Source organism: Eptatretus burgeri, chromosome 12 (assembly GCF_056783735.1).
Source record: "Eptatretus burgeri isolate ZD-2024b chromosome 12, Ebu_testis_v1, whole genome shotgun sequence".
In the NCBI taxonomy this organism is placed as follows: domain Eukaryota; kingdom Metazoa; phylum Chordata; class Myxini; order Myxiniformes; family Myxinidae; genus Eptatretus; species Eptatretus burgeri.
The window spans coordinates 42,629,952-42,766,131 of NC_140972.1; the positions used below are offsets into that span (position 1 = coordinate 42,629,952).

Consider the following 136,180-nt stretch of genomic DNA (forward strand, 5'->3'; position numbering starts at 1 on the left):
TCGCCTTTTACGACACGCAGGGATACGGTGTACCTATTCTGACCGGGGTACACACCGGGTTACACACCGGGGTACACACCGCAGTCAACCCCACTTAGTATTAATTCAACAGGAGAGTGGGATTTGAGCTCAGGATCCTCAGATCCCAAGATCCAAAGCCCACCACCCTCACCATTAAGCCAACAGCAGGAATTCAAGGTTATGGCATGTGCAGAAATTAAATATAGACATGAACACTGGCATCCCCAAGCATTTATAAGTAATTCATAGCTCTAATGAACACATTTTTGATAATATAATTGAAGAAAGTGGAAAAAAAATAAACTATCGTGAAGAAACCATTGCGGTCTGTTCCAAGTCAATGCATGATTGAGCAGGCCGAACAAAATGGCGAATTACCACCGCAGCGAGGAAACCATGATGCGCCTTAAGACCCCATCCAGGGAGAGTGAAGTGGCCAAGGATGCGCCTGATAAAGGAAATAATTGAATAAGGCCGTTGACTATCTTCAAAAGGGGTGTTTGAATTAAAACAAACACCCAATCTTCAGTCATGCACTTCTTTGGAGTTCCCTTGGTGTGCATGCAAAGTTTCAGACTGCTATGTTTCATGGTTTTGGAATTATTGAGGACACACACACACACACACACACACACACACACACACACACACACACACACACACACACACACACACTGACTGACTGACACACTCAAATTTATTACCCTAGATATATGCTTCAAAAACTAAAAAACTACTGAACCAAATCGAACGAAATTTTGCACGTTGCCGAGCAAGTATGTTGTCTGTCTGGGTAGCACGTCGGAGAGAGGGGGTTCAAGATGTTTGGAAGACCCCAATTCTCTCGACAAAATGTATATCGTATAGCACCACCCAGCGGTACCTGGTCAGACGAATCACCTTCTTGTATAAAGTTTAAACAACATTACGGTGATGTTGACATGAGTGATCAGAATTTGAAATTTTCAAAATGTTTCACGTCAGTCATTTTTAAGCAGAGGTTCAAACTAAAGAATCCAACACGGAGCTTCACAGGGAAGCAGAAGTGATTTTTGTCTAATCAGCCAGGCTGACTGATGAGAGGTGCACACACTCGCCTCTCAAAGCTGTCTCTCCTGGGTTGGAATCTCAGCCCAGCTATAAACTGTCATCTCGGGCTTTCACAGGCAGAGTGTGTGCCATCAGTAAACGGGCGTCCCGTCTGCTGGCATTAGTTGGTGGACGTTAAAGATCCACAATCCTTCACGAAGAATTGGTGAGCTATCGCCGGCACCCTGACCAAGTTCCAAATTCCTGCCTTGGAAGGCAATGACAAGCCACCTAACATAAGCCATGCCAAGAAACTGCTTCTGCAGCTCCGGTGCTCTGGTGCTCCTATGGCAGCTTAGCTGCCGGGGTAGCTATCATTTCTTGAAGCACGACTGTGTCGCTGATGCAGTGCCCCTCAACCAGTACACACACACACACTGGAACTGGTACTCATTTCGCCGACCTCAGAAGGATGACAGGCTGAGTCAACCCCACCTGGTATTAATTCAGCGGCCGACAGGATTTGAACTCAGGACCCTAGGATCCCAAGCCGCCACCCTAACCATTAAGCCAACACCAGGCTCTCCCCTTTCTCTGTGACAGGGTATGACATCATTGGTTGGGACATGTACATCTATCCGGTCCGGTGTCTAATTTTCTTTCCCTCCAAACTTTGTGCTTGACGATTGTGCATAATTACGTGAATCAACACCTTTTTACGGCGTTTACAAACAGAGGGGTCTCATTGCGCACCCGGGCGGTTCGTGACGAAGGGAAAAAATAAAAAAAAGTGTCGGAAATAAAATAAACTAAAATCGGAAAGGATTATGTCACCAATGTTTTGAGCTCCTCTCTCGGCACGATGGCAGCTTTATCTGCAGCGCAAATCGCTCTTAATTGCGCTGTTGTGACCACCGCTTACCGGTTCGTACATCTCGCCGTGCGCACGTGTGGCATGCCCCCCCCCCTCCTCCAACGGGACCTTTAAACGCATCACCCAGCACCGTCACAGTGCCTGCCTTTGGGTGTCACGTGTGCGTGTTTAGTAAACTTTTCATATCATGCACGTCCGTCCGTGCCAATACCTGCCTGTGGAACGCGGCCTCACCTCCCTCGACATAATATTGTTACAACCGACTGTAAAGTCTGTTCGTGTTCATTAATATCTGAGCACTAGTTCACTCCAAACTGGATTGCGCTTCACCTTGGCCTCATTGCACGATTAGCGATCAAGCCTTTCATGAACCGCATGGCCAGGCTCGCCGTTGGACCGAGGCCGAGGCGCGTGCGCACTTTACCGAACAGCCCCAATGGGATCGAACCCGCTGCAGGTAACAGCCCCATGATGTGGTTTCACCCGCTCGGGTCTCCACCACCAAACTGCTTTCAAAATTAAACCGGATTTCAAAACATAAAATTTAAGGGAGCGCATTTCAGTTAGCAACACTCAAACTTATTATTTATTATTATAACAAGCCGGGAGGCGACGATGGTTCGCGGGCATTGTTGAGGAAGCCCTACCGTAAAAACCTATCACTTCCGTCAAAATTGACCAAATCAAATGGGATTTTTTAATATGTTGTACTTATGGACATTACGCACAACTTCTAGGAAATGAAATTGCGAGAAAAAAAATCGAGAAAAAAAAACTAGTTCAAGTGGCCATGGATCCGCCCACAAGGGGCATGGGACGCCCCTCATACAAAAAGACACAGCTGCACCATGATATCGAGCTTGTGTCCAGGTTTCATCAAGATCGCATGAAACGTCACGGAACTGTGCTCTGGAGAGAGTCACAAACAGACAGACAGACACAACTGGACCATGATATTGAGCTTGTGTCCAAGTTTCACCAAGATCGCATTAAACGTCACGGAGCTGTGCTCTGGAGAGAGTCACAGACAGACAGACAGACAAACAGACAGACACAGACACAACTAGAGCATGATATTGAGCTTGTGTCCAAGTTTCACCAAGATCGCATTAAACATCACGGAGTTGTGCTCTGGAGAGTCATAGACAGACAGACAGACAGACAGACAGACACACAGACACAACTAGAGCATGATATCGAGCTTGTGTCCAAGTTTCACCAAGATCGCATCAAACATCACGGAGCTGTGCTCTGGAGAGTCACAGACAGACAGACAGACAGACAGACAGACACACAGACACAACTAGACCATGATATCGAGCTTGTGTCCAAGTTTCATCAATATAGCATCAAACATCACGGAGCTGTGCTCTGGAGAGTCACAGACAGACAGACAGACAGACAGACAGACAGACAGACAGACAGACAGACAGACAGACACACAGACAGACACACAGACACAACTAGACCATGATATCGAGCTTGTGTCCAAGTTTCATCAATATAGCATCAAACATCATGGAGCTATGCTCTGGAGAGTCACAGACAGACAGACAGACAGACAGACAGACAGACAGACAGACAGACAGACAGACAGACACAACGAAAATAGTGGTCACTGCTGGCGCCCGCGAACCAATTATTATGCAAGTTACGATTGTGTGTTTGTTTACATCGTCTTTCATTGTATGTTTACGGCTGTGACGTCTGCAGGATAATGAAATGTATTGTGGTAACACGTGATTACAGCTTAACCTCTGCTATAAAAGGACATTTCGAACTGAAAAAGTGAACAAATCTGACTGTGAATGACAGAGGTGAACATGTGTGTGATTGGATAATTAATTAACGGTTGCCTTTAAATGCTTTTCAATTGGTGGAAAAGGTCGTCGGGGGTGGGGGGGGGGTTATTCCACAAACCCTGGACGTCTGATCCGCGTTTGTGTTTCTGTGATTGGCCTGGGGGAGGCGGGTAAGACGCTCCTCCACCTCTACCAATCATCTGTAGGAAGAGGAAGAACTAATGACGATCGAATGTTCCGCCCATCAATAGCACGCCGCGTAAACGTGAGGAGGGGGAGGAGTTTCGATGTGCAGTTATCAACCAATGGCGAGCGGCTTAATAGCTCACTGGGGCATGAGGTCGCTCTCTATTGGTTCAAGACGCAGCTCTACTGGAAGTAGGAGGAGCCCGCTGTCAAATCATGTGGAATCCCATACGGTTGGAAAGGAGGACGCGCCTGCGCAGCACCGTGAGCGACACAAGGTTGTGGGGGCTTGTGGAGGAAAAAGCATCTCGCAGCAGCACCGCAGTCGGGTTGCGATCCTTGCAGCCACTGCTTCGCGCCGAGTCTGTTGCGTTCCGCACGTCCTGGCAGCCCCGCTCGAGCGGCCCTATGACAGCTGATCCATGGTGTCCGGGTGCGCAGGCTGGTGCACATCGCCATGAGAGGTAAGTGTATTGGCACCTAGTGGCGGAGATTTGTGAACGGGCCAGCTGGGACGGCGTGAGCCGAGATCGCGACGCAAGTATATGAAAGTCCAGTGGATCCGCTCTTCACAGCGACCATCAAAAATCTGTGCCAATTGCCATTGCGAGATATTGACGCCATCCACGTGGTGCTGATTTTGAGTGGGCCTGTCCGAGTTAATCATACAATTCGCAAATTGTTTATTTATTATTATATTTCTTCACTCCAGCGATCTTAACAAACTGCTTTGAAGCGCATTATATGCTTTATCTCTCTCTCTCTCTCTCTCTCTCTCTCTCTCTCTCTCTCTCTCTCTCTCTCTCTCTCTCTCTCTCTCTCTCTCTCTCTCTCTCTCTCTCTCTCTGGTGCTTTTGTGGACCAGAGAGATCCACTTGAAGTTCAGAGTGGTGATTGTGCGTTGAAAAGCAATCACCGACTCTGGGATTGGGAGAAGGCATCATGGTCGGAGAGTGAAACCAGCGTGCCAGGACACTAGTGAAGAGTCCAAGGGATACCCTCTTTAATTCTTGTGTTGCCTTCGATGGAAACAACATCGTTTGTATTATTATTATTGTTATTATTATACATAATCACACGAATGGTGCTTGATGACGTGCACGCAAACGATTATTCAACTTTTCCCTGCAGTTCGTTGTATGTGGAACTCTTTTGGCTCTTGACACATGGGTTGCTTGATGACTATTGTCAGCTTGGTGCAGCTTGGTTTTTTTTATTTTATTTCTATTTTTTGGGGGGCTAAGCTGCTTTTGACTGCTTGGTGACAATATTGCACTTGTTTGAAGAATACGCAGACGTGTGTGGTTGTGTGTTTAATAAACAGGAATAAATTCCTGCGTGGGGCTAGTGTGAAAAAATTCTGACTTCACTTTGGACTCGAACCCAAGGACTTCATTGCTTGAGCGACGACAGCCCACTCAGCTATTTAGTCTTCACATTAACCTCAGAAGAGTATGGTACTATATTTATCTCCACCATATATATATATATATATATATATATATATATATATATATATATATATATATATATATATATATATATATATATATTGATTGATTGTACCATACTCTTTGCAGAGCATTGGTGAAGCAACTTCTTGGAAATGGCTACACCAAGTGGTTTGCAATATTCTTCCTCACAGGAATTTGTAATTTGGCCATGGTTTCGGTGATAGCACGCATACTCTTTGTGAAGAACACTGTGGGATCGTTAACATCCAACAACTCATGCCATCAGATAGGACGCTTGTTTAACGTCCATCCGAGCGACGGCACACACGTTGATGAATCGCCCTACCTGTGAAACACCGGGATGACGGTTTATAGCTGCGTCGGGGTTCAAACCCAGGCTATACAGCTGAGAGGTGAGTGTGTGTACCTCCAGCCCATCCCACCATTATATACATGTCTATCCATCACTGCTGTGGCATTTTAGAATGTGTTCACAAAAATGCCGGATGTAGTTTGAAAGATTCATATTCATAACCGGAGGCTCCACTAACGGGAGTAGGTGGACAGCAAGCTTGGCTCTGGGCTGACCGACGTTTCACATATTGAGCGGTCTTCACCCGAGGATGAAGACCGCTTGTTGGTTGAAAAGTCGGATCGTGAGCCATTCTCGTTGGTTGTGCCTTGATGTTCTAAATTTGTCTTTTGTACGATCTCCGGTTGTATATATATGATATCCGTTTCGTTCATTGTTGAGATTTCCATTTTGTGGTATTCCCATGGTGTGCCTCACCACAGTGCATCGTGGTTTCTGACCATTTAGTGGTATTCCCATGGTGTGCCTCACCACAGTGCATCGTGGTTTCTGACCATTTAGTGGTATTCCCATGGTGTTCCTCGATAATAATAATTTTCTGCGTAAATGGAAGAAATGATTCTAATTTTCATTTATTACTGCGCTCAATATGCTCATGCCTTCAGTGCGGTGGTGTAGCGGGTAAATCGTGTGCCATTGTCCTAATTGGTTGGTGCGAGTTTGATTCCTACGGCTTCTTGGAGAAAGTTTCCACGTCCCACGACGGAGTGGCAATTCTTCCTCGATTCCTTATTACTTGTTGAAACGTTCACGACTTGTGAGTGAGCACCCGATGATTTGCCAAGAGGATGGGCCTCAGGGCCACCAGCATCATCGTTCGGTCCAAAGGTCCGATTCAGATCCGATCTGTCCACAGGCATGACGGTGTACCGCAGGGGGTGCAGCCCCTTGGCGCAGGGGGCGCCTTGTGATTGTAAAGGGGTAAGCAAAATAATAATGATAATAATAATAAAAATAATAATAATAATATTAATGTGTCGCTGAAATGTTTTCCTCGTGCTCTGCAACTCGTCCTTTCTGCATTATGTATACGTTCCTGGCTGTTACAAATGACACAAAACAGGTACATGGCTAAAAAGTAATAAATTAAACTTTACGACGTTGGTTTAAACGTTTGTGAATTCAACGTGAATCTTTAACACTGACAAACTCACTTTTGTGTGTGTGGGAACAAAATAAACTGATAAGCGGAGCAGGTTTTATTGTTTCCATGTTCTATTTTTCTTTTCAGAAGACGCGTTCTGGAATGTCTGGATGTGTGTGACTTCTGCAATCTCAAATTGGCCCTCGATGCCTGTCTTATTTATTTATTTTAATTGTTTATCTTCCGACCATTTGGTTTTATATGCAGCACACCGTTGCTGGTTGCATCATTCTCTGGGGGCACTGTGTCGCTGATTTGTTGCGATGATTTATTTTGCTCCAGCGGGCATGCCAAGTTTACTCCGAACTTTGAGCGCTATTTCTCCGCTGTATACTCGTCCTAACAGGTATAGGGCTGGCAGGAGAGCTTCAGGGTGTGCACCCTCGCCTTGAACTGTTTAACCTGGGTTTGAATGTCGAGGCAGCTATGAATTATAACCTGGGTATTTCACATGCAGGGTGAGTTATCGATGCGTGTGCAGTCCCTCGGAAGAATGTTAACCAGGAGGTCACGTCCACCAGTACTGGTACCATAGGTGGATGTTCAAGATCCCACGTTGATTACAGTGAAGGTTAGACGAGTTATCGCTGACACCTTGAACAAATTGAAAATTCCAGCCGGTTCGAGAAAGACTTGGATCAAAATCTTTCGGTACCTGACCACACATGATGGTGAAAAGAATTTGGGCTGTTAATTGTAGTAGTAGTAGTAGTGGTAGTAGTAGCATAGCCATCCTTAAATTGGTGTTTTTGGTTCGGTATGCCGAAGGGAGTAATTGACGTGTTTGTTCACCAACAGCAATCCGTCACAGTGTTAACACCACTTGACAATCCTTACAGGTGCGGTCAAAATGTCTGCACTGAGACCTGTCTTTTTGTTCCTCCGTTGCCGTTGCGTTCTGGTTAAGCATGCACTGAGATAATCAGGACCTTGTGGTATCGAAGCTGGTAACTTATGACATATCTTCAGGGAAGCTATGTTTATTCGAGTTAAACCCCCCGAAATGGAAAAGTTTCCACCGTTGAGCAAAAGCTCAAACAGTTCGCTGTTCGTGGGTTTGCCATGGAAAGTGGAAAGTGAATCGAGGAGGAGGAGGAGGAGGAGGAGGAGGAGGAGGAGGAGGGAGAAGAGGATGTTCAATATCATGTTGAGTACTGCAAAGCAGTATAGCTCAGATGGTGTTGATTCTCTTGGAATTGGAGCCCTTTGCTTCTTACTGCGCTAGTCAACGATAGAGACTGAAAATGCCATGAAATTTCCCACCAGGCCACTGCTGACCCCTGCTGGCTCTTGCATCACATGTACAATTGGTTTAGAATTGCTGGAATAAACACAGGACGATATCCTTTTCATTGTGACATCATAATCTCCTTTTTTTTTATTGTTTGCCCTTAAAAAATAATAAAGTTTGGGTCGTGCATTGTGATTACTGTACATTATGGGGTGCAGAATCTCAGAGGAAACCTATTCCTCCAGAGAGAGTGTAACGAGTGGTTGAGTATTTATTTTAAAAACGATTTTTTTTACTTTTACAACTAAATCAGTGGTTCTCGGTGACCGAGTAATAAAAGTGCCCTCGGATCACTTCGATGATCCATTCGTCTATGAAATCCCACATTGCAAATCCCTCACGTTTTTGACGTGAGATTTGTTGTTGATGTATCTGTGATTAGCTGAGCATCACCATGTCGTCTTCGTCACCGTGATTACTCGGGGAAAATTCGTTTGTGATTGTGTCATGTTATGCAAGTTTGCGCAATGGCGTCTTTGTTGTTGTCACTACAATGACTAGATATATTATACAGAAGCTTACTAGTCAGTACCCACATTGTGTTTGCAGTCGATATTTGTGTAAAGTAGCTATTGCAAGAAGACAAAAAGCAGTCGTTTAATTTTGCATTTCTACATTGAACTTTTTCCAAGGCAGAAGAAGGACTTTTTTTGTGGTTGGAGTTAAGGCCCATTGTTGGATCATCATCATTTGTTTGCTTATTTATATCCGTAAGCTCTTTGCCTGCGGAGGCAAGTGTTGTGACATGAACACAAGTGACAAGTCGTCCTGGGTTGACCCCTCATATTTCCACCTTCATTGCCGAATACAGTTGAACGCAGAGTAGGCGAGGCTCGGTAACTAGACTTTGGACAGCAGTTCATTTCTCACACTGAGTGGTGTACATTTCTGATATGAGGCAGTTTGGTTTTCCAAAATTGGGTTCCACCTCCTCTCTTTGTCTTTATCTTTCTCCTTCTTTCATTCTTCAGTGATCTTCCCAAGAGCAGGTTTCAGGCCACCAGAGCAGCCTCATAGCAAAGATCTATCCATCCATCCATCGGGACCATACTTTATACAGAGCGTTGTTGCTGCCAAAGCAGTCTCCTGGGCTATTGGGCACAATCGTGGATGGGTCACCACTCTGATGCAGGATACTCAAATGGCTCGATCATCCCAGCAAACTGAAATGCATTTGCTGACCTCAAAAGGATGACAGGCTGAGTCAACCCCACCTGGTGTTAATTCAACAGCCAAGCAGGATTTGAACTCAGGACCCTTGGATCCCAAGCCTACCAGCCTAACTATTAAGCCAACACCAGGCATATAGCAATGATGGTGGCTTAATGACATTGCCTTCCCAGGGCTCATCAAGGCAGGCATTTGTAATTAGTTCAGGGTGCCAGCGATCACTCCACTACTCTTCTTGAAAAACCGTGGGATCGTTTAACGTCCACAAAATAATAGAAGCATACGAGACACCCAGCTTAACGTCCATCCGAGGGACAGCGGACTTTGTGATGCAACTTCCCGCCTGAGAGTCATCAATCAGACAGTTCATAGTGTTGAGAATTGAACCTGAAACCAGCAGCCAAAAGGCAATTGTGAGTTACCTTTGAGCTATCCTGTCAAGTTTAAGTGTCTCGATCTGCTCAAGTCATCTCCTTGAATGGAACATGCTTCGGACAGATAATGCACATTTAATAAACGAGCCATTGTCGAGCTTGTTCTTGTAATGCATTTTGATCAGAACTCCGATGAAAATTGCGACCGGTGCAAGACTGTTTTGTTGTAATTCGCTCGTTAATGACATTAGTTTGGTAGTTTAGAAATAAACGGAGGAAATGAAATGTTCTTAACTGAACAGATCTTTAATACTTCAGAATGATATGATATAAAATAATATAAAATATAAAATGCTGGCGAATATCTCATATTGTCAATGTGTGCATTTGAACACCCCACGTTGGTTATACTTTGATTTTGTAAGGACATCATGGCATCATACATATGTTTTTGCGACATGATCGTTTCATGTGCATGGATCATTGGTTCGATCCAAGCTGAGGTTGAAGCTATAACTCGCTCTTTCTATTCACGGGTCCTCTGAAGCTGCCCGGTCTTCCTAGGACCGTGAGAGTCGATCGTTTCTGGGCAGCTGATTGCAGGCGCTCCATAGCAAACCCATCATTTCTTAATTGCAGATAATTATTGTCCGTGATGTAGCCGACAAGCCGTGGCCCGAAGCTCGGAAAGCTAGCTGTGGGTTTGTGGACTCGCAGGCGAGTTCCAACATGGCTGGCTGACTGTAAGCCTTCGTAATATACTCAAATTGGAGTGGTTAGCCTTGAGAACCGTCTGCAGCATCGCTGCTACCATCTCGTATTGTGTTCATTCTGCGAATGTTTTCACGTTCATCGCCAAGTGTCGTTCACATATGGTGCACACGCAAATAGCTAATTAAAAAAAAGAAAGATTCTTGGTAAATAAAATCAATATCTTTTTAAAAAAATTTTTAAAAGAAGGTAATTCTATATCATATGTGGCTTCTCAAAAAGAAGTGCAAATGTTTTCTTTGCTTTTCATGAACTATATATCTCGTCGCAAATGTTCTATAAAAAAAAACCTTTGCCGTAAATCATTTCAAGTTTTGCAGGAAATTGGCTTATTTATGGTATTTTGGAACCTTCTGTTAATTATGTATGAAAATATGATTGCGTTTTGGACCCCTACCCCCATTTCCCTCCCCAGAAACTCAATGCATCCCCATACCTTCATTGCTTTCTCGCTCCCCACTCCTACAACTCCTAACTTATTTTTCACCTCCATCATCCTCCACTCTCTATTTTTTTTTTCCCCTTTCTCTTTTTTTTTTAGCCCTCAATTTAGGCTCCATCCAACTCCACCGTACATACATTATAAGTGAATGTCTCATTTGGCTTTTTTCCTCTGAAAAAGGTCCAACAGGAATATTGTCTGTAACAGCGTGCAGTTCAGCCTGAGTTTACGTAACGATCTCCTCCTGCTGACTGCTGTTTAATCCAGCGTGGCTGTATGACCACATTATTCATTTGAAGCGAAACCAACAGACAGTTTAAAGTAAAACTCACGTGCTTGCTTTCTTGGGATGAAAGAGTACTTGTTGCTTTATTTTGAATACAATTTTTGCTTAAATGCCAAGTACATTGCAATCCTCTTTTGTGCTTGTGAAAGTGCACAACCAGCCAATGCAGATCAAAACCAAGTGTGTAAAACAGTGGATGTTTTAACCTGAGAAAGGCGGATTATGAAGAGGAAAGAAATGTTGTAAGCTGTATTATCTCATGCGGACAACTTGCGTAATGTTGAACTAAAGCGACAGATCGTCGTGTATGCAGCTACGAACTCTGGTCAGGATTTTTTTGAGTTGAGTATTTGGTGTTGCTGGCCAAGAAGATCTTCATTTCCTCAGAGAAGGCACATTGGCACAGACCCATTGGCGAGCTCTTACAAATTGCATTTGCTGGTGGAATGGAAGAGAAGTGGTGATAATAGGAGAGGGGAGTGTTGGGATAGGAGGGTAAAGGAACGATTGAGGTTTATGGGGATAAGGCGTCAATATCTGCTGTCTTTACACAAATGCACTGGCGCCTTTTTTTTATGTCTGTTTCTCACAAATCGAATCATTTATTGACCGGTAACAGCTATTATTCAAGCATTGTATTCACATTTAAAGGATGTTGTAAATGATACTAATTCTGCAACACCCTATACTTAACTGCACCTTAATTGCAAGCCGTAAAATAGTTATCTATAATATAAAAGGAGCTCGGTCTCGGTGTGCATGCGTACGTCCGGCCGGCAACAATTATCCCATAGGGGATACCGCTAATCAAGCTCAATCTACAAACTGTATGACATAGTTAAGTAAGGTGAGGATATATGGGCCAGTTTCAATTTACATTAAAAGAATAACTCTTCCTCCTTCATCCTCTTCCTCTTCATCTATAATTCCAGCAATCTCTGTGTGTCTGTCTGTCTGTCTGTCTGTTTGTTTGGCTGCGACTGCAGTTTCTTGACGACCGCCGGTCCAATCTGATTGAAACTTTCCAGGAATATTGCTGGGGACCCGCGGATGTGCCTTCACGAGGTTTGATATTAATCGGACGAGCGGTTCTCAAGTTACGGCCATTTATCTGTCGATCAATATCTGCGAGAGAGGGGGACGGTAGAGGGGGGGATGAGAGTGGGGGCGAGAGAGGAAGGGCGAGGCTAGGGGAGAGGGGGCAAGAGAGGGGGTGGGAGTGGGGACGAGAGAGAGAGAGAGCGAGAGGGGGGACGGGAGAGGAGGGGCGAGACTAGGGGTGAGAGAGGGGGGATAAAGAGGGGGGAAGAGAGAGGGGGAATAGAAGAGGGGTGAGAGAAGGGGAGAGAGAGGTGGAGAGAGAGGGGGAGAGAGAGAGGGGGCGAGAGAGGGGAAGGAGAGAGGGGGTGAGAGAGGGGGCATCACAATTCAAGAGAGGGGAGAGAGGAGGGGGCGAGAGAGGGGGGTGAGAATGGGGGCGAGAGAGAGGGGGGAGAGAGGAGGGGGAAGAGAGGAGGGGCGAGACTAGGGGGGGCGAGATAGAGGGGGCGTCACAATTCTTCATTTGATATGACGTCACAATTGACGCTGGGGACCTGAATATGTTTCCCAGGTGTTTCCCAAGTTATGGCCATTTATGATACGGTTGGTCCGATCTAATTGAAATAATGCCCCAATCCAGTCGTCGTTTACACACCTACGGGCCCGCCCCTATGGACCCGTACTAGTTTATAATAATGGTGAGTGTCATTCAATCCTGTTTCTCATATTGATTTAGATTCAGGAAACGCTTCCAAGATTCAACACTTTTTTTTTGTTTGTTTTTTTCAACATTTCCATTTTATTCATTTAATTGGTATATCGCCCTATTAAACAGTATTTCTAATTATACACCACCTTTCACTCTACTTGCAATAGGTGAGAAAGGTATATGAAAAATGCAGTTGATATTTCACTAATTTATTTGCATTATTTTAAAATGGTGATAGTTAATTTTTCGTTCGGTACCCCTTCTAGTTTGCCCAAAGTAAAAACCTTATTAAATTGTTCACAATTGATACATTTTCTGACTCCTGGTTATCAGCTGGGCTCTGCGCTTCACAAAGATTTAAACCCTTTTCAGTCCAATACACCTCCAAACAGTGGGTCCATATCATCAGCCATGGGTAAAATGTACATTAGTTGTTGTAGTAGTAGTAGTAGTAGTAGTAGTAGTAGTGATAGTATAGTTCTTTCGAACAAGCCCATGGCATGCAGACAGCTGATCAATCTCCCAGGAGTGGCCCAGAGATCCCCCACATCTCGGAAGGTGTACCCCTGCCTTCACAAACTCAGGGCTGAGACAGACAGAGAGAGACAGACACAAGAGAGAAATAGCTGTTCGGCACTCTGATCGCGTCTGTGCTGCTTTGAAGAATCTGGGCAGCAGGTCCGAATGGGGAATATTTGTCCCCTGACTTGCGTTGGTGTACACCCGATAGTTTCAGTATACATCAGTAGATTTGAATGAATGAATGAAGGAGGAAGGGGTCCTCTGGCTTAATGTCCTTTCAACAGACAGCACACACATCGATGTCTTGCCCTGCATGTGAAACATCATGCTTACTCTGTCTGGGTCGAGATTCAAACCCATGCAAGACAGATCATCGTTGAGGTGTTTACACAATTGATGAATAAATGGCTCCTTGCCAAACTTTATCTCCTGGTCATACCCATGACTTCACAAGGTGCCAGCTGGCAATTGACCTCAAAGAAATGTCTTGACTATAATGCCTTACAAAATAGCCAAGTTGATTATAACTCTGTAAACAATAATAATGCCAAAATGATAAAGGTCTTCTGAGGATACTATCTTCTGAGAAAAGTCAAGATAATAATTACGTATTTATTTGCATCGCAAAATGATGGATGGAAATTTGTAGCAGTCTGCAATGAAAGGAGTAACTAAAAGAAACTATCAGTTACAGAGATGAGTTTTTAAGTAGTTATGAATACAATAATAGCTCTGGGATTTAGAGATCGGATTAAGTGTCAGCACAAACTGTTCCCCGCCTTATTGTGCAATTCCAAGTGGACCAAGTAATGTTTTTACTGCACGGCATTTTTATCCATATTCACCCATTTTAATTGAGGATGGGCGTGCGTTGTTAATCTTTGTAGCTGAATACAATGTATGCATTATGATCACTTGCTATTATTTTGCATTTCGCAAGGTGTGCAAAATGCAGCACAATCAGGTGAATCGTTTTCACTCTTGTGTAATTGTTTAGGTTCTGAAAGGTTATTAAAACCTTTTGCCTTTTATGAGTATTGGAGGAAAGAGTGTGCGAGTTAGTGTTACGGGAGATTCTGTTTGCATGTGCGTGTGCAGAAAACTTGTACAAAGAGGACCTACAGGTATGTTCAGCACACTTACCTGTTCTTGATATTATTGTGCTTTCTAGGATAAAGTCTTCACTTTGAACCGCTAAGCAAATACATGTTGTAATTTCTACTCCTGAAATAAACCAGTCAAACAAGATCAGTTTGGGACATGCTCTTTAAAATCCCTGCTTTGTATAACTTGTCATGCACGAGACAGACCAGAAAATAGCAACTTTACCTTTTTTATATTTCTCGTAAGGCATGAGTTTATTGGTTTCCATGGCCGATCATGATACTGGTTTCCATGGCCGATCATGATTCTGGTTTCCATGGCCGAGCAGCCACACACAAGCCTAAGATCATGCGCAATGCCAAGTGTTGGCTGGATTGGTGTGAAGCTCACCACCATTGGACTCTGGAGTATTGGAAATGCATTCTCTGAAGTGATGAATAACGCTTCACCATCTGGCAGTCCGAAGGACGAATCTGGGTTTGGTGGATGCCAGGAGAACTCAACCTGCCTGAATGCATCATGCCAACTGTAAAGTTTGGTGGAGGAGGGAATAATGGTCTGGGGCTGTTTTTCATGGTTCGGGATCAACCCCTTGGTTCCATTGAAGGGAAATCTTAACGCTGCAGCAAAAAATGACATTCTAGACTGTTCTGTGCTTCCAACTTTGTGGCAACAATTTGGGGAAGGCCCTTTGTTGTTTTAGCATGATATACCCCTTTGCACAAAGTGAGGTCCATGCAGAAATGGTTTGTCAAGAACCATGGTTTGTGGAAGAACTTGACTGACCTGCACAGAGCCCTGACCTCAACCCCATCGAACATCTTTGGGATGAATTGGAACGCTGACTGCGCCCTAATTGCCCAACATCAGTGCCCGACTTCACCAATGCTCTTGTGGCTTAATGGAAGTAAGTCCCCACAGCAATGTTTCAACATCTAGTGGAAAGCCTTCCCAAAAGAGTGGAGGCTGTTATTGCAGCTAAAAGGGGGGGGGGACAGGACGACCAACTCCACATTAATGGCCATGATTTTGGAATGAGATGTTGGATGAGCAGGTGTCCACATAGTTTTGGCCATGTCGTGTACATACTTTCACGAAGTCACGATGGTATAATGCACAACTATCACAATGGGGTCAAAGGACAACCTCAAATGTTGGAGAGGTGATCACTCATCATCTACATCTACCATACTCTATGCAGATCAATTGTGCAGCCGAAGCAGTTAATAAGGTACATTCCTGCTTGGGTCACCCTGCTGACTCGGGAAGTCAGTGCAGGAATTTGTAATTTCTTCAGGGTGCTGGCAATAGCTCACCTACTCTTTGCGAAGGACACCATGGGATTTTTCAACCAGGATGCCAAGTTTTATGTCCAACTGAAGGACAGCACACACATTGATGAATCACCCTGCCTGTGAAACATCAGGATGATGGGTTATAGCTCTGTCAGGATTCAGACCCAGGCTAGACAGCTTAGAGTGAGTATGCGTACCTCTAGGGATTTTGCCAGCCTAACGTTGCATGATTACAGCTTAGTAATTTTAGCACAGCAAAACAGTCTTAGAAAAGGCAAGTTTATGTGGCATCTTATTAAATAAGTTAAATCTTTTTGAAAACACCAGCATCATATAGTAACCCCTATATTTTAAGATATGTTATAAGTATCACTCGTCCCTATCACCTCCTACCCCATCTCATCCTCTTGTACGACGTAGATTGCGTAGGCTTTGATAGGCTGTTAAGTATATTTGCTTGTGTAGATTATGGCACAACACCAAAAATAAACATTAATACTATCATAGCCTTTTTATACATCTCACACACACACAAAGGTAGATACTTTGAGACCTTGGAGGGCTCCGTTCCACCTTATTTAAACCCACACATGGAGATGATGACCAACGACACACACACACACACACACACACACACACACACACACACACACACACACACACGGAAAATGTTGTGATTAGTGAATGTAAGGTAATAAATTTGAGAGAGATAAAAAAAAGGATGAGGTTTTGGAGGGCATGATAAAAAAGTGGAGGGGTGAAAAGAAGGTGATGTCTGGTTCAAGTGGAGAAAGGAGATCGAAGTTCCACTCTTTTATTGGAGGCTAATACATTGCCTTCAGAGAGTATTAACACCCCTTGACTTTTTCACATTTTGTTGTGTTGCAGCCTGAATTTAAAATGGATCAAGTTAAATCAAAATTTGTCACTAAATTACACAATTGTCAGGTCAGGCCAGGCCAGATCAGATCTTTGACTTGCTACAGGTACCATGTAAACCTGCACTAACCAGTTTCATGGTGAGGTTGTTGGTGATTAAGCCATCTCCCCCACCAGGTTTTCTGGTGAGGATGGTGTATGGATATGGACACACATCAGGATTAAAAACAAAACCTGTCAAAGGATGGAGAAGCTATTTGATGCCCAACTGTGTCAGCAGATGTCCTGCAGTTGGGTATCTCTTTCTTGGATGTTGGTGGCAGGATTTACACTCGGGCCACCGTAAAACTTCATTTATTTAACTTAAACAACTTCAAAATAAATTTTTTAATAATGAAACAAATAAACACCTAGGGGATGGGCAGATGGAGGCCCCTGGGTACCGACAGAAAGTGGAAGCAGTGCGCTGCTCTGGCTCATGCTCCCATACCTGGCCTGACCTAATCGACACAAAATACCCCATAATGACAAAGGGAAAACATGTTTTTAGAATTTTTTATTGAAAATGAAATACGGAAATATCTAATTTACATCAGTGCTCCCCTCGGTCAATACTTTGTAGAAGCGCCTTTGGCAGCGATTACAGCTTCGAGTCTTCTGGGGTATGTCTGTATCAGCTTTGCAAATCTGAATTTGGGGATTTTCACCCATTCTTCCTTGTAAATTTGCTCAAGCTTTGTCAAGTTTGATGGGAAGAGTCTGTGAACAGCAATCTTCAAGTCTTTCCACAGATTATCAATGGGATTCAAGTTTGGGCCTTGGCTGGGCCACTCATGGACTTTCATATTCTTCTTCTGAAGCCATTCCAGTGTTGCTTTGGCTGTATGCTTGGGGTCATTGTCCTGTTGGAATGTAAATCTTCACTGCAGTTCAAGGTTCTTTTTGCACTCTGAAGCAGGTTCTCCAAAAGGATTTGCCTGTATTTGGCTCCATTCATTGTTCCCTCTATCCTCACAAATCTCCCAGTCCCTGCTGCTGAAATGTGTCTCTGTAGCATCATGCTACCACCATGCTCCTTCACCGTAGGGATGGTCTTAGATGAGTGATGAGCTGTGCTCGGTTTCTGTCAAACGTAGTGCTTTGCATTCAGGCCAAATAGTTCAATTCTTGTCATCAGACCACATAATCTTTTGCCTCGTGCACTCAGAGTCTTTCACGTGCCTTTCTTCAAACTCCAGGTGTGCTGTCATCTGCCTTTTTCTCAGGAGTGGCTTCTGTCTGGCCACTCTCCTATAAAACCTAGATGTATGAAGTGCTGCAGAGACTGTTGTCCTTCCGGCAGGTTCTCCCATCTCAGCTAAGGAACTCTGTAGTTCTGTCAGAGTGGTCATTAGGTTCTTGGTCACCTCCCTGACCAAGGGCCTTCTTGCCTTCTTGCTCAGTCTGTTCAGATGGTCAGCTCTAGAAAGAGCCTGGATAGTTCCATATTCTCTCCATTTCCTAATGATGGAGCTCACTGTGCCCTTGGGAACTTTCGACACTCTAGAAATTGTTTTATCCCCTTCCCCAGATCTTTGCCTCCTCACAGTTCTATATTCTACGGAGTTCTACGGACAGTTCCTAAATCTTCATGGTCGAGTTTCTGCTTTGACATGCACTGTCAACTGTGGATCCTTATAATAGAAAGGTGTGTTTCTTTCTAAATCATGTCCAATCAATTTATTGAATTGATCACAGTTTGACTCCAATCAAGTTGTAGAGACATCTCAAAGATGATCAAAGGAATTTTGATGCACCTGAGCTCAATTTGGAATGTCAAAGCAAAGGGTTTGAATACTTATTGATGAAAGGCATTTCAGATTTTCATTCTTGATTAATTTATAATTTCTTAAAAAAAATTCCACTTTGTCATTATGGGGTATTTGGTGTAGATTGGTGGCAAAAATTAAATTTAATCCATTTTAAATTCAGGCTGTAACACAAGAAAATGTGACAAAAGTTAAGGGGTGTCAATACTTTCTGAAGGCACTCTATGTATGTTAGGATGTTAACCTGGGTGTCCGTCCTGATCTAGTATTTTTTTTTCGTGGACGTTGAAGATCTCATGGTGTCTTTCAGGAGAGTAGGTCATTGTGTGCCGGCATCCTGGCTCAATTCAAAACTTTTGTCATGACTACAGCTGGGAAAGGCAATGGCAAGCCACATAATCTCTGCTTTGAAAGCTGTTAATGCTGCAAGTGAATGTTCCAACCACGATTTAATATATATTTTAAAAGTGATCCTTGTTTCATAGCAGTAGCGGGAACAGCTCTATTTTTGGTAGAGGTAGCAATACTCCATAATTTCCTAATAAGCTGTGCGGTGACTGCTGTGACTGCGGTGACTGCTGTGATTTATTTGAACAGTGACGGCAATTGATCTCCGAGGAACTGAAACTGTGCATGGAAGACTGATGCAATACAGACTTCTCTTGGCCATGGATAACAGAGTTAGAGTCATGGCTCTACAATATTGCTACTACAATGCAAAGTGGTATTGCCCACACCAGACAAAATTAATCTGAAGAAAAGGGAAAGCACTTGATAACACCATAATTTTCACACACATGGCAGATCATGGATAATTATCTGCCGATGGAGGTGGGAAAAGAATAGTGTTTGGTAATTGAGCATATATACCCCTGACAGAGTGGCAGCACACTCACAGAATGTTGTGAACGTTTCTATGCCAAAAATCCAACCCTGGACAGGTCACAACTCTGTACAGGATGTATAAGTATTCAATTTAGTTTCTATGGGAATAAAACTTACAGAAGTGAGGACGAGGGAACAAGGCTTCGTCCACTGCACCAAACTGCTGGGGTAGCATTGCGTCCAGACATGGTGCTCAAACACAAAAAGGAAAAGTTGGCACTGTTGATTGAAGTTTCAGTTCCCAATGACTTGGACTAAATGCTCCAGAAATGAGGAAAATGACCAAATATCAGGATCTGAAAAATGAGGTCAAGAGGACTTGGGAATTGAAGAAAGCTGAAATTATACCAGTGATAGTTGGAGCTCCAGGAATGATAAAGAAAACCCTGACTACTTATAAATCATTCCACCACAAACGAGCTGCAAGTGGAGGCTGTCAGAGGTTCAGTGAAGGATCTGTAAAGAACCCTTGGAACGAGGCTATGGGAACTAAGTTTCACAGTTTGGTTCATGAATCATGATCCTTTACCAAAATGGAGGTGGAGATTTTGAGTTCTGGGAGAATTTCCTCCCACCACCTGAAAACCAACTGGGGTAGTTAGATGAAGAGATTTTATTTCAAAGCCATATCTATCAAATGACATTCTCGTTTTAAATTTTTTTTATTTATTTATTTATATTATTGTAACGGATTCATCTCTGGGTGGATTACAAAGGGTGTTCTTGCAATCAACGTTCCCTATAGCGATTGTCAGGCTACCACTCTACAGATAATTCCACGGCGTGACGGGTTGTTAAATAATCACAGACGCCGTCTGAAACGTTTAATTTAGTTAGGACCCAGCATACAAATCCCACTTTACCTTCCTGGCAAATTAACCCCCCCACACCCCAGACAGGGTACCGTGCAGCCGATGCCAGAATACGGCCGAGCTTTACCCTGGGTTTACACGTTGGCTTCTGACCACTTGTAACTCCAGGAGTGAACTCCCTGATTGCAGCACACTATGCTTAACCAATGGAAACAGGCAACCAGACAGTTTGGAAGGGATTGGTATCTTCACGTTATACAAAAAGTCACGTTATACAAAAAGTGTGACATGTTACTGAACTGGGGAGGGGAGGGGTGGGTGGAGGGAGGTTGGTGATATTGGTGTGTGTGTGTGTGAGGTGCAAAATGTATGGTGGTCCTAAAAAGGGCCATTGTCGCTTCTGCAGCTGCAGAGGAGGAGAATGTTTGTTATCTCCTCTGAATCGGAGACTCCCATTGGTCGGGTTGGAAGTCCCTGGCATCGTTCCTTTCGACTGGGAATCAACGTGGCAGCATGTCGATTCTTCCTTAGAATGACGTTGCCGATCACGTCGTGGATATCTCTTAATGGCATCACTATTTTCTCCCATCACGTGCTTGCATTCTTTCCTGTAGTGTGGAGTTGCTGGTTTTGTGGGAATTGGATCGTGTAAAGTGTTTGAGATGTGTTAGTGGGAGACAAAGAAAGAGAAAGATAGAGGGAAAGAACAATGGGCACTACAACGAATACTGCTACGAACACAACGTATATTTCCCCCCTTACTGAACATTGGGCTCCCAGGTTTACTTCAACAAAATACGACATAAATATTTGATTGTTCTATGTGATTTGGTACACGATGCCCAGAGGTTTCCGAAATCCATCACAATATATAACATCATTGTGAAACGGCAGTCTGCCTCACTTTCCACCATATTATCAATACTAAAATGAGGGTTGTATCGGCAACTGCATTCGTCAAATCACTGCACCACTGATACGTTTTCATACTCGTATAATGTCTGAATGCTCCATGATAAAATATTGTTACTGGCTGGGATTCGAGGCTCTCCCATGAGGGGATGCACTCAGGTTCCTCCTGAACGCCCGGTCCTGAGGCCACTAGCGATGGATAAGTCTGTGGTCGGGTGGGTTGCGAGTCAAGTATGAATGCCGATTGGTACTGCCAATCCTGGCGCGGTGTTCTCATTAACTACACACATTACCTTTCCGATGGATAGGTAGGATCAAAGGGGGCTCGTACTCGATACGTACTTGCCTTATCTTATTTAATCAGTTGCAGCTGGGCAAAGCTGGCGAACATGTAGAGCCAATCGGTGGGGTAAAACGTCCTAGGCTGACACGATGTGTGGACTATGCTGGACCAATGAAAAAAAAGATGCTACGAGCAGATTTGATGAACAAACACCAAAGGTTTATTTACAGGGGCAAGGAAAAGCATGTGGTAGATTTAAAACAGGGGGTTATTTAAAAACATTCGTACAGCAGGGACGAACAGTAGTTTATGTGGGGAGTGCAGCAAAATATGTACAATGTGGTCCAAAAGTAAAAAGACAAAAGAGCAGTGTTATCACCATTTCAATCTGTCTTAGACACCCTTACTTAAACTAACATAACAGGTGCCATCAGAATCATTCTGCAGAAGGGTAGATTAGTGAGAAAGAATAAAGTATGAGGTGTTCTTTAACCTCTGCTCACCCATCATGGACTGGTGAGCCCGACGCTTTCCTGCATTAGGGAAAGGCAAGGGTGAGGGGACTGGGATAGAGGGGTGTCACCGTGTGGCCGGGTTATTGTGCCAACTCGACTTGTGGCATTCCACTTCGTCTTGTGGTGCTCCTCTGCATGCTGTGGTGCTTCACCTTGAACCCACTACCTGAAAGTCCATCTGAAAGAATCTCAAAAAAAAACCTGTCAAATCCCCAAGAACACTAATTTATACACTCCGCACAGGGCAGAGGACCATGCTGCACAGAAACCAATCTCTGCCCCTCTTATTTCGAGTGCGCCATTCCCATTGGCTGAGACTTCATCTGCATCCTGACGTTACCTTCTCCACGAAGCCATCGGAAAGGCTTCATTCATCTTTGAGGCGGGCCACAGGGCTGACCTTCCGACTTAACGGGGAGGCAGTGCGCATCGCTCCTCGCTGGTAACGCAAGCATCCTGAAGTGTTGTGGATTGTTCCCTGGGCAGCGCGGTGGTTGCCGCCAACCAATGAGGAGGAACGATTGAAATGTTCATGCACATTTGTGCTAAACAGCAGTGAGCTTGGTTGGTCATGGCACTCTGAGCAGGCGCGATAGTGGTTGCTGTCGTCTATAACAGGTGAATGGTTGGAGTGTTGTGATTGAAGACTGTTTGGAAGGGTGCCGCGGTGGAGAGTGATGATTGAGGCTGAAGTGCATGGCATGCGAGCATCCAGATACGTGTGGAGGTAAGCACCACCCAGGCAGAGCCACTGTCCAGATACGTATGGAGATGACCACCGTCCAGATACGTTCAGAGACAGAGACAGAGGAGGGGGTTGATTCAGGCTCAGCAATTCATAGCTATGGTGATCAGTCATTCGATGATATGAGTAAGGAAAGTGGGGGGTAGGGGGGGACTTTATTGTTATGAAATTGTTGTGGCCTGTTCCAAGTCGAGGCATGGTTGAGGAGGCCAAAAAGCATGGCTGCTTCAGACCCCAGCGAGGTAACCTAGGATGTGCCTTTAAACCCCCATTGAGAGTGAGGTGGCCGAGGATGCGCCTGATAAAGGATATAATTAAATAACACTGATAATTATCATCAAAAGGGGTGTTTTAATTAACCCAACCACCCAATTTTTAACTCATGCACTTCCTTGGAGTTTTCTCAGTATGCATGCAAAGTTTCAGGCCATTTAGGTTTCATGGTTTTGGAGTTATGGAGGACACACCCACATTTATTATAATAGACATCATCATCCTGGCTACATTTCACTAACCACCAACTGCAATGGATGTTTGAACAGTGTATGCAAGGCAGGCATTTCCTTGTTGGTCAGGGCCCTTGCGGCAAGTTATGGTATTTGGCAAAGTGGCTTCCTAACAGTTAAGAGGTGTATACTTGAATATACAGTATATTATTGTGTATAATATATATATATATATATATATATATATATATATATATATATATATATATATATATATATGTGTATGTATATATATATATATATATATATATATATATATATATATATATATATATATATATATATATATATATATACCAACATAGAGAAACAAGACAAGGGCATCAAAAACTGCCAAAAATGATTTTTTTCCTCTTTTCGCAGATCAATTAAAAGTTTATTTTGATATCATCTGAATTTACTGTTTTGAGGGTTTAATTAATATATTCGTATAATTAAATGTATAAAAATGATATTAAATATTGATGTGAAGAAATGAAAATCAGCTCATAAATTGCTAAATCGAAAAATAATGAAGTCCCAACTCAGTCCAAATTTCGGAAACGGAAAGTTTTCTTGTTGAAAGTTGCGCAATTGCACAGCAGTGAGCAGAGCCTTTCTTCATGCGTGCATGAATTAACGCGCAAGCTTGGCAATCTAGTCCAATCTACTGAATCTAGTCCAAGTTGACAACCATCTTCTTCCATCCATCCAACCACCTGTGATTCCCAGCCTCCGAAGAGAAAACGTGGGACAACTGGATTAACATCTGAAGTAACTGAGGCCCTGGATAGAACTCTCCTTAGCGATTGTTCTGCAAGTCGGGTTCTAATTCCATTTGCCAAGCAATTGGGACAAGACATCAATAAACTTTCTCTCAGTCCAAGTGCCATTCGTGCCGCTCGTGTTAAGTACCGGAAGCAACGCGCTGAAGAGATAAAGCAGAGCTTTAAGGTTGACACACCCCAGGTAGTCCACTGGGATTCCAAGCTGATGCCAGACCTAACTGGAAGAGACAAAGTTGACAGGCTGCCAATTCTGGTCACTGGGAATGGTGTGTCAAAAATCCTGGCAATTCCGATGCTGAAAGACTCCAAGGTGGAAGAAACAGCCGCGGTCATCTTTTCAACAGTTAAGGAGTGGAACCTGATTGGACGTGTCAAAGGGATGTGTTTTGACACGACAGCTGTTAATAATGGAATCCGGGGTGGGGTCTGTGTTCGTATTGAAAACATCCTTGATCATCAACTTCTTTATTTTGCGTGTCGGCACCATGTCTTAGAACTTGTTTTGGAAGCAATTTACTCTTCTTCGGTCGATGAAGCATCCCGAGGGCCAGACATCACCTTATTCCAAACCTTCCGGGACTGCTGGCTCCATTTTAATTTCACACAGTACTTGACTGCTGCTGATGATGCAAGCACAGCCACCGATATCCATCCATGTACCAATTCTGTCATTCAGCATGCCCAAGAGCTTCTGAAGCAGAAGCATCCCCGAGACGACCACAAAGAACTTCTCCAACTGACGATCATTTTCCTTGAAGGCGTCCCTTCTGGACATCAGGTTCCAACATTCAGGGTTGGATGTTGCTTGTGCAATTTACTGCTTCAAGATCTGGATGTTTCAAGGGCATTTCTCGGATTTTCTCACTAAACGCGCGTCATCATCCCGCAGTACATGTCGCACAGAATGCCTGTTTAGCGGGATCAAGCAGGTCTGTCTTTTTGTTGCTAAGCACTATATCAGGGCCTGGTTCGACGCTCGAAATGCTGCTTCCGCGCCAAAGAATGACCTCCAGCTCCTTCAAGCCCTCCATTCCTTGAATCATGCTGCATACAAAACAATGAGCCGCCATCTGTGGTGCCTGAGCGAAGTTAACGTCGGCCTTGCACTCTTTGATGACAACTTAGATTCGTCGGAAAAGATCGCCATGGTAATAAACATGAAGGATGTGGAGGGTTCAGAGGATCCATCTCGACGAGTCTGGCTTCCCAATCCAGAGGGAAAGAAGCTGTCTGACCTCTGCTCCGCCCAAACTAAAAATCTCTTTAAGCTCCTTGAGCTGCCAGAAGACTTTCTCGAGGAAAAGGATCCATCAAACTGGAAGAGCTTTGAATCCTACGTCAAAGCAAAGCAGAGGGTTGACTCTTTGAACGTCGTGAATGATGCGGCCGAAAGAGGCGTCGCCCTCATCCAAGATTTCACGAAAGCTGGTCGAACAAGAGATGAAGCTCAAGTGCAGTACCTTGTTCAAGTGATGGAGGATGACTGACGGAAATACCCAAAGGCCTCAAAGGAAACTTTGATTTTATAAAGGCATATTATTTACTTTTCAGGATAATTTTTTTTAATTGTTTTCATCAAAAGAGATTTTCATTTTAATTTAGCCATGTTGTACTAATGGAGAAGGATGTCAAGTGCCTGCGCAAGTCCTAAATATTATTTAATCTTAATAAAACTTGGAAGATTTTAGTTTTTCATGAAACCTCACCATTTGGAAGGTTCTGCAAACTTCTATTGCAAATTTGAATTTTTACCATAGTAGCTAAAAGCGCCCTAATATACATACATACATATATATATATATATACATACATACATACATATATATATATATATATATATATATATATGTATATATATATATATATATATATATATATATATATATATATATATATATATATATATATATATATATATATATATATATATATATATATATATATATATGTATGTATATATATATATGTATATGTATGTATATATGTATATATATATATATATATATATATATATATATATATATATATATATATATATATATATATATATATATATATATACATATATATATATATATATATTGTACACATTAGTTTTATTCAAGAAAAGCAAAAAGTACAAGAAAGCTTAAAACCTCACCCTCCATGCACACGAGTCCCATCATTGTGATGATGCCATCTGTGTATAAATCTTTGAGATGGGTATACATTTGAAGATTTGTACTTTGTCTTCATCATTCACAAAGTTAATGCCACCCAGATGTTATTGAAGTGATCTCGAGTGGTGATAATAGCAAGCAGAGCATTTTGGACTGTGTGGGTGATTATTTGAACTTCTGAACGCATATCTACGAGTACTGTATATTGTTGGTCACATTTGCTGCACATGGTGAACATTATTGTGCAGTAAAGTAGTTCCCTCAGGTGGGATATTTGGTCATTGTCTGCATATTGTTTGTCTCGATCAATTTTGCAACAAGTTCCGGAAGTACCTTACATTTATGGCTTTCCCTAATTTCAGAAATTGTAAATTAATCCATTAAGTTCCAAAAACATAACGCGTGTGTGTTCGTGCTGATGCTGCTCCCGAACTCAGCAAGTTGTCCTTCCGAATCCGAGTCGAACTGGGCTTGGCTGTCAATTCGGAAACAAACTTTGATATATTTTCTTGTCACATGAAATGAAATAATTGCAGTATTTTGCAAGTGTGTGCGGTATATATATATATATATATATATATATATATATATATATATATATATATATATATATATATATATATATATATATATATATGCAGTATTATATGAATTGGAAGTGTGATTATAATGTTGTTCGTCATTGTGAGTTTCAAAGTAAAATGTTACTGGGATCTGCACTGTAACTGTTACCTGTCTCGCTCTGTTAGCAGTGAGCACAGGTCTTATGGTGCGGATAGTCTGTGTTAACGCCGATCGGCTGTGAATGTTGTTTTGTGTGCTCATCCCATGTACTTTTATATTTTTCTATTACTTCGAGAAATGTTGCTGTGCAAAATTTTGTGTACTCCTTCTGTGTCCTTCTAAGATCAAGGGATCCTGCTTTGGTCGATAAATACATGTTTCTGTTTGAACCACTCCATAAAGAATCCATAGCGCATCTCCTAATTTGAGAGGAGGCTTTTAAAATGGGTAACTTTGCGATTAAACAAACAAAATTTTTTTCCAAGTAAATCGTATATTGGCTTTTTTTACATATATATATATATATCTGAGGCTCATGGAAGAGCTAGTACAGTGAATGGATCAGGAACATGGTGGTGAACAGCTGTCTTGAAGACCTGGAGGGAAGAATGAGATTGAGGAGAATGTTAAAGTTAGCTCCAAATGCATTAAAAATGATGAACAAATGAATGCAGATGAGCCATGATCCTGGATTTAGGTAGTTTCACTAGAAGGAGGATGCTGATGGACCCTGTGAGTCTGACAAAAACCTGGAAGTCGGGTGGGGTACAAATCAAGGAAAGGGCAGACGGAGCAAGACCAGTAAGGAGGCAGTAGGACACAGAACAGAGAGACCACCGACCTGTCCGCAATGGCAAAGTGATAATCCCATAGACTCTGCTTCATCATGGGAGATTCCAATGATCTTGAAGGCCTTGGCTTCCATGGTGTCGAGCCGAGCAAGATGTGAGGGAAGAGAGCCAGCCCAGAGGTGAGAGCAGTACTCCATGAAGCTAGAGATGAAGGCCTTGTAGGTGGATACGAGTTATGGTGTGCCAAGGAAGGACTTTATACGAAGGAAGATTCCCAGTCGGCGGCTGGCTTTGTCGGGAAGTTTTGAAATGTGGTTTGCCCAAGAAAGATCATGGCTGATCGTGAGACCCAGGAGTTTGAATAACTGAACTTCCTCAAGAAGATTGTTCAGGAAGTATATAGGAGAGTTTGTCAGGTGATCCTTTTGGAGAGACATCGTGAGAGTGTAAGATTTGTCAGGATTGAAAGATGTATTACAAGTGTTTGACCAGCTTGTGATTTTTTTTTTCTTCCTTTTATTGTTTTTTTTTTTGAAGGTTTGAAGAGAGGGAAGAGGCTGCAGCCTATCTTTCTGTAGGATGAGGGATGCCACAGCAGATGGTGGAGAAACCAGCAAATTGATAGAGGACTTTCCAGAGAGATAGATCATTGATGAAGATCAGGAAAGGAATGGACCCAGATCACTGCCTTGGGGCACTCCAGCCTTCACAGGGAGAGGAGGTGAAAGGATTTTTTTTCTACCTTTTTTTGTATACCATGTCAAAGCTTGTGTAAGAGCTAATACACAGAACATATAACAAGGCAGGAGACAAGAGGGGTGGAAGAGGGAAGCACAAAATAGTGGGGAACAGAGACAACCGGAGATCTGTGGAAGGGAGAGGAATGGGGCAAGGTACACGGGGTAAACAGGGTGGTACTACAGGGACTTTCAGGAAGGAAAACAGAATTTGCAGGAGGTTGGTTAGTGGTGGATTAATGGGGGGCAGAAAAGATCAGAATTTTGGATGGGGAAAGATATGAGATGGTGGTGAACAGCTGTTTTGAAGACCTGGAGGGAGGAGTGGGATTGAAAATAGTGTGGGAGTTTGTTCCAGAGGTGGAGAAAAAGAGGAATGAAAGAGTGAAGGTGAACAGTGATTCTCGATTTTGGGAGTTTCACCAGAAGGGTTTTTTTTTGGCAGATATATAGATACGGGGGGGGGTGAAGGGACAGATCACAGGCAGAGCTGGGGGGCAAGTTCACAGAGGAGACAGTAAAAGACAGAAAGACCACTGACCTGCCTCCAGTGAGAGAGTAAGAGACCCAAAGACTCAGCTTCATCGCTGGAGATGGCAATGATCCTAAAAGCCTTGGTTTCCACAGCTTGAAGTCGAGCAAGGTGTGAGGCAGGAGCGCCACCCCAGAGGGGAGAGCAGCACTCCGTCAGACTGCACCTGAAAGCTTTGTAAGTGGTGAGAAGTTCAGGTGTGCCAAAGAAGGATTTCACACGACGTAGGATGCCCAGTCTGTGAACTGGCTTTGGAAGCCAGATTAGAGATGTGGCTTCCAGGAAAGATTGTGGGAGATAGCGAGGCACAAAAGCTTGAATGAAAGGACTTCTTCAAGGGGATTGTTGAGAAAGTAGATGGTGGAGGGTTCCATGGTCCTGTCGGAGAGACATCGTGAGGGTGTGAGATTTTTCAGATTGAAATACATATTCCAAGTGTTTGACCAGCTTGAGCTTTTATCCAGGTCTGCAGAGTGAAGAGGCTGCTACCTGCCAATCAGAAGGATGAGAGATGATATGGCAGAGGGTGGAGTCATGAGCAAAGAGATAAAGACGATTTTCCAGAGAGCCTGAGAGATCATTGATGAAAACAAAAAAGCACAGGGCCAAGAACACTGCCTTGAGGAACTACAGCCTGGACAGGAAGAGAAGATGAAAGAATTCCATTAAGGACCACACATTGACTGCAACAGGAGAGGAAGTCCGCAAGCCATGAGTGGAGATTTTGGTGAGTGCCACACATTGGTAGTAGAAGACGTCAGGAAGCTGTGTGTGGAGTTGGCCTGAGATGCTATCGGCAGAGTTTTGAGAGTAAGACGGGATGCCAGACCAGATCATCAGCACGAGATATGGCCAGAGAGACGGCCCTGATCTCATGTCTGACATTAAGGACCTCCATCCATTGTTCGGTGAGTATAGAAGCAGAATGTCCAAGGTGAAGTGACCTGGTCTGAAACCAAATTGGTGATCTGAGATGAGGTTGGTGGAGAAAAGGAAGGATTTCATATCAAATTCGACGATTGATTCCATGACCTTGTTAGTCTCTCCCCAAAGGGATGCGAGACTATTGCAGTGCCCCTGTCTGTCTGTCCACGTCTATACATTTTCACTCAAATTTTTTTTTCTCTGCAACTGCCTGTCCCATCGCATGTCAATTTCCAATGGGGTACATCGGGTGATAACTAGGACGTCATCGGTGAAGTGGTATTCCAGCCATAATTGGTTAAATTGAAATCTTTATCTGAAAAATCTGAAACTTCATATATCTGACCTGTGACCAAATGTGTAAAGAATTAAATTTATGACATTCATAACCCATGCTAAGAAACTATGTGACATAGTAGGGCGCATAGATAATAATACATACGGATACGTGGGCCATGATAGCAGCATGTTCGGTTAACGATGGTGTTTTTTTTTCAGAATGAACATGTGAGGCAAGATATGCACTCCACGATTTCTGTTCTAGTTGATGATTGGAAGTAAGCTGATAGGTCTGCAATTGAGGGGATCCATTTTTACCTCTGCCACCGAAGGAGGAGGTTATGTTTTCACCCCTTTCTGTCTGTTTGTCTGTTTGTGTACAGGATATCTCAAAAAGATGTGGACAGGTTCGGTGTGTGACGAGGACGAACTGGTTAGATTCTGGTGAAGATCCGGATCTGGATCCGACTATTAGAAATTTTAATTCTTTACTATTGAGAGATAGGGCCAAACCGATATATAGCTGGATATCTCAAAAAGTTGTTGACGTATTCGGACGAAACTTGGTAGACAAGGACGAATTGATTCGATTTTTGTGAAGATCTGAATCCGGATCTGGATACGAGAGTTATTTAATTTTTAAAGTGATTCTTCACCATTGAGAGATAGGGCCAAAAACGATATAGTAGTGAATAGCATGATATTTATTTCATGTATTGGGCCCGATATGTTCTCGTGGATCAGGCATTACGTGGCGGAGGTATGCACTCTACCGAGTGTCCTTCTAGTTGTTACTTTTTTATGTAGTGCAGTGATGTTGGTTGATTTCCAAGCAGATTGAAGATGACTGACAGATGTTGTTTCCAACTCAGGTGTGAAAGACAGTCCAGGAGAAATTTGTTTAATCAACAATCACTCTGACTCTATGGAAAATCCTCTTTATCTATTTTCTGATGACTTCACCCTTTGCCTTGACATCATCCTTCAGATAGACAGGCTGCAGCGTCCTTCCTCTCTTCAAACCTTGACAAAATCACAAGCTGGTCAAATATTACAAGGCCTTCATCCACAGCTTGATTGAGTACTGCTCTCCCCTTTGGGCTGGCATCCCTGCCTCTCACCTTGCTCAGTTGATGTCGTGAAAACTAAGTCCTTCAAGACTATTTGAATCACCCATGATGAAGCTGAATCTATTGGCCTCTCACTTTGCCATCGCCGACAGGTCAGTGGTTTCTCTGTCTTTCTGGTCTTGCACCCTTTGCTCTTTCCGTGTTCTGCCCATCACCCCCTATCCCCCCCACCCCCACCAGGTTTTGGCAGTGTGTATGCACTACAAAAATACAGAATCACTGCTCACCTCCATGCATTTATTCCTTTTTTTTGCCCACCTTTGGAACCAACTTCCATATTCTCCACAATCTCGTTATTCCATTCAGGTCTTCAAGACAGCTGTTTACCACCATCTCAGATCACCCCCATCCAAAACCATGATATTTTCTACCCCATTAACCTTCCCAACCCCTTAGCCTGCCTGCTTCCAAATTTCTAGTTTTCCCGTCCAAGAGTTTGCTTCTGTATCCATCTTGTCCACTCCATGTGCCCTTGTCTATTCCTCGTTCCTCCCCACACCCCTTATGTGTCCAATTTGTCCTAACCACCAAGCCAACACGAGGCTTCATGATTAAGGAAGGAGCCTATACATGCTTGACTGATTTGAGGCCACGCAGGATTGTTAGAGGTGGTGTAGTCTCATAAAGGCTGCAGCCATCTGCATCCACACCACTGTTCTACAACATAAAAATACCAACAGGAGGAATTAGTCACAGATGCAGTCAAAGGGAGGCTGCCCCTGAGGAGTCAGATGAAAGAGTTTATGGAAGTGGCCCCACCACAAGCATTGTGGCTGATCGCGAAGACAGACTTTTAAGGACGATGTGTGAAAACTTCGATGCCCTTTTGTGCCAAAGCATTTTTGACACTGCTGTGATCAAGCTTGCCACACACCTGAGATATTGTTGGGAGCAACATGTCAAAGGCATTACAAGGATGCTGATTTGTCACTGCAAGAGGCTGCCTCACTGGTTGTTCTGTACTTGGCTGAGTTACTCCTTATAGCTCCATGACCTGAGGTCTGTGGATGGTCCAATGTAGAGGGACCCATAATCCGAAGATATCACCATTAGTGATTGGTTATACTTTTATAGGTCTGTGTGGCTGTATGCATATAGCACCTGGAAAATGCTCCAGGTACGAAATATGTCTGTCTGTAGTTTGAAACCAAGTAAACCTTGCGAACCACATCATCATCGCTGTTTCAACTAATTGACCGTGATTTCTCTCCAAGGCAGGCCAGCAGAAAAATACAATTGCTACCCCTGCGAGCAAGAATATATAGACATGAAACAATGTATCTTACAAAACATGCCACAACTCCCATTTGCATGCATGCGATGCAATATTGTGCTAAAATAGAAAACAATGATACAATTAAATAAATGCACAATAAAATTTAACATACTTCAATGAAGCCACCACATCTTGCCACCATGCTGGAAATCACCCTTGACATCTCACGTACACACACGACTTATGCAACATGATATATAAATGAAATAACACTCCGTCTATGTAATGATAAATAAAATCCTACGTTTACCCACCATATCTTATACCACACGACTGACAGTATATAATAAATAAAAATATGGATAACTGTAAAATAATAAATCAAAATGAAATGTACTGTATACTCAAGATGATGCTACAAACAACTATCTAACTCATCAATATTCTGTGCTTGCATCTGCTTCCACAAACCTCTTGCACATCCATGGACTCTAACAGAAGCTGGGCAACTTTCTTCAACTTTCCTCCTCATCCTTGCACACACCCCCAGTCATGATGGAAAGGTAGAAAGTCTTCCCTATGAATCCTCTGCAACCCACCTCTAATAACTTTCAATAAACATGCCATTCTCGCTGCACTCTTCCTCCAACTTGCTCTACTTTTCCGATTTTCCCTTCATTTGTCACTTCTACATTCTCGTCCTGTGGTACAGAGAATTCTCACAATATGACCTGCCTTGTTTAGAAAGACCAAATAACGATATCGGATTACAGCAGTATCACAGACCTCATCTGGAAGCAACAACCACTGCTCTTAATCGGACACCACCTCCCAATCATGAGCTGCTTCAAACACTCATCCCTCACTCCTGTTTCTACTTCTCCCAGCACAAACGGTCATCGGCTGTCGACCACAATCTTTCTTCCTTTCTCCTTTCCTCTTCATTACCGCCAACACCACCTATACCTCCCTGCTGTGGATGTTACTGAGCACGCACTCAACATGTGGTGAAGCATTTCTTAACTTCCACCCAAATTCCAGGTCTTGTCCTGCCCAAAATGGCACTTCATCATGTTTACTATAGAGAGAAGTTTCCACTTCAATATTTATGCATCCACACCCTTCTGCCACATCCAAACCCCCCTATTGTACCTGTTCCATCACATTCACCAATCAAATTTCTTTCTCTCTTCCATGTACCTACCTCTCCACCATTTTCTTTCTCCTTCATACCTGCTTTAATCCAAGTGGTGAGAAAACTGAAAGCAAGAAGACAACCACAGATAATGGAACTGGGGCCAGAAAAGAAATTTTATTTATTTATTTATTTATTTGTTTGTTTTGGTAACGAATGATTGACTGTATTACTTCCTGACAGGTAGATAAGAAGTGGTCCACACAAAAGGAAGTGTTGTAACCAGAGAATGCTTGATATTTTGAACTGCGAATATACATTATCTTATCCTGAAAGGCAGCAGCAAATTGCTTGGCTAATGATAGAGCCTGAATCAGGGGAAAAATAATTTAAACTGTTTTAAAAGCTGAATAAAGCTGAATGTCTAACTGTAAATAACTGTAAAGCTGAATGTCTAAACTCGGTGTTTGTAGCTAAATCTTGTGTCCTAAACCCATCACTATCTCTACCCACTTTACCCAGTCGCACCCAACTGTCCCTGGACTCTGTATCCTTTTCTCCTGACAAGGTGGAGAGCTTGCTTTCAAACCTCGAGTGAGATTCTGCAACCGGTCCAGACGGCATCAGCCCACGTGTCCTCAAAGCCTGCTCTTCTGCTCTTGCTCACCCACTCTCTGTTCTATTCACCCTCTCATTTGCCCAAGGTCATCTGCCATCTGCTTGGAAATCTGCTAACATCACTGCCCTGCATAAAAAAGTTGCAAAAACAGATCCCTGTAACTACAGACCAATCAGCCTTCTCCCAATCATCAGCAAGGTTATGGAATCCATCATCGCTTCAGACATGAAATCCTTCCTCTTCTCCAATGGCTTGATTTCCAATCATCAATTTGGTTTCAGACCAGGTCACTCTACCCTGAATATGCTGCTTCTGCTCTCCCATCAATGGATGGAGGTCCTCAATGCCAGACAGGAAATCCGAGCCATATCCCTGGACATATCACGTGCTTTTGACACAGTCTGGCACCCTGCCCTACTCACCAAACTCTCTTCCCATGGTATTCAAGGCCATCTCCACTCATGGCTCGCAGACTTCCTCTCCTGTCAGTCAACGTGTGGCCCTAAATGGAGTTCTTTCATCCCCTCTTCCTGTGCAGGCTGGAGTTCCTCAAGGTAGCGTTCTGGGCCCTGTTCTTTTTCTGGTTTTCATCAATGATCTCTCGGACTCTCTGGAAAATCCTCTATTTCTCTTTGCCGACGACTCCACCCTCTGCCGTACCATCTGTCATCCCTCAGACCGGCAAGCAGCAGCTTCTTCGCTCACTGCAGATCTGGATAAAATCACAAACTGGTCCAACACGTGGAACATGTCTTTCAATCCAGACAAATCTCACACTCTCACGATGTCTCTTCGAAAGGACCGTTTACAAAACCCCCCCATCCACTTTCTCAACAATCCTCTGGAAGAAGTCTTTTCCTTCAAGCTTCTAGGTCTCACTATCTGCCATGACCTTTCCTGGGAAAGTCACATTTCAACCTCGCCTCAAAAGCCAGTCGCCGACTGGGAATCCTCCGTCGTGCAAAGTCCTTCCTCGGCCCTCTTGAGTTCCTGACCACTTACAAAGCTTTTGTCCGTAGCCTGATGGAGTACTGCTCTCCCCTCTGGGCTGGTGCTCCTGCCTCCCACCTTTCTCGGCTTCACGCTGTCGAAACCAGGGCATTTAAGATCATCGGCATCTCCCGCATTGAAGCTGAGTCTTTGGGCCTCTCACTCAATCACCACAGGTTGGTCGGTGGTCTTTCTGTCTTCTACCGACTCCTCTCCAGCCTTGCCCCCCTGCTCTCTCTGCGATTTGTCCACACCACATTTCCACAGGGCGCTCAAGGTCCGCCAACAACCCCCTTCTGGTAAAACTACCAAAATCACGAATCACTGCTCATCTTCACTCTTTCATTCCTCTTTTTTCCCGCCTTTGGAATAAACTTCCTCACTCTATTCTTTCCCATTCTTCCCTGCAGGCTTTCAAAACAGCTGTTCACCACCACCTCTTATCTTCACCCATCCAAATCCTCGATCTTTTCTACCCCCGATAATCCACCCAAGCCCACTTCCTTCATTTCTCCTGCTTTCCTTCCTGAAAGTCCCTGAAATGTCCATCTTCTCTTCGCCATGTTCCCTGTCCCATCCCCATCCCTTTCCCTTCCACAGTTCACCGAATGTGTCTGTTCCCCACTGTTTTGTCCCTTCCACTCCCGCCCCTCTTGTCTCATGCCTCCTTGCTGTGAGTTGTGTGTTAGCTCTCATACGAGCCTTGACCAAGGTATACAAAAAAAAAAAGTTTATCAATGACAGAAGAATACCTTGCTTTCCATTGTTGTGCAATAATATAGGGCTTTTTCTTTTGGAGGTGGTTTTGAAAGTCCAGTAGTTCACCAATCTGAGATTAATTTATTTTCTTTCTAATTTGCCATGTGTTATTTAGAAAGGATATAAATCAGGAGTGAAGCAGGGAACGTTTGCCAGTTTTAAGGCATCAAGTGATACTTGAAGCAGATTGATCGAGGGCGTTTGAAAGCATGTGCTTATAACCAAGACCATTTGCTCAGGATCAAGAAGTTGTGATGACAATTTATTTTGATAATTTCTGGCCATATCCTTTCGTAGCCCATAACAACAATCAAATAACCAGGACAAATGGGATATTGGCCATGGCACATCCCATTCCAATACCAGCCTCCAATTTTCCAATCCATTGTACAATACATTATTGCGAACTTCAACCAAAATCGTCATCTGTATTCCATCCATAAGTCCCTAAATCTTTCTCGTACTGAGAAGAATTCCCTAGGATGTTGGATGAGGGCATGCTGTACTCACCCTGAGACATTCTCCAAATACAACCACCACTGCCGTGTCCTTCCTCAGATTCTTGCTTGATCAGGGTAGATGATATTATTGTGCACATTTTCAGCACAGCACTATTATTTTTACACATTACGTAATAAAATGTCTAGAGTGTGAGTGCTTGTTTCTGTCTGGACTTGATTTGTCTGAACATCAGCAGACATTTCCTTGTGAGAAAAAGTGAGGAACTCGTTGGTACTGACCAATGTTAAACCAGGTTACTGGTCTGGGAAGTCACTGTTTCGGTCGAAAGTTATGTTTTGCTCTATCTTGCTCTTCAATGAGCCTTGTTCTTGTAAAGAAAAATATATAATTCACAATTGGTATCCTCCCAGCCAAATTGCAGATGTCAATGAAATGGTAAATAAAAAAAAAATTCAAACATTCTCATCAAAAAAGCAAGAACCAGCCATTTACACGTTGGCTTCATGTGAGCTTAAAGCTAATCTATTAGTTCATGGTATGACTAATGCCTTGCCGAAGTTTCACATAAATTCTTGAAACTCTCTGATGCCTGAATTTGCAGCACATGCAATTGATAAAAGCCATCGTAAAGAGTCATCAGTATGGGGACTGCCAGTTACAGTTTGCAACAATCTCAAGTTACTCTCCACCATTGCAATTGGTAGAGATAAGAGCCTCAAATGATAGGACATCCCATCCTTCCTCTCCCCTCTTTCTAAATGTCACGATAATTCATGAACTATTTTTCCAAGCAAGTTGAAAAGATGGCAAACTATTAATCTACGTTGCTCATGTATAAAATCCTAAGTTGGCACTGTTGTATGTATATACAATTATGTATATGTATACAGTATGTAAACCCTGAAACAAAACACCCTGAAACTCAAACTTGTTCTGTAACTTATCATACATAATATCGTCATGTACCGAGTTTCAGTTGAATATGTTAAAAGGTGTGGGGAAAAAGTCTGAAAAACCACAGGTGAGATGGACGGACAGACAGACAAAGAGCAAACCGATAGTCCCCTCCGGTGAAACTAGAAGGGGACGAATGATGGGGGCCCGTACTGTTGGCAGAGTATTGGGGTATTCATAACTAGGCTATAACCAATCCTAGACATATCCTCACTGCATTTCAGGATACTCAAATGAAAGTGGCAGAAACTTGTAATCCATTCAAGGTGCCAGTGATAACTCTCCTATTCTTCATGAAGAACACCGTGGGATCTTTAACATCCAATAAAGCCTGGTGTTGGTTTGGTGGTTAGGGTGGCTGGCTTGGGATCTTAGGGTTCTGAGTTTGAGCCACATTTCCACTGAATTAACACCAGGTGGGGTTGACTCAGCCTGTCGTTCTTCTGAGGTCAGCGAAATGAGTACCAGTGTACTGGTATTGGGGCACAGCATCAGCAGCATAATCTTGCCCCAACAAAATGATAGTTACCCAGCAGCCAAGCTGCCATACGCAAGAAGAAGAAGAAGAAGAAGAAGAAGAAGGAGAAGAAGAAGAAGAAGAAGAAGAAGAAGAAGAAGAAGAAGAAGAAAAAGACCATCGAACAACGATTCGTGCTGTCAGACAAGTCCTGGATTAATGTCCTTCTCACGGATGCTGCCCCCATTGATACCTCACCCTGCATGCGAAACATCAGTTTATAGGTGCAATGAAATTCAAACCCAGGCTGGAAAGCTCAAAGGCGAGTGTGCATATTCAATCTGAGCTGTCTTGCCAGCCTACCCACATCACATGTATATTCCTGTCTGCGAGTATTAATTCAAATTTATGTATAAAGGTATTTTCTTTAATATTTTCCATTATTTAAAATTATGATTATTTTTGTTTTACATCTACAAATTCACCGTGGTTCACTTTTCAAAAGGGACTATACTTTTCCGTTTTTCCCAACAATCCCAACCAGCACACAAGACTTGCTTCTTGAGTAATTTTAAAACATGGATGTATTTCCTCTGTAACGATCACTTTTACAAGCTGTGTTTATAATGGTGAAAAGTGAAAATGTACCTATTACCATGTTCTACAACACTTTTTATCAGTGCTCTAATTTTAATGAGTACTCTGCAGACGACACACGGACCCAGTTCACCAGTAGACACATGCATAATGGTATTACAAAAGAGGATGCCATGTAAAAGCCTATGTTTAAACTGTAATCAGAGTTTAGCAACATGGTCAAAGTCTGCTTTTATTGCACGTTAATGATTGAGTTGAAGTGGAATGGAGGGAGTTTTTTGATGAATATATATATTATATATATATATATATATATATATATATATATATATATATATATATATATATATATATATATATATATATATATATATATATATATATATATACATAGTCTGTTTTTTTTTGAATAATTGGGAAACTGTTTTCTTTACTGAAGCAACTCTGTGTCTTTCATATGGTTTCTGCATTCACTGGTGTGCATTTTGACGCAGTTAATTAATTTCTTGTTTTGCTACAGCATTTCATGTATCATACTCTTTTGTTGCTTGTGGAATATTGCTTTGTTGTGGCAGTTCAAGTGAAATACAACGGATTTTGATGTTTAAATGTGCTGTGCTTGTTTGACTGCAGCACAAACTTGAATAGCATGCGGCAAGCTGTGTGTGGCACCGCTACGCATCAAACGCTCCAGAATGATTAGCTCCTTTATCGAGATATAGTGTTGGATGCCAATACTTGCGTAGGGGTCTGTCACAAGAAGAGGGGATTGCAAATGCTTTTTATTAATGGCATTGCAACATTTGACCTGATATGTAAGATTACATATTAGTTTAAGAAAAAAAAAGTTTTCATATCAGTAGTCGGGATGGTAAATTGTGTATATATATATATATATATATATATATATATATATATATATATATATATATATATATATATATATATATATATATATATACATATATATGTTCAATCAAGGTGGTATGTAGGTTGTATTGATGGTCAACTGTAAAAAAAACAATTGAAAGTTGTGTGTTGGTAGTATGGAAGATGAAGTGTATATAAATAAATAATGGTTCCTGACAGCTTATACAATCATGTATTACTCCCTCATATCTATAATATATATATATATATATATATATATATATATATATATATATATATATATATATATATATATATATATATATATATATATATATATATATATATATATATATATATATATATATATATATATATATATATATATATATATATATATATATACTGTATATTTGTGGAGCCTGGTGTTGGCGCAGTGGTTAGGGCAGCAGCTTGGGATCTAAAAAGTCCTGAGTTCAAGCCCCGTTGGGCCACTGAATTAATACACCAGGGGGTTGACTCAGCCTGTCATCCTTCCGAGGTCGGCGAAATGAGTACCAGTGTACTGGGCCGGTGTATACCCCGGTTAAAATAGGTGTACAATATCCCTGTGTCGTAAGAGGCGACCAGGGTTGCATCAGGAAGGGCATCCGGCATAAAACATGTGCCAAATCACTATGCGGATCATACGGATGATCCGCTGTGGCGACCCCTAACGGGAGCAGCCGAAAGAAGGAGAAGATATACTGTATATTTGTATTTTGGCAAAATTATGAAATAAAATCGTGTTCCATGACTTTTGGCTCTAATCCCAAATTGATTTCATCTCATGCTCAGATATTATTGTATACATAAGCCGAATATGAAAGAAATTTGTCCAGTCATCTTGTGTCAAATACATCAATTAGAGGTCACGGACGGCACATGGACAGATGGACAGACTCACTTTCAGGACCCAAAACATCAGCTCCTAGCCAAGCTGACATCTGCTTGGGGACTAAAAGGTATACAATTTTTGTTTCGCTCTTGACCTTTTGCCAAAATCCAAGAGCAACTCTGGAGCTCTTAACCATCATAATTTGCAGCGCTTCTAATGAGCTTTGTTGAGTTACTCGTTCGAACTTCCCAGAGCACAAGTTGAGGCGAAGGCCAAAGGTCATCCCTTGCACTTCTACTTGATGATATTTTGTATGCTCAGCTTTGTATGGCTAATTTGATAAATGAAGCTGCATTTGACTGAGTGCACTTTCTTGTTTATTTCTGTATGAAATTTGAAGCTGAAATTGTATCCAGTGATTAAATCTGCAAAGGTACGAACTAATTGTACACAAATCGGAGCTATATTTAGTCATTTTTAAAGGTCCTGGGGCATAAAAGAATGGGAAATGTCAGAGGATATTATCGACCAAGCTTCGCTGTTTTCGGAGGACCCCATTGGAAATACCATGAGGTTATCTGAGGTTGTATCACAGCAAATGCTTCTTGTTCAGTGGCTCAAGGTTGCTTGAGAGGAAAGGGCTTTAATAATGGAAAGCAATCATGTGCGGTCTTTACGAGCACCAATCTTCACAAATTCCAAACCAATTCTCTCGCAGTGTTGTGTAATTGATTCACATAAGAATTTGGATGTACATGTATTGAAGAAAATATAATGGTGCTTAATACGTTTGATCTTTGCTGCATTAAAAAAAAAAAGTATTTATTTATTTTTATACATTTTCTTTTCTTCATTATGTTTTTTTGTCGTTTTTTTGTTTATTTTTGTATTTTTGATTTCACCTATTTGCTTTTTTTTTTTTTTTTCCTACAATTTTTCCCTCATTTCAATACCCATTCTCTCTCTCTCTCTCTCTCTCTCTCTCTCTCTCTCTCTCTCTCTCTCTCTCTCTCTCTCTCTCTCTCTCTCTCTCTCTCTCTCTCTCTCTCTCTCTCTCTCTCTCTCTCTCTCTCTCTCTCTCTCTCTCTCTCTCTCTCTCTCTCTCTCTCTCTCCTCCACCCCTCACTTCTTTTCCCTCCCATCACTTTTTACGCCAATCTCTTTCCCCTCCTTTTCTTTCTCACCCCCTTTTATTTATTTACTTCTCTCCTTCCCCTCCACTTTCCCCCCTTTCTTATTTGTATCTCTGTCTCTTCCCCACACTTTCTTGGAACAAAGCCTTTGTCCCAAGGGTGGTATTGGCCACTTTCACTGATGCCTAAATTCAGAGCTGAGTTCTGAGTGTGAAAGAGCCATCAAAGCTGCATCAAACACTCATGCAGGTGTTGTGGAAAAAAAACTCGTCTGTTGACAGCTTGCTATGCCACCGGTGCTCACCAATGAAAAAAGGTGGGTGTGCTTGGACGCAACGTTGAGTTCCTCAACACACATGTAAATGGCATTGCCTTTGCCCCCTCATTGGGAACCACAGTAAATGCAATTAGAAATAGTCCTTGGAAACTCCCCTTCTTTGGTGACTGCAGATAAGTCACGCAAGTACGTGCTCTGAAGGGAGGGTTTGGTGGTGCTGGAAGGCTGCAATGCAGAACCTTGAATGGTTTTGTAACAGTTAACTATCTGTTGTATCGTTTTGGATTTGTTTGCATTGACTGGGTAAGTTGCATTGGACAAGTATCATGTGTTTAAACTCAGAACTTAGTCGGTGCATCCTCTATGACCTTGTGAATAATACATTGTGACACACTTGCCAGCCTATCTGTTTGTAATACAACGAATTGAGGCTAAATTGTGTCCCACACGTTTTGGTTTTAATAGTCTACTCGCTGAATGATTTGGACCAATAACTTGCTTTTAAATGTGAGTAATATTGGATTTCATTGATGAATCCAAGCAGTCCACCTGTGACAACTGAGTTGGAGCATAGTTCGAGTAAAAGCCGAATTGGAGAATGTTCCTTTACCCAAACAATTTTTGTTAACCAAATTAATGGTGTCAAATGCAGAGTTGTGCAGAAGGTTAGTTGGCCTCTGCCAATAAATAATGTGTGGGTCGTGTTTAACTATCTTTAAATGTTTTAGTAACTACTAGCAGAGTACCCACCCTTGGGCGATCTTGTTCCAAGCATACATGTTCTTATGACACATCCCTTTATTTGGGCAGTGTATAAGAAACACACTTGCTTAGTTCACCTCCAAAAATGAAAATAAGCTGGATTACGTGCATGAAGAAAAAACAAAACAAAACATGCATGCGTACTGCTTATATAAGTGCACATACAATACACCGTGGTTGTATAGCTCGGATAATTCCAATTGCATTGGCCCATGGGCTGACAATAGATAGCTGAAGCATAAGGCCTGAGGCCTATATTTACTGTCACCATCACAGCTCCATGATGTCTGTCGGCTCCATTAACCTTTCGATATTTGATGATCATTTTAACAGTCCCTTAGGTTGTTTTTGCACTGAATGGAAAACTTTTAATGAGAGCATGCGATTGTGAATATGAAACTTCCAAAGATGTCTTTGGCTTTCCAAAATGGCGGACGTAGTTTGTATATATATATATATATATATATATATATATATATATATATATATATATATATATATATATATATATATATATATATATACATAGGATAGCCAATGAATAAAGAAGATAGAAGCACACTTGATGCTAGGCTGAGGCTTCAGATTTTTGCATGCTCACGAGGCAGCTCCGTCAAAATGAAATGTTCCAGAAGATAAAGAGAATATAATCACATTTGTATATATATATATATATATATATATATATATATATATATATATATATATATATATATATATATATATATATATATATATATATATATATATATATATATATATATGTATATATATATATATATATATATGTATATATATGTATATATATATATATATATATATATATGTATGTATATATATATGTATGTATATATATATATATGTATGTATATATATATATATGTATGTATATATATATATATATGTATGTATATATATATGTATATATATATATATATATATATATATATATATATATATATATATATATATATATATATATGTATATATATATGTATATATATATGTATATATATATATATATATATATATATATATGTATGTATATATATATATATGTATGTATATACATATGTATATATATGTATATATATATATATATATATATATATATATATATATATATATATATATATATATATATATATATATATGGATATATATATATATATATATATATATATGTATGTATATATATATATATATATATATATATATATATATGTATGTATATATATATATATATATATATATATATATATATATATATATATATATGTATGTATATATATATATATATATATATATATATATATATATATATATATATATATATATATATATATATATATATATATATATATATATATATATATATATATATATATATATATATATATACATACATTATACATATCAGTGTAAAAGCCAGTCATAATGACGGGTTGGAATCCTTTTATTCGATATATAAAAGGAGACTGGAAGAAATGATGTTTCAAATCATAGAATGTAAAAAAGTGTTACTTTAAACGACTGCATGTACAAATGTGATAATATTCTCTTTATCTTCTGGAACATTTCATTTTGACGGAGCAGCCTCGTGAGCATGCCAAAATCTGAAGCCTCAGCCTAGCATCAAGTGTGCTTCTATCTTCTTTATTCATTGGATATCCTATGAATGTAAATGAACACTCATTTTACTCTGCACGTGTTACACATCATGTGCAGCAAATTTCACCTCCCTGCACCTTGTATTTATTGTTTGTTTGTTTTTAACAATTCTGTATTCCGCTTTTGTCAGGTCAGGTCAAATTAGGTCTGTGACTTGCTGCAGGTACCATATAAACCTGTACTAACCTGTTCCATGGTCGGGTTGTCGATGACTAAATCTTATCCCCCACCAAGTTTCTTGGTGAGAAGGGTGCATGATATGAACACCCAGCAGGATGAAAAACAAAACCTGTCAAATGGTGGAGGAGATCCTTGTGAGCCAAAGGCCATCCATATCTAGTGCCCAACTATGTCTGCGGATGCCGTCCAGCAGTTGGATTACTTTTTATTAGGAGGTTGTGGCAGGCTTTGCACTCCGGCCACCGTAAAACCCTTCATTTCCGCAAAACATACTAAAAGGAAAAAAAAATCTGAAAACCCACCTCCTGTGCACTGCCCTTCTCAGCGCAGCTGACCCAATGACGGGATTGGGGCAAAGCCTTCGGGACCCCCACTCTTTGATGATAGGAGGGAAACCACGGGGTAAACTTCCCGGGCTAGATTGCGGTAGTGTGTGTCGGGGTGGTGCTGAGGTGTCATCCACTACACAGCGGTCTCCTTGGGTTAGAATAAGGCGATTCCTTCAGGTGGGTGCCTGGAATGTCCTCTCCCTAAGAGAGGATGATCACCTGTCTCTGTTATCATCTGAGCTCAAGCATTCGATATTGGTATTGCAGCACTCTCTGAGGTTCGGAGACCTGACTGCGGCGAGATCATTGCGGGTGGTTACACCAACTCTTATTCTGGTCACTCTGATGGTTACCTTTCCCATGGAGTTGCTGTAGCTGTGTCCAATAAGGTGATTCCAATGATAATTGAGGTAACACCGGTCAATGAGTGTATTATGAGACGAAGGATTCATCACTCCTTGGGTGTCATTTTCGTGGTCTCTGTATATGCTCCAACTGAGGTGAGTGATCTCACCGTAAAGGACTCATTCTATTCCACGGTTGAGTCTTTGATTCTTTCTTTGAATCAATTCTTTGATTGATCAGTGCCCCAGGCGAGATACTCTTCGAGTCTTGTTGGGGGATTTCAATGCATCGACTGGAACTGATAGGGATGGTTATGAGACATGTGTTTGTCCCCATGGGTCTGGAACTGTGAACCAGAATAGCACTAAGTTCCTTGAATTTGCATGGCGTCATGGACTTCGGTTAGCCGGTTCATGGTTTCAGCACAAACAGGCTCATCCCTGGACTTGGTATCCCAATGCTGCCAATATGGCCAAGGAGATTGACCATGTGGTCGTTGATGGTCGCTGGAGGATGATCCAGAACTGCAGGGTCTAGCTGAGTGCTCAGTTCCTCAATACTGACCACAGGTTTCTTGTAGCAACTCTGAAGTTGCAGCTTAAATCCAGGAGAATGGTACCATCCCAGCTGAGGCTGGGTGTTAGCCATCTCAAGGATGAGAGGGTAGCTGAGGAGTTTTCAAACAGGCTGAGTGGAGATTTGGTTGGTCTGCGTGCTTTGGGGGATCCTGAAGAGTTGTGGAGTGCTTTCAGTACCACCGTCCTTGATGTTACCGGTAGATGTCTTGGAACTCACCATCGGGCGAAGAATAATTTTGTCTCTCAAGGGACACTGGATACCATTGAACAGAGTCGTACGGCCAGGCTGAATGGCAGAGTTCAGGGAGCTAAGGCGTAAAACTGTATGTGCAATAAGGGTGGACGAGGAGGCCTATTTGCGAGGAATCTGTCAGGGGGTAGGGGGCCAGTGATTCTCGTGGTTGTCAAGTGATTCAAGCATCACCTGTGGTCAAGTTATTTTCGTCCTGTTTACAGAGGAATTCGCGCATTGCGTTCTTCCAAGCCCGTCAATGAGTGTATTCAGTGTACTGCAGATGGAGCAGAGGGTGGTAGGCTCTTGACAGCGGAGTCCGAAGTGAAGGCCCACTGGGCCAGTTACTTTGAGCAGCTGTACCAGGCTGATCCACCAGCTGTCGACTTGGATGTCAGGGGTGTTATTATTCCTCTTGCTGACCCTCTAATCAACTGGGGTCCACCTTTGTTTGTTGAAACAGGCTACGGTGAACCTCTTGACATGGAGGTAAAGCTCGTTGGTCTGTGGCATTCATGCTGAACTTCTCAAGGCTGGTAGAAATGCAGTACTCGTGTCATTGCATGCAGTTCTGTGCTCTGCCTGGAACATAGGCATCATCCCAACTGATTGAAGAGTGGCCTTTTTGTCTCTCTCTGGAAAGGGAAGGTTGCCAAGACTGCAACAACTACCGAGGGGTGACGCTGCTTTCAGTGCCGGGCAAGATCTTTGCTCGGATAACTCTTGATATGGTTCACCACTGTCTGCTTGAGCACTAGCATCCAGAGCAGTCAGGCTTTACACAAAAGAGGTCAACGATTGACCGTATCCTTGGTCATCAGGTCCTCACTGAACACAGACAAAAGTTTCGGCAGGGGCTGCTTGCAGCTTATGTTGATCTCTGTAAAGCGTTTGATTCAGTGAATCAGGATGCCCTCTGGAGGATTCTTGGTCTTCGTGGGGTGCGACCAAAACTGATCGATCTGATGTCTGAACTATACTCTGGCACTGAGAGTGCTGTGAGTTGTGGTGATACCATCTTTGACTTATTTGAAATTGTTACTGAAGTTTATCGGGGTGTGTACTGGCCCCCACACTTTTCAGTACTTGTCTGGACTGGATTCTGGAGAGGATGTCGGAGAGATCAAGCTGTGCTGCATCATTTGGGGAATGTCAAGATCTCTGATCTTGATTTCACATATTATGAGGTCATCTTTGCGCAGACTTCAGATATCCCTTTGGGGGCCCTCAATGTGCTGAATAAGGAGTCGGAGCTGCTGGGAATACGGGTTTCCTGGGTCAAAACTCAGATCCAGGCTCTCAGTGACATCTTGGATGCTGCTATCCTGTCTGTACCTGTTTGTCTCGAGGATGTTGAGGTCATGGAGAGATTCACTTACCTTGTCAGTGACATTCATGTCTCTGCTAGCTGTGTGTCAGAGGTCAACAGATGTCTGGGTCGTGCCTGGGGAGTAATGTATTCACAGGATCCTTGGGTGTGGTGCTGCCGGTACCTGTGCGGGAGGACAAGAGTCCGAGTCTTCAGGTCCTTGGTGCTTCCAGTCTTGCTCTATGAATGTGAGACTTGGACTCTGAGCAGGGATCTGAGACAGAGACTTAATTCCTTTGGTACGATTTCTCTCCGGAGAATCGTTGGCTATCACTGGTCGGACTTTGCTGAGAGAGCCTCAAATGAGATTTGTTACCTGCATAGTCCGTGAGTGTCAGCTGCAGCTGTATGGACATGTGGCTCGTTTTCCTTACGCTGATCCTGCTCACCAGATTCTCTAAGCGAGCGAGCCCCTGGAGTAGAGGAGACCAATGGGCCGACCCCGTGCCTCGTGGTTGCAGCAGGTTGATCAACATCTCAAGGAGATGGGGATGGGCCCGGCATCTGCCTGGGGGATGACCAGATGGAGTCCCCTGGATTATTGGTGAAAAGTGGATGCAGTGACGTGCTGCTCCGGCGTATTCTCCCTCCCATACCTGACCTGACATTGCCAATGAGGCCCAGTTGTGAGTCAACATCTACATTTCCAATACAAGAGATGTAATGACTCTTTTATGAAAAATGTTTTTGAGGTTTTTATTTATCCTGAAAAATAGACCTTGGTGAACCAACAGTCATGTTAAAAAGATTGGTCTTGAAAACCCTACTCAAATTGTCCTTATGTAGGGGGCAGACAAATACACCAACACACACACTGTTTTATGCATCGATTACATTAGCGTTTTTTTTTTTGGGGGGGGGGGGTTGTCTAGCTCCTAACAGGTGTTCTAGATGAAACTGACTTCCAAGGTATGAATCAGATTGGAATCATTTATGCTATTCATTGTCAGACATGAAAATTCCTTGAGGAGTGATATAAACAAGAAGTTGTTTCTGTTTTGACCGCTCCATGTAACTAGTGTTGTTTCCTCATTATTTTCTCTGTTTGTTCCTCTCACGAGTCTGATCTGCAGTTTAAACGAGTCCTTGGAAACTTCCTGTACAATGGTGTGAAAATTGTGGGATGGTGATGAAGTCCAGACACATACTTGTCTTTGTGTGATTAGCCTTTTACCTTCGTCATTGTGTCTGCATCCGTTTATTATATAAAGAACACCCGTCTGTGTGCAGTAGAATGATGGTTGTCATTTAATTCTGCACTAATCAATGAAATGTGCCTCTGGACCTATGGATTCTCCACCAAACACGTCAATGTATACAAGCAATCGAGTAGTTGATACGATTATCGCAGCATCTCCCAGCAGAGGACAGATGGAAGCTGTATTGTTACAGTATATCCAGATTCTCGTTTTACATCTTGATTTCGCAGCCTGAGCCACACAGGTTATTAATTGCAGCCTCAAAATGGAAGGTTTCACAACCTTATAACAGATTGCACAAATTGTCATTTAATATTGCTGTGAAAAGATGAAGATCAGTATAGAAGCTGATCATATGCTCCAACTCTAAGAGAATATAAACCTTTATTGAAGACGTGTTTATAGATTTTATTTTATTTTTTTTAGTTACGCACAACAGGGTTTGCCTTTAGATATCCAGTTTATAAATTGCACCCTTGCCAGTAAACTAAGAAAGGAAAGCAGTGCAAGTCCTCTTAAGTCCCTACTGTAACCAGCCAAGTAATGCACAAAATAAACATCAACGTGTTGCGAAATAGAAATCATCATGATCATAGTAATTTGATCGTGAGAGTATCCAATATTTATCGATAGAGCGGCTCGGCATTCTGTTTCGTGGATTGGCTAACTATAACTGTACATGTTGCTGAAAATCCTCTCTCTCTATTGACTGCACAGTGCAAGGTTGGTGGGATAACTGGCTTGCGTTAAGCCTGGCTTATTGAACGGCTGGTTCCCTTCTGACGTAAAAGTGGATATAAAACGGTGCAGGTCAAAATGAGGACAATGAGTGGGATTATTTCATTCCTTTAGCATCCACATATTAATGTTTGTAAAGAACGCATTAATTGTGGTTTTTAGAAAAAGGAATCGTGCTTTAAGCAAAAACTTTTTGTGATTCTTGATTGAATGTGCAGCCGTTAACTCAGACGTGCAGCCTTTGTGTTGAAGGTTTCCATGAATATAATGTTGTTATTTTTCAATAATTTACTTGGAATATATTTCATGTGTAATTTTACCCAAACTTTGATGAATTGGTTGTTTGTTTGTTTTTCTGTGGGAGTTAAGGGATTATATTGAAATCTGCACAGTTGACTATTCTGTGATATTATCCATGCATACATGTCCATTACCAACCAAAGACTTCGTTCACATGTACAAAGCCTTTGCACATTGCCAGTAAGTAGATTATCACCCTCAATTTTTTTCTTGTACTAATTCCAAAGTATCTTCATGCTGTGATGTTGTGAATTTTTTTTCCCCCCTTCCATTGTATCTATTCTCAAGGTATTTGCACTAACTGCTTTGGTGATATTGGCCAGACTGGGGATGCTCAAAATGCTTTAATTTTTTCCACAAAACAATCTGTTTAAAATTTTGCAAACCGAAGATGTTCGTCCGACATGAAAATTATTGGATGTGACTCATTGGTGTTTAAGAAGGGCCCTGAGGTGAAAGTTTTAGGGAATATTCCAGGAAATGCCTTTTTAATTCCTTTTGCATCCAAATATTAGTCTCATGAAATGTTTTTTTTTTTTTTTAAGTCTCTCACAGTGCACTACTGTCTTGAAGTAGCATGGTGGTAGAAGGGTAAAGCTTTTTTCCACTGCACAATTACTGGTGTAGTTTCTGGGGGGTTTTTTTGTTGTTTTTTTTGTCTGCAGAGTTGAGGCTCATGGAAGAGCAAGAACACTGAGCGGATCAGGACCAACAGCAGGGTTGAAGGACAAAATAGATGGAGAGTTGGACAAACAATTGCTGTGGAGATGGGTAGGAGAGGATGCATGGGGTGGACAAAGTGGATACAGAGGCAAACTCTCAGGAAGGAGAAACAGGAATTTGGAAGGAGGTGGGCTTGGGAGTTGAGGGTGTAGGTTAATGGGGTAAAACTTATTGAAGACTTGGAGGGAAGAATGAGATTGAAGGGAATGTTGAATTTAGTTCCACATGTGGGGAAAAACAAATGAGTGGTGGTGTGTAGTGATTCTGGATTTTGGGAGTTTCACTCGAAGGGGGTTGATGGTGGAACACATGCACCCTTGCAGAAACCTGGGGGTGGGGGGGGGAGGGAGGGGAATAAATCACAGAAAGAGCAGAGGGTGCAAGCCCAGAAAATATTTACAAGAATACAGAGATACCACCAGCTTGTCTGTGATGGGAAAGTGTAATTTTGTCTCTGTCTCTTAATTGAGATCTTATTTATTCGACATATAATAAGATATGCTTATTTTCTCTGTTTGTTCTCTTTCATGTCGTCACAGACATAAGATTCTAATAATCTTAAAGGCCTTAGTTTCCAAGGCATCATGCTCAGTGACTGGCTTTAGATGCCAACTTGGAAATGTGGTTTGGCCATGAAAGATCATGGCTGATGGTGAGACCCAGGAGTTTAAGCAGCTGAACTTCCTCAAGAGGGTTGTTCAGGCCTAAGTCACATTTGCCACGGCGGCCGTGGGGTCTCCAAAATCTATGGCCACTAGCAATTATACGGCGGCCGCAGTATTTCCACGGTCACACAATGTAGCAGCCACATATGTTTTATTTTTCGGGAAGCCGCACGGTGTATTTAGAAATTGTGGAGACCGAAAACGTGGGGGTGCCGTACGGTCTTTGATTTGATGTCGCATGGTGACCTTAGGGTGTTCCTGCGGCGGCCATAGAATTTTCAAGGCAGACGCAAGGCGACCGCAGGGGGGCCCTAAGGCGAACGTGCGGCCAGACGGACAGTAACGAGTGGGTATATATATATACCAGTTATTTTTTTACTGAAATAAAAATAGAACAGTTCGGAATATACCATTACGTGGTGCCCCCAGAATCCGAATTGAATTCGTTCCAGGAGGCTGTTCGGATTGCAAAAAGTTTGATTGCAAAAAGTTTGATTCCCAAACTATTTTCCCAAAAAGAAATAAGGGAGTGAATTAATCTGTTCCTAGACCCCAAGAAAACCCACTTTCAAGACACTTTCAACTGAAATTCCCCATGTTTAAGGTAAAATAAGATGAGTAAATGACCTTCGGTGGCGGTGTATTGTATGTAAACTGGTACAATCACCAATCCAAAGGTTCACACAGGCTCGAGCTCCGGCCTGGGTTCCGATCGCTCACGCACTCTGCGAGCGCTGCCCCCAGGGCAGCTCATCAAACATGATGCCCCCAGAACCACAATCACTTTCATCAAACGCATCGGGCTGAGGTGATCATGGATATTCCAAATTACAACTGGTTTTTCTGTGAAATTAAATCCTTGCCCGAACGGTCCGTCACATCACGTGATCGGATTGCTTTTTTGTAATTAATTAAAACACAAGATGAGTATAAACCAAAAATACAGCACAAATCAAGGTGAAAACATGAGGTAAAGGCCCAGTCACACCTTGACGTTTTAGCCAGCAATGGCAACCTATCAAAATGTATGTAAAACGCTGGCTTACGCTGAACTTTTGATGTGTTTTTTTTAAAGATTCGGACATATTCATAACGAGTTGGTTGTATGCATAACATATTATTAACAGACACAGAACGTTTCGTTGTCTTATAGATAACTTATACCAACGAATGCTGAGCCTGTTGTCGGCGTTCACAACCTATGCCCAACGATAGTCTAACTTATGCATAGCGCGCTGCACGTATCGCCGACGATCACGTGGCGTAGCCTATTAAAAGGCTGCTGCACAATGATTCAAATCATAACCGCGGAGAAATGGAAGTGTCAACATCGCAGTCACACCTTGGCGATCTTGCCAGCGTATGCCGACCTCTGAAAAATGCGTCTAAAACGCTGGCGCACGTCGAATACAGTATGGGTAAGTTTGGTATACGTGAATAGAACGCTAATGTACGCAATCATACGTCGTAGTAAGTGGAGTACGTCTTCTACTTTTAAACGTGTTAAACATTTTACGACGTACTTGCCGTATGCCTCACACGTTCCGCATACGCTGGCCATAAGTTGTACGCACGATATGTGATCGTTGGCACACGTCCACACACGTTACTTGTAAGTTACTCATAAGTCGAAACACGTCAAGGTAATGGTTAGCGTCAGTGTTCCAGACTCCCGGTTTTTTTTTTTCTTCGGTATGACGGTGATGTTGACACTTCGATTTCTAGTGCGGTTATAATATAATATAATTAATAGGCTGCCGCTCAACGATTTAAATCGTAACTGCACTAGAAATCGAAGTGTCAACATGACCATCATACCGAAGAAAAAACAAAACAAAACAAAAAACAGGGAGTCTGGAACACTGACGCTAACCATTACCTTGACGTGTTTCAACTTATGAGTAACTTACAAGTAACGTGTTTGGACGTGTGTCACAATCGCGTGACGTGCCTACAACTTATGGCCAGCATTATGCGGAACATGTGAGTCATACGCTAGCATAAGTCGTAAAATTTCAAGCATGGAAAATTTGAGGACAACCGCAAAGTACTATGATGAAAGCCAGTGCACTACGACGTATGGCAGTGTTTTTCAGCGTGCTCTCAATGTTTCCAAAACTTACCCATAACGTATTCGACGTGTGCCAGCGTTTTAGACAAATTTTTCAAAATCGGCATAAGCTGGCTAAAACGTCAAGGTGTGACTGGGCCTTAAAGTAGCGATCGACACACGAGAGATGCTTTCACGAGTACTTCCACCGACGAACTGAATGAACAAAGTGTGAAGATGCGGATCAAACAGGTGAAGGAGACACGTGAACAAACATGAACGCTTCCTTGTGTTCGGTTTTTTAAAATGTATTCGGTTTTTAGGGCAAAATTCATTTTTCATTGATAAGAGACTACGGCAGCCGCACGAATAACGCAAGTCCACCGTACGCCCTCCGTACGGTCGACGTGGAACACAACTACATCACAACTACGGCATGTCGAATTGCTACGGCCAACGTAGACATGAAAAAAGTTATAACTCCGCGTTATAATTCCACGGCGACCCCTACGGCCTGTAAAAGATAGCCAAACGGCGTAGGGCCACCCTGAGGCAACCGCAGAAACTGCGGCCGCCGCACGTTTCTATCAATTCAGAGGGCGTACGGCCGCCGTATCCTCTCCGTAGAGCAAATATGACTTAGGCCTTAGGAAGTAGATGGAGGGTTTTCCAGATGGTCTTTTCTGTGAGAGAGCGAGTGTGAGATTTGTCTGGATTGAAAGACTTGTGCCAAGTGTTTGACTGGCTTGTGTTTTTTTCAAGGTCTGAAGCAGGAAGAGCCTGGCGCCTGTCTATCTGAAGGATGAGGGATGTCATGGCAAAGTGTTGAGTCATCAGCAAATAGATAAAGGGGATTTTACAGAGAGTCAGAGAGATCATTGAGGAAGATTAGTAATAGGACTGAGCCTAGAACACTGCCTTGAGGGGACTCCAGCCTTACCAGCGAGAGGAGATGAAAGGATTCTATTGAGAGACACACGTTGACTATGAGAGTAGAGGAAGTCAGGAAGCCATGTATGAGCAGCAAGGCAGGATGTCAGACTTTATCAAAAGCTTGAGATATGTCGACAGAGACAGCTCTGATCTGACGACTGATGTCGAGGATCTCCATCTATTATTGCAAGAGTAGGAGCAGCATGTCCAAGGTGGAGAGACCTGGTGTGAATACAAATTGGTGATCGGAGATGAGGCCATTGGAGAAAAGGAAGGATTTCATATCAACTGTGATGATGAATTCCATGACCTTGCTGATGATTGGAAGTAATCTCATGGGTCTGTAACAGGATTGGTTTTTGCATATTTGTCAATCATTGATGTAGGGTGATTTCCTAGCAGATGGAAGTGACTGAGACCAATTGATAGGTTGAAAAGAGCAGAAAGAGGATGTGCAGGAGCAGGTTTTTAGGACACATGAGCTGATCCCGTCCAGTACAGTTTCAGAATCAAAGTCGAGGGTTGCCAGAAACTTTTCCAACTTCAGAGGTGCAAAAGACAGCGTCCATGATCAGTTGGGTGTGACTGGGTAGGGTGGAGAGAGAGAGAGAGAGAGAGAGAGAGAGAGAGAGAGAGAGAGAGAGAGAGAGAGAGAGAGAGAGAGAGAGAGAGAGAGAGAGAGAGAGAGAGAGAGAGAGAGAGAGAGAGAGAGAGAGAGAGAGAGAGAGAGAGAGAGAGAGAGAGAGAGAGAGAGAGAGAGAGAGAGAGAGAGAGAGAGAGAGAGAGAGAGAGAGAGAGAGAGAGAGAGAGAGAGAGAGAGAGAGATAGAGATAGAGATAGATATGGGATACATTTTTTGAAGGAAACAAAATTTGAGCATTTGGTCTGATGAGCAGAGTTGACTGTGGTGCCATTTGAAGAGGGGGAAGTGATGGAGGGGGAGCATTCTCTGGAGACAAACTTAACAAGGTGCCACCAGGTTTTAGAGGAGGGGGACAAGTTTGAAAATGCAATCTTGAGGTTATGCAGATGTTGTATTCTTGCCCTCCTGAGAGTAGCAACACACTTGTTCTGGGCTTTGTGGAATGAGCTGAGATTGCCTTCAGTTGCGTTTGCTTTCCAGGAAGAGAAGTCAAGTTGTTTCAGAGCAACAGCCTTACCACAGGAATCGGTGCACCATGGGTGGGAAGAATGGTGGGATAATTGAAGGAGAGATGAGATGACTGTGCATGAGAAGGAGCAGATTTCTGTTGAGGAATTCACAGGCTGAGTAGATATGGGAGACCAATCCTGAAGAGAGAGGGCTGCTTGCAGTCCTTGCCAATCTACCCGAGTGAACTGACAGATTCTCCGGCGATGACACAGCTCTTTGAGGGAATAGCCAGAGAGATGTTTAATCTCACAAGTATATGATCAAATTAACCAATTGGAGCAGAGGAAGAGCATGAGACATTTTCAGGGAAGTTTTTCATCACCACATCCAGAAGGAACTGCCATCTGGAGAAATCCGGGTCAGAAAGTTCATAGATGGAGTCAGTCGCATAGAGTCACAGACGTCCTTTGCTGAAGTGTCATGGCTGGTGAGAGAGGTACCCACTCCCAGCCAATTAGCATGATGACAATTGAAATTGCCACATATGAGGAAGAGAGAGTTGGGATGAGTGATTAACAGTTGTTCAATGTTGATGGGGAGAGATGGAGAGATGTAGATGGAGGAGTCACTATATGGAGGCTGGTACAACACAGATAAACAAGAGGTTGGAGTGGAGGGGAAGTCACAGCTGAAGGTACTCCTGGGGTAGGGAGATGTCAGATCAGGAGAAGGGCAGTGAGAAATTGCATTATTGATGTGAAGTGCAACTCTGCCCCTGGGGTGGGGTTCAAAGCTCTCAAATTGGAAGAAACAACAGCCGAGTAGGGACACCAAGTTTGAAAAAGTGTTTGTGAAAAATATGATTTGGAATATGATTCCAAGATTCAACGCCTTTGAACACCGATACCTCAAATAAACTTCCCCAAGCTCGAATACCGGCAACAGAGAGGGCAATCAACAGCAAGCTCCCATCTATCCACTGAGCACATGTTCTCCCCAAGGCATTATATTTCAAACTTCGCACATCATCTTCAACATGTCCAGTTTTATTTGGACAACCCAAGATACATAAACCAGATGCTCTAACTCGGCGGATCGTTTCAACATGAGGTTCATAGACCTATAATCTAGTGAAGCACACAGCTAAAGCCCCTGTCACACCTTGACAATTTAGCCAGCGTATGGCAACGTATCAAAATTGATCTAAAACGCTGGCGTACGCTGAACTATTGATATTTTTTTTCAGTTTTGTGCGTATATTAACGAGTTGGACGTATGCATAATGTATTAGTAACGTACACAGAACGTTTCGATAACTTATAGATAACTTATACCAACGAATGTTTAGCGTGTTGTTGGCGTTCACAACTTATGCCCAACGATAGTCTAACTTATGCATAGCGTGGAAGAGTATCGCCGACGATCACATGGCGTAGCCTATTAAAAAGGCTGCCGCTCGATGATTTAAATCATAACTGCACTAGACATCAAAGTGTCAACATCACCGTCATGCCAAAAAAAAGCGAAAAAAAAAAAACCATGGAGTCTGGAACACTGACGGGTTCCTCTTGTGAAGCCCATTTTTATATACCAATTCCCCTAAATGCTGCCAATACGCCATTATACGGTAGCTGTAAGTTAGAAACACTTTCTGTAAGTTCTGTGGTCGTCCGGAAGACGTCAAATACGTCTACATACGTCAATATGCGTTGGAGATACGTTACACATAGGTTCAAAGCGCGTTACTCATAGGTTAGAAATAAGTTTCGGGTACGATAAACATTACCTCGACGTATTTCGACTTATGAGTAACTTACAAGTAACGTGTGTCAACGATCGCATAACGTGCCTACAACTTATGGCCAGCGTATGCGGAACCTGTGAGTCATACGCTGGCATACGTCGAAAAATTTTGAGCATGCACAAAATTTATCGACGAGCTTGGCGTACTACGACGTATACCAGCGTGCTTCAGCGTGCTCTTAACGTATACAAAACTTACCCATAACGTATTCTACGTGTGCCAGCGTATTTGCCAAATTTTTCATACGTCGGCAAACGCTGGCTAAAACATCAAGGTGTGACAGCCCCTTAAGATCCCCCAATCGCTTGTCAGAAAGACTCAACACCACATTATATACTCAGAACATTTCATTCAGCCCATTCAGCAATTTGACTTTCTCCATTTTGTCACCCTCATCAGTTTTATCATAGGATCGCTTTTTACCAGCATCCCTGTTCCAGAGGCCTGCTCTATCATTAAACATTGTGCACAAGAAAACTTCACCCTTCAGGAACATACCATTTTATCACCAATCAAATTCATGACCTCCATTTGTGTCTCAATTCTACATCTTTCAAACGGCGAGACTCGTTCTACCAACAAAATGAAGGTGCGGCTATGGGATCTCCACTCTCATCCATAGCAGCAAACATCTTCATGGAACAACGATTTTGAGTGCTCAGCCCTCCTCTCAGCGCCATTTCATTCTAACCGTTTGCTACATTATATAGATGACATGTTTGTTATATGGCTACAAGACAAGAGAGATCTCAATACTTTTCTTCTGCACCTTAACAATCAGCACTACACATTAAATTCACCATGGAAGTCGAGCAACAACAGTCAATTTCTTTTCTTGACATCCTCATTACCAAGTCTCCAAATGGCAAGCCTTCTCACAAGGCATACTGGAAGCCAACTCACACAGACCGCTACCTCAACTCCCACTCTTTTCATCTTCCTTCAACTATCCAGTCCATGAGCAGCCCTCTTATTCATCGTGCCTACACTACAGTAACAAGTATAATCTGAATCGCGAGCTATGCCATATCACGGCTGCCCTTAAATTCAACAGTTATCCCGCCAACAATATTATCATGAATCCACCAAAAGCTCTTGATCCAACACCTGAGGATAGAGCATATGTTGTTCTCCCCTTCATTGGACATACATCACACCACATTCAGCGCATTCTCAAAACTGCCAACATAGTAGTACACCATCGCTCGACACATAAGGTTGAATCTATTCTTCAAACACACGAGGCCAGCAGACCCAACCACCATCCAGGTGTTTACCACATCCTTTGTGAATTTAGTAAAGTTAACATTCGTGAAACTGGTAAGACTTTCACCACCAGGCACGTAATAAACGAGGCGAACGGGAAAAAATCAAGAATTGGTCAATCATGCACAGAATAATAATCATCGCATGTTCAGACAGCACACTTCTCACAACCATCAGCCACTGACACGCAAGGAGAATCGGAGAAGCTCTGGGTCGGAGAAGAATCAGTTGACACAGAGATGCATCTACATCACATGGTCCCTCAAGAAAATGGGCCACCCATCAGCGACATTCTGCCTCTCCCTCATTAACAAGCAGACACCTACGATCATAACTATCAATAATCCGAGGACAATGGACCATGATGAGCAAGACCACACTGGCCAATCAGCAACATACAATAACCAGCCAATCAGCATCCCATTCATTCCAGTTATTTCCTCCAGTTGATGGATGGAGCATTCTGCCCGAAACGTCGAGGCCTACTTTTCTTCTTTTTATTTTGATTTGGAGTTATTTTTTAAAGTACAATGAATGTACTGCAGATATGATGCACTTTTTAAGAGCCAACACATGGTGTAAGCCACAAACCTTTTACCTCATTTTTAATTTAGATCTCCACCACCACCACCACCACTTTTAGTTAACACAGTTCTATATGTATATGTATGAAGGAAAGTGACTCAAGGGTTATGGTGGACTTTATATTGCAGAAAGTCAAAACGTTCAGAGGAGTTGATAAAACTTCTCAAGGTCGATACTGTTCCATTGTTATGGTCATGCCTTGATGCCATCTCCATATAAATACTTGGAATGGGACACATGTAAACTTGATGTTCTTTGAGTGGTCCAGTAAGACAAAAAAACACAATGTGGCACAAGTTATGACTGTGTGGGTGGAGATTATTTGGAACTTCCCAGCCTGTCTAAAGTGGTCACATTTGTTGTGTGCATGTGAGCAATATTGTGTGGGATAGTTGTGCCTTGAGATGCTCATGCCCAAACCTTGCAATCATTTGTGTATTACTTATATTATTTAATTGTGCAATAAGTTACTGTCATTCTGTGAATGGCTTGTTTTTTCATATTCATGAAATTATACATTAATTAAATCAAGGTCCCAATGAAGTTGTCAAACGCTTTCTGGCTAAAGGCTGTATCTTGATTTGATATTATTTATTATTATTATTATTATTATTATTATTATTATTTTCTTGGTGGAAGAGATTAAGAATGTCACCACTTTATGCTGGATGTCATTTGCTCTTTACTCTTTTATAAAACAAGTCCTGTATATGATTAAATTGAAATAAAATAATAATTTTAAATGTATAAAAAAAAAAATTCCAGAAGTTTTGTCTTATGCACCACTTTATTTCAAATGTCTAAGTACTGCAAAACGGAAGGGTTTTGAAAGTGACAAAAAGGTGATGTGTATTCTACAGTGCTCAAGTATATAATTCAATTGAAATAAAATCGAGATTTTAAAGGTCGTAGAAAAAAATATATCCAGAAATTTAGTGCTGGAGATGCAGTGTCTTATTTAACACGTTATATTAGTTCTTCTTCCCTGGTGTTTGCGTCCTTTATGATCCCCTTACAAACACTGAGTTTCCTGTTTGGAATGATTTTTTTTATTTTGGTTGACTGCCAGGCAGAGGCAGACAGACAGAGTAAAAATATTATGTCACTCCTCTCTGCGTATGCACTCTCAGGACAAATTCAGACGCAATCTACTACTAAACTACAGGTTTGCTTTCCGATTCGTGTTAAAAATATAACATTTAATTGGAATTAAGTTGTTCCTCGATCATAAACATGATCTTTGTAGACGGACGGACAAATAGACAGAAGTGAAGCAATTGCTTAACCCCACTTTTTGCTTCTTGTGCACGGTGTAACTCATAATACCCACTTGCTCAGGGAGCGAAATAAGGTATTGGTGAATCGCTTGCACGATGCCATGTCTGCAGGTGAAAATTGCAATTACAAAAGAATAGGTGAGGAAAAACTGAACTCAACACTTCTTGTTTTATATCGACAAATAAACACACACGTAAGCCTCTGCTGGCTAAACAGTTGCATAGGCTTCATACATTAGGCATGAGCTCAGTTGAGCTACAGCCCCTACATCTCCATCAGATTTTACTCCAGCCAATACCGTGAAAATAATATAATTATCGATTTTTTTTTAATTTAAATTGACCATTCCGAGACAGAGACTGAATGAATGAATGAATCCATGGACATGTTTAAGGCTTGGCCCTCATCAGTGTGGAGCAGAATCTCTGCTCCTCGGTAAACTGATCAAATCCTACAAGACACTGAGTCAAGATCAGACCCTATTACTATAGTGGGTACCAGGAAACAAGTACCACACCAGCTATTGCTGTGCATCCTGAACAACAGGATATGCATGCAACACGTTAACCTGCCTGTGGTACACAAAACAGATCTGAGACCAGCCAGAAGGACAAGAAGCCTGAAATGCATGCCCATGGATGCTCCCTCTCCGTGGTGGGACTAGTCTATAAAATTGAGAATTTAATTGGGTTCCTGGTATTGGTTGCAGTGCAGTCCTATGGAAATGTAGGGGGCTGTAGCTCTGTAACAAAACTAGTTTTAAAGGCTGCAGAAAAAAACAAACCATTGAATTGGAAGTTTACCACTATTGATTCACTCTTTTACACCACCTTATTTAATGCCTTAAATTAGTCATTTGTGTCCTTTATGATGTCCCCAAAAACGTAGCTTTTCTGTTTGGAATGATTTTCAATTTTGTATGACTGCCAGACAGGCAGACAGACTGTTCAGAACAATTGCTTTACGTTGATGTGTGCATGCATGCTCAGGACAAGACACCATACAATTTGCCAAATTCAGAGCCAAAGCACTGCTAAACTGCAGGTTCATGTTCCGATTCGTGTTCTCGTGTTCAAAATATCAAATTCAATAGGAGTTAAGGAGTTCCTTATATAATCTGACAGATTGATTGAAAAAATTGCTTCACCCCATTTTGCGCTATGTGTGTGGAGTAAATATGGATACACACCTTAAAACTTGAAGGATCTTTTTCAGAATCGGCATCATCATTTCCTCACCCTCAATATTCTCTCCCTCGGACACGGGTTCGTGGTTAAACCTAAACCACTTGCATTATGCCACGTGTGCAGGCGAAAATTGCAAGTGATCTCCCCACCCTCGGTGGGGCAGATTTAACCCTAACAGCCCATGACCTTACCCTGGTTATCCCGAGTATGAAAAATTTGAGGGGAATTAGCCATACAGTTTTTGGTGTGTGTGTGTGTGTGTGTGTGTGTGTGTGTGTGTGTGTGTGTGTGTGTGTGTGTGTGTGTGTGTGTGTGTGTGTGTGTAAGTATATGTATGTATGTATATATATATATATATATATATATATATATATATATATATATATATATATATATATATATATATATATATATATATATATATATATGGATATATTGGCAGTGTATATATTGGAGACATGTTTGTGCAGAGAATAAAAGCACACTGAGCTTAAAAGAAAAAGAAAATTATTTATTAAAACCCTGATATTTCAGAAGACCATTATATTCCGTCCACAGAGGTAAAAAAAATTTAAACGCCGCATGTGCAGAGATGTTAACTGTACTTATGTCCAACAAGAACGGCTGTGTGTCACGATTTGGTTGTGATGGGGACCAATCAGCATGAGGTTTGGGATGGATCGAATAAAGAGAGTTGGATTGGAGGGTGGATTTGCTTCCGGATTGGATGTTTGGGTCGCAGGTTCAGTGTCACGTGTTCCATGTCTGGTCCGGGTTTGTGTATTGGGATTTTTCCCTCACACCCACGGCTTTAACTGCCATGTTTTTTCCATGCGAAGGTGTGATGGAAATTGTGACAATGCACGCGGAGACAAGCTTTTGCTAGTTGCACCATATTATCACAATCTACATCACACCTTCACATTGGAAAACATGGCAGTTAAAGCCTCCGCACCCGGCCGGGCCGGCTGGGAAATTTTCAAAGCATGGCTTCCGGGTACACTGTTGATTAACCATCACGTTGAACTGCATGCTGCCTATGAGGATTAAGCAATCACCCACAGCCTTCACCCGTGGTTGTGAAAGCCAGTGGTTGAGGAACTCTGGGAAGGGTTCTTAACAGCATTGCACTTACCTTGTGTAGGCTTTCTTGGATTGCTTTATTCAGCTTCTTCGGTTCAAGGAGTGTAAGAGGTGTCAATTATTTATATAATCCTCGCCACCTGGGTTTAGTTGATTCAGTGAGAGCTGAGTGGAGATGTGGGTGGATCTTTCTACATATACGAGGTGTGTTCAAAAAGTATCCAACCTTAATTTTTCATGCGTAAACAAAAGAAGCTCGGGAGGCGTGGTTTGGTGCATGTATGTAGGCGATCCTAATTCGTATGCGTGAATATTTTCCTGCCTGCAGAAGCTGTCAGTCGCCGACAGACCACCGGTGAGTGAGGAAGTGTAAGTGAGCACCGTCGGATTTTCGTTTTTGACAAAATGACGGAAAAACTTGAACAACGCTACTGCATCAAATTTTGTGTAAAGCTTGGTGATTCCCAAGTGGAAACGATCTGCAAGATTCAACAGGCCTTCGGGAATGAAGCAATGGGCACCACACAGATAAAAGAGTGGTACAACCGCTTCAAAGTTGGTCGCACATCAGTGGAAAGTGAAGCACGTTCTGGTAGGCCCTCAACATCCCGAAATTAGATCGTCATTGACCAAGTGAGGACCCTGCTGATGCAGAATCGTTGAATCACGATCAGAGAACTTGCAGACGAGGCGGGCGTCGGCATTGGATCCGTTCATTCCATTGTGAGTGAGGATTTGGGCTTAAGGAGAATCTCAGTGAAGTTCGTGCCAAAGCTGCTAACGATTGAGCAGAAGCAACTCCGTTTGGAGATCGCACAGGACATGCTGGAGACTGTGAACAGCGATCCCAACTTCTTCAACACAGTGATCATTGGCGATGAGACCACAGTGATCCGTCATTTTGTCAAAAAGGAAATTCCGACGGCGCTCACTTACACCTCCTCACTCATCGGCGGTCTATCGGCGACTGACAGCTTCTGCAGGCGGGAAAATATTCACGCATACGAATTAGGATCGCCTACATACGTGCACCAAACCACGCCTCCCTACCTTCATTTGTTTACACACGAAAAATTAAGGCTGGATACTTTTTGAACACACCTCGTGTATATATATATATATATATATATATATATATATATATATATATATATATATATATATATATATATATATATATATATATATATATATATATACACACACATGTATATATTCTGGCGTTAATAAATGATTTCATTTTTAAGGCAAAATCAATCAAAATGCCAGGAAAGAGACAAAGAGCAGATGCTTATCGGGGGATGACTTACTTACAGCTAAACACAGACATGGGTACCCAACAGATCATTCAGGGGAGGGAAAGAATCGTCTCACTCACCAGAAAGTAATCGCCTGTGAAGTAAAAACGTCCTGAAATGTGTGCGTGCATGTCACGTCCATCGCCAGCACCCAGCTTTGCAGTGCATCCTCTCATGAACAACCTTGAACACCATTCGAAGTCTGGAGGGCACCGAGATCGACTGTCACGGGTTTAGACCCTGGTGTTGTTGGTGACCGACCCGTGCTTCACTTGTTGGCGGTGCTGCTCACACCCACACATGCACCACACGCTCGCTTGTCCAAGCACTGGGAAGGATGAATTGTCTCGTCGTTGGCGCTGGTCAGACACCCACATGCGCACCACACACTCGCTTCCTTCTCCTCTTTTTGCACGCCAACACCCGCTTCTTGCTCGCTTCTCAAGCTTTCTTCTCGTTCTCTTCTCCCTCCCTGGGTTTCTTCCGCCCCACTTTATTTTGCCCTGCTTTCTTTCGCCTCCGCTTTCCTCTTGCTTTCCTCTCCCGCTTTTCTCCTCACAGAACGTACCTCCCGTTCATTTTATATCTCCGGGTCGTCTCCGCGGGTGCAATCCGCCCCAAGATCACCACGCCCCACTTGCGCACGGTTACCATGACGACCTGTGCGCTCTCAAAAAAGGCGGGCGTCAGAGCTCGTGAAAGAAATGTTGCTGGTGGTGGTGGTGGGGTGGTGATGGTCGTATGGCAGGGTAGCTATTATTTCTTGAAGCGTGACTGTGTCGCTGATGCAGTGCCCCTCTACCAGTACACACACTGGAACTGGTACTCATTTCGCCGACCTCGGAAGGATGACAGGCTGAGTCAACTCCCTGGTGTATTAATTCAGCGGCCGACGGGGCTTGAACTCAGGACCTTTTGAATCCCAAGCCGCCACCCTAACCACTGAGCCAACACCAGGCTCAGAAATGTTGCTGAGGAAATACAAGGGTGGGCTTCAGAGCTCGTGAAAGAAATGTGTGTAAATGTGTCTGTCGTAAAGAAAAAAGCTTCCCATAAGAGAGGGGAACTGTCCTTTACCTTCTCAACACATCACATTTAAAATCCCATTAGACATGGGGATGGGGCTAATCTGAACATGCATTTAAGGAAATAACTGTATGAGGACCTGGATGTGTGGATGCATTCATCAGACCGGATTCTAAAATCCATAACAATATGTATATATATATATATATATATATATATATATATATATATACATGTATATATATATATATATATATATATATATATATATATATATATATATATATATATATATATATATATATATATATATATACATGTATATATGTATACATGTATACATATATATATATATATATATATATATATATATATATATATATATATATATATATATATACATGTATATATATATATATATATATATATATATATATATACATGTATACATGTATATATATATATATATATATATATATATATATATATATATATATATATATATATATATATACATGTATACATGTATATATATATATATATATATATATATATATATATATATATATATATATATATGTATATATATCTACACAGGCGGCTGCAAAAGTAGGTATACAGTTATGATATACTGGTGTACTCCTTACTGTATACCTACTTTTGCAGCCCCCTGTATATATATATATATATATATATATATATATATATATATATATATATATATATATATATATATATATATATATATATATATATATATATATATATATATATATATATATATATATATATATATATATATATATATATATATATATACACACATACATACAAACATTCATACATACATGCATACATACATTGTTGAGTTTTTGTATGAAAACGGAATCAGGTTTCATCTCTGGGAAATGGTATTCAATAACTCACCTTCTCTCCACCCTCTAACATTCTAGGAGCTGTGTTGCAATGATCACATTATTTTTTTTTTCGTTAAATGTGAGCTAACCCTAACCCTAACCACCATGCACTAACCTTGAATTTCAAGTGAGAATGAATCAATTATTATTTAGACACTTTCAAAACTGCCATCCAATTATTTTGCAATTTAAGGTTGAGTAAAGTGATATTGTGAATCTCCAAAATTTGTTCTTCCACATGTTTAATATTGCTTTTACTGACAGCAATTTGCTGCATGTTTGAGTGTTCAAGATCGCTTGCAAATTCATGGCAATTTTTGAAGTCATTGCACCATTTAAGCTCAAAATTACATGACAGTCATCACCAAATTGTGCAGACTGTCTCCTGGGAACTTCATCTAGTTTGATAGTCTTCTTAACAAGGAACTTAATGATGCACCTTTGCTCCACAGCATATGTGACTGTTGGCTGCCATCTTGGTTTAATGCAAAATACTTTGACAAGTGTTGAGGTGACTTCCTGCAAACTTGCTCAAGGTAGCCAAAATCATTATACTAAATTTCAACAGATCATTTTTGCATGTTCCAAAATATAAAAAAGTCCTTTTGAATGTTGTCCACTTCCTCCATTTTATATGTATGCTGGCTGGATGACCTAGAGGTATGTACCTTCACCTCTAAGCTGTCCCACCTGCTTTCAAATCTCGGCCCAGCTAGAAACTGTCATTCTGGTATTTCTCAAGTGGGGTGAGTCATCATTGTGTGTGCCCTCCATGAGATGAACGTTAAATTGGGTTTCCTGTCTGCCAGCATTAGTTGGTGGACATTAAAGATCTTAGGGTGTCCTTCACGAAGAGTCGATGAGCTATCACCGGCACCATTAACAAATTCCAAGTTCCTTCCCTGACTTCCTTTGTCGGGGTGGTGACCCATCTAGTGTTGTAAGCATACCCAAGAAACTGCTTCAGCAGCACCAAGTGTGTGTTGTCTGTTGTGTCAAAAATATACTTTCACAGCATGTTAATGCAATACACTATAAATTAATTAAAATTATTATAAGTTCTAGCCACTTATGTTAAAATTGTTTTACTTCAATTTCTCATGTTGAGGGGTCGTATACAATATGCAGTTTTGTAGGAAAATAAATCGCCTATTTGAATATGGCAAGAAGCCTTATACACTCACAAATGAAGCTACAACTGTGTTTTGGGACTTTTATGTTCAGCAAGTTATATTCTGCGGCAATATTTATCAAGATTTTCTTCAAAGGAAAATTAAATATTTTTTACGACTTTATTGAACTTGTTTTATGTGGCTGCAATGACTTTTGTTGTGACCGAAGCAAAGAGCATTTGACTTTGTCATACATTATTGTTTAGTCATGAAATACTGAAAAACTTTGTATTTCAGTGCATTCATCGCAGATTCTGACGAATACTTATTCTGCTATTCTATGTCATTCACCTTCCGTGCCATTTCCTTCACCGATAGCGATCACTTGGTGCAACCTGACAATCCTTTCCAGTTTCAATCGGTGCATAACTATCATCCAGAGGTCGTACACAACAACAACAACAACAACAACAACAAAACCTTCATGAAATCATCTTTCCAACCTGTTTGTCTTGTCAACCACCACCTTGGGAATAGCAAGCTCCCGTGGTCCCTTGTCAGCTCATTTGTTGGAACCCACAGTTATGACTGTGGAGATGCAGTTGGGGGAGGATTCTGAAAGCTATGGGGCTTATTCCCAGAGTCCCTTCCTCCCATGGACTCTCAAATTAAAAACAAGAAGACACCATGCAAAGCACGATACTTGCAAAATTCGTAAAACAAATTTGACCTCAAAAATAATTGGTGGTTGAATTCAATGACCAATATGCAACTCCACTTCAAATTTCAAGTCAATCGGAGGAAAATTGACAATTTAGAAATTCGGCCTATGTTGATCTTTTGGTCCATGTTGACATCCAAAGTAATTGGTGGTTTAATTCAGTGACTTAAAATATAAATCCTCTTCAAATTTCAAGTCAATCGGATGAAAATTGAAGATTTTATAAATCTCAACTAAGATGATGACCTTTTGACCTCAAAAACAATAGGCTCCTTCTTCATGACAAACTCTACCATGTGGTGATGTTTTCTGAAGATTGGTTTAAAATTGTGACCTGTTGGCAATAAACTGAGAAACAGATAGTCAGACAAACAGAATAACAAAATCGACTGACCAATATACTTGAAAAATCTTCGATTTTGCAAGCAATGATATACCTTGATCTGGAATACAAATAATTGTGTCATTGTAGATTTGAAGTGACAAGTGCTTGATACTTTGTTTTCAGCCCAAATCGAGGTGATTCCATGTAAGATCTGTGGAGACAAGTCTTCGGGGATTCACTACGGAGTCATCACCTGTGAAGGATGCAAGGTGAGGTTGCGCACTTTGAGGGGAGAATCGTGGCTTATTTTTACACCAACACTTGTTTGTAGGGACCAGTTGAGACTCAGTCCCGTTATTCACTCCCAGTAGGTCTTGGAATACACTCATGAAGCAATAGGCTACGTTGCAGCGATTTGTGCTCAAACATCATTTGAGGTGTTGTACTGTATATGCTGAGGAAACTAATTAAGCGTTAATAACACCCCTGCCAGGCATTGTTCTGCAAAAGTTATAATGGGATTCAGTCGTTTCTTTGAGCACATTGTTAATTATCTTCTCAGCATTCATAGATACAGCTTGTCATAAAGAACAGGTATTGAAAATGCAATAACATTACCAAACCCCAAGTGCTGCATTTTGGAATTTTTTTATGCGCCTTTATTGTTCTGCATTGTACTGCCATGTCAGCTAAAAAAGGCAGAATAGGTTTTTAGATAATTAGCAATGCTCTCCTGGAAAGCCATGCCAGCCACTTCATTTTGGCTGATTGATGTTGCTCATATATAAATATATGCTGCTTTGTTTTCTCTCTTCCTGTATTAACACCCTTTATAATACTTTTGTGTTCAATGCAAATTAATGTCATTATCATGTAATCATTTGAGGCAAATAGAGTTGTTGTGATGTAACAAAATGCTTTGTCGAGCATTTTAATCCTGCCCACGACAGAGGATTCTCCGAAGCTAGTGATTTACCAACATACTGCTAGATCCACATAACTAGTTCTTTCGAGAGTCAAACATGGCCTTACGCTACATGTCGATGCAATCCAATTCATTCTGATGCTATCAATTATATGCCACATTTCTATCAATGATGTACTCCACAAATATTAATGGTCATTGATTACCATTTTTGGCCCAGTGTCTATCTTGAGCACGGGTACAATGTAGATTTCAGGGTGATTAAGACGATACTTATATTTCTAAATGCTGTTAGCATCAGAGAGAGAGAGAGTCCTTTTTACAGTTGCATTCGATAACACTTCTGGTATTATGTACAGCTCCGATTCTCACTGTTTACCATAGTTTGTGTACGTCTATATTCCCTCGGCTATAACAATGTATTCCTTGTCGTTTGTGAACAGATCAGGTACATCTACCAAGTGTATTGTTTTTCTTTTTGTTTTCCTCTATAGCAATGGCACAGCCGAGCTCTCATGGTGAATAGCAAGGCCCACATGCAGGTTATTCCATGTAACCAAGTGAAATTCCCCATTATGCTGAGCTGCAAGATTAATTTTGATCATGGATCGATTAAATTTCAATGTATTGCAGTCAATGCTTACGCCATGAAAAGAAAACTCCCAAAACGTCTGGTCATAAAGCTGGCCAACATTTTAAAATGCTACTTTGTGCAATGTGACCACACAAATTGGTTGGACGCATTAAACAGTGACTGTGTTATCAAAAGTGTGTGTAATAACGTCGAGATTGTTCCTTCTTTTCTCTTTCTTTCTTTTGCCCAACACGAGCAATTTTTAACATGCCGAGATTACTTGTGTTAATCCGTTTTGCTCCCTCTCGCTCCCACCTTCTCAGATTAAACAAACAGTACAGTACTCACTTTGCAAATTCGCAGCATGTGACATGCTGCAGTTCACACACTATTTGCTTCCTTTGCCTATCATGCTTTTAAGTGATTAGTTGCATAAGATCTTTCACAGAATGTATACTGCATATCTACTTTAATCAGCTAAATACAAAAGCATTTTTTTTTTCATTTTTGTACCATATTATATGTGATATTCATCGTGGAACTCATTATTAGGTTCATGGTTTGGCTCATCGGTTGTTGTGCTCATTCGGTTGGTTTGTAATGTGAATCCAAACATTAGTACGTATCTGCCATTACAATGCCAGGATACATTTCAGTAGGATGAAAATAAAAATGTATTACACAGAGGTAACAATGAATTACAGACTACCTTTTAGATTCCTGTTTGGAGATTGCCAGTATTTTCAGATCCTGTCATTTCTTGCTCTTCACTCACTCATCTTTCAGTTCCTAACAGATACAAAAGTCGACATTGTGTGCCACTGATTGGGTTATACAGGTTTTGATTGCAGATCACTTGTTTGGTGGTAAATTTGCTGTACAGCACGGTAAGTTTGTATTTCTATTCCCAAGGGCTTCTTTCGTCGCAGCCAGCAAAACAATGCGACATACTCGTGTCCACGGCAGCGAAACTGTCTCATCGATCGCACCAATCGCAACCGCTGCCAGCACTGCCGCCTGCAAAAGTGTCTTGCTCTTGGCATGTCTCGAGACGGTGGGTGTTGCACTCTGCGGCACATCTTCACTTAGTATATTAGATTCTGTCTTACTTGAGAGCAGACCTTGTGCATGAAAGGCCATATTTATCATATGGAAAGGGGGTGAGGGATGTACAGGAAAAGAAATGAGAGTAGGAAGGAGCAGGAAAGAAGGTTAGATCTGGGATAAAATAAAATAAACTCGGATGTAGACGACTGAAAGTTGAGGTGGGATAAGGTCAGAGGTTTCACTATTTTTGCATTTGTAGTATGTGGACCGCATCTGAAGGAATTGTCCACCATGTACTGCTTATTCGTTGTGACCAAGATGCTTTGCCATGACCAAATGTGATTATTTAATTTTCAGAGGTATAATTTGGTTCTCTTTTAATGACCTATAATGACCTCCCTCTGGTAGTCCTCCCCTTTGTCCTCCTTGCTGGAAACATAGAAACAAACTGGGGGCGCACCGCAATAAACATTTTCCCAACATGTAAAACTCGCACCACTAGCATTACGGCAAGCAAGGGTTTCTTCCGCTGCATGAAGTATGGTGAATGGGTGATCTATAATGAAGTCCCTCTTTTAAATACTGTATAGAAATACTCTTTTGTGAAGCCTGGTGTTGGCTTAGTGGTTAGGGTGGCGGCTTGGGATCCCAGGGTCCTGAGTTCAAGCCCCGTTGGCTGCTGAATTAACACCAGGGGGTTGACTCAGCCTGTCATCCTTCCGAGGTCGGCGAAATGAGTGCCAGTGTACTGGTCCCGGTGTATGCCCCGGTTAGAATAGGTGTACCATATCCCTGTGTGTTGTAAGAGGCGACCAGGGTTGGCGTCAGGAAGGGCATCCGGCCATAAAACATTGCCTCAAGAAAAAGCCAAACCCCTGCACAGCAGGGAAAAATGGCTGTAAAAACGGTCATTTTATAGAAATACTCTTTTGTACGTAAAACATTAATTTTTTTTGTTTGTTTGAAAGCTTCTTTGTGGCCATTAATATGAATTTTTCTTTGCTTTCAGATTGATAAATTATGGCTGAGAGTTTAACTGTTGCTCAAAGAGTGGGAATTGCTGCACGGTATGAGGTTTGACGGTCTGGATTTGTAGTTCAAACATGGAAATGGCAAGAAATTGGAAGATCTGCCCCTTTGGATCAAAAAAACGATTAAAAACTACCTTCAACAAAAGCTTATAACAAATTGTTCCATCAATGTTGTAAAAATATCAGGAAGACTTACGACAGCGAGATTACCAGGAAACATCGACTGAGTATGAGACGCGTTCACAAGAAACCCAAACATGTCTGAAGTGTTGAGGGAGAGTGGAATAAGTTATTGTGGAATTCAGGCAGTGTTGAAGGACTTAGGATGGAAACCGAACCATACAAACATCATGTTCAGGAGTTGTTTCCAGATTATTGTGACAAGAGAATGGAGTTTTGTGAACATTTCCTTCATTGGATTGATGACTGTCCACGGGTGTTACATAACGTTATCTTCCTCATGAGGCTGTTTATCATGTTGATGGTTTTGTCAACAGGCATAACTGCCATTAATGGTTAGGAAATGATCCACAAACGATAGTCAAATTCAGCCAAACTCGGCAAAGCTGCTTGTGAGGTGCGGAATGATTTCAGCCCAACTCCTTAGACCTTACAACTTCCGTGAGACGTTGAATGGACCGAGATACTTGGAAATGCTTTGAAACTTAATTTTTCTGAAAAATCAGCAATGGGACAGCACAGATGAAAGGATTTTTTTTTGTGTGCAAGATGGTGCCCCTCTGCACTTCTCAATTGAGGTTTGTAATTGGTTGGATACCCACTTTCCACACAGATGGATTGGGTATTGAGGACCAATAGTGGCCATCCATGAGTCCTGATTTAACCCCATGCATTTTCTTTATTTATTTTGTGGGGATGGGCTTAAGAAAAGGTGTTTGCCAGCAAACCCACTAATGTGGTCAAATTAGAAAGTTCTATCCGCAATGTTTTTGCCGATTTGCCAGAGGGGTATCTTCGGCGATCGGTGGAAAATGTTGTTGAGCGATTGAAAACAAGCTGAAAAAACATTTTGGTGTTTTATTTATATGAACAACATAGCATTTCCTGTCTTCTTTGAACAACAATTGCAGACTGTCAAACCTCATACCATGCAGCAGTTTGCACTCTTTGAGCAACAGGTAATCTCTCAGCCATAAACTATCTGAAAGCAAAGAAAAAAAATTATATTGGAATAAACAACCTTTAAAAAAAACAACAAAAAATAATACTCTACCTATTATAACAACGGAGTATTTATTTGGGAAGTGACCTCCCTCCGGTAGTCCTCCCCTTTCTCCTCCTCGCTGGATACATAGAAACAAACTGGGGGAGCACCGCAATAAACATTTTCCCAACATGTAAAACTCGCACCACTCACATTACAGCCAGCAAGAGTTTCTTCCGCTGCATGAAGTATGGTGAATGGTTCCATCTGCCCTTTTCCTCTCTCAGCAAACGATCAGATTCCACATATATATGGACAAAGAACACACGAACATCACAAACCTTTACATACCACCAGACGCATCCCTCACTGCACGCACCAAATACTCACCACAACTACAGAACCTTTGCTCCCTCCCAAACACCATCATCGGAGGGGACTTCACTGCCAAAGGCACGGCCCGGTACACCCATCACCGACCAAACACCAGACACCAAACCATTGCCACACAACAAAATCGTTATTCATACTGAACAATTCCAGACCACACCACATCAAGCTGGTTACAATAATTCATCACCAAACATAACGTTCTGTTCTCCAGCATTCTCCGCCATAATAATGTGGAGAACACTGCAGCAACTCCCTTCAAATCATCATTACCAAAAGCAAACAAAAACAAAATATTCACGAATTACAAAAAGCAATGTGAGAGAATTTTAAGCATGACACTGAACAACAATTCCAACAAATCAACAATAACATCACCACCAACATTAACATGCACATCAAACAGTTCAATGTGATCATCACAACCACAGCTACTAAATACATTCCAAAGGCCAATATCAAAAAATACAACGCCAACTACATGTCAGAAATCGCACACCTCATCAACCAACGAGACAACTTAAAATACAACACACCAACAACCCATGGTACAAAAATACAATGCCAACTACATGTCAGAAATCGCACACCTCATCAACCAATGAGACAACTTCAAATACAACACACCAACAACCCATGGTACAAAAATACAACGCCAACTACATGCCAGAAATCGCACACCTCATCAACCAATGAGACAACTTCAAATACAACACACCAACAACCCATGGTACAAAAATACAATGCCAACTACATGTCAGAAATCGCACACCTCATCAACCAACGAGACAACTTCAAATACAACACACCAACAACCCATGGTACAAAAATACAACGCCAACTACATGCCAGAAATCGCACACCTCATCAACCAATGAGACAACTTCAAATACAACACACCAACAACCCATGGTACAAAGGATTCATACACTAAACACAAAAATGAACAACAAAATATTCATGAAAAAAACCACAATAGTGGTACTCCTTTCTACACACACACGAGACCACTCAACCAATACCGAACACTTGTACAAAACAATAAATGGTATCACTAACTCCAACAGTAGCATAACACCCTCACATGCAGCCATAACGACCACAGACAATATACCATTAGAGAAACAACAAGCTCGCATCCTCATAGATCACTCCACAAACATAAATCAGGTATGACTCTAAAAAAGAGGACATTATAACAAGACGCAAACTCAGCTAAAAACTCTAACACCATCATGCCATTTACTCCCACACAAAAAGACAAATCATTAGAAAATATCAAAAAAATTGCAGGCTACCGGCCCTGACAACATCTACAATTTACACTGATAACACCCTGGACCACATGACTGGACCACTTTCCATAGTTCATTTGGGCATCTCCTCAGGCCCTCACAAATATGTGCAATTTCTCAAACCAACTCTCAAAATTTGCCAAAATTTGGAAACTAGGTAAATCATTACTCTCCTTAAACCAAAGAAAGAACTCACCAAAGCAGCCTCCTACAGAACTATCACATTACTTTTCACACCATCCAGAGTTACAGAACACCTAATACTTACACTCTTACACTCTCAAACTCTCGCATCCCTCTCACTGCTCAACACTGATTCAGACCAAATCACTCACAAACCCCACACAACACCTTTGATGGCTTCAATGATAGAAAACCGCCAAACCGCACTATTCTCACTATTCTCGCCAAATAAAACACTCGACACCAGCAAAGCATTTGATGCCGTCCGAAAATTTACTCACAAACAAAATACTCAACACAAACATGCACAACACCAAACGCAGGCTTGCCATCTACCTCGCATACAGGCAGTCATTCGTAATTTTTTACAGCAAGGCATCATGCACATACTTTCCTAACTGAGTCCCTTGAGGTTCAGTCCTCTCCCCAAGACTTTAATATTTCCATGCAAGACATTCCACAACCACCTGATATCATACAAATAGTCTCATATGCAAACATCAAAACCATTACCTCAATGGATTACCTCAATGGATAGCAACATCAACACAGCCATAGCAACAAGCCCAACTTTAACTCAACAGTCACATTTGCTCTACGGCTAGGATACGGCGGCCGTACCCCCCCCCCCCTGAATTGACAGAAATGTGTGGCGGCCGCAGAGTTTCTGAGGTGGCCTCAGGGTGGCCCTAGGGCGTATGGCTATCTTTTACAGGCCGGAGGGGTCTCCGTGGAATTACAGCGCGGAGTTATAACTTTTTTAATTTCTATATTGGCCGTAGCAAGTCGACAAGCCATAGCCATGACGTAGATGCTCCACGTCGACCGTATGTAGGGCGTACGGTGGGCTTGTGTTATTCGTGCGGCTGCCGTAGGCTCTTATCAATGAAAAATGAATTTTGCCAACCTCCATAAAATTACAAAAAATTAAAATAAATAATTTACGTTCGCCTTAGGGCCCCCCTGCGGTCGCCTTGCGGGCACCTTGAGGCTACCTTGCGTCTGCCTTGAAAATTCTATGGCAGCCACAGGGATGCCCTAAGGTCACCGTGCGACATCAAATCAAAGACCGTATGGCACCCCCACATTTTCGGTCGCCACAATTTCTAAATACCCCATGCGGCTACCCGAAAAATAAAAACATATGTGACTGCCACATTGTGTGACCGTGGAAATACTGCGGCCGCCCTATAATTGCTAGTGGCCGTAGATTTTTTAGACCCTATGGCCGCCGAGCCAAATGTGACTGAAGCATAACCCTGCCTCAGCACCCTACAAACCTGGCTCACCATCAGCAGATAAAAGTTAATATAAACTGTCACTCACTCACTCCTTTAAGAAATTACACCAAGGAACATAATGCTGCACCACACATCACACTGAACAACAACCCGATCTCACACACGGTGCCACTTTTAAAACATCAATGTGATCCTCCTATTACATCACAAACATGAAATAAGAAACATGCACACCCAGGATAAAGGCTTGCACACACAGAGGCAAAAATGTTAAAAATCAAACACCACTTGGACATGAGAGGTGTGCAGTTCCTTGCAGCTGAAAGTGCCAACCCTAACCACCCATGCCACTACATGTCAGACCACTCATACATAGACCCCTCAACACATTAAAACTACACCACAAAGGCACTACAACAATATCCTTAAACACATACCCCTACTGATCAACGACAACTACTACAAAAACCATCCATACCCACATCACCATAAACGTAATATAAAATCTGGGCTTATACCTCCTACAGACCTGTGCACTAAACCCCCCACGAATGATGACACATAAATTATTCCTCAGGTCTGATTGTGTTCATCTTTCATGCCTCATCTGTGGACACCACCCACAGCTTTTACCTCCAGTACAAACAGAATCAATAACACCATGACGACACCCGCAACCTCAGCCATGCCGCTCAACACAATGAAACACATTATACAACAATGTGTGGTCCTGGCTTCACGTACTGGCTTGATGAATCTCTTAATCTGAGCAAAATTCCAAAATTTAAACTTCATAATTGACTTGAGCACCAGTTCCAGCTGCTAAAAAAAGTGTTCATTTGTCCAATTCGGACATTGTTTGACATTCGAGCATTTCCGGGTGCATGGTGTTTATATGACCGATTGTTAATTGCTTGCCAAGCCAGCCAGCCTTTCCTTATCAAACGTTTCATTGGAGTGCTTGCTTGAGTGCTTACGCCACTTGTCGAACACTCTACAAGCTGCTTGGTTGTTAGTTTCCAAGCGATAACCATACACTGCAAAAGTATTCGCAATGACACTGAATATATCGATCAACTTGAACAAAGTTCAGACCTCACTTGCCTGCGTTTGGCCCCGCATTGTCAGCCACTGGCTTGCTCATTGAAAATGTGCAATTTTATTTTACACCATGTTTCTGCTTTTTGTCCGATCTTCTTTCATTACACGATCTGTCACTTCGACATAGATATATACAAATAGCAAGTTAAACATTTTGTTTTAAAAGTTTCTTCAACCATTTTGTTGGAGTGCTTGCTTGAGCACTTAAGCCACTGGCATGAGCTCTTCAAGCTTCGATGGCGATACTGCGGCATAGTTCTCCATGGGGACATCTCCGGAGTTAGGAAGGCAAACTAAATTCGATGATTACAATGAGTAAAAAACAATGTTTTCAGTTGTTCCAAAGCAATGAATTGTCACATCACGGCAGGATAGTCGAGAGGTATGCATTCTTTCTCCAAGCTGTCTAGCCTGGGTTTGAATCACGACCCAGCTATAAACTGTCATCCCAGTGTTTCACAGGCAGGGTGATTCATCAATGTGTGCCGTCTCTCGAATGAACATTAAACTGAGTGTTGTCACATCTGCTGAAATCCTCTCTCTTTCTCTCTCTCTCTCTCTCTCTCTCTCTCTCTCTCTCTCTCTCTCTCTCTCTCTCTCTCTCCCTCTCTCTCTGTCTCTCTCTCTCTCTCTCTCTCTCTCTCTCTCTCTCTCTGTCTCTCTCTCTCTCTCTCTCTCTGTCTCTCTCTCTCTCTCTCTCTCTCTCTCTCTCTCTCTCTCTCTCTCTCTCTCTCTCCCTATCTCTATCTCTCCTATCTCTATCTCATCTATCTCTCACCTCATCTATCCCATCTAATCTATCTCTCATCTCATCTTTCTCTCATCTCATCTACCTCTCATCTCTCACCTTTCTCACCTTTCGCACCTTTCTCTCTCTCACCTTTCTCTCTCTCTCTCTCTCTCTCTCTCTCTCTCTCTCTCTCTCTCTCTCTCTCTCTCTCTCTCTCTCTCTCTCTCTCTCTCTCTCTCTCTCTCTCTCTCTCTCTCTCACTCTCACCTTTCTCTCCTCTGATTCCTGATTTTATTGCCCTTCCCTTCCCCTCACACTGCCTTCCCTCATGCTTACCTCCTTCTAAACCCTCTCCCCCCTTTCTCCCTCCTCTCTCCCCAATCCTCCTCACTCCCACTCCCCTCCCACCCACCACCTATTGGAGTGTACAGCAACATTTGGTGAGGTCTCTCTTTCTCTTTCTCTTTTTCTTTCTTTCTTTTTCTCTCTTTTTTTTTCTTTTTCTTTCTCTCTTTCTTTTTCTCTCTTTTTTTCTTTTTCTTTCTCCCTCTTTCTCCCCCTTCCCCTCCCCATTAATATCCCCATTAGTGAAGCAATGGGTTGTATTTGCTAGTATTTAATATAGAAATCTAATTATAGATCACCTTGTAGTTTGGGGCCATCATATAATTTTGAAATTAGCATTTAAATTTAAAATACTATTGAAGAGCTTGTTTTTTTTGTTTTTTTTTTTAATTCACCTCATTCAGTACTCTGACATGATTTTAAACAAACTTTCCATAGTTCATGCCACAATTATTTTTTGTGGGGGCAGGGGGTTAAGGTTAGGATTAGGATTAGGGTTTGGTGGAGTGTTAATAATACATCTTTTTCAAAAACATAAACTTAGCATATTTTCAGAAGCACTTATTGTTGCCAATGAATGACAGCAGGCAGAAACTGATCTCTTGATGTTAATGATCACAACATGCCCGAGCATTTATACTTTACTGTTTTAACATTCTTCTTTCAGTCAAGTAAGTATATCTTCCCTTTTGCATGCCTAAGATATCTTTACACCATGTATTATACTTCCAATGGTTTTTATGCCTCCTTGTATTTATACAAGAGAAACTCCAGTATTTCAAAGATTAGTAGAATTTATACCTCGCCCTCAAAAATATGTGCTAGGACTTGGGTTAAATTGACATTTGGCCTTTCTTGCCACAGAGAACACAACAATGGTCTGACTTTTTTTTCTGGATTTGGCCATCGCCCTGACTTGTTTTCAGCTGTGAAGTTTGGCCGCATGTCCAAGAAACAGCGTGACAGTTTATACGCCGAGGTGCAGAAACATCAGCAACTCCAGCAACAGCAGCAACATGCTGATGGCGAGCCCCTGACGCCATACTCCAATGGTGAGGCCTTGCCTCTCAGGCCTGTATATTGCAATGCATTACATCCCAGCGATGAATGACCAATTTTCCACTCCCCATTAGGAGCTTGAATGGTGGATGGTAGTGTCTCCACAACGTTTAGAAGTTGATGCCAAAGTGCATGACATATAAAGTCAAGGTTTATGTTGCATGAGGGGGATTTATTATTCAAAGAAGTTCAGTTATAGTGCAATGAATCCACCATATTTGAGATAAACCCAACTAATCATTGGATTTCAATATGACCAAGTTTTTCTGCTTTGTGACCAGGTAATAGTCTGAGTGCAGGTGGACTTGTTGCAGAGCAAGTTCGTGAGCTGGGTGACCTGAGTGACGTTTTTGGCCCTGAGATGCCTGAGATGACAAGTCCAACAGGTGGAGGTGTTGGCAATGAAATGCTCATGGGCTGTTTCTTCAGCACGAATGACCTTTCATCATCATCCTCTTCATCTGGGTCTGCCTCAGGACAGCCTTCACCAGACCAGTCCAGCCTTGACATGGATTCTGGTCACCCTAGGCTGTCCATAAAGCAGGAACCAGGCAGTGTGGTGGCATCAGCATGTAGTGGGGTGGTTCCTGCCACCACCCCAATTGCTACATCAATTCCCCTTGGCTATGACCTCTCTGGTGATCTCTCTTATGATCTTGAGTTTCTGGCCACAGCTTTTTCCAATGGACACTTCTCCAGCATGAAGACACCTGCCCTGGAAATAGGTACAGATTCTACCAACTAACTGGTGGATATTGTGATGTGGAAACTGTGTGTATCTCCTTGTCCATTCGTTTTGTCTTTGTTTACGTGTGTCTCAAAAGTAACTAGACAGTCAGGCAGTCATTGAAATAATAAATAAAAGGATTTACTCTCCTAACAATAGATTCTTTTATTTACAAAGTAAATGTGTTAATTCATGAACAAACAAAATATCAAAGCTCAAATGGTCTCATGACACTTGGAGCAAGCAAAAGTTATTGCTTCATTCATTTTAGTTCCATTTCATTATAATCTGTTTCAGTCTGCTATACACTGAGCGGCAGATTTTCTGGCACAGTTTATGCTCAGTTCCAGCAATGTTCTCAAATTTTGTTTTTCATCCATTAATTATCCCTTGGCTTCATGGAATAAACCAGGTATTTTAATACAGCCAAAAGGAAGAGGTCAGAGCAGGATCAAATCTGGTGACCCCTGTGGCCACTTAACTGCCCAACACAAACCAAAGCAGTGGCCAGGGAATTTTACATTGAGCCAGTAGTGCACAGCTCTTGCAAAATGGGCTAGTTCCCTGATCCTGCTGAAATTGGAGTTGTTGCTCTTCTACTTGATGATCAATCTCCAGCAAAAAAGAACTGGTAAAGTATTTTCAAGTAAGAGTCACCAATCAGAACATCCTGAAAAAAGGCAAGGCCCTTTACCACCATTTGACCGGATTTCACACTTAACAGTCACACTAGTAAGTTGGTTTTACTCTCGCTGGTCATTTTGGATGACCTTTGGCTAAATATATGCAATTGTGATGATTATTGTGGCTGTTTCGCTTTAAAGATACTTAATCTGCACAGATTATTCACTCAACGATTGACTCATCCTGGCTGACCATCTCAAGGAATGTTTCTGAAAATGTGACTGTCGGGGTCGTTCTTGTGCAAGGATTGAATGAGACGTGCTTTGAAGTGATGAAGTTGGCAATGCATCTTCATGTGCCAAACAGTCATGCATGATAAAATCAACTCTTTAGATAGCCGCCAAATTGATTTCTGCGTGCTGTGTGTGAGTTCCTAATGAACTGCCTCCTGAACATCCCCAGTGTGAGTGATTGATGGTCTGCTGGTCCCGTGGATGTCGAAGACTGATCCTGTGTGTTGCAATTGCATTACAATTTTAGGGATCATTGGCATTTCTGAGCAAGGCAGCCAAATTCCTAATGCCTGCCATGCTGCTTTTCTTGCATTTTGAGTTTTATAGTGGTGTTTCCATGCACTGATTCTCTGTTGAGTTCTTATTCATGAAGCCATTTCTGCATTGCATAGCAAAAGGAAAAAACAAATGAAGAAAATAAATTAAAATCATAAGTTAAAAAATCAAATCCACGAAGATTACTTTGTGTCTAGCTTACTTTTGAGACACCCTGGATGTATTTTGCAGTTGTTTTCAAAGCGAGGATGATCATCGTTTCAACAAAAATTACTCTTTACCTATGCAATCAGCTCTTTTCTTTTGTCATATATTTAACCCTTTCTATATTTGCATATTTATCTGTTAAAGTAAGAATCAGGAAAATTAGACATTGAATTGTTTAGATTCACTTTGCCTATTGACAAAGGGACAGGAGAGGTTGTTGCAATTTGTCCGGGTCAGAGTCTCCGTGCATATCTATTTTAATGTTGGCCATTTGTTCTCAGATTTACTGTAATCTACATACCATGGTGAGGCACTGTATTTTTAAAAGCTCAAATTTGTTTTTGTTGTGCTCATGGGGTGGTTCAGTTGATATTGTCATCACTTTTGTGCTGTCTCATCATGGTTATTACCCCACGCATGCGAAGTGAAAAGCAAGGTGAGGCTATTGGTTCATGTCCTTCCCTCTGTCTGTCTTATTGCTTTCTGATCATCAGTTTATGATCGAGGAACAACATATTTAAATTGAATGTTATATTTTCAACATGAATCAGAGCATGAATAGAAAGACCAGTCTTTTATTTTAACGTAATTTGGCTTTGAATTCCTCCCGATCTCACATGTGCAGAGGAGAGTGAGATAATTGTTTTACTGTCTGCCTGCCTGGCAGTCAAACTAAATGGAAAATCATTCCAAACAGGAAACTTACTGTTTTTAGGGACGTCATCAAGGATACAAACAGGCATGAATAACTAATGTAACGTGTTTGATAGGGTAATGTAATAGACACTGCGTAACACAGCAATAAAATCCGGAATTAATTTATTGCACAACCTTTACAATTTTTATTCGATATAAATTTAATTATATACTTGAACACTGTAGTCCATAAATCACTTTCGTAATCTTTCAAACAACCTCCAGTTTTTCTGTACTGTACGTACTTCAATTTAAAACAAGAGTGAGAATTGCTTTGCAAGACATGCTACCTACCAATCTGATATTATTCTAAGTCTAAAAAGGGCATAACTCTGTGGAAAAACTTGACGAAACGCCCTGAAACTCGAACTTGCTCTGTAACTTATAATAAAGTCATGTACCAAGTTTCAGTTGAATATGTTAAAGTTTATGGGGAAAAAATGGTGAAAAAAACCACAGGTGGAATGGACGGATGGAGAGAAAACCTATAGCTCCCTCCAGTGAAACCTTTAGGGGACTAATACAGGTTCAGTGGGATGGTGAAAAAAGTGGTATTTTGGACTGCTTCTGGACTACTTCAATAGCACTAAATTTCTGGATTTTTTTTTAAATGATCGTTAAAATCATTATTTTATTAAAATTGAAGTACAGTATTGTATACACTGCACTTGAACACTGTGTGGGGTATAGTGTTCTATAAACTCTCCAGTTTCTGATGAAATTGGATTTTAATAAAACTGCTTTGTTCCAATGAACGGCTGACACCCGAAATGTCATCTTTGCTTCCCACTGCAGTTAGCATACCTGTCAAATTTTCATTCATAAAACACAAAATATATTTCAAATTGTTGCATAAAAATAGCATACTAACCTTGCAAAATGAGGATCCTGCTTATAGGAATGACTCAATGAAGGTGAAGAAGAATGAATGAAAGATTTTTTGTTTTTCTGTGCAGATCAACGCTGTTGTGTTGCTTCTCCGTTAATCTTGATTGGGTGTCTTTACCCCTCCTCGTGATGGGCCAATTCCAAAGTTTATTACTAAACTGGGTGGAGTTAATTATATTATTAGTTAATTGTATTACTAAATTGGTTGGAGGAGTTAACAATAATATAAACGTTATATTATTGTTCAATATGCTATCCAAATGTCTTGTAATACCACATCCCAAGTGGCTCTGCTGTTTCTAACTCTCAGGTGTTTAGTTTCTATCGAACTTGCAATTTTTTTTCAAGGGGAACTTTTTGTGGTAACTCTCAAAGGAATCTCCTCTTCCTGTTTAGGCTGGAGTGCCCCCAGGCAGTGTTCTGGGCACAGTCCTCTTCCGAATCTTCATCAACAATCTCTTTGACTCTCTTGAAAATCATCTTCATCTATTTGCTGATGACTCCACCCTCGTCAGTGACATCACTCATCCCTCAGATGGACAGTTTACAACCTATTCTCTCTCCAGACCTTGATAAAATCACAAGCTCGTTTATATTTTGCTCAGCTTGACGCCCTGGAAATCAAGGCCTTCAATATCATTGGCATCTCCTGCGATGTAGCCGATTATATGGCCTATCACTTTGCCATCACAAACAGGTCGGTGGTCTCTGTCTTCTACCGCCTCCTTTTTGGTGTTTCACCCTATCCTCTTTTCATGCTTTGTCGTCATCCCCTCCCCCCACCCCTGGATTTCTTCAGGGCACACGTGGTCCATCATCAACCCCTTTCTATTGAAATTTCCAGAATTGCTGCTCACCTCCACTCATATATTCCTCTTTCTTCCTGCCTGTGGAACCAACTTCCACACTTTCTTCAACCTCATTCTTCCTTCCAAGTCTTCAAGACAGCTGTTCATCACCACCTCCGATCATTCCAGATGATCTTTTCTACCCCCCATTAAACCACTGTCCCCCCTCTCCCATTTCCAGTTTTTCCTTTCTGAGAGTTTTCGCCTGTATCCATCTTGTCCGCTATCTGCATGTTCCCCTTCATTCTTACCTGCATGTCTTTTTTTTTTTTGGTCCATCTCTTTTGTCCCTCGGCCCTGCTCTTGGCATTTCCACCTCTTTCTGCTATTCCTTTTGTTCTTTTGTGTCCTGATGTGTTCTGTGTTCTAGCTCTTCCATGACCCTTGACTCTGAATCCAAAAAAAAGAAAAAGAAATGAGAATGGAAGTCTGTATATATATATATATATATATATATATATATATATATATATATATATATATATATATATATATATATATATATATATATATATATATATATATATATATATATATATATATATATATATATATATATATATATATATATATATATACATATATATATATATATATATATATATATATATATATATATATATATATATATATATATTGAAAGGAGGATAATTGTGAAAGGCCTTTGCTCGGCTATGAAATACGGGTACTGGAGACTTGTGATGAACAGGTATCAATGGAAGAGCCTGAATTTTCTGCAATTAGTGAAGAACCTGTCCTTACGAAAGGGTTAATTCTCCCAGAATTTGAGTATTTTCGAATGATTTCATTTACCCCATCCCACCATGAGTGGTGCTATTCCTTACATATTTACATCGAGAAAATTGGCATCCTCCCCCACCCTGAACCCATCGGACTATGATTTGTTTTACAGTATCACCTAAAACCTCCCCATACATCCCATGAGCACAACCATGAGTTGTCAACTCATTCAGTTCAGCAGTTTGGGAGTTCATAGATGTCAAACAAACACACAAACACTTCTCCAATTATAGTGCAGGGTGTTTTATTTAAAAAAAAAATTGTGTGGATCCGCTCGCTACACTCGCCTCTCCACATGTCGTTGCAGAGATTGATTTCATATTTGCTGTGTTGGCATGATTTACACCAATCATCATACAAACATTTCTTTTCTACAAATTTGTTTGGAGTATTGGTGATATTATATTTATGTGAAATTTAATTTGTGATATAAGAAGGTCCAAGTGGTCTAAATGGTCAAGGGTCCAAGTTGTCTAATCTGTCTGAAGGGTATAAGGGGTTGAAATGGTGTGAAGGTCTAATGGATCTGAAGGATATTAGGGGTGTTTGAGGTCTTTTGGGTCCTCGGTGACTTTTGGGCCCTCAGTGTATTTCGGGTCTTCGGAGTTTTCAAGGACTTTTGGGTCTTCAGGGTCTCTTTGGGTCTTCAGGTCTTTTTGGGTCTTTGGTGACTTTTGGATCTTCAGGATCTTTTGGGTCTTCAGGGACTTTTGGGTCTTCATGGACTTTTGGGTCTTCAGGATCTGCATATTTGGGGTCTTCAGGGATTTTTGGGGTCTTTGGTGACTTTTGTGTTTTCAGGGTCTTTGGTGATTTTGGGTCTTTGGAGTCTTCTGGGTCCTTGGGGACTTTTAGGTCTTAAGGATATTTTGAGGTCTTCGGTTACTTTTGGGTCTTTGGGGTCTTCAGTGACTTTTAGGTCTTTTGGATCTTTGGGGTCTTTTGGATCTTCAGGGTCTGTTGGGTCTTTGGGATATTTGGGGTCTTCGGAGTCTTCTGTGTCTTCTGGGTATTTCAGGGTCTTCAGGGTCTTTTGCATCTCAAGTGTCCTCAGGGTCTTAGAGGGTCTTCAAAGGTCTTTGGGGTCTCAGCTGTCTAAAGAGTCAAAAGGTATATTCCAATAGTACGTAAATAATAGACATATAGTCACACGGCTGGATGGACGGAGAGACGAGGGACAGAAGGAAGGACGGATGCACGCCGAGACCGAGCTCTTTTTATATAGATGTTTTATATTTTTATATTTTATACAGACCGATATAGTTGTAACCCAAAGTTATTTTTATCTTTTTTAATTTTTTTCCAATGAAACAACAAAAAACAAAAAAACGTGTCCATAAGAATCATTGTAATATGTAGAATACCATGACACACAAAAATGAAACCAGTGATTTCAGAAGACAGTTCACAAAACATGTTCTAAATGGCTGCCCTGCTGCAGCAAGCACAGATGAAGCCTCCTGGTGAAGTTTTCAACAACTCGGCAGCATTCCTGATCCGGAATAGCTTTGATGTTGGTGGCAATTGCATTTTTGAGGTCATCAATAGTTTGAGGTCTCCCCTGATACACTCTATCTTTCATGTAACCCCAATGATAGAAGTCAGGTGGGTTGAGGTCTGTAGAATGGGGCGCCCATCCAACATCGGTCCTCAGACTATTTGATCACTGAATTTCTTTTGTTGCTGTATCGATCTGTTGGAAGCATGAGGTGTGGCCCCATCTTGCTGAAACCATTGCACAGCCCTGTCGACGTGGTGCTTCCTGGCTAATGCAACCCAGAACTTCTGGATAACTTTCAAGTACCGTTCAGTGGTCACAATTACCAATTTTCCTTCTTCATCTTGAAACCAGGAAGAACCAATGATGCCAGATTTGCTTATGGCAACCCATGCAGTGCATTTCTGGTTGTGCAACTGCCTTTGAAGAACTTTATCAGAAGAACTAGAACCCCAAATCTCATTGTTTTTCCGAGTTGACTTGACCACTTAAAATAAAGTGGGCCTCATCAGAAAAACCACACGATACTCAGAAAATGAATCCCTGCACATTTTTTCATCATACCATTCACACATCGTCTTGCAAACTTGTTTATCATTGTCTGTTAGTTTTTCTTCACTTGTATGCGATTATGGTACATTTTTAGTTCCTGTTTCAGAATTCTTTGTGTACTTGATAAAGATAAGTTCAATTATTGAGATCGACGACAACGATTTCCTGGGGTTAATCAAAGCTGCTTCATGGACCGCTTCATTGTTTTCTCGTGATCTTGCGGTCCTCAGGCGACCAGACTTTGAGCAATTATGATTTTGTACTCTCCCGTGGAACTTAAACCTCTTCATCAATCGAAAAATAGCAGATTTGTCTGGGACTAATCTGGTCTCGAACTTCTTTCTGAATCGTGTTTGAGTCTGTTTAAATGACTTTGTGGCAAAGTAAGACTCTACAATAAAGATTATTTGTTCAATTGTCCATGCCATCTTCAAAATAAACAGTATGACTGATGTTTGCAGTTTTACCTCCAAATGATGCTTCATGCAAACCTGCAATGGAAAAAAAATTGCATTGAAAAATAAATATTTCACGTAACTTTAATAGGATTGCGTTTTTTCATGAAACACCCTGTGATGATCATACATGAACACAAGCCTTAAAAATGACATTCAAACATTTATAAAGTTTTAAAGCATCATAAAAAGGCACTTTAAACTTGACTGGTAAAGATATTGATGAGCAGAAGGATGGAGATTGAACATTGCTTTTTTGATCATGATAATTTGATTTTTTTGAACACGATAGGGTAATACCCTTTAGAGATCTTCATGTGTGGCCAAACTGCTCATTGATGGAAATGTTTGCATATTTTGTAGCCTGGGAACTGAAGATGTCAGTGAATCGATGCTATACATCTGGTGCACCTTCGAGGAATTGCAAAAAATAAAAAGATTTTAAAAAGTATTTTTTTTTCTTGCAATGTAAACAACAATTTCATTTTTTCTCCCGCACATCTCCAATTAAAACAGCATAAAGGGACGAATAGATGATGAGATTAACTTTTCCCTTGATTCTAATAAGAATCCCAGGATACCCTTCATTTAAGAACCATTTACATGTTACACACAAAATGGTGACATTTTAAGCCTCTCTGCAATTCCCTTCTACTGCTCCCCACTCCACTCTCCATTACCCCCATCCTTCCCTCTGATATCATTATTATTATTGTTATTATTTTTTTTGGTGATTAATTTATTACATTTGCTAATATGCTATGATTTGAATCCTCTCCTTCCCTCCCTTATTCCTACATCTTCCTAACCTGCTTTCCCATCTTTCTCCACATGACCTAAATTTCCCTCTCCTTTCTCTATCCTATCTTACCTATTTTTCTTATATTTCATAATTTAAATTTCCTTATATTACATCCCCCAGCACCCTGTGCCCTCTGTGTTTTGTGAATAATAAAAAAGCCACCAAGTAAGTGATTATTAAACCGATTAAAAAAACCTGCATCAACAGCTCCTCGAGATGTAAGCAATTTTTTTTGGAATCATTAACCTCCATTGCAATATTTAATAACATCTCTTCTGATGCATTACTGTATTTCTATTATGCTAATGAACTAACGTGCTTTTATCAGTATTCAATTATGATTAGGAGTGATGAGTCATCATTGTATGATCTTTTCCAGGGCATTAAAATGCTTTGGTTAATTCTGATGTAGCCATACAGTAGACACTTTAATTATATACACTTTGTTTTTTAATTACATTCGATTTTTAAAATTCTATCATTCCGAGTATAAGCATTTGTTTTGTTGAGTAACGTGTCCATCGATTGTCTCCAACTCGTGCGACCAAAATGGTTTTGATGAAAATAGATAATGGTGTTACTAAACATTGTTTCATTGTCTCATCATATTCATGTGAGATAATAGTAGACGGACTATGGTTTATTTTGGTCATCATCACTGACTTGTTTCATGCTCTGGCTGTTTGTTCTTTACTCCTATTCTCTCGACCAATTGTGATCACAATCTTTCGATCTATTTGGGCCTTTATATACTTGGATAAGAAAGATGTCTCTCTTCCAGAACACCTGGTGCAGAATATCATTCAGTCGCACACGGAGACCTGCCAATACTCTGTGGAAGAACTCCAGAGGCTTGCGTGGCAGTCACATAGCTATGAGGACATCAAAGCCTACCAGAGCAAAGTAAGCCATGAAAATGCCAAAACCGAATGAAATGCTAATGCTTCATATGAGGGAAATTGAGCAGTAAAATATCCTGATATTAACAGTAACATCACATCTGCAATGTGTTTCTTCTCCAATTGGTCTTGTCTCCCTAGGAATTGCATTTTTGTGAACTGCTGAAGTTTTAGCCAACTCCAGTAGAATTGAAGCTTTTTTTGGCAATTTTATATTAGTATTTAAAATACACTTTTGGAGTGATTAATTTGTCAAGACATTTGTTGGGTGAGATGTCCCTGCTTTATTAGGTTCTCCTTGTCTAGTTTTCATGGTTTCCCTGTGCAGTAAGGTCATGACCGTTTGTTATTCTGAAGCTTTAGGCAGCATTTACAGCAACATGTTGAACCGTGCCCGCGTGCGAATGTAACTTTCACGGCTGAAGCCGATAATTGCTGTTTAATCTGCTGCTAAGAATCGCTTCCCGGATCTGGTCATAGCCCAAAAAAGTTTTTCTAAATTGACAATTGTGAACGGGTCTTGTGAAATCGGCAGCCTCAAATAGAGAATCCTTTGAGCTTGATTCAACCTTACCCCTCCAGATTTTGAAATGCAGTTTATGCATCTGCTTTTCTTTTTATAATTTGTCTCTTCCTTTGCAAATTGTATGGTCTTAGCATTATCCAACCTCTTGCAATTAAAGGCAATGGTAGTTATTTCTCAGTTACAATTGACTTAACATTGAAAGTCTGTATGGCTGAGGTTGATACAGTGTTGGCATTTCGTTTACCTTCATCTTAATGATAGCTCTGACTTCGTGGTTTTAGCCAACTCCATGGCTCTGAGAATGGACCACATGCCAGCCACATAGCTTGGCTCGTGATATGACAACCCTGTGCAAAATTGGCTTTAAGTGTAATTGTCACATCAGATTAAAACTATTTGTGTGAGCACTTGTAAATATTTTGCTCGTTAAGGATTATTTTGAACTGCGGTATAATGTTTGCACATAGCTGCAGCTTGAAACACATATATGGAAGACGGCAAGCTTTGTAGGAACTGTAATAAATAATGGTTATTTGTGAACACTGCTGCGATTTCTTTACGAAAGGGTTTAATGTGTCAATACCAGAAACCGCCCTGCTTGTCCGCAGCCCCGGGAGGTGATGTGGCAGCAATGTGCTGTACACATCACTACAGCCATTCAGTATGTCGTCGAGTTTGCAAAACACATTACTGGCTTCATGGACCTGTGTCAGAATGATCAGATTATCCTCCTCAAAGCTGGTATGAGAATTCTGACCACTATGTTTTACGGTGATTGTAAAGCTTGTATATTTTATCTATTTCCAGTGAGTGATTCCAGAGCAAATTAGTTTGTGGCATTAGTGAACCCAACCCTAATACTTGTAATAGAATTGGAGCTTTTTCTTTCACTATTGATAAAGCGGATGCACCCTTTCGGACATGTAAATAATTACTCAAAAGACAATTGCATATAACATTTCCATGGCAACAGTGTTATTAATTTTCATTTTAAGAGTGTGAGTTTTGTGATATGAGCTTGTATCCTTTGGGGACTTTCTATTAACTAGTTAGCAAGTTGACCCAATTTCATAGCATTAAGGAGGCAGACAATAGAGCACAAATGTGAAAAGGGATTTTGACATATAAAATGGTAAGTTGTGATTTTTTTCTTTTCTTTTTTTTAAAAATGGTGACAAAGAATATGAAAAACCAACTTATTATTGAAATTTTTAAATTGATTTGTTCAACAAATTTTGACTAAAATGTCACTGTATAAGTCGGCTTAATTCCTATTGAAGATATTTTGGAGTGAGACCTTTTGGTGGCACAGATATTTCATGATCGGGCTCGTTTGTGTCACTCCTACAGGCTGCCTCGAGGTGGTGCTCATCCGAATGTGCCGAGCATTCAATCCTCACAGCAACACTGTGCTCTTCGATGGCAAATATGGAGGCATACAGATGTTCCGGTCACTTGGTGAGTGTCATATGCTGAAGATATTTCTTACTATTCTACAGTTTCAAACTTCTCTGAGCATTATCACACTAATTTTATTTACATTAGCTCCCCAGGAATGTAAAGGTACAATGATTACTATCTGTATCTTGTTCTTTGGAGCCTGGTGTTGGCTTAGTGGTTAGGGTGGCGGCTTGGGATCCAAGGGTCCTGAGTTCAAGCCCCGTTGGCTGCTGAATTAACACCAGGGGGTTGACTCAGCCTGTCATCCTTCTGAGGTCGGTGAAATGAGTACCAGTGTACTGGTCCCGGTGTATGCCCCGGTTAGAATAGGTGTACCATATCCCTGTGTGTCGTAAGAGGCGACCAGGGTGGGCGTCAGGAAGGGCATCCGGCCATAAAACATTGCCTCAAGAAAAAGCCAAACCCCTGCACAGCAGGGAAAAATGGCTGTAAAAAACGGTCATATTGTATCTTGTTCTTGTTCTTGTTCTGCTTTTCCCACATTTTGTGGGGTCGGCCGGGTGAAGCTTGTCCCGAGTCTTTCATGAAATGGCTGGCAAGGCCTGAAGTGAAGTTCTACTAAGGTTAGAGAGGGAATTTGGAATTTCTTCATGTTGCCAGCGATAGTTTGCCTCCTCTTCATGAAGGACACCGTGGGATATTTAACGTCCACCAACTAATACCAGCAGATGGGGGATGGCCATTTAACATCCATCTGAGGGACAGCACACACATTGATGAAACACTGAGATGACAGTTTGTAGCTTGATCAGGATTCAAACCCAGGCTAGACAGCTTCGGTGTGCGTTCCTCTCGGCCATCCTGCCAGCCCAATCTGGACGCTTTACAAATGTCCAAAATACACTCAATTTATTGCGAATTGTATCCTGAGTAATTTTGTTTGAAAACCAGAAATGAGTGAGGAAATTAATTTGTACTATTATACTTAACGTAGTACAGGATGGTGCAGACATTGCGAACTTGCCGTTAACCTGTTTAGTTTAGTGGGTACAATTCTCAGTCCGGCTATAAACTCGGATCGGTGTTTTGCAGGCAGGCCATTGCATCAGAAAGTGCGCCATCCTACGGAAGCACATTAAGCTGGGTATCCCATTTGCAAGCATTGGTTGGTGGATCTTAAAAGATCCCACGGTGTTTTTATGCCAAGAGTAGGTGAGTTATTGCTGGTATCCCAGCCATATTTGTGTTCAAATAAGCACCACACTAATGGCGGGCCTTGCTAGCTGCTCCTTGGCCGACCCCACAAGAATGTGAGTTTAATTTGGGCTGTTAAAGCGGTAGTATATCTCTATTATAATACCAAGCTTGCACACTAAAAACTCGGCTCGCCGTCACACGATCCCTCTGAAATTGTTGTGGCACTTAGCGGATATGCCGACAATGTTTGGGAAGTCTTGGCGTTCCATAGTACCACTTGCATTTTGCACAATGCGTATTTTTGTCATTCCCCATGTACGGTCTGTCGTCTGCTACCAGCTATGTTGTACTGCTATCCCGTGCATGTGCATGGGTATCGCTAGTTTGTATATAATACAGGATTGAAATAATGCACTATTAGGATAAAATCTATATACACACAAATTCCATTGCCAGTCATACTTGACCCTGCAGCCAATAACTCTTTCCTATTTGACTCGGGCTGTTTGCAACTGGAAATACAAAAAAAAGGTTTCCTCACCAGTTTAGACCAAATTCTGAATAGTTTATATTGTTAGGTCTCTGCTGTGTCCATGTGCGGCTGCTCTACAGTCCTGATCATAAAGCCAATTAGCTTTTCTGCAAACGGGTAAGAAAACTTTCCTTATGAAATTCATATTTCTAATTTTTTTTTTTATCCTTGCAAAATTAAAATTTTGCCTTTTTGGGGACCTATCTGCTATATAATTCCTGCTTCCGGCTACAGGGAGAAAGAACTTTATTTAAAATTCCCTTTATAGCACTTCATGGCAAACTGTGGCTTCATGGCAAAGGCTTCTTGCTGGCGATTTGTTTTCAAATTAAAATAAAGTTTACTCACGTTTCAAGTTTGATGATTTTAAAACGAGCATTTTTATTTGAAGTCACAAAATCAAGGAACTAACACATGCCAGTGATGCTGTGGGTTGCTCATTGGTGCTGGACTTTCTGGTTATGGTGTTTTGTTTCTGGGACGGAACTCTTAAGACACTTCTGGATGACTCAAAATGCTATTGGTTAAATTGAACAATCCTCTTTTATAGCAAATAGCACTGACTGTGAGGAGGTCTATTTCCACTGATTTGTCACTTATGCAACAGGGGAAGAAGGAGGGGGTGGGGGTTGGGAGGTTAATCAAAACTGTGGAAAGAATATAGGAGTGGAGAGCAAAAGGGAAACAAGGTTCAGGAAAAAAACAAAGCATCGAAACGTTCACAGGACGTCATCAATTCCACCATTTTTCCATATATAATATGTAGACAGCCAATTTCCATCCATAAAAATGACCACAAAGTCACAAGTAAATCTTACTTGTCAAAGTCATAGTCAAAGTCTTAGCTCTCATACGAGCCTCGACAAGGTATACAAAAAACAAAACAAAAGTAAAGGATAAATGCTGACGATACGTTGCTTGAGGCAATGCTACGAGATATTGAATGTGTGATGACTTGTTTTGGGGAGTAAATTATCTTTATTTCTCAACTTTGCAAAGGAGAATAATTATGTCCTGAAAATAAAGGTGTTCTTTCCTTTAAGTTGCTAATACTATTGATGGGAGGCTCTGGTACATTGAAAAGTCTTCAGTCATGTCTTCCTCTGGAAGTCATCCAAAGAGGGTCATGCTTAATTTATTTGATCGTGTACCTCTGTGTTTGTAATTGAATCTTGATTTGATCACACATGTTGACGTAAGTGGCTGTTTATCTCTGACAGGTTGTGATGATCTCATTAGCTCCATGTTTGATCTAGCCAAGGGTCTCTGCAGCCTGCAGCTCAAGGAAGAAGATCTCGCCCTATTCTCAGCCACGGTCCTCTTGTCTCCAAGTGAGTGTTCGGAAACTTGTGTATATTCTCAGTGATACGGGCATGTCATGCTGAAGAAAACGATTTGAAACACAAATTTGTGAGTTTTGTACCAATCGTAAAAATCGGCATCATTATGATGTTCACGTGACTCACTGTGTCGAGTTCTTGTTATGCAAGTAGCATTCATAATTGCATAAGACAAGCTAATACATAGGAGGTTGGCTGATTGAATGGAAACTATCCTTGTGCTTTAACTAGCATATATTATATGAGTTTACAGGCAACCTAGGTCTGGACCTAGAACCAACTAAAGGCAGGACATGACAATGTGTTCTGTTTTATATACTGGGTCTGGGCTGCCTCATGAAGGAGCGAAACATTAAAAACAGACAGGTTCCCAAACTCTCTCTCTCTCTCTCTCTCTCTCTCTCTCTCTCTCTCTCTCTCTCTCTCTCTCTCTCTCTCTCTCTCTCTCTCTCTCTCTCTCTCTCTCTCTCTCTCTCTCTCTCTCTCTCTCTCTCTCTCTCTCTCTCTCTCTCTCTCTCTCTCTCTCTCTCTCTCTCTCTCTCTCTCTCTCTCTCTCTCTCTCTCTCTCTCTCTCTCTCTCTCTCTCTCTCTCTCTCTCTCTCTCTCTCTCTCTCTCTCTCTCTCTCTCTCTCTCTCTCTCTCTCTCTCTCTCTCTCTCTCTCACACACACACACACACACACACACACACACACACACACACACACACACACACACACACACACACACCCCTGGGGCTTCATGAAGGCGGGGGTGGGGGTACACCATCCTGGATGCGGAGGATCTCTGAGTTGCTCCTGGGAGATTGATCGGTTGTCTCCATGCCGCGCTATACAGTAACAACCAAAGGGCATGGTGGACAGGAGGATGGACATACACAAGGAGGAAAGTTGCATCGAGCAACTTTCCCAACTTAAGTATCAAATTTAGGTGTGAGTTAAGGGCCATCTATAAATGCAAAAATGGCACACCGTATCAAACATTCTCCAATCACTTTATGCGCCAGTTTGAACACCTGCCCCCCCCCCACCCTCACCCGCTCCCCACACAAAGTATCCTTTGTACTTTTGCCAGAACAATATAATACCACCCTGCCAGAGCATGCTCAACGATTATATCTTTGGGCAAAAATAAAGGATTTGATTCCAATAATTGAGCAGAGTAAATGGTAGGTTTGGAATTCAATATTAAAATCTATGTTTTTTTCTAAAAAAAAAAACACACACAATTGATGAAGATCAAATCATCATGAACAATGCTCTTTATAGAGCATCAGTGCTGCCAAATCCGCTCCAATGGCTAGGGTTACAAATTACAATCCCGAATGGGTCGCCACTCCGACACAGGAAGTCGAGGCAGAAATTTGGAATTTCACTACGGTGCCAGCGATAGCTCGCCTACTCTCTGCAAACGAGACTGTGGGATCTTTAACATCCATCAACTAATGCCAGCAGACAAGACGCCAAGTTTAATGTCCATCCGAGGGAGGGCGGGCATATTGATGAATCACCCTGCTTGTGAAGCCGCAGAATGCCGACATTCAAACACAGGCTCAGCAACTTGGAGACAAGTGTGTGTACCTCCTCGGCCATCCTGCCAGCCCAATTAATGAAACAAACTAGAATGGTACTCAGGAGAAGAGTGTGTACCTCCGCCAGGCTGAAACGTTTATTTTGTATCTCACTGATAGCCCAGATCGGCATCGGGACGTTAACTGAAATCTAATCGGTTTTGTCTTGTCACCTTTTCAACTCATCCACCAAGTTTTGTCATAACTCATCGAGGGAGAAAACCCAAACTCTCCAAAAGTGATGTTAACTTCCTCAGGGTATATTCTCTATGTGATGGATGATAACCTTGTGAATGATTCCCCAGCTGAATGTACAGGTGTTAAAGTTTATTTGAGAACAGTGAGATACACATTTTCGCAAAGTGGTCACAATGAAGGTGTAGCTGCCTAAATACATTTGCTGACTTTTCCTCTTGTCTTTAGATTATTGACATGAGCATGAGGAGCTTCTCATGCAATCATGCAAAGATAACATGTCACTTATTTCTGGCAATGACGATGATGAAAAGCTTGTTAAATGTTCCAAGTCAAATGGTACCCTGAAACCCTGGATATGTGAGATGTCTGAAGATATGAAACAACAAGACATGCATGAAATTCAACTTTTGTTAAGTGTGTTGTCTGAAACTTGATGAAACTCCTGAAGTTACTGACTCTGCCTGGTTGATGGTTTATTTATTTATTTGTATGCAGCCTGTGGCTGCTTGGCTGCATCATTCTCTGGGAGCGTGGCTATGCTGCTGTTGCAATGCCCCCTGTTGTCAGAAAACTGGTACTCATTTTGCCAACCTCAGAGGGATGACAGGCTGAATCAACCCACCTGGTGTTAATTTAACGATACAACAGGGGCTTTAACTCAAGACAGTAGGATCTTAAGCCACCCACCTTAGCCATTAAGCCAACACCAGGGTTATGGTTGATGATGTTCGCATACTATGTTAATGATGGGGATATTAAGGATAAATTCCTATTCTGTGAATAACTTGAAACCACCACAAATGCACAAGATATTTTTTCATAAGGTGAATTCCTTTATAAAAAGTAATCACATTCGATGGAACAATCTTCGTGGCATATGTTCCGATGGTGCTCCAGCAATGATGGATACACGATTTGTCTCTCAGTAGAAGATTAAGTGAATGTCACCTCATTTGGTGTCATTTGTGCATTTCATCATCAATTTCTATCTGCAAAGACACTGCCAATGTATCTTCAGGCTATGATGGATATCACCATGCATGTACTATCAGTGAACTTTGTGAAGGTGTATGCTCTGAACACCCATCTTTTTTTTGAATGCTCGGCAACAAATTAGGCGGTGAATACGAAAAAGATCATGGTTTTGGATGGGGGATGATCCTTTGACAACATCATGGCAAACACTGTGGAAATTCTGCATCATTAAAAATATGACAAAGTCCTCAGTACACCTTTTCGTTTTGAAGTTCTAACCTCTGCCCCCACCCCCACCCCCCCAGTCCCAGCCCCCAAGCCTTCCAAACCCCAAGTTAAGCTCCACCCCTAAGTCCTTAACCTCACCCTCCCAACCCAAAGCCATCAATCCCGCTCTTGCCCCCCCACACTCCAAGCCTTCAAACCCCTCCCCACCACAACTCCTCAACCTCACCCCCCCCACACTGAAAGTCCTTGACCTGCCCCTCCCAACTCTGTCCCATCTTTGCTCTCTCTACCCCTTCCAAACCACAATGTCCTGTCCATCCCCCCTCCCCCCCACTCATAAAAGCAAAAGTGCATTCTTGTATCCATCGTACATTCTTACATCAGATAGATATATGGATAGACAGACTATGGCAAATTGCATTACACAAGGGCATTCTTACAACAGACAGACAGGTAGATAGATATACAGACACAAACATAGTTGCGTGGAAAAGGGAGCGGGGGGGGGGGGTTGGGGTGATCCATAGCTAAACTTTGGTAAGTGTAGTATGGTTTGTGTTTCAAGTAGGTTAGATACCCATGCACTGTAACAGGTACCTGTCAGAGTAAGTCATTTATTACACCTGACACTGATGAGGCAGCGTATGTAATTTATAGACAGGGTAGATGGATTAATTATGTATAAATAAATACCTCTTGTTTGTAGGTGGGGGTAGGTGAGGACTTCCCATTGCAGAGGCACATGTATCACGTGTACAACTCGGCCGATTACGATATCTCTGGCCAGTGCATGCCAGCCATGGCGGCACAGTGGGCTGTGGAGCTCAGAATAAAAGATGGTGTCGTTGTTTTTATTGGGTCCACCCCTATGGGCAACACCCCAGAAGAAGACTCTGCCCAGGAGGAAGGAGAAAACCCGAGAGAGGCTTGTGAGAGAAAGAAGAGAGGCTCGTTGTTCACACAGTGTCTGGGAAAAGCTTTGGGATAGACCCAAGCTGGTATCACCCTGCCTATTGAAAAGGGAAGAAAGACCTCAGACAGAAGAGCTCCACATGTGTGGAATGCAAGGAAGTACTTTGAGGAAAAGTGCCTACCAGGATGCCTTGTTGGGGGGGGGAACAGATGACCCCCTGACCTGGTTGAAGGCCTACTCATTGCTGGCCTGCTCGTCGCTGTTTTACTTCGTCTTTGGACACCATCATCACAAGCTCTCATCTCCCTCCTGGTTTCAAAGGTGGACTGCTTCGAGTCCTGCATCCACCCTGTGCATCACAGAAACAAAGGGAAGTCCCACCTGTCATCATCATTGTGTTGTTATTTAAGTGTGATCTGTGGCACCGAGTGGGTTAGGTTATTGTATATAGGTTTGCATATACCATTCTCCTCTTTGTCTTTTGACTCGCTTGGTTTGTTCCATTTATGATAGCATCTTGTCGACCCTCTTCCCTGTACTTTGCTTTTCAAATGAACCCTTTAAAAGGTAAGAAAGCATGTTTCAGCCATCTGCTTTCCGGGTGTGTTTGCCGTCGATTAACGAGCTTAGTATGGTCATGAATAAACGATCAGCAGTATGTTGTTCTGATGAGCCCATAACAAGGGTGAAATCTAGATCGACATCTCTGCTTTTGTCCATTCATGAAAATAGGCTTTAAATCTCAGTCTGCAAAGGCTTCAGTACCATACAGAAGCCTCTTCATTTGAAGGTGATGTATTGGTATAATTTATGCACATGACGTCAGCATCGTGTCATAAGGTCAGTGCGGTGCTTCTTTGATGAAATATATTCACTATATATATATATATATATATATATATATATATATATATATATATATATATATATATATATTCAGATTGATAGATAACATAGATAGAAACACACAGAGATAGATAGTTCGACAGACAGACATACACTGCTCACATGTGCATGAAAAGAAAATGGTCAAATTTCTGCGTTCTCGTGCTACCTCTGTGTTTCTTCGACTCCACATGCATGAATTAGGCACTCATCAGTGTGAACATGTATTCGCGCATAACACTTCATTTTGCTGTGTTTTCTGCAATATGTTTTAAAGTTGCATCGATCCTGTGTGATTGTATGCTTATACAGACGTATTGGAGGAACGAAAACAAATCATTAATATTGAGTAATATAATTTCCCTTTTTGGGTGCATAGAAAGACAGTTTGATTAGAAAATGGACATATTGCGCTTCACACACAATTGCTGCAGCTTTGGGGTGCCATGATCGATGGCTATAAATGACTTACAATTGCAAGTTGTCACTATTCTGAAGACATCGGAAGTTTAGTTCCGTTTGTAGGAGAATTCATTCATTACCTCCGCCACTGAAGGTGAAGGAGTTTATGTTTTCACCCCTTTCTGTTTGTCTGTTTGTCTGTGTACAGGATATCTCAAAAGGTTTGGACGGATTCGGATGAAACTTGGTGGACATGATGGGTGTGTAACATGGAATAAATTATTCAATTTTGGTGAAGATCTGGATCCAGATCCAGATCTGATTATTTTTTTTAAGTGTTTCTTCACCATTGAGAGGTAGGGCGAAACTAATATAGAGCAAGATATCTCAAAAAGTTTTGGACGGATTTAGATGATACTTGGTGGACAGGTTGGGTGTGTGACCATAACGAATTGATGAGATTTTGGCGAAGATCTGGATCCGGATCCGAGAACTATAATTTTTTTTATGTGATTCTTCACCATTGAGAGATCGGGCTCAAAAACGATATGTAGCACGATATCTCAAAAATGTATTGGGCCAGATATGTTCTCCTGGATCAGGCATTGCAGGGCCGAGGTATTCGCTCTACTGAGTGATCTTCTAGTTTCCAATAGAATTAAGTTTTTTCTGACTTGAATGGATGAAAAGGAAATGCTTCGTTGGATGGAATAAGTTGTGGTTATAAATTATTTTTTTTTAAACTTATGGTAGGTTTGCAAACCAGCGACACTTAAATTAAACACCGCCTGTGAAACTTTATGATTCCACTTTATTTGCATTTACAAAGCATTGTCAGAACCTTTATTTTTGTATACCTCACATGTGCATGAAACTAAAGTGGAAGCATTAGTGAGGAGTCCCAGGTTCCGTTTGTAAGCAAATTTGTTGGTAAATGAATTTGTTGGTGAGTAAATTTGTAAGGAAATTCAAATTCGTTTTTTTTTTTGTTTGTTTTTGATTTTTTTTGTTGTTGAGCTATGATTTTCCTTTGATGGCATAATTATCACTCACTGTAAAGACTGATGAGGTTTCTTGGGAAAGTTTATCCACCAAAAGGTAATTATATGTTGATGGAATTGACTGAATAGTTTGTGGTTATATATTTTGCTTCTGGTAGATGTGTGAAACGACTGAGCATATACACCACATGCGCAACAAAAAATGAGTATAACTCAAAATTGCATAAATATCAATACTGTTGGACCCTGCTATTCGTGGGGGATACATTCCTGGAAAATGCCGTGAATGGTGAATCCGCAAATAGCAGGGCATTGTTTCAATGGAAAAAGGGGGATAGGTTCCCGGCGGTTCGTGATTCAAAAGGGAAAATCAAAAATCCCGTGAATACACTTGAAAAAAATATAAAAACCGTGAATGCGCCCACGAGAAAACAGTGAAAAGTCATTTTAAAAATCCGCAAATATGTGAAGCACATGTTCGGAATGTAGAAGGAGGTCACATTTTATCAACTGCAAATACACAGGGTCCACGAATATTAGGGTCTGACAGTATTTGTAAACCACCGTAGGCACTGTCTCGACCAAAGAGCATTAAATGATGTATCATTTAGCATTGTACGCGCTGGGGTTACGATGTTTTCCACGTTCAGACACAATCTGGTAACTTACATTTATATATATCGATGGATAAATTAGCAATTATACCCATCAGCCAAGTGATGGGTTGTAAAGGCATTTGATCAGACAAGGTTTTGAAAGGGGGGGGGGGGGGAACAGGCATAGATCAACAATAGCAACAATCCCGTTTTGTTGCAGGTTTGAAGCGCTGCCCACCGGAATGCCATGATGTTATCTGGCATGACAGAACGACAAAAGTCTACTTTTGACTGTGCTCGGTGGAATACAAGTTAGTTGTGAGTTTTCACGCCATAATTGGCATTGTAAGACATTATTAATTATGCCTACAAAATTTGATTATGCTTGAAGCAGCGAGAGAGGAGCAAACGATTGACAGATAAAGCCCGACGATACCATTGTACTATTTATCTCGAAAATAGTGATGGTTATAAGTTTTGGGTTTTTTTTGAGTAATATATATATATATATATATATATATATATATATATATATATATATATATATATATATATATATATATATATATATATATATATATATATATACACACACACATATATTATTCTTCTTCTTCTTCTTCTTTCGGCTGCTCCCGTTAGGGGTCGCCACAGCGGATCATGCGTATGATCCGCATAGTGATTTGGCACATGTTTTACGCTGGATGCCCTTCCTGACGCAACCCTGGTCGCCTCTTACGACACAGGGATATGGTACACCTATTTTAACCGGGGTATACACCGGGCCCAGTATACTGGTACTCATTTCGCTGACCTCGGAAGGATGACAGGCTGAGTCAACCCCCTGGTGTATTAATTCAGTGGCCCAACGGGGCTTGAACTCAGGACCTTTTGGATCCCAAGCCGCTGCCCCAACCACTGCGCCAACACCAGGCTCACACACACATATATTATATCAAAGCAAAATGTTTGTTTGTTTGTTTGTGGCCCTACTCCTCTGAGCTCCGAAGGTTAATCGCCACAAAACTTTATCGGATCACATTGTTTACCATGGTGCACCTAAATAGGGGGTTTAAACAGTCTTTTTCTCACACTTATTAAACTATAAACACCTGAGCTGCCACCTGCCGCCTTCTCAGCAAGGGTAGATACATATATACAACGCTTCATAAAATTCCCATTTTCTTTCTTATTTCAACCCAGATACCGATATGTTTGGTGAGGCGGTAACCTCCGATTGTCAAATTATAGTGTGAAATGTGAAAAATAACTCAATTAAGAGCTTGCCATGATCAGTGACATTGGCGAAGGAGTCACATGACCTCTCAAATGCATGAATCATTCAAAAACCGAACATTGTACAAATACAATCCACACCTCAACTTAAAGGTAATTTTACTGCTCATCTAAATGCGTAACTCTCAAGGGAGGAAAGAGTTTGGAGAAAAAAGGTTACCATCTTAGCTAACTTCACCAAATATATACTTCAAATATACATGCATCGTATAGTTTAAAAGAACCAAGTTAACATCGCGATTTGATTTTTGATAGTAAATTGATCGTACATGTTTGATTAATTTCATCATAGTTGTCTCACCTCAAATGAGAAATGTTTTGGAGTGTGTATTGTTGGTAGAAATGGGAATTCAGTGTAAAAATTCAGTGATGAAATATCTTCATGGGGTGGAGCCAGTAACCTTGGCAACAATTTATTTTATTTTATTATTTTTTCCAAATGGTTTCTGGTCACTGTCACAGAAATATTCAATCACAGGTGAGATATGTTTCATTTTTTACAATATCATTGATATCTCCGACAACTCATCGATGTCTTATTTCCAGAGCCATTACATACTTAAATGAGCTGTAAAAGGACTTCGTAGATGTTTCTGGGTGAGATGTCCCATAACCTTGAATGAGATTCTGATGGAGCTTTTCTCTATTAGCCATAGCTTTGCCGAGAGATCTCACTCTAAGCTGGTCGATGGAAGAAAAAAAAAGAAGTGATTCCACCTCCATGAGAAGAGGAAGGGAGAGTCGGCAAGAGGAAAATATGTTGTCCCATCTCCATATATAAAACAGAAGTTTTTTGTTTGTGACCTTACTGCTTTGAGCTCCCAAAGTTAAGTCATGCAAAACTTCCTACGATCACATTTTTTCACCACGAGACTCCTAAATAGGTGGTTTCAAACAGTCATGGGGAGGTCATTTGGCTCATTATTGCCATGTTGTACTCCAGAGTTAATTTATTTACTACAGCTTAACTCTTTTACACCCTGTACGGCCTGTAGATCCCATTTTCTCTTCACACCCCTTGGACCCTATAACACCTATTTCGAACCTTTTCAGAACTATAGACCGATGAAGACCCTTTGGACAATGTCAGACAATTTGAACACCTCAAACCGCTTTTTCTTTCGCCCTTTCAGACACTTAGACCCCTTTATGACCCTGAAGACCCTCAAGCCACTTTACACTACTCTACACTCTTTGGAGAATCAAAAAAGATTCCTCCAAAAATCATTTTTGACGTTTTTCTTGCACCATTCGTGTTGCATCACAAGTTGTGGTGACTAATTGAAACTGATATCTCAAAGTGAAACTGATGTAGAAAAGTGAAACTGCAACGACTGATCTCTGGATCATCGAATGAGAAAGCAGAATGAAATGCTGTGAGAAATACTGAATGGAAATTGCCAAAAGCAAAGCTATGGAAATTATAGAGAGGTGGAAAATTGGGGACCGAAAAAGTGATGTGGACAGGGATAGGTGCCGGTAGGTGTTCGGTTGGCATGGAAAGAACTTTGGTGATCTTTCATCAAGTGGTAAGCTCAAAATGTGCCTAAATTAGTTTCCCAGCTAAGCTTTCATAATATCACCTTCACTTCCAAGTAGTATTTTGGAGGGACAACAAGCATGGATTGGAAATCTTCGCTGGTGGAATGGAACGAGGTTGCCAAGGTTATGAGAGCTCCACCAACTGCAATATCTGCACACTGAATATTTACACTGAATTCCCTTTTTCTACCAAAAAATACACTCATTTGAGGTGAGACGTTATGCCTGGTATTGCCTTCATGGCGATAGAGTGGTGGGCTTGGGATCTGAGGGTCCTGAGTTAGAATCCTGCTTGGATGCTTAATTAATACTTTGTGGGGTTGACTCGGCCTGTCATCCTTCTGAGGTCGGCAAAAGGAGTACCAGCTTGCTAGTATCCTGCGTCAAAGTGGCGACCTATCCACGATTGTGCCCAATAGCCAAGGAAACTGCTTAGGCAGCACCACCGCTCTGCACAGAGTATGGTCCCAATGGATGGATGGATGGATGGAGATGTGTGTGTGTGTGTGTGTGTGTGTGTGTGTGTGTGTGTGTGTGTGTGTGTGTGTGTGTGTGTGTGTGTGTGTGTGTGTGTGTGTGTGTGTGTGCGCGCGTGTATATATTTAATTTTTTTTAATAAAAACGCCATTTTTTCAAAAATAAAAGCATGATGTTCACAATAACATCTTTGTTGTATTTCAATAGGCTATAGCAATTGGTATTTTGATGGCTGAGTTGCAAAGTTCTGGCAGCTGCAGATTGTCCAGATTAAAGTTTTCATTTGAAACAAATTCAAAAGGCAAGTTCAAAAATGAATCTCAAAGGAAAATCAAGTTATCTACATCTCGCTAGTAAATATATAATGTGACTTGGGATTAAATTACAATTGCTGTATGCTGGTTGCATCATTACTGGAGTATGGCAATAAATACATCAAACTGAACTGTGAAGTAGAATGACTGGTACCCAATTATTTGTACTTGTGACTTGACAAGAAAGCAAATAATTACACATCAATACTATGACAATACCAAAAACTAGGTAAGTGCCTCCAATTTCATTTTCCATAACTTACCCCCAAACCCAGAGCTGTAATGTTTTTGATTAGTAGTTTGCTTAATGATTGCTTGACTTTATGCTGCATATCGGCTGGTTGCCTCTCTTTTTTCTTTCTTTTTTTTCACTGCCTCCTCCGATCTACCTCTCCTCTACTGTCTCAGCCCTCTGACACTCCCCAGTAACTTCAGAAATTACTCTTTTCTTCCTAGAAGGCAGATTTGCCTTCTTTTCCTGGAATGCAAATCCAACCAAAAGTAATCACATATCATTCCATAAAGCAGGCCCTCAATGTCAGTCAGACATGAGAACAAGCCATCTCTGTGGACATATCTCAAGCATTCAAAACAGTCTGGCATCCTGCCTTGCTCTCCAAACAAACTCTCTGCCTACGGCATCCAGGGCCACGAGGGTGGTCCAAAAAAGTCGAAAAAAAATAGAATGCTGCTCCACAAGTTTAAAATTATTCTAATATGATCCAATAACGTGCATAATTTTTTTTAGCTTCATCGGAGATGATTTAGAGGTCGCTCCAGATGACGACTTTTAGTCTCACGACTTGAATAAATTAGGGTATGGTCAGGTACGATTACGGGTACTTCTGGATGTCCGAGGTGGAAATGGTGTGCATTTTCGAACTATATGGGGTCGATTTACTCTATGAAATGACTACACCGACATTGAATTCACGACCATTTCGAAAATATGACATAAAACAAGATTTATCATTGCTGGAGTTGAGTTACTAATCCTACTCATTTCGATATTTTCTAATCTATAATTAATTTGTTGTCTGTCTAAACATTTCTTAAGAGTAAATCGGCTCTACGTTGTGTTCTGTTTTATATACGATGGAATATATATATATATATATATATATATATATATATATATATATATATATATATATATATGTATATATATGTATATATATATATATATATGTGTATATATATATATATATATATATATATATATATATATATATATATATATATATATATATATATATATATATATATATATATATATATATATATATATATATATATATATATATATATATATATATATATATATATATATATATATATATATATATATATATATGTGAATTTTTCTATTCCAAGGTTTCAAAACCTCGTCTCACAGTTCAACACAACCATTTCCCAATTGCATCATCCAATTGTACACAATAGTGTTCTGGACCACAACCTTCCTGATCTTGCAAGTACATGTTGTGCATAAAGTCCTTGTGCAACTTTTAACTTTTAGAACTTTTGATCTACACATGATATAACCAAACTATTAAAGGTGCAAGGAAAGCATAATTCATAAACTTTTAAGAGTTAGAGGTTTGGGGGCACGCTGTCATGAGGGGAGTACTCGGACCCACTTCCTGGCTGATGACCCTGTAGCCGATGAGCCGCAGATACCTCATCAGCAGGGTGTGTGGCTAAGCAACCACAGATGCCATTTGAGATGCTTAATTTTGGTAGGCTCCAGCGTCCAAATCCCGCTCTACTTTCCCAGCAAATTAATCACCCTAAATAAGGACTGTGCTTCCCAACTCTCCACTGTTACCAATGAGAATGGCAAAGTGAAACCGTTAGTGGAACACTGCTTATTATCTAACCGTAACAAAATGGCAGGGCAGAACCCCCTGTTGCTAGATCACACGATGGTCTAATCAATGGAAAGAGATGATCAGGCAGTTTGGAAAATGGTTTATGGAGGTTTAGCAAAGTCATGTATTTACAAGCAAGCAGTCACACAAGAAAGATCTTACCCCAAAGCACATAAGCCCTCTTAGTCAGTTATCTTATCATAACTTTCTATACACAAGCGCTTCAAACATTCTGAGAGAAGAGGCAAATAAAGGTTGATATAGAGAGGAGTGAAGTCGGTGGGGTATGGTTTCGACCCCGGCCTCACCCATACGTGAGTGCGATGTGAGGTGTGCTGTGCAGGTGAGTGAGAGGTGCAGGTGAGACGTTCGGTGTGTGTGTGCTTGCGTGTAGTGCGAGTTCTGAAAATAACTGTTGTGGACTCAGTTGACACACTGCAAAACCAGGTCGAGTCAATGAGGTGTGTGTGCTGGAAGATGCAAGGATGTAAGATGTCTGTGTAAGACATTTACGGAGAGAAGTTAGCTCTTTGGGGAATGTGGTAGAAATGAACTCGATTTCCACTCAGGTTACAGAGAAGAATCTTTAGTTACGTACATGCAGAGGAAGAACATGGAATAGCATTCAATGAACTTCACTAACAAGGAACCCGAAGCAATACCTCTTGTACTAAAGCAAGGATGTGTGGAAGGAATAGATGAGAGAAACACAGGATAGAAGAGAACAATTGCCGCAGCTTGAACTTTCCCACATATATTAAATTTAATATATATGAGGGTGGTTAGTTCCCATAGAAGCAGAAAATGGTTCTCATAGAAACGGGATGAGAAGAGAACATATCGGGTGGTCAGGCAAGTGGGGCTTGAAGCTGACCTAAGCTCAACCAATCATGATAGAGCACAAACAACTCTCAAGGTTGCAAAAGGAGTAACAAAGTTGAGTTCATGCATCTGCCAAGAAAACAACATAAAGATTACCCATTCTTTCTTGTCTTCCAGCCTTGCTAAAGCAAACATTTTTCCTGTTAGCAGTCTTGCTGGTGTCGTTTAGTATTCCATAGCATTTCCACAGTAGTCAAAGTACGTGTTCATTTGGATAACAGTTTTTATTAGCTTGCCTGTTCGAACAACAGAGAGCTATAGCAATACCTCCGGCGTGAGCGTCAGCGTCAGGGTGAGCGTGAAAATGTTAAAGTTTTTGGTGCAAGTTATTTTTTCCTTTCTAATGTTTTTATCTACCACACTTTTTTATACACTCGATATATATATATATATATATATATATATATATATATATATATATATATATATATATATATATATATATATATATATATATATATATATATATATATATATATATATATATATATATATATATATATATATCGGGGCGTATTATGTGATACCGGCCGTCCGTCTGTCCGTCTGTCTGTCCGTCCGTTCCTGTCCGCACTCTAACTCCCAAAGTTTTCAACTTTCACGTTTCATATTTGGTACATAGGTACAGACTGTGGAGACAGTGTGTCATGACATAGGTTCGTCATCTAAAGTGGTTGCCATGGCAACCACGATGCTGTTTTCCATCCGTTCCTGTCCACACTCTAACTCCCAAAGTTTTCAACTTTCACGTTTCATATTTGGTACATAGCTACAGACTGTTGAGACGGTGTGTCGTGACATACGTTCGTCACCTAAAGTGGTTGCCATGGCAACCAGGATGCTGTTTTCCATGTCGTAGCACAATTCTGTATCTACCTTCTTGTTCGGGCATATATTGTGCTCACTTGTGCTCTTGTTACTGATTACAATATACAAATACATATATTGCTTTAAAATTATTTGGATCAGACTTCACTGCAATGCTTTATAAAAAATATTAATTATTAGACGAGTCTTTTAAAAATGATAAATGTATAAACAGGCGAGCATTGGGTGGCTTTGACCCCAACTCTGGTTAATGCCTGTATTCAATCAGATTGCTTACAAATTACTAAAAGAGGAAATCCACCACTACAGCAATCACTGTTGATTCTGTTGATTCTCGAGAGTTTGTCGTGCTACCATTATCATTGACAAGTATAACATACATCACGAACTATGCCACATCACGACTGCCCTGAAATTCAATGGTTATCCCACCACGACCACCACTAATCCACAAAAAGCTCATGATCCAACACCGGAAGATAGAGCACGTGTTATTCTCCCCTTCATTGGACATGCATCACACCATGTTCAGTGCATTCTCAAAACTGCCAACACAGTAGTATGCCATTGCTCGACACACGAGCTCAAATCTATTCTTCACACACATAAGGACAGAAGACCTAACCAACATACAGGTGTTTCCCTCATCTCTTGTGAATGCGGTAAAGTTTTCATTGGTGAAACTGGTAAGACTTTCACCACCAGACTGAAACAACACTAAGCACATACGAGACGAAAAGAACGGGAAAATCAGGAATTAGTCAATCATGCACAGACCAATAATCATCGCTTACGATGGCCAGACAGCACACTTCTCACATCCACCAGTCACTGACACACAAGGAGAATCAGAAAAGCTATGGAGATACATCTATAATCACATGGTCCTCCAAGAAAACGGGCTACCCATTAGCGATTTCTGGCTCTCCCTCATGAACAATCAGACACCTACAATCAAAACTATCAACAAAACGAGGATAATGGACATTGATGAGCAAGACCACACTGGCTAATCAGCAACACACAATGAATAGCCAATCAGCACCCTACAATAACCAGCCAATGGGCGTGGAGTTAGTATCAACTCTGCATCCCATTCATTCCAGTTCCTTCCTCCAGCCGATGGTTGGAGCCTACTGCTCAAAACACAGAGGCTTACTTAAACGACAGTATAGTATATATATAAAAAAAATAGCTCCTTTAACAGCAAACACATTGTGTAAACCGAAAACCTTTCACTCTGTTATTATTCCACCATGGAAACCTTTAAACAGCACTTAGACTTTCTTTTTATTTAATTAAAAATAAATACACGAACAAACCTTTCTGAACTTAGCTTCTTGCTTAAGGGGGTGTCCAATATTTGCAGGCTCCAACTGTCATGGCCATACATCCTCCACTCATGTCCTGAAATCAATGATGTGTACAACTACAGCTCTTTTTACTTACCCACCTAATGATAAAGCACATCACATGTTGCATGACAAATCACAAAAACGTTACTGTAATTATTTTCTCGAATGATACTGTAATTGCTTTCACCAGAAATGGTTTTTTATCACTCTACAAAAATTTAAAAGGCCCAATTCCATATCCTAGGCCGATATATTGAGCCTGTTATTTGGCATTTGAACGATTTTATTTTGAAGGGATTTTATCATTGTCTTGAATCGCATTGTTAACTGTCTTCTTTGGACTAAAATTTGTACGTCCCATATGTCGTCCTCTCAGATCGACAGTGGCTGCAGGATTCTGTGAAAGTGGAGAAACTGGCAGAGAAGATAAACCTGGCATTTCGGCATGTTGTCTGCAAGGAACATATGAACGACAGCCTTCTGAACAAGGTAAGCAGAAGAAGGGCTCGTCAGATAATCAAACTGAGCTTTATGTCAACTGCATTGTTTTCATAAATCTCAAGCTCGAACTGCATTTAAAGAAGGAATTAATTATTCTGGTTATCTTTCAACTCCAGTATGAAAGCGTATTTTGCTTCAAATGTTGACAGATTAAACTCCTTGTGAAAATGAAAACAGAAGAGCTTTTCTGTATTTGAAAAGAAAAAATTCTTTGTAAGACTGACTGATGCATCGATCATTCGTTCTCATTGCAGCTGCATGTCAAGGTTGTCAGTATTAAAATGGTATGGTAAACAATTCCGGGTTTGGGTGTCCAATTACGATTTTTCTATGGATACAAAAAGTTATCTATCTGCTTTTCCAGGAATCATCATTACTATAAACCATAAATGTACTGTGTGATGGAAGGGGGGGGGTGGTATGATGGTAGCATCACCATTAGCAGCCTTTCATTGTTAACATTTGAATGGATAATCAAGAAATTTGGGTTGATCAGATACTTTGATGGTGACATCCTCACCCTAAAGCTGCCTGGCTTTCTGTTGAATCTGTATGAGATTGAAATCCAAAGGAAACCACTTTTGTTGTGTGCTTCCAGACACTGCATTATGTGCACACATGCCCTTTAGAGGGGATGTTATCCAGCTATAAATCTTTAAATCGTTTGTAAATTTAAAAGTTTTTCACTGTTTAGCATTCTCATTGATGAGTGGCTCACAATCCTGAGAACCCAGGTTTAAATCTCACATATGACGTGTATTTGTCCATTTTTGAATGTCCTTCAAGTTCATATAAAAATGGCAATGATTTCTACTCAAGACATTTTTCCTCCATATGATTTATCTATAGGCCCCACTATGGAAATTAGATTGGTGTTTAAAAAAAAAAAAAGTATTGGGGCGATTGCTTCTGGGATCTCACCAGATCACATGTCTCAAAGCCATGATCTCCTGCTAATTGGAAGTTCAAATTTGATGAGATGTTGCATGTTGTATGCAAATGAAGATGAGTGAGTCTGACGTACGACACGAACCAGTACGGTGTTGACTCACTGTTGCCAGTTACGCCGTAATGTCTTTCTTAATCACCTCAGGAGAACCACGACAACCAGAATTCACCCCAAGACAAGCTATGTCTATCTATAATTCCAGCAATCTGTGTGTGTGTCTGTCTGTCTGTTTGTCTGCGACCGCAGTTTCTCGACGACAGCCGGTCTGATCTGATTGAAACTTCGCAGGAATATTGCCGGGGCCCCGCAGATGTGCCTTTTCGAGGTTTGATGTCGATCAGACGAGCGGTTCCCAAGTTACGGCCATTTATCTGTCGACCAATGACAAGACACGGTTCTATGACGTCACGAATGACGTCACAATTAATATTTCTTTCTTTATTTATTTATTTATTTTTTATTTTTTTTTTTTTGCACGATTGATGGTCCGATCTGATTGAAACTTGCCAGGAATATTGCTGGGGACCTGCGGATGTGTCTTTTCAAGGTTTGATATTAATCGGACGAGCGGTTCCCAAGTTACGGCCATTTATCTGTCGACCAATATCTGCGAGAGAGGGGGACGGGAGAGGGGGGGATGAGAGTGGCGAGAGAGGAGGGGGGAAAGAGGAAGGGCGAGACTAGGGGGGATAGAGAGGGGGCAAGAGAGGGGGAGAGAGGGGGATGAGAGAGAGGGGATGAGAGTGGGGGGCAAGAGAGAGGGGGGATGAGAGAGGGGGGCGAGAGAGAGGGGGCGAGAGAGGGCTGCACATACTGGCACTCACCTACGGGCACGTACCTGCGGGCCCGCCCCTACGGGCCCGTACTAGTTTATTAAAAGAATCAATGGTCATGAGGAGGGATTACAAGAGCAATGTACAAAAATAAATGATGCAACTGACACTATACAATTAATACGTAATAAACAAGAAAATGAGAAATCAGACTGCAGGCCCTCGCCAGGACTTCTTTTGTGTGGTGTTTGTGTATTTGTGTGTGGTGTATTAGAGACATAATTAGAACAACCACTTGATAACTGCTGATAGTGATGACCGTGTACCACTTGGTACCAAGACATCCCACTTTGATGCAACCCCGCTTTGATCGGACACCTGACCCTGACCCATGACATTTATTATTATTCAATTGAATTCAGAATGGGATTAAAATAAATTCAATTCAAATCAAATGGAAGACCAAAAAGGTTCAGTCCTACATTGGAGTAATCAGAAGGAATCCAAACAAGCAAAAAGCAAAGATAATGTCATCAGGAGGAACCTGGATAGGATTCGCATTTCAGCTGCTACTCCTCTAACCTCAAACCCATCCAGACACATCCAAGTGATCCTTTTTCAAAAAGAAATAAATAAATATATATTTTTAATAATTCCGGCTGCCACCCCATGTGTCCGATCAAGTTGAAATTTACAACGTGTATTCCCCATCACTACGAGATCATAATTTTGAAGTTTCATGTCAGTTCCAGAGAAAACATTATTTAATATTTTTCTTCAATCCAATATGGCTGCCAATCCATGTGACATATCAATTATTCCTAAACAAACTTGTACACCCAAGGCTTGGGGAACATTTATGTGAAGTTTCCCCTCGATCTGTCCAGCCGTTATGGAGAATAATATTTTATAGTTTTTAGGGTAAATCCAATATGGCTGCCAAACCATGCAACTGGTCATCATATTTGTGAACCTACTGTTCCTAATGGATAGACTAGGCAGTCATACCTGTAAAGTTTCACCTTGATCTGTTCAGCCAGCCACTTCAGAGATGAAGATTTTTAAAGGTTTTTTTTTTTTAACAATGTAGCTGATGAATCACGTGACCGATGACATCATCAATTGTTCTTTCTGTGGACAATTTTATCCCGAGATGACCCTCAAAATTTTTCATACTGGTCGGATGGAGCGTTTACATATGCAATTATGACGTCATCAGGGAGGCATCTATGATGTCATAAAAAATCATACTAATTCCCCATGAGTACTTGCCATGTGCCGTGTCAATTTTTTCCTTGGTGCGGTTTCAGAGATACAGAGGTCCAAAGTTTTTCTCTTTTTCCTACATGGCTGCCACACCACGTAACCTATAACATCATAATTACCATTCTTCCACAATTAACTCCTCCAATTCGTGTTGGGTTGATGGAAGTGGAAACCGCTCTCTTAGGCACCTCTTCAGACAGTCCCGCAATTGCTCTATGGGATTGAGGTTCGGCGATTGGGTCATGGAAGAATGGTAACATCGTTCTCATGTTCTTCACATGCCCTGTGGATGTGAGAATTATCATCCTGAAAAATACCCCTCCCAGCAGGGAAGAAATGCTGCATCACGGGATGCAAATAATCACTTAAGATGGTAACGAAATGTGCTGCATCAACCTTACCTTCTAATGGAATGAGGGGAACCAGACCATGCCAGGAAAATGCCCCCACATGATTATGGAACTGCCAGAACCTTTTACTGTTGGCACCAGGCACTCTTGGCTGCAGACCTCCTTGGACTGTTGCCACACGTGCACATGTCCTTTTGTCAAGAACGTGCTGAATGACCACTCATTAGACCACGTCACATTCCTCCACTGCTTGGCAGTCCATTGCCTATGCTCCTTGCACCACTGGACCCGCAAGTGGGCTTTGCCAGGTGTTATGATCAGTTTGTGCATGCAACTCGGCTATGGTATCCCGCCCTGTGAAGTTCCCTTCCGACCATTTTTGACAACACAGAATGCTCATTACCCATGTTTAAATCTGCACACAATTTGTCCGCCATTGCTCTCCTGTTTCACTTCACAGTCCGGACTAACGCCCATCGGCTCATGAATCACGCTTGTTGAGTATGCACTTCTGCCCACTGTTGTCCTTTGATGATGACGTCTTTCCTTTTTTTTCCCAGGCTGACATCACCGTTTGAGACAGTTCCTCATGACACGTTAGCAATTTCCACAGCCTTTGTCACTGAAGCACCTGCCAAATGTGCAACAACTCTTACACCCCGTTCAAAGTAACTGAGGTCTCCTCTTGCAGCCATGCTGTCTCTTAATACCAGAATCGAGCTGCAGCCCTCTTATATGTACATGACGAGGGGACTGCCAGGAAGAGATTTGCATTGTTATTATGCTGGTCATGTACGTGTGGTGGCCCCATAATTTGGATATAATATATATATATATATATATATATATATATATATATATATTGGGTAGTCGATCTAGTCTACCCTTATTATCAGTATTTCTGTCGATATGTTTGGCTGTCTGTCTGTCTGTATGTATGTCTGTTCGGTCCAGTGCTCCGTTAATACAATGTCGATTTCGATGAAACTTGGTTGGTAGGTTCATACCCTGACCTAGTTGTGTGCAAATGAGAACCGTTGCCATGGACCCATCCGTTGCCTTGCAACGGACCTTTGAAATTTTCAAAAAAATCTCAAAAATTAATTTTTTCAAAAATCAAAAATCGGGCCACGAGCGACTGTGGGAAGTACATTCAGCGATATTATCAAAAATTTCCAGCCAGATCCTATGAAAACTGTCGGAGAAGATAGACTTTGAATGAACCCTGGTCGAAAACAATAAAAAAAACGAAGTTCGTGAAATCTCAGAGACTATGAGTCAGATACACATGAAACTGGTATGGTAGGTTCATGGTATGTCCGAGTTATGTGTGAGAAAGAACCATTGCTATGGACCCCTCCATCGCCTAGCAATGGCCGAAAAACCTCTAAATGTGGGGGTATTTTAACAAAAAAACAATCTGCAGCATTAACCCTTGAAGCTGGAATCATGAATTTTCTTGTGCTTAATCCTCAGGTCATTCCCCATCGAACGGGCCCATCACGTCAGGTTCTATTGGGTTGTCGACTACCCATGTCTGCCTACCGGCTTGTATATACTGTGTGTGTGTGTGTGTGTGTGTGTGTGTGTGTGTGTGTGTGTGTGTGTGTGTGTGTGTGTGTGTGTGTGTGTGTGTGTGTGTGTGTGTGTGTGTGTGTGTGTTGGGTGTGACTGAATGACCGACCTTGGTTTTCAGATTGCTAACGTTTATGAAACAGATACAGTATGTTGAACTAAATGGTCTTTTATATCTGTTTTCCCAATCATGGTAGGGTGAGGCTAGACATGTAACTTATGCAATTCTCCCATATCAGAGTTTACAAAAATAAACTTTTGTTACTCCTTTTTTATTTTATTATTATTTTGTCAAGTGTGCCATTCATTGGATGTGGTTGGTTTAGAAGATGACAGCATTTTCCAGTGTTTGGGTTCCATTAAAGTCGAAAATTGATTCCCCCCACCCACCTCCCACAAGTTTGTTATACATGCATATTCAAGTTGAACTAAAAGTAGTTTAACAGCATGAAATATACTTTTTCTTCATCCAAAATTCAATCCAATTGTATGTCATCCCAATCCTTCCTCCATAAAATAATTGGTGCTGCAAAATATTGTGACTATAATGTGATTTGCTAATGTGAGTAATAAAGGCCTTAACAGACAGCAAAATATATCTGAGCATATAAGCATAATTTTGCTTTTACTAGTGCCTTATATGGTACTGCTATTACATTTACCATAGTTTATTATAAGCCTAAGAAGACTTGCTGTTCATTTTCACTTTATTTGAAAGTAACACTTTGTCTTGTTCAGTGTAAGAGTCTGAGATCATGACCTAATACTTTGTTCTCATCTCTTCATATTGCCAATGATCTCTCCATCCTTACCCTGAGCAGCTGCAGTTGAAGGCTGTGAGCTTGAGGCAAGTGTGCAGTCTGCACATAGAGAAGTTCCACACCTTTCGAGAGCTGCACCACAACACAGTTCTTGCACACTTCCCTCCACTTTATAAGGAGCTGTTCAGTCTGGATGCCCAGCAGCAACCAGCTGCACATGCCACCACAGACTGACTGCAATATCCATCTCTTTTTTCTCTCTTCCCTCCCGGTCTCGCCTCACGCCATCTACTGGGCCTGGTCTTGATGTCGCTGCTAATTGTGTAGGGCCGCGAGAAGGACTGTCGATGGATTTTTCAGAACTGAGCAGTTTGTCAAAACCTGAAGGTTTGTGAATACCCAAGGGGGGTTGCACCACGTGTGCTGGCTTGGTAATTTGAAAAGCCTGCTTGGAGCCCATGCAAGGTGCAAAATGAAAGTGGCTTGTACTTTTCAGTTGGAACTTACAAATGTCACCACTAGGATAGGATATATCTACCGTACTTGTGGCTGGGACATCAGGGCAGTATTTCATGACAAAGTTTACCGTACGTGGACTTTTTACAGTGTTTTCCTTCAATATTGAGCAACTTTTGCAAATAACTCTTTTTAGAGGTTTGCTCGTTCTTTATATAAACTGAGGTTTATTTTTCTGTGTGCTTTTTTTGTACAGTCACTCCTTGCATTTGATGATACTCTTGCACAGAGGTATACTTTACTACCTTTGAAATTTTGATTCTCCAAAATTTGAGTGGTTCTTAAAAATTGGTGAGTAAAACGTCTTCTCATCTAATGAGAAACCGAAGCACAGTAATTTGTACTTTTAGTATTGCTTTTCAAATATCCCTCTATCCAAAAAAACACTTGCTCGAAAGGCATTATGTAATACTTATCACCAGCACGTATGAAGGATTTGGTATTTTACATGGAGATTTGAAACTTATTTAAGTGAGATTGGATCGTTTAACAATAATATTGTACACTGCAGTCCTGGAGGCTTCTGCAATTAAGTACAAGACGTGAATGTAGTGCTCAAAAGAGCATAAGGCTCGTGAGGTGTTTATTACCTCGTAAAAGTCCACACTCTGCGGCCGCACAATGACGACTACAGCAAAAAATCGGGATGTGAATTCTCCTCTAAAGGACTGAAAAGATCGTTAGCATTACAGACGTGAATTATACACACGATGTATTGCCTATATGATTGGTGTTTATGACCCTTATCACGTGGTGCCAGAACTAGTGGAAAGTACAGCATATATCTAAATTGGCTTTTGCATCTGAACACATGTGCATGTGTGTCAGGGGAGTGGATGAGAGTGGAGTAGTTTTGTATTTACTTGCACACACTGCAGGCAGGTTCACTGTATACATTCCAAGGTGCATTTTGATCAGGATTTGGTAGGGATTACGCAATGCGTCTGCCCACGATGATTATGTTGTACCGATACTCGTGCTACTTCGTGAAAATTTAGTTTTTCCTCTTGTAAAATGGTTGTGATGAAGTTGAATGAAGAAACTGTTCAAATGAGTTTTGCAGGTGATGCTAAGTTATTTTGATCTTGTATATTTTTTTCTCCCCTCCTACCAAGCTTATCCTGCAATCTTAAGCACTTGACAAATTCCCCTTTCATATCTTTAGTTTGCGAATAACTTGTTTGTATATAATAACAATCATACCACCATGAAGAATAGCGAAAGAAGACTTGAAAATGTATATTTTAAAGGAATGGAGATGCGACTGTAAAATTATAGGAAATTCTAATAATTAAGTTCAGGGTAAAGGATGGTGTAAAATGAATGTACTTTACGAGAGTGATTTGAGCCTTCATAAAGGCTATAAAGTTGACAATCAGCTCTTATGACTTAAAATGATGTTTGGCTCGTTTGGTCAAGCATTTATTTTGTTAAATTTTACTGAACCCTCTCTACTTGCAGTTTCAAAGTATAAAAGCCTTGTCTGGGGTCAAGCACAACATTTTCACAAAGTGAAGGAAATAATTGTAATAAAAAGGATTTTCCTAAAGAAGCATTCTGTTGGACTTGCATTGAATAACAGGATAATGAATGTATTTTAAAAGTCTCGTTGTTTTTGGCTCTCCCATAACCTCCTTGCCCAAGACTAAATGATGCTTAATTGGGGAAATATGTCTCTTCGTTTGTTGAACAAACGGTAATATTAAAGTATTTGGTGCAACACTGCACATATAATGGTACCGTTATGGACTATGGCACAGGAGAAATTATTTGAAGGCCTTCAAATGCAGGAATATGAACGTTACATGATGTTCTTCTCTGAAGGATGAGTGTTGGAGGCATATGTAGGGGAGTTATTTATTTAATTTCATTTTTCTCATTCTTTTTATTTTATTTGTTTTGCACACATCTCATGTTTGCCTCCAGCCAAGTGCAATAGGGTTATTATTTTTGTTGCTTTCATTGTCTCGGTCTCACTGTAAATGCATTTATTCATGTTTTTATTTTTTCCAATTTTGTTTATTCATTGTAATTATTGTTTGATGTGCTTGTAATGTACAAAAGTGTGGGTGTGTAAAATGTCCACAGTTGATTTGTGTATCGTCTGGAACTGAAATTAGGCCACATCTCTCAAATTCAGACAGAATTGATGGCTTTGTGAGCACTTTAAAAGAGCATTCTGTTGATAAAAGGTGACTAAATTTATGCCGAATTATATGATAATCTCGTAAGTATATGCGGCTGCTATGTTTTGTAATGTTACATGTAACTGACTTTCCAAAACTTACTGATAAGAAGATAAACAGCAGCTCAGGCCCTGCAAAACAATCCCTGATAAATGTATGTATTACTTTACAAATTTCCAAATTATATTGCTTGTCAATGATATTGAAGATATTGAGAAAATGTAATAATTAGCATTGTGGGTGTGTAATGCATTTTGTTTAAAAGGTTGTATTTAAGTACGTGCAAATTTGATCACCGAATAGAAATTACGTTCCAAAATCACGTCAAATAAATGGACAAATGATTTTATTTACCTTGAGTCATGTGCATCCAAAAACTATGTTTATTCGAGATTGTAGTTCGCTAAAATATTTTAAATGCATACTTGTATACAAAAATACAATTTGATTTTTTTAAAACCATATTACTTTTCTGCTCTAAAATTTTAGATATTTATAATTGCTCTAACAAAGGAATGAATATAAATGTTACTTTTTTGTGTTTTTTTTTTCCTGTACAATAACACATTTTATTTTACCATTTTCAATATTTTTGCCAAATTTAAGTATTTCTTTTCAATCTTGTGGACAAGCATTTGGCTTGAGACTGTATGTTATTAAAAGTGACTGCAGTACTTCTTTCAACCAAGTGGCACTCTGGTGCTTTTTATTGTTTGAAGTTCAGTTTAAGTGAGGCACTTCCTGAAATTTGGACTCAAGGCAAAGTGATGTTTGTTCTCATTTTTAATTGTGTTGTTTTTACAAACGTTACCAAACTCTGATAAATGTGTGTTCAACAAGAGAAGCGCATTGGGCCTGTTTTTTGTAACGATTATCCAGGAAATGTTTTCTTTATCACAAATAAAATGAAATATATTATGAAGGGGGAGGTGTGTGTGTGTGTGTGTGTGTGTGTGTGTGTGTGTGTGTGTGTGTGTGTGTGTGTGTTCGTTCCTCAGGGATTGTTGTATATGCTTAGGTAATCCACATACTTGTATTTGTTTTGAAAAGAAAAAAGATTCCATTGAATTTGAATATCCTTGCGAGATACATTTTCTCGTTTATTTACGACATATTTTGCATGTAAACATTGTGAACCAGACAAGGCTTTTACAACTGCTTTTGAAATTTAGTATTATGATGTTAGTTATTTACACATTCATGTTATTTTTTTTGTTTGTTTTTTGGGGCTCATTTATTTTTGATGCTGGCAAATATCATTGTAATATATACCGAATGTATAAATTTTAGTTTGCTCTTTGTGAAGCAATAAAATAGACATTTAAAATGGCATAATATGACGTCTTTAGCCAAGCTATTGTTTGTGTAAGCTTTTTGTGCATTTTCACAGCTGTCTTTGCAACTCGGATAATAATCATTTATAGATCACATATAATTATAGCTTTAATCATTTAGCAAAACAAAGTCTCTCATGCGACCCAACGACAATAACTACTGGAGAGCAATATTAGAGCTATTTTCTTACAATTGTTGGCTTGTAAATTTTTGTGACAAATTGGGTTAACTTATCTTCATGCCTATTAAAAAAAATCACATGTGTTTGGTTTATAGATCAATTGTATTTTGGTTAATCTGTATTCCTAAAACAGATATTTGTTTTCAGATTTTATGTATTCATTTCAAAAAATAAAGGATAAATTCCCTTTTAAGAAATGCAAAGTTTCCACTTGCATAATATCTAGCAACTAGCAAAAGTACAAGTCCCCTGTCACAGGGAAAAGAAAAAGTGTCCATCCCCAGTGAAGGGAAATGTTTAAGTTAATCTATCAATTTAAATAATATTTCATGGACTTAAAAAAGGTCAATTGTGTTGCACTCTTGGTTTCACTCAGAGCCAAAGCTCTGAGCTACTTGTACTGCCATCCTCAAAATGGTGGAGCAACATCAGGTGGCGAGGTTGGTATTGTCTGAAAAGTGGGCAAAATATTGCTATTTTAAATTATCTATTACCCCATGAAGATCTGTATTAAATATACTTCAATCAAGATGTCCATGTTGATTTTAAACATGGACGAGGAGGGAAAATAAAGTGACTGACGATATTTCATCAAGACAAGTGAAATGAAAATGCAAAATTATCAATCATCAGCTTTTAAAACTCAGCACGGTAAACAGCCGGCGTAAGCGGGAGACAGACGAATGCATGGACAGACCACATTTTGAAATATATGTGTGTATATATAAATATTTATATATGTATATATAAAAATATGTGTAGAAATATATGTGTAGAAATATATATATATATATATATATATATATATATATATATATATATATATATATATATATATATATATATATATATATATATACACATATATATGTGTGTGTGTGTGTGTGTATATGTATATATATATATATATATATATATATATATATATATATATATATATATATATATATATATATATATATATATATATATATATATATATATATATATATATAGGAGGGTGTATGCTCCTTGAGGTGGGGAAGGTGGATGGGTTTAAATACTTGGCATCAACTGTCCAAAGTAACGGAGAGTGTGGTAGAGAAGTGAAAAAGCGCGGATGACGTGTGTATACACATATATATATATATATATATATATATATATATATATATATATATATATATATATATATATACATACACACACACACATGTACAGGGGGCTGCAAAAGTAGGTATACAGTAATGATATACTGGTATATTCCGAAATATACTTTTGCAGATATATATATATATATATATATATATATATATATATATATATATATATATATATATATATATATATATATATATATATATATATATATATATATATATACATTTACACAGGGTGTCCCAAAAAAAATGACATCATTCCGTAGTCTAACAACATAGCTAATTCTCGCTCAAATTATCTCAAATTTTAACAAAATGTGTAAAAACTAACTAAGTTGAATGTTTAATTCTTATCTCAATGAGAAGCTACCAGGAAGATGGATTGGGCATGCCAGTGATAATGACAATGTGCTGTTGAAATGGCCACCACATTCACCTGACTTGACACCTTGTGATTTTTTTCAATGGGGCTATGTGAAAGGACTGGTCTATATCCCCCCCCCCCTTCTTGCTACAAGCCTAGAGGAACTTAAGCAGAGAATCACTGAGGTGCTGGAGAATGTTACGCAAGACATGCTACAGCGTGTTTGGCAGGAGCTGGACCACCGACTTGACGTGTGTCGTGTCACAGGCGGTGCGAATATTCAACATTTGTGAAGTTTTGAGAAAACGGTGATAAAATCTACATCCCTCTGAATATCTTGTTCGAATTTTGATAAATAAATCTGTCATTGTTCAACATGAAGCCTATTTACTTTCGTTTGCCTGGAACATGTAGTTACTTAGATATTCAAGTTTAAAATGATGTCATTTTTTTAGGGACACCCTATATATATATACTGTATATACAAGATCAGACTGGAGTCTCCATGGACTATGATGTTCGCGGATGACATCATGATCTGTAGGGAGAGTAAGGAGCAGGCTGATTCGAGCCTCGAGAGGTGGAGGTACGCAATGGAGAGAAGGGGAATGATAGTCAGGAGGAGAAAGATGGAGTATATGTGCCGAAATGAGAGGGAGGGTGGTGGTATGGTGCAGTTGCAAGGAGTTGAGGTGGGGAAGGTGGATGGGTTTAAATACTTGGGTTCAACTGTCCAAAGTAACGGAGAGTGTGGTAGAGAAGTGAAAAAGAGTGTGCAGGCAGGATGGAGTGGGTGGAGAAGAGTTGCAGGAGTGATTTGGTAACAGAAGGGTAGCTGCAAGAGTGAAGGGGAAAGTATATAAGACGGTAGTGAGACCAGCTATGTTGTATGGTTTGGAGGCGGTGGCGCTGACAAAAAGACAGGAAGCAGAGCTGGAGATGGCAGAGTTAAAGATGCTGCGATTCTCGTTGGGAGTGATGAGGATGGACAGGATAAGGAATGGGTATATTTGAGGGACAGCGCAGGTAGGACGGTTTGGAGACAAAGTGAGAGAGGCGAGATTGAGATGTTTTGGACATGTGCACAGGAGGGAAGCGGAGTATATCAGGAGAAGGATGCTGAGGATGGAGCCGCCAGGTAGGAGCAGAAGAGGAAGGCCAAAGAAGAGGTTCATGGATGCGGTGAGGGCAGACATGCGGGTGGTTGGAGTGTCAATGGAAGATGTGGAGGATAGAGCGAAATGGAGACGGATGATCCGCTGTGGCGACCCCGAACGGGAGCAGCCGAAAGAAGAAGAAGAAGATATATATGTATATATATATGTATATATATATATATATATATATATATATATATATATATATATATATATATATATACACATACATATATATGTGACTCGGCGTGACCAAATGAGTCGGAAGTCGCGTGGCTCCATTGTGAGAAAATCACAGCAAGAGTTTGACGTCCGATGATGGCAAAAATATCCGATTTCTCCATCTCTACGGATTTCGATCGTAAATCGTGTGATTTATCATCCTACCAACCCCGAATGCGATATTCTGAACATAAATGATGTATTTCTGGCCCAAACGCATCGAGAACCTCCTCAAAATAGCTCAGAAGAAAGCCCAAATCACTCGATTTTCTCAAGACTGACTTTAAGACTTGTTGAATCCCTCACATTTCGAAACCCATATCTTCGAATCCACTTATCCGATTTACTTCATCGTGGTATTGATGAAAAGCTGATGATCAGCGAGAAATCCACACTTCGCGACTTTAGACTCATTTGGTCATGTCGAGTCACGTATAATATATATATATATATATATATATATATATATATATATGTATATATATATATATATATATGTATGTAGATTTTCATATATATATATATATATATATATATATATATATATATATATATATATATATATATATATATATATATATATATGTATGTATGTATATGTATATGTATATGTATATATATATGTATATGTATATATAAATATATATATATATATATATATATATATATATATATGTATGTATGTATATGTATATATGTATATATATATATATATATATATATATATGTATATATATGTATATATGTATATATATGTATATATATGTATATATATATATATATATATATATATATATATATATATATATATATATATATATATGTATATTGTTGCGGATTCGCGCCCGCCGGCGTGCGAGCGGCCACGTAACTCGAATCGCGGCACGTCGCCCACCGGACGGACAATCCCGTCGTGACCCTCTCGGACTAACGCCGGGAACTAGTCACGGGTGGGCCTTTCGGCCTCACCACGATCGTGCCAATCGGCCCCCCGCGTGGGATAGGGTTGCTCGCCAAATTCGACCTACCTAAGTACCCACACGGAGGGTAGACCGGGCGATCGCACCTTGCCGCAGGTCGACTTCGGACACGGGCCACTTTGAGCGACCCGTTCCGTACTATCAGGATAACTGAGCGGTGTTATCGTCAACCTCGACTGTTCGATTAATTATTGGGCGTATTTAGCCCACGACCAACCCTTTACGTGAAGTAAGATGGAGATTCAATAAAGGAAAAGACGAAGCGAAACGGGGAAAACAGTTCAACATAAAGCACATTTATTCCGTGGCAAACGGAAAGCACACATATACAATTATACACCAAAAGCAAATGTAAAAGTAGAAGAAGCACAACAATTCTGCACAAAAAGCAAATGTAACAATGCAGATCTACTACCGACTACCGAGCACACGGCAACACTTATACAGTTTTACTTCACAGACGGCGCCGACAACACATATACTCAAAGCAAAAGAAAAAGGAAGGGGCCACCCTCATCGATGAGGGGGGCAGACGGGCCTGGGGCCGAGACCGCGTGAGCCTACCCGTCTAGTGATGAGCCGCAAGATGGCGGCGGCACCCCGACTCCGCGGGCCTCGCTGGCACTGCCTGGAATGGGATGGGAACGGTGCCCCCTTCTCACACTATCTCAGCGCGGGGGGGAAACAGGAGGGGGTTGTTGATGCTCGGGGGAATGAGGATATCTCGCTGGCTTGGGTCCCGCGACGAGCTACTCCACCGCGACCTCGGTCGCGTTACCGGCCTCCCCTCTCCGCAGCTCCCCGACTCTGACACGAGCGCCCTCTCGACTGCCTCCGCCGCCGCCACAACTCTCCAACTCTCCCACTCTCCACTCTTCTCAACTCCGTCCAACTGCGATTCAGAAACTCTTTTTCTCTCCCGATTCAGAAACTCCCTCAAAAACTGCTTTTCGGCGAGCGAACGCGGCCCTTTATAGCCCCCGGGGCTTCGCTCCTTCACCTTCGACCCTTCACTTCTGGCTGGCTCCCCATTGGACAGAGGAAAAGTGGGCGTGAATGATTCTTGATCCGATTTCTCGGAAAGGCTGGTGTTTTTGCACCCGCTGCTCGGTGCGCGCCCTGTACGAGTCCAGGATCGGTGCCCACAAGCGGCGCGGGAATGGCGGTGATGCGATGGTTGCGAGAGCGAGATGTGACGGCAAGGGTCGTGGCTGTTGTTGTGAAACGGCGTTGCGGTTGGTGGTTGTTGTGTGATGGCTGTTTAGACGTGGTTGGTGGTGGTTGTGGTGGTAGTAATGGCGGCTGGTCCAAAATAAAGATAGTAAAAGAAAAACGGCTATCTAAAAGGGTCGCAGCCCGAATGAATGACATTTATTCCCTCTAAACAACGGGTTTGGGCCTAACTACGCATATACTTACAGAGATATCTCACCTAAGGGACCTGAATGGTGGTTTGCGAATTTCGTCAACCACAACACTACCCCCTCCCCTTTTTACAGACTCGTCCCGAGTCGTCAAATTTTCGTGTGCCATCATGTGTAGTTCTCCCCTAGTACGTTTTAGCTACGGATCCCTGAGTGCGACATTCATGGTATTCGTGTCCCCAAAATAAATAACCTGAGGGCTGAGTAACTACCTAAACAAACTCACTCACACGGACGACTTAAATAAAATTGCCGGCGCTAGGACAGACATGCCGGGGGCGCACTCATATGTACAGTACATCTTACCTTAACTTACAAATTTTACACTAAACCATGGCCCAGGATCAATGAACTCTGCAAAAAGAAAGCAGTTCGCAGGGAGCCAAGCTGCTTGCATGCAGTCTCTGGCTCAAACAATGCAGGTGACGGGGAACGTGGCCGGCTGCTCACTCGCAGTCCAAGGCCTTCCCTTTTTAACTGAACGCAGTGAACCACAACGGTGCATGGGCTGCACAAACGCAGTCTCCGTGCCAGCTCAAGTGGCACACGCAATGAACACAACGAATGGATGGATGAATGGATGGACGCAAACACGGTGCACGGGCCGCCACTGCAGGCCCGTGTTGTAGCTGCCAACAGGGCACTTCTCGCAGCTTGCAAACTGTTGCTTTCTGATCCTGGCGCACATGGCAATGAACAGGGGGGGGCAAAGCAAAAATTGAACGGGGCTGGTGAACAGGGGCAGTGGGCATGGCATGGCAAAGGTGATCAGGCAAACACAGCCTGCAGAACAAGGCCGCTGCAGGCAAACACAGCCGGCAGATGAACTGGCCGGCACAGGCCTTGCAGAAAACAGCTGCAGACGATCCGGCTGGTACAGGCCTTGCAGAAAACAGCTGCAGACGATCCGGCCGGTACAGGCCTTGCAGCACAGCAGCTGCAGCCGATCCGGCCGGTACAGGCCTTGCAGCACACAACAGCTGCCGATGAAGCTGGCCAGCCTTCGCAGTTCAGTGGAGGTTGGTGGAGGGAGTGCGGTGGTGCTGGCCACTCGGAAGGCGGGCTCGGACCTACCCTACGGTCTCCCTCCCAACCTATCGCCTTTGCCTGTCACTGTCTATACCCACTCCCTTAATTTGTCAAACCCCAATTTAGCCCCAACTTATTTAATTTTTTTTTCTCCCACTATAAATCGTCCCCTAACCCCCTGTACTGTCCTTGTTCGGCTAACCTATCCTGTCACCTAGCCTACTCCCAACATCTACGTTCCCTTCCCGGAGGGGAATAAGGGAGAGCTAGCGTCCTGTGCCGAGGCCCAATTCAAGCCTCAGAATGGCCTCCCAGACTTCAGCGATCTAAACCAAAGTGGGTCCAGCGGCCCACAACGAGAGTGAGGGGATGGATGGTGCGGAGGGGTACACTTCCTATCTACCCTAACCATTTAACTGTTAAACTACCCCGGGGCTTTCAACAAGCGCCTCTCGCTTAAACTATTGGTTCTAACAACCCAGATTCCCGTCGCCTGTGTTGGTGTCCTCACAATTTCGGGCCTCACCCCCCAATTTTCTCTCCGTGCCCTCACACGGTCTCATGGCTGGGACGCGTGGCTCCCCTTGGCAGGCACGACCCTCTGCCGAATCTCCCGCTATGGCACCCCGGGGCACTACACTGCCTCCGAGCCTACCAGCTCCCTAAACACCGGGGAGTGCCCCCCATGGCACCTCCCCTGAAACGCACACGTGGCAGGCTGGCTTCCCAGGCCCCTTTCCGAGGGTCACCCTTGCCCACAACACTGCCCACGCGGCTAATGGCGCCCCGGGCCCCCGCACCAAGCAGGCGCACCCGTGCCCACTACGCTATCCTGGCCCCCCATGGGCCCTTGGCCTACCACGGCCGACTAGCCTGGTGCCCGGGGTACCCACTCAGCGATACTCACTTTTCGCAGCCACGCTCCCAGCCCGTCAACAGGGCTCCTGCACCCCTCCAAACAGGTTTCGAGCCTACTTCCCCACCAACAACAAAACGACCTCCATTTTGTAAATTTGACTAACCCCCTAACTCACTCTACACTGACCCCGGGGTCCCTTGAGCGGGAGTCACTCCTCCCCCCAATCACTCATCGCACCATGCATTCCCCATTCGCTCCACTCACACAGACCCGCTGGCCTCACTCACTCACCAAGCACATGCTTCCACTTCACTCACCAACAACTCTTCAACACACTCACCGCTGAACTCTGCCATCCTTCTAACTACTTCCACGAACTAAGTCGTGCTCCCACGTCGTCCCTTAAACTACAGCACGTTCCATTTAACACTACGTAGCTAAGCTATGTCCCCACTACACACTCATTGTCAGTCACTGTCTCCAAATAATCCATTTCCCAACCTAAATCTGAATAACAATCCCTCGAACTAATCCATTCCACTGGCTCCATGAGGACTTACCCCTGCCCCATGGAGCCGGTCTAACTAAGCTAACCCTTCCCCCTAACTAGTTTCATCCTGTGCCCTGGGAAGGGGGTCTTCCACCCCTTGCCCGGGAATCCTGTGCACCCGAAAGTGAGGCTTGCTTTTTTTTTTTTTCACATGCGCAGCACCAGCGCGGCAACTCACAGCTCGCGCACTTTGCACCTGCCCGTGACGTCATGCAGCTGCACTTGTACCTCGTCCCTCCTTGGACGGTACCATCCGGCAGGGATACCCCTCCTGCCGGATTCCAACCCCACGTGCAGCCATGACGTCACCGTGCGCATAAAAAAAACACAAGCCCGACGTCTCGAGGGGTTCCCCACGTGAACACATGTGCTTTGCCCGTTGGAGCTTAACACACACGCCCGCGTGAAGAACCCATCCGGTCCAAATCCGTAATCCTGCCTAAACTTTGTCCATCTGCGGGATCGGCAAATCCACCGCGTGCGTTTCCGGACCGGGACTTCACTCTCGCAAGCGAGCACGTGGGGGCCTCGTGCGTTGCACAGCACGGACCTCGCGCTCGCTGCTGGGTGAACCCGGCACGGTCCCCGAAACAGCTACAGCCGCTACTCGGCTTTCTTTCCTCTGTCGCAGTCTCCGTCGCCATTCAACACAAGTACTCCCGCGTGTTACGACGCTAACAAACCTCACCATTAAACTCACACCGGGAGACGCGGCTGCATGTTCACACATGCCGACCGACATCTCCCTTACACACAGCGACCTTGCACACGCTGTCTCTCACTCACGGTCTCCCTTGCACTCGGCCGTTCACTCACGCATGCCACCTCCCTCGCACACGTGTCTCCACTCACTCGTGGTGCTCCATTCATACTGGCCGTTTCACTCACACACACGGCCTCTTCCACTTGCGGTGCCCCTTTTACACACGGCGTGCTGGGAAGCACGTACTCCGGCACAGTCGCCACCACACCACTCACACACGGGGTCTTTGTCACCCACCCGGTCGCTCTCACACAAGCCCTTGCACCCGCGCTATGCCTGCGTTGCAGCACGCATTTCGCCACACTTGTGAACACACACCTCGACACCACACACACCGGGACAACCACACTGGGGATTCGTGTCCCCCCAAGGGTCTCCGGGGCCTCTATACCCCCCAAGCTCTCCGTGCACCTGTCCACAGCACCCGTCCCCTCAACCTCACAAAGCACGACCGAATCCACCTGGTCGTGACTCGCTTCAAGGGTGCATACTCCCTCCCCTCGTTCCTGGAGGAGGCCATCCAGCTGCTCGCACCGGGTCTCTACCCAGTCCGCGAGCTCACCCCCATTATCCTCCACTACCCCCGTGTGTGTGTGTGCGTCACTTACCCCGTCTTCATCGTGTAGTCTTCCCTCTATCGTTCCCATCTCCCGTGTCTCTGTACATTTATTAGTTTCTGTTGTCCCCTCGTGTCTATTAGTCTCTGCTTCTTTCTGGCGTCTTTCCCTTATCTTTATGTAGGTCAACCTTGCTTTCTCCTTAAGTCGCTCCCGTCCTTCCCTGTTTTTCACTCCTTGCTCTTTCACGATCTCCGCGTACCTCCTCCTTGCTTTCTGTATTAATTGTTCTTTTCTCTCCCTCCCAATTACTTTCACCTCGTCTCTTGTCTCCCTCGTGCACGTCTCCGTCACGCTTCTCGCCCAAAACGTCCCCCGAATTATTTTCTCCTTACCCGCCTCCACCGCGGGCCTGACAGCCGTTGCACTCCCTCCCAGCTCGTTCGCTCCCACACGTGGAGTCGCCATTTTGAGCTCTGCTGCCATTGCCTTCATGCCCGCCTGCAGGCTTCGGCCCATGTTCTGTGTCGCACCCCGCAGTTCTTTCATTTCTTCCTTCATGTTTGTTTCCATTTCGTTCATTTGCTTGTTCATGCTTTTTATTTCGTTTTTCATTTCATGCGCATCCGCATTTTCTTTGCCAGCATGGAGAATAGCTGGGCCATGTCGGGTGCGCTTGGGTGAGCCGATTCGGCAAGAATCGGGAGGTTTTGGCGGAGGGGGGGGAGGGGAGGTGTCATACACCGCGGCCGCCGCCGCACCTATTTCGGGCTCTGGGTTCAGTTGGGGGAGTTCGTGTTCCTGCACAACCAACATTTCCTGCACGGGGATTTCATCCTGGGAGATACCAATCTGCTGTTCCTCTATTCTTTTGTTCAGTTTGCTCTTTGCATATTCCAACTGACGGGTATAAAACACTACCAAATTCTTTTTCCCACATAATTTGTCGACTCTATGGGCCAAGTCATGTTTTTGCCACCGAATTCGTTCCAGTAAATCGTCCAATCGCTGTATCCCCCCGTACACGTAATTTTTCTGAAGCACGTCTGCGTGCCGTTGTGACTCGTCCACTCCACGTTGCACCTCCTCGATATATTCTTCATAACGCTTCACCTTTTCCAAGACATCCCCCAATTGTGCCTGAAGCCTGCCAATGCTCGCATAGTCATCCTGCCACGCCTGCCATGGCACATGCCGTGACCACGTGGCTTGAACCGGTGACTGGGAGCTTACACCTCGTGCTGTGCCATTAATATCAGCCCGCTCCGTGCTGCGCTGAGGTGCGATCGCGCTGCCATTGTGCGACTCCGTTTGCCGGCAAAGTTCGTGCTCAAGCCGCTCCCACTGACCACAGTTAGTGGTGGGGTTATAATTATAAAAAGAACCGACCTGGGCCATGGATCCTACATGACGACACATACCTAATACCCCCGGCTCCCGCTCTCCTTGAGACGCCATCTTATTTCTCGTAAAGGGTTAATTTAAATCGCTCGTAATTTGGAGGGAATCGGGGGTCGCTCGTCTCACCCCTGGACCGATTCCCATGAATTTAGCTGGAGACAGGAGAGCCCGTTTTCCCGCTCCCCGACACCAGTGCCGCGAGGAGGGGGATGGGTTTGTATCCCACTCCTGACACCAGTGTTGCGGATTCGCGCCCGCCGGCGTGCGAGCGGCCACGTAACTCGAATCGCGGCATGTCGCCCACCGGACGGAAAATCCCGTCGTGACCCTCTCGGACTAACGCCGGGAACTAGTCACGGGTGGGCTTTTCGGCCTCACCACGATCGTGCCAATCGGCCCCCCGCGTGGGATAGGGTTGCTCGCCAAATTCGACCTACCTAAGTACCCACACGGAGGGTAGACCGGGCGATCGCACCTCGCCGCAGGTCGACTTCGGACACGGGCCACTTTGAGCGACCCGTTCCGTACTATCGGGATAACCAAGCGGTGTTATCGTCAACCTCAATGGTTCGATTAATTATTGGGCGTATTTAGCCCACGACCAACCCTTTACGTGAAGTAAGATGGAGATTCAATAAAGGAAAAGACGAAGCGAAACGGGAAAAACAGTTCAACATAAAGCACATTTATTCCGCGGCAAACGGAAAGCACACATATACAATTATACACCAAAAGCAAATGTAAAAGTAGAAGAAGCACAACAATTCTGCACAAAAAGCAAATGTAACAATGCAGATCTACTACCGACTACCGAGCACACGGCAACACTTATACAGTTTTACTTCACAGACGGTGCCGACAACACATATACTAAAAGCAAAAGAAAAAGGAAGGGGCCACCCTCATCGATGAGGGGGGCAGACGGGCCTGGGGCCGAGACCGCGTCGAGCCTACCCGTCTGGTGATGAGCCGCAAGATGGCAGCGGCGCCCCGACTCCGCGGGCCTCGCTGGCACTGCCTGGAATGGAGTGGGAACGGGGGCCCCCTTCTCACACTATCTCAGCGCGGGGGGAAACAGGAGGGGGTTGTTGATGCTCGGGGGAATGAGGATATCTCGCTGGCTTGGGTCCCGCGACGAGCGACTCCACCGCGACCTCGGTCGCGTTACCGGCCTCCCCTCTCCGCAACTCCCCGACTCTGACACGAGCGCCCTCTCGACTGCCTCCGCTGCCGCCACAACTCTCCAACTCTCCCCTCTTCTCAACTCCATCCAACTGCGATTCAGAAACTCTTTTTCTCTCCCGATTCAGAAACTCCCTCAACAACTGCTTTTCGGCGAGCGAACGCGGCCCTTTATAGCCCCCGGGCTTCGCTCTTTCACCTTCGACCCTTCACCTCTGGCTGGCTCCCCATTGGACAGAGGAAAAGTGGGCGTGAATGATTCTTGATCCGATTTCTCGGAAAGGCTGGTGTTTTTGCACCCGCTGCTCGGTGCACGCCCTGTACGAGTCCAGGATCGGTGCCCACAAGCGGCGCGGGAATGGCGGTGATGCGATGGTTGCGAGAGCGAGATGTGACGGCAAGGGTCGTGGCTGTTGTTGTGAAGCGGCGTTGCGGTTGGTGGTTGTTGTATGATGGCTGTTGAGACGTGGTTGGTGGTGGTTGTGGTGGTAGTAATGGCGGCTGGTCCAAAATAAAGATAGTAAAAGAAAAACGGCTATCTAAAAGGGTCGCAGCCCGAATGAATGACATTTATTCCCTCTAAACAACGGGTTTGGGCCTAACTACACATATACTTACAGAGATACCTCACCTAGGGACCTGAATGGTGGTTTGCGAATTTCGTCAACCACAACAATATGTATATATATATATATATATATATATATATATATATATATATATATATATATATATATATATATATATATATATATATATATATATATATATATATATATATATATATATAATGTTTCGATTGCAGCCTCACTGGCCACAGAGACGAGAGGAAGTTCACCATCCATGTAGAATCTACCGCTGCCAGCGAGGACCGAAGGTACAACACCATGGATAAATCCATGCACATTTCACGAGCGGCGTATGCGTCTGCTTTCGAGCACATTCTATACAGTCCGCGTGGTTCCGCCATTACGCACATGGCCAGCACTTGCGTTCACATGACTCTGCTAGCGTGTGCGCGGGTCGAACACCAACATGCGTCGGGTATTGAGGTTAAAAAAAGAACAAGCCACTTATACCCGCACACTCGTATCCTGCCCAACATGGCGTGGAGTTGGCTTTATTGGCCTCTGCACGTGTTTCGTGCAGTGTGGGCGTCGTGCTAGCCGTGTTTCCCGTGCCGTGAAAAACACCATTCGTGCAGCCTCTTAAGAGGTATTTGCTAGCATGCCTTACTAATGCAATCGGCAATTCTCCCCATACCATCGGAAGCTACAGTCAATAGCCCAGCACCAACTAGCGCACATCACTTACCGCAAACGCCGGGTTTAGGGCTCGCCCTGGAACGAGAATCTCTGGGCATCGGATCCCTCACCACAGCGCCGCACGCGCTGGCCTCCAAGGCGCACATGGCTGATTTACCTCAGGAATAATATCAGAAAAGAAGAAGAGTGGGGATGAATGAAGAGGTAAATGCTTTAAGCAACACTAGCTGTCAGATCATCGCAACGCACTCCCTTGTTGTCCCGCTGAGCAAAAGGAAGGGGACTATCGACATGTATCATAATGGAATAACTGTCTTGGGACACCTATCTGTTGTTTGCATGCGGTTCCGAGAACTGCAACACTACCCCCTGCCTTTTGCTGGAATTGACCCGAGTCGTTAACATTCGTGTGGCATGCAGTTGTAGGTTCCCCTAGTATATTTTACCTAGGGATCCCTGAGTGCGACATTTCGAATACATGTCCCAAAAATAAATAACCGAGTGCGTGGCGTAACTAAACTAACAGACTCATACGGACAACTTATCTACATTGCCGGAAATTTGAATGAAACAAACAAACAGGTGGGTTAGAACTATATACATTTCTAATATTTACATTAGCCATGGCCCAGGACCTGTGACTTCAGGAGAGAACACAATAAAGGCAACATTCGGCGATGAGTGCAGCAGCAGGCAATCAATGATCAGCCGTCTTCAGGGCCCTCAATGGTCCTTTGTTTGTTGTTGTTTTTTTGTTTGTTTGTTTGTTTTCCTGGCTGCTGGAGGCAACTCACCCTAACACGGCAGGCCACACGCTGTCTCACAGTCCATTTGAACTGGCCTTCATAAACAACAAGGAGATGTCCGGACTGCACAAATGCAGTCCCCGGTAATTATGCAGCTGCAGCAGGGCAGTCCTTGCAAACACTTCCACACAGATGGTCCTGGCACACAGTCATGGTAAGGTGGAGTGATATAGCAAGGCAAATATAGGTATGGGCAGGTATAGCAAATGGAGTCAAGGCAAAAGCAGATAAAGGCATGGCAAATGCAGACCAGGTAAGGTGCAGTACAACAGGTCAGTACATGAAGCTGGCCGGCCTCGGTGTGGTCTCATGAGGTTGTGGAGGAAGTGTGGTGGCATTGGCCAATCCGAAGACGGGCTCGGTCCTCACCTACGGTCTTGCCCCAACCTATTGCCGATGCCTGTCATTGTCCATACCCACCCCCATTCGGTTTTCACAAAAAAACCCAACAAAATTTAGACTTTTTTTTTGTTTTTTTTTAATTACGTGTGTCGCTAGCCCCTTTATTGTCTTTGTTCGGCTAATCTGTCCTAACTGTCTATTCCCAATCCCTAAAATCCCTTTTGAAAGGATTGAGGAAGAGACAAGTGAATCTGTCTCAAGGCCCAATGCAGCCTCAGAATAGCTCCCACAGGTTTCAGAATTTTCAAGATGAGTCCAGCAGCCTACGAACAGCGAAGGGATGGATGGTAAGAAAGGGGTACACGTTTCCTATCTATCCGACCATTTATTAAACTATAATCTATCCCTGGGGCTTTTCAACATGTCTGTCTCTTTGAACTGTTGGTTCTCGCAACCACGATTCCCGTCGCCTGTGTTGGTGTCCGTTATTAATTTGGGCCTGGCCCGCAAATTTTCTCCCGTGCTCTTGCACAATTTCGTGGCTGGGCAGCGTGGCTCCACTGGCAGGTCTACCCACCTGTGGAATTCGATCTTCGGCACCCCCGGGTCGCTGAGGCTGTCTCCGAGCCTACCTACTCCGTATGTACGTGGGGAATGCCCTTCCTGGCATTTTCCCCATCGATGCCCACGTGGCATTTTGGCGCTTCGGGTCCCTTTCCCCTGGGTACCCATGCCCATTTCACTAACTCAGTCGCTTGGACCCATGGATTACTCTGGCCGACAACTTCGGTGCCTAGGGTGCCCTCTACTCAGTATGCATATTTCACCAGCCACGCTCCCAGTCGGTCAATAGTCTCCTGCACCCCACAAAAGGTTTCATCCAACACAAGCAACCAAACGACATCCCTTTGGTTAATTTAACTAACCCACTAACTATTATTAAAATAACCCCATGTTCCCTTGAGTGGGATTCACTCCTCCCCCCAATCATTCATTCGCACGATGCATTCCACATTCACTCCATTCACACTCGGGCCCGCTGACCCATACTCATTCATCATGTTCTTTTCTTCTTCTTTTTTTTTCCACTACACTGACGCTCTACTAACTACATCCCCCTAACTAACTCGTGCTTCCTGTCATTGCTTATTCTAATGCACGTTCTATTTAACTCTATCACAGAGCTACGTCCCCTCCACACGTTCCATGTCTCCAATCCATTTCTAATTCTAACCTAAATTTCCCCTAACTCGTGTTACCGGGCCCCATGGAGGAGGACTCATGCCCCAAATGAGGCCGGTCTATCTAACGCTAAACCCTTCCCCTAACTAATGCTCCTTTGCCCCGGCGAGGATGTTCGCTACATCCTGGCCAGGCATCGTGTACTCGTGGTCAGTCCCGGCGAGCCTTACGCCTCCAGGGCGGCGGTCTACAGCACGCTCATCCCCTCTGTTTGGCCGATCCACGAGGGCGCAACATCGCCCCGTTAACCACACCAAATGCTTGCTTTCGGGCTATTCCCCATGTGAACCACCGTGCGTTACACACTTGGCGTTCGTGCTGCGAGATCCCCGCTGACGTCACTCGTACACGACCCGCTTCACGACGTTTACCACACACACGGACCCGGCTGTGTCGCCATCGGGACTCGTGACCCGAACACCACTCGTGGCACGCAGCACATCGGGCCCCGTACACGTGCTCACTCGGGGAAATACTTTTTTCCAAATTCCATCAATCCTTCAGTTCGCTTCCATTTTAGCCGTCCGCGCTCTGGTGTTGTACCAGGCGCGGATCGTTTCGCCGGCTCCCCATCGTCCGTGCTTCGGCGGTTTGCAAAACACGGACCGGATCTCGCATGCAGAGTCCCATGGAGCCGTCGTGGTTTCCGAAACAATTTTATCCCGCTCAGAAGGCTCGCCAATCCCGTCCAATACATGATCCACGACTCCCGTCTGGGTCGGTCCGTGTCCCATTTTCTCACGTGCACTCATCCATGCCATGTCATTTGCACGACTCCCACATTCTGACACATACTCCGGCACAATCACATTGGGGGCTTGGGTTAGCCCAAGAGATCCCGGGGCTTCTATCCCCCCAAAGCAAGGTATGTGCTCTTTCACACCATGCAACCGCTCCACCTCGCACAACCTTACCGGACTCACCTCGACACGGTCTGCCTTGAGGGAGCATATCGTCTCCCTTTGTTCCTGCGGGAGGTTAATCCGACCCTCACATTGGGTCTCCAAACAATCCACAAGCTCAACCTCCATGTCGCTTACCATTTCTATTTGTGTGTTCCTCTTTTATTTGGTACAATTCGTCCCTTACCCGTTCTCTGTCTCCCTACATCTGTCACCTCTTTTAATTCCTCCTCTGTGACGCCCAATTCCTGGTTCTTTGTCTCTACCTGTCCGAGTTCACAGGTTTCTCTTTTGATTATCGTGGTTTCAATCATCACCTCGACCTTACCCATCGTCATCGCGGTCCGAACAACCTCCACACTCCCCTTCAACTCGGTCATTTCCCCACGTACAGTCCTGATCCCATTTGTAAAATTCCGGTCGACATTTTTCATTTCGCCCTTCACCTCTGCCAGCCCGACTTTCCAGCTTCGCGGCCCCGCCTTCAGTGTTTGCATATTCCAATCCATCTTTTTCATATCACCTTTCAGTGTTTGCATATTCCAATCCATTTTTTTCATATCACTCCTCTGTTGGTTTCGCCCCAGTTCCATGCGCTCCATAATCTCCATCAACTGGTCCGTGCCCATTGGCTTTGGCGGAGCTGATCTGCTATGATCGGGTATGGATCCGATAGGGATTGTTCGGTCCTCCATGAGGGAAATTTTAAGCAGGGGATCTTCAAGCATTGTTATAGACGTGGTTGCCCCCATTACCTCTGGGTATGGCTGCAGGGAATGATCTCCCTCAAAACTGTTGTCCTGAGCCACGAAGTCCTCTAATATTGTACTCTCAAAACCCACCTGAACCAGCTCGTCTTGGTCCACCATGGTCCGCACCGATAATTAAATAAAATTTGAATCCTGCTCTTAATTTTTTTTTTAATTTTTCTTAATTAATGCAAAGCACACCCCTGGCTTGAATCCCATTCCAGGTACCAAATTGTTGCGAGTTTGAATTCCGTAAATATTTTATGGGTCCATCCCACTCCTGACACCAAACTGCTGCGGGCCGGTGGGGTCGGGTGAGTAGACTACTAGGTGGAAGAAGCTATGTCGGTTCCCACCAGACTCCCCGGAATTGTAGGCCGTCGCACACGGATAATTCCGTGACGCGGCGGGTCGCTTAACCGACCGTGGACGCCAATAACTCAACCACGTGACCTGGGGTCCTCCTGCCTATGGGTTAATTGGGTTACTTAATGAATCACGTGCTTTAATTACCAGGGAAACATGCCCTCGGTATGCCTTGTCCAAACCGGATTACTCTACCGGACCGGATCACTTTACCGGATCAGATGCAGTCGAGCGACACTGCAAAGGACGACCCGGCTAAAAGGAATGGATCATTGGG

The 136,180-nt window shown here is 42.0% G+C and overlaps 1 protein-coding gene across 1 annotated transcript; it reads left to right on the forward strand.

Moving 5' to 3' along the window:
- The first annotated feature begins 4,124 nt into the window (after positions 1 to 4,124).
- LOC147015501 (nuclear receptor ROR-beta-like) lies at positions 4,125 to 119,311 on the forward strand. Its single transcript, XM_085850286.1, has 11 exons — positions 4,125 to 4,376; positions 67,415 to 67,500; positions 69,643 to 69,784; positions 78,185 to 78,310; positions 78,599 to 79,042; positions 87,766 to 87,887; positions 89,018 to 89,150; positions 89,760 to 89,867; positions 92,760 to 92,870; positions 108,588 to 108,700; positions 114,447 to 119,311. The coding sequence occupies exons 1-11, from the start codon at positions 4,370 to 4,372 to the stop codon at positions 114,618 to 114,620; spliced, it is 1,566 nt and encodes a 521-aa protein (XP_085706412.1). The 5' UTR covers positions 4,125 to 4,369; the 3' UTR covers positions 114,621 to 119,311.
- The last annotated feature ends 16,869 nt before the right edge of the window (positions 119,312 to 136,180 follow it).

Coding starts and splice junctions, on each gene's coding strand:
- LOC147015501 (XM_085850286.1), top strand. Junction 67,501..69,642: donor TCACCTGTGAAGGATGCAAG/GTGAGGTTGCGC, acceptor TCTATTCCCAAG/GGCTTCTTTCGTCGCAGCCA. Junction 79,043..87,765: donor GACACCTGCCCTGGAAATAG/GTACAGATTCTA, acceptor TCTCTCTTCCAG/AACACCTGGTGCAGAATATC.